This window comes from Dendrobates tinctorius, unplaced genomic scaffold (genome assembly GCF_039654945.1).
Source record: "Dendrobates tinctorius isolate UK_male_01 unplaced genomic scaffold, ASM3965494v1 ptg000158l, whole genome shotgun sequence".
NCBI lineage: Eukaryota > Metazoa > Chordata > Amphibia > Anura > Dendrobatidae > Dendrobates > Dendrobates tinctorius.
In genome coordinates this window covers 20,538,652-20,682,830 of record NW_027361825.1, presented here as the reverse complement: position 1 = coordinate 20,682,830, position 144,179 = coordinate 20,538,652, and the positions used below count along the sequence as shown (strand labels likewise).

General features: G+C 44.4%; 1 protein-coding gene across 2 annotated transcripts; it reads left to right on the top strand.

The window, feature by feature from the left end:
- The first annotated feature begins 34,605 nt into the window (after window positions 1–34,605).
- Window positions 34,606–113,316, top strand: LOC141051912 (leucine-rich repeat and fibronectin type III domain-containing protein 1-like protein). Of its 2 annotated transcripts, none has more exons than XM_073549037.1 (5): window positions 34,606–35,676; window positions 57,585–58,976; window positions 109,326–109,822; window positions 110,702–110,769; window positions 112,937–113,316. In XM_073549037.1, the coding sequence occupies exons 2-4, from the start codon at window positions 57,595–57,597 to the stop codon at window positions 110,758–110,760; spliced, it is 1,938 nt and encodes a 645-aa protein (XP_073405138.1). In that variant the 5' UTR covers window positions 34,606–35,676; window positions 57,585–57,594; the 3' UTR covers window positions 110,761–110,769; window positions 112,937–113,316. The 2 variants fall into 2 exon arrangements, with proteins under 2 accessions (XP_073405138.1, XP_073405137.1); XM_073549036.1 differs by having other exon boundaries at window positions 34,607–36,145.
- The last annotated feature ends 30,863 nt before the right edge of the window (window positions 113,317–144,179 follow it).

Sequence of the window (144,179 nt, the reverse complement as noted above, 5' to 3'; positions counted from 1 at the left end):
TGGGAGAGGGGCCCTCTGATGCCTGGGCCAATTTCATCTGGATGTGTATTCTCGGACGCACATTCACCTGAAATGTATTGCGTTGCAAAGTTTCGAAGGTTCCCTCCATTGCAGTACATGCTGCTGGCCCATCAGAGGCCAGCAACAGGTGTCGGCTTGCCCTGGACAAGTGGTGCATGACAGTGACGGATGCTGCGAAGCAACTTGCTGGCTTCTAAGCCACCTATAGAGGAGGTCACTGCACATCATGGCTGTAGAGGAAGGTAAGAATAATCGTTTATTTTTAAAAAGTGCTGGAGAAGAACGAAAGGTGCCCAGGATGGGGGACATTATACCATAAAGGGGCCAAGATGGGGAACATTATACCAAGAAGGGGCCCTTAAGAGGGACAATGTTATAGGATGGGAGACTGTCTTGCTGGAAAGTGCCAGGATGGGACATTATTACTGGAGGTTGCCAGGAGGAAGGACATTATTATAGGATAGGGGACGTTATTGAATAAAGTGCCCAGGACAGGGGATATTATTACATAATGGGGAATATTATATCAGGAAAGATCCCATGATGGGAAACATTGTTATAGGATGGAAGACTTTATTGCTGAAAAGTGCCATGATGGGACATTACTACTGGAAGTTGCTCAGGAGGAAGGACATTATTAAAGGATGGGGGCCCAGGATGGGGGACATTATTAAATAAAATGCCCAGGACGGGGGATATTATTACATAAAGTGAAACATTATACCAGGAAGGGTCCCATGATGAGGGACATTTTACTAAGAAGAGGCCAATGATGAGGAGCATTAAAACTGGAAGGAGCCAGGATGAGGAGATTATTACTGGAAGGAGCCCAGTATGGGGGACATTAAATAAAGTGCCCAGGATGGGGGACATTATTACGTAATATATATACCAGGAAGGGTCCCATAATGGGAAACATTTTACTAGGAAGAGGCCAATGATGAGAAGCATTAGTACAAGAAGGAGCTAGGATGAGGACATTATTACTGGAAGGGCCCAGGATGGAGAAGGGGCAGATTATTACAGGAATGAGCCAGGATAAGGGACATTATTACATGGGGGGTGAATACTCACATATCTTGATAGGATCTAGAACGCTACAAGGGTATATATGTGACCAACATGCAGGTGGGGGCTCCGGGTCCAAACTTTGCACCAATGCCCATCGGACGCTAGGAACTCCAATGTATATAAAATAGGATCTTTTAAAATTCTATAAAAATCGCATTTTGTCTTAACATTTAGACATTAAGAGAGAAAACTTGGCAAAATAAAATAAATAATGAAGCGTCTTTAGCATAGCTTGTAATTGATGTATGACTCGCTGCGATCCGTTAATTATCCTGAGCGGATTCCCAGCGTGTTGTATTAGTGACCTATCAGCAAGAACGTCGCTTGTGCATATTTATTTTGGTGGCATATTAGCTCCTTTACTGCAAGGAGCCTTTATATGTCACAAGCAATAGCAAGCAATCTGACATTTGCTGTCATTAGTCTGGCTGCAGCGGGGTGCGCGGGATGACATGTGCCATTATGTTATTTAGATCAGCGCGGCTCAGGGCCGAATACTTATTACTGCTCTATCTGGGTTTAGCGCCTGCCTGTTCTATGGTGACCCTCACACACGGAGCAGCTCAGTGTATTGCAATGCATACCGTACAATCCATCTTTCAGAGCGCTATTTAGAATCATGCAATGTATACTCTGATGCCATCTTATATCACATCAAGGCATCATTGCAGCCTGCGGGAGCCTCAACCGGGAAACTGAAGACCAATTTAGAGCCGATAGAAACATATTCTATGGATCTGCGCTCTGTAATGTGAGGTGTGCTAAATTCTGAGAACCCAAACAGTGCCACCCTTGTTCTTAGGCAATCACTGGTATTGCAACAGAAGATGCAAATTCAATGCACCTAAGGAAAAAATGTCTCAATCTTACAAAAAGTTTTGATCAACTAATATTTTGTGCATATAGCTCTTATGCAGACTTATGTGTCTCCATGGTTACAAATTGCAAACAATGTGCTCAGTTTGATCTTGCAATCACGCTTGCTTCTGACAGTCCTCTACTGTCTAGCATTTATTTGGTAGGAAGGAACAGATATATGGTATTCATCTTAACCTAAAGATGAGCTGGTAGCATCAGACTACAAAGGGTTTGTTTGTAGTTTGTGACCATAGAGACACATTATTTTGCATAGGAGCTGTATACAGGAAAAAAAAAGATTGCTAAAATTACTACAATGTATGGACTGATGGGAAGCTCTCTTTTTATGGGGAAGGGTTTAAATTGCTGATCTGGGAGTACAAATGTCCATTTAGGACACTCACAAGCGTGAGTGCTGCACCCTAAAAGGGGTTGTTCGACCTTAGGGTACAAGCCTGCAGTCACTCTATTCTTCAGCGAGCACGTAGCTGCAAGTATGTGATTTGCATACATGTGGTCATGTGTAGACTAGTCGTGTGCAGCTGGACAAGTCTAGTTATAATGTGGCCGGAAGTGTGCAAATCATATATTTGCAGTCACATGACTGCTCCCTTTCACCACTGGGGAATCGTCACAGTGTGTAGTGTAAGGCTATGTGCACACGTAGCAGAAAATTTCTGCTTAAAAACCGGACACCCTTCCCAGAAACCACTCGTTTTTTTCCGCGCTGTTCCAGACCCATAGAAATGAGGATGCTGCGTTTTTTACCGTGAAGCGTTTTTTTCGCGGTAAAAAACGCATCAATATGCACAAAAAATGCAAAATTCATAGAAATGAATGGGAAGCTTATTTTTAGCGTTTTTATAGTGGATTTATTGGCAAATCCGCTAAAAAAACCCTAAAAAATCGCTGTGTGTGCACACAGCCTAAGGGTTCACAAGGAGTTCATAATGCTGAGGCAGGCCTTCAGATCATGGCAGAAGTCAGGGATGTTCCTGCACCTATAATGCTTCCAGAATGAATGAATGGCAAGTTACAGAGCATGAGAATCTGGATACTTCCTTGTCATATGAGACTGGTATGTGCACTAAAAGCAGTTTCATCTTGCAGATGTCAGGCGACCATGGTTTTCTACAGCATAGCTGTTTGGCAACTTTCTAATAGACGGAATATTCCACCACACGTATATAAACATCCACATGGCAGGGCTGAGTCCACAGACACTGTATAGCTGCACATGTATGCCGACCTATAGCTCCGAGCTATAGCGCTCTGCAAGGCGCCACATGGTGCAGAATTCCTCGGTAATCTGGGGTCCTATGGAGCATGTCAGGTTACCATACAGAATCCCACAGTAGTCCTTTTTTTATGCTTTTGTACAAAATGGGGGACATGTGGAAATACCTTGGGGACCCTGACATTAACCCCACGTGTGCCAGATTACGCCTTTGTAGCGATGAATGCTTGCAGGCAGCCATAATATAGCAGTGATCAGAAGACCCTGACACCTGTGCACAGCAATGGAGGGAGCATAATGTTTCTTCCACTTGTGAGTTTCTTGTATTTAACCTCCTAATCACCACCACATAACAAAGCCTCCATAATGCACGGTGAGCGTGATGAATAATAGATCTAAGTATAGTATAATGGGTCTAATAACCAGTGCACCAGAGGTATAGCTAGGGTCAGGGGGGTGAAACTTTCTGAGTGGACCTCTAACTAGGTAACCTAATTACATCTAAGGTGTTGGACCCTAATAGTGGATGTAGGAGAACCTCAGCAGATGACTGCGCTGTTAAATATCTCTATACAAAGATCAACACTGATACTTTCTCTCCCCACCCCCACTCCCAATTCCTCATTTTCTCTCCCCCACTCCCAATTCATCATTTGCTCTCCCCACCCCCACTTATCAATTCACCATTTGCTCTCCCCCTCTACCAATTCATCATTTGCTCTCCCCACTTGCACTCTCAATTCAACATTAGCTCTCCCCCACTCCCAATTCATCATTTGCTCTCCCCACTCCCACTCTCAATTCATCATTTGCTCTCCCCACTCCCACTCTCAATTCAACATTTGCTCTCCCCCACTCCCAATTCATTATTTGCTCTCCCCATTCCCACTCTCAATTCAACATTTGCTCTCTCCCACTCCCAATTCATCATTTGCTCTCCCCACTCCCACTCTCAATTCAACATTTGCTCTCTCCCACTCCCAATTCATCATTTGCTCTCCCCACCCCCACTCCCAATTCATCATTTGCTCTCCCCACTCGCACTCTCAATTCAACATTTGCTCTCCCCCACTCCCAATTTATCATTTGCTCTCCCCCACTCCCAATTCATCATTTGCTCTCCCCACCCCCACTCTCAATTCAACATTTGCTCTCCCCCTCTACCAATTCATCATTTGCTCTCCCCACTCGTACTCTCAATTCACCATTTGCTCTCCCCCACTCCCAATTCATCATTTGCTCTCCCCACCCCCACTCCCAATTCATCATTTGCTCTCCCCACTACCACTCTCAATTCAACATTTTCTCTCCCCCATTCCCAATTCATTATTTGCTCTCCCCATTCCCACTCTCAATTCAACATTTGCTCTCTCCCACTCCCAATTCATCATTTGCTCTCCCCACCCCCACTCCCAATTCATCATTTGCTCTCCCCACTCCCACTCTCAATTCAACATTTGCTCTCCCCCACTCCCAATTCATCATTTGCTCTCCCCACTCCCACCCTCAATTCAACATTTGCTCTCCCCCACTCCCAATTCATCATTTGCTCTCCCCACCCCCACTCCCAATTCATCATTTGCTCTCCCCACCCCCACTCCCAATTCATCATTTGCTCTCCCCACTCCCACTCTCAATTCAACATTTGCTCTCCCCCACTCCCAATTCATCATTTGCTCTCCCCACTCCCACTCTCAATTCAACATTTGCTCTCCCCACTCCCAATTCATCATTTGCTCTCCCCATTCCCACTCTCAGTTCAACATTTGCTCTCCCCCACTCCCAATTCATCATTTGCTCTCCCCACTCCCACTCTCAATTCAACATTTGCTCTCTCCCACTCCCAATTCATCATTTGCTCTCCCCACCCCCACTCCCAATTCATCATTTGCTCTCCCCACTCCCACTCTCAATTCAACATTTGCTCTCCCCCACTCCCAATTCATCATTTGCTCTCCCCACTCCCACTCTCAATTCAACATTTGCTCTCCCCCACTCCCAATTCATCATTTGCTCTCCCCACCCCCACTCCCAATTCATCATTTGCTCTCCCCACCCCCACTCCAAATTCATCATTTGCTCTCCCCACTCCCACTCTCAATTCAACATTTGCTCTCCCCCACTCCCAATTCATCATTTGCTCTCCCCACTCCCACTCTCAATTCATCATTTGCTCTCCCCACTCCCACTCCCAATTCATCATTTGCTCTCCCCACTCCCACTCTCAATTCAACATTTGCTCTCCCCCACTCCCAATTCATCATTTGCTCTCCCCACTCCCACTCTCAATTCAACATTTGCTCTCCCCCACTCCCAATTCATCATTTGCTCTCCCCACTCCCACTCTCAATTCAACATTTGCTCTCCCCCACTCCCAATTCATCATTTGCTCTCCCCACTCCCACTCTCAGTTCAACATTTGCTCTCCCCCACTCCCAATTCATCATTTGCTCTCCCCACTCCCACTCTCAATTCAACATTTGCTCTCCCCCACTCCCAATTCATCATTTGCTCTCCCCACTCCCACTCTCAATTCAACATTTGCTCTCCCCCACTCCCAATTCATCATTTGCTCTCCCCACTCCCACTCTCAGTTCAACATTTGCTCTCCCCCACTCCCAATTCATCATTTGCGCTCCCCACCACCCACTCCCAATTCAACATTTGCTCTCCCCCACTCCCAAATCATCATTTGCTCTCCCCACCCCCACTCCCAATTCATCATTTGCTCTCCCCACCCCCACTCCCAATTCATCATTTGCTCTCCCCACTCCCACTCTCGGTTCAACATTTGCTCTCCCCCACTCCCAATTCATCATTTGCGCTCCCCACCCCCCACTCCCAATTCAACATTTGCTCTCCCCCACTCCCAATTCATCATTTGCTCTCCCCACCCCCACTCCCAATTCATCATTTGCTCTCCCCACCCCCACTCTCAATTCATCATTTGCTCTCGCCACTCCCAATTTCTCATTTGCTCTCTCCCCACTCCCGATTCATGATTTTCTCTGCCCCCCACTCCCAAATCACCATTTCTGGACTCCACTTCTGGACTGGCATCCTGGCGCTCTCACATGACGACGGGTACGTGATGATGTAATTGCATACACATTGTCAACAGCGATTCACAGAGGAGGCAGTGGGACTCCCTTGGAGCTGCATGGTCGTGTGAGAGCTTCAAGTCTCCATGTGCAGACACCCTGGGGCCCAGTGAGCAGAAACACAAGAGAGGCGAGGCTCAGATCAGGTCCAGGCCCCCGCTCTTCATTTCTGCTCACAGAGCCATACAGCAGTAAGTGTAGAAGTTCTTTGCATTTAGAACAGGTACCTTCTTGATTTTTGCATCTCTGTTATGGAGTGATATCCTTCGTCCTCTGGGACCCAACAATTACCTACACCTTCTGCTGCTAATTACACCCCTTTGCTGAAGGTTTAAATGCATTCAACTGCTGAAGCATGGTATGGGTGTTAGCTTGTCTCTGTCTAGTTGGATGTACGAATAGTCGGTTAATGTCTTCCCTGAGGACCTTTGGAAGACTGCTGGCGTGACATTTTGGTGGTCTTCTCAAGCCCCCTTGCCCCCTCCCTATGTAGGGCCTATCACTAGGGTCAGGCAGAGTTTAGGTTCCTGCTCAGCGATAGGTGCAGAACCTATATAGGGACGTTTAGGAAAGACAAGTTGATTTTAGATCAGCCTAGGGGTCGCCACTCACCTCTTCCCTAGTGTCTGGGCTCCCCCTTCCCGTTGTGCACTTACTTATATTTCACTCAACGTGACAATAAGGGAAGAAATGCATTGATGGCGGCCCTGGCTAAGCTAAGCAAGGTTGTACAAGATTAGAAAAACATGGCGGCTTTCTGCCAAAAACAGCACCACACAGGTGGTATGTGGTATTGCAGTTTGGATCCATTCACTTCAATGGGGCTGAGATGCAATACCAGACACAACCTAGGTGTTGCGCTGTTTCAAAAAAAAGGATGGAGCCTTACTCTTTTCTAATTCTTTTAAGCACCAAACAGCCCAACGGGATAGTGATTCCTCATCAGAATACGCCACGGGACTCAAGTGGCCATCGCAGCGCGCCTCCCAGCGTGGAAGGTCTTTCCATAAACGAGTCACTGACAAATAAACTCTAGATCTTATGTTAATGGTGAGATAATGAATAAACGGTGCTGCTCTCATATCTCCAAACAAACCCGGTAATTTTCCTCTCTACATTTAAACATGCAATAAGCTGAAATTGTACATTTGGTAAATGTGCTGGAGACGTGTTATAAATAATTACACAGGGAACTGCTGCGTCGCCGGCAACATCTGTTCTGTATGGGAGCGCGGAAATCTCCAGCGATAACAACATTGTCTACGACTGTGGATGTCCTAGAATATCTGTGACCATCCTGTAGTGCCGGAAATCAGGAGCCGCACGTCACAGTCATCTGTTATCTATCTATCTATCTATCTATCTATCTATCTATCTATCTATCTATCTATCTATCTATTATCCATCATCTATCTATCTATCTATCTTCTATCTATCTATCATCTATTATTTATCTATTATCTATCTATCTATCTATCTATCTATCTATCTATCTATCTATCTATCTATCTATCTATCTTGTATTATCTATCTATCTATCTATCTATCATCTATCTATAATCGATCTATCTATCTATCTATCTATCTATCTATCTATCTATCTATCTGTCTATCTAATTACAAGAAAAAATGGAACAGCACAATCCAATTCCTTCAGGTGCACAGGTCCCTCAGCAAATATCCCATACAGTAAGCCAAAATCCACACATGAAAAAATTGAAGGCAGCACTCCTTTTTAAGAAAGTAGAAAAAAATGTGTTTTCTTTATTTCAGACCCACATGGTTGGCGACGTTTCGGCTCATGCAGAGCCTTTATCAGAGCCGAAACGTTGCCAACCATGTGGGTCTGAAATAAAAAAAACACATTTTTTCTACTTTCTTAAAAAGGAGTGCTGCCTTCAATTTTTTCATCTATCTATCTATCTATCTATCTATCTATCTATCTATCTATCTATCTATCTATCTATCTATCTTATCTATCTATTTATCTATCTATCTATACATATATCTATCTATCTGTTATCTATTTATCTATCTATCCATCATCTATGTATCTATCCCATATCTATCTATCTATCTATCTATCTATCTATCTATCTATCTATTATCTATTTATCATCTATTATCTATCTATTTATCTATCTTTCTTTCTATCTATCTATCTATCATCTATTATCTATCTATCTATCTATTTATCATCTATACATATATCTATCATTTATCTATCTATCTGTTATCTATTTATCTATCTATCTATCTATCTATCTATCTATCATCTATGTATCTATCCCATATCTATCTATCATCTATCTATCTATCTATCTATCTATCTATTATCTATTTATCATCGGGCATAGCAACTAACTGTGGATAGTTATAACAAATTATAATTATCCTTCATCCCATAGTCGAGTGCCCATATACTAATCACATATCCTCCATCCCATAGTCCCATGCCCATATACCCATCATACATATTCTCTATCCCATAGTCCCATGCCCATATACCCATCATACATATTCGCCATCCCATAGTCGAGTGCCCATATACTCATCACGCATCCTTCATCTCATAGTCCCATGCCCATATATCCATCATACATATCCTCCATCCCATAGTCCCGTGCCCATATACCCATCATACATATCTACCATCCCATAGGCCCGTGCCCATATACCCATCATACATATCCTCCGTCCCATGCCCATATGCCCATCACACATCCTCCATCCCATAGTCCAATGCCCATATACCCATCACACATCCTCCATCCCATAGTTCCATGTCCATATACCCATCATACATATTCGCCATCCCATAGTCGAGTGCCCATATACCCATCACACATCCTTTATCTCATAGTCGAATGCCCATATACCCATCATACATATCCTCCATCCCATAGTCCCGTGCCTATATACCCATCATACATATCCACCATCCCATAGTCCCGTGCCCATATACCCATCATACATATCCTCCATCCCATAGTCGAGTGCCCATATACCCATCACACATCCTTTATCTCATAGTCGAATGCCCATATACGCATCATACATATTCTCCATCCCATAGTCCCGTGCCCATATACCCATCATACATATCCGCCATCCCATAGTCCCGTGCCCATATACCCATCATACATATCCTCCATCCCATAGTCGAGTGCCCATATACCCATCACACATCCTCCATCTCATAGTCCCATGCCCATATACCCATCATACATATCCTCCATCCCATAGTCCTGTACCATATACCCATCATACATATCCGCCATCCCATAGTCCCGTGCCCATATACCCGTCATACATATCCTCCATCGCATAGTCCAGTGCCCATATACCCATCACACATCCTCCATCCCATAGTCCCGTGCCCATATACCCATCATACATATCCGCCATCCCATAGTCCCGTGCCCATATACCCGTCATACATATCCTCCATCCCATAGTCGAGTGCCCATATACCCATCTCACATCCTCCATCCCATAGTCCCATACCCATATACCCATCATACATATCCTCCATCCCATAGTCCCATGCCCATATACCCATCATACATATTCGCCATCCCATAGTCGAGTGCCCATATACTCATCACGCATCCTTCATCTCATAGTCCCATGCCCATATATCCATCATACATATCCTCCATCCCATAGTCCCGTGCCCATATACCCATCATACATATCTACCATGCCATAGGCCCGTGCCCATATACCCATCATACATATCCTCCATCCCATAGTCCCATGCCCATATACCCATCACACATCCTCCATCCCATAGTCCCATGCCCATATACCCATCACACATCCTCCATCCCATAGTTCCATGCCCATATACCCATCATACATATTCGCCATCCCATAGTCGAGTGCCCATATACCCATCACACATCCTTCATCTCATAGTCGAATGCCCATATACCCATCATACATATCCTCCATCCCATAGTCCCGTGCCCATATACCCATCATACATATCCGCCATCCCATAGTCCCGTGCCCATATACCCATCATACATATCCTCCATCCCATAGTCGAGTGCCCATATACCCATCACACATCCTCCATCCCATAGTCCCATAGTCCCATGCCCATATACCCATCATACATATTCTCCATCCCATAGTTCCATGCCCATATACCCATCATACATATCCTCCATCCCATAGTCGAGTGCCCATATACCCATCACACATCCTCCATCCCATAGTCCCATGCCCATATACCCATCATACATATTCTCCATCCCATAGTCCCAAGCCCATATACCCATCATACATATTCGCCATCCCATAGTCAAGTGCCCATTCTCATCACACATCCTTCATCTCATAGTCCCATGCCCATATACCCATCATACATATCCTCCATCCCACAGTCCCGTGCCCATATACCCATCATACATATCTACCATCCCATAGGCCCGTGCCCATATACCCATCATACATATCCTCCATCCCATAGTCGAGTGCCCATATACCCATCACACATCCTCCATCTCATAGTCCCATGCCCATATACCCATCACACATCCTCCATCCCATAGTCCCATGCCCATATACCCATCATACATATTCGCCATCCCATAGTCGAGTGCCCATATACCCATCACACATCCTCCATCCCATAGTCCCATGCCCATATACCCATCACACATCTTCCATCCCATAGTCCCATGCCCATATACCCATCATACATATCCGCCATCCCATAGTCCCGTGCTCATATACCCATCATACATATCCTCCATCCCATAGTCGAGTGCCCATATACCCATCACACATTTTCCATCCCATAGTCCCATGCCCATATACCCATCATACATATCCTCCATCCCATAGTCCCATGCCCATATACCCATCATACATATTCGCCATCCCATAGTCGAGTGCCCATGTACCCATCACACATCCTTCATCTCATAGTCGAATGCCCATATACCCATCATACATATCCTCCATCCCATAGTCCCGTGCCTATATACCCATCATACATATCCGCCATCCCATAGTCCCGTGCCCATATACCCATCATACATATCCTCCATCCCATAGTCGAGTGCCCATATACCCATCACACATCCTCCATCCCATAGTCCCATAGTCCCATGCCCATATACCCATCATACATATTCTCCATCCCATAGTTCCATGCCCATATACCCATCATACATATCCTCCATCCCATAGTCGAGTGCCCATATACCCATCACACATCCTCCATCCCATAGTCCCATGCCCATATACCCATCATACATATTCTCCATCCCATAGTCCCAAGCCCATATACCCATCATACATATTCGCCATCCCATAGTCAAGTGCCCATATACTCATCACACATCCTTCATCTCATAGTCCCATGCCCATATACCCATCATACATATCCTCCATCCCACAGTCCCGTGCCCATATACCCATCATACATATCTACCATCCCATAGGCCCGTGCCCATATACCCATCATACATATCCTCCATCCCATAGTCGAGTGCCCATATACCCATCACACATCCTCCATCTCATAGTCCCATGCCCATATACCCATCACACATCCTCCATCCCATAGTCCCATGCCCATATACCCATCATACATATTCGCCATCCCATAGTCGAGTGCCCATATACCCATCACACATCCTCCATCCCATAGTCCCATGCCCATATACCCATCACACATCTTCCATCCCATAGTCCCATGCCCATATACCCATCATACATATCCGCCATCCCATAGTCCCGTGCTCATATACCCATCATACATATCCTCCATCCCATAGTCGAGTGCCCATATACCCATCATACATATCCTCCATCCCATAGTCCAGTGCCCATATACCCATCATACATATTCGCCATCCCATAGTCGAGTGCCCATATACCCATCACACATTTTCCATCCCATAGTCCCATGCCCATATACCCATCATACATATCCTCCATCCCATAGTCCCATGCCCATATACCCATCATACATATTCGCCATCCCATAGTCGAGTGCCCATATACCCATCACACATCTTCCATCCCATAGTCCCATGCCCATATACCCATCATACATATTCTCCATCCCATAGTCCCGTGCCCATATACCCATCACACATCCTCCATCCCATAGTCCCATGCCCATATACCCATCATACATATTCGCCATCCCATAGTCGAGTGCCCATATACTCATCACACATCCTTCATCTCATAGTCGATTGCCCATATACCCATCATACATATCCTCCATCCCATAGTCCCATGCCCATATACCCGTCATACATATCCTCCATCCCATAGTCCCATGCCCATATTCCCGTCATACATATCTGCCATCCCATAGTCCCGTGCCCATATACCCATCACACATCCTCCATCCCATAGTCAACCATTATGACATCACAATGAGGGGCGAAGCTTGATACACACACACACTTTTTCCCCATTATGTAGATAGGGGCAAAATTGTTTGGTGAATTGGAACGCGCGGGGTTAAACTTTCGCCTCACAACATAGCTTAGGACGCTCTCGGGGTCCAGACGTGTGACTGTGCCAAATTTTGTGGCTGTAGCTGCGACGGTGCGGATGCCAATCCCGGACACACACACACACACACGCACACGCACACACACACACACACACACACACTTGAGCTTTATATAATAGATTATCTATCTATCTATTTATCTATCTATCATCTGTCTATCTAATATCTATCTATTTATCATCTATCTATACATATATCTATCTTTCCCCTATCTATCATCTATCTATCTATCTATCTATCTATCTATCTATCTATCTATCTATCTATCTTTCTATCTTTCTATCTATCTATCTATCTATCTATCTATCTATCTATCTATCTATCTATCTATTATCTAGCTATCTATTATCTATCTGTCTATCCTCCATCTGTTTCTCTGCAGCACAGAGTTTTTAAGCCTTGTATCTAGTTAACCCCATAGAGCCCTCCTCCCCGTTGTGCCTGGAGGACAGGGTAATCACTGACAGGGCAGAGGATGAGATTGTTGCTGAGCAGATTTATACTTTCGAGTCTGTGGAACCTCACGACTCCTGATACCCCATATGGGAACTATAATGGCGGTCATTACGTGTAATCGCTGGCGCTGTAAATTTATAGGATGACTCTCTAATGAATTGCGTCCAGATAGAGATTATAATAGCGAGAAATAAGGGAACTGAATAATCATAAATAGGGGTACACATTTTCCTTTGTATAATTAAATCATTCCCGGAAAAATGCAAAATCCTCTCTCCTTCACTTATTAAGGGCAAATCAAGGTGCAGGAAATTCTCTACTCGCTCCTGGATTGTACAAATGTGTCTATTAATTGACAAGTAAAAATGACCCATCTCCACTCTCATTGCCCCTGGCGTTCTGCACCTCATTAAGGGGCAGCTGTACTGACGGAATATATATGAGACCTGACGGGAGACTCCAATGTCCTGTGAGATTAGAAGATGATATTTCTATTTCTTGAGGTTTTTATTAGTGATGAGTGAATGTGCTCAGAAAGGTGTTAATCGAGCTTGATCAGGTGCTAGCCGAGTGTCTTCAGCGTGCTTGAACAATATGTTCGAGTCCCCGCGGCTGCATGTCTCGCTGCTGTTTGACAGCCAACACATGAAGGGATTTTTTGAGCATGCCAAAACCACTTGGTGAGTACCCGAGCGTGCTCCGATAACACCTTATCCCAGCACGTTCTCTGATAACTAGTTTTTATGTTGCGCCTCTTAAAGCGGATGTGCAAAACAAGCCATAGAAGAAAGGAGGTGACAATGGAAGAATTCCAACTGTAAGACGCGAGGAGCAGTGGAGTTTTGTTGACCGCCGGGGGTCAGGATGGCAGCCCATATGGGGAAGGATTGAAGAACAAATGGGGCCAGGAATGAGACACAAGGGGGCCAGGAATGAGACACAATGGGGCAAGGAATGAGACACAGGGAAGCCAGGAATGAGGCACAAAAAGGCCAGTTATGAGACACAAAGGGGCCAGGATGGAGGACATTTCTGTAGGAGCCAATTAATGGATATTATTACTGCTGTGATGTATTTTATTTTTGAGTATACTATTTTCAGTAGGGGGGTCTTGCAACTGTGCAAGGCAGCACTATTTTGCTTTTTTCTTCAACCGGCGTAGCGTGAAAGTTGGGCAAAAACTGGGGAATGTGCTCTGGAAGCGGTGCTCTAGATAACTGTGTGTATTTTCCTGCAGAGAAGAATCCTGGCTGGAAGAAGTGATGGTCTGCATTGGAAGAAAATGAAAAGCGAAGATGAAGGACTTCACCTACAGATGTCTATGGTGAGCCAGTGTGTTACCTGTACACTGACACTATACACTGTATACTATATACAGAGCTCCTGTGTATAATGTCACCAGTGATCACTGTATTACCTGTACACTGACACTATATACAGAGCTCCTGTGTATAATGTCACTAGTTATCACTATATTACCTGTACACTATACACTATAAACAGAGCTCTGGTGTATAATGTCACTGGTGATCACTGTACTATCTTACACTGACATTATATACAGAGCTACTGTGTATAATGTCACTTGTGGTCTCTGTATTACCTGTACACTGACACTATATACAGAGGTCCTATGTATAATGTCACAGGTGATCCCTGTATTACATGTACACTTATACTATAAACAGAGCTCCTGTGTATAATGTCACTACTGATCATGGTATTACCTGTACACTGACACTATATACAGAGCTCCTGTTTTAAATGTCACTGGTGATTGCTGTATTACCTGGACACTATGCACTATACACCAAGTGTGTCTTTTTAATGAGGACCAGTACCTCCTATTTCCATAGAAATCTGTAAGAAGGGATGGAAAAATATTGGCATCTCCCCCTTTTTGCAAATATGCCAACAAGTGCAGTGCATAATTATGCAGAGCCTGACCAAACCCAAAAGATTCCTCCATCCCATATGCTTTGAGGTCTACAAGCTAAGGTCTGATAGATGCAGGTGCCTCCTCTGGAATCTGGACCTATCTTGAGAATGAGGCCCTGTGTTGTTCAATGGGAACTGATCTACAGTACCAAGAATGGCCACTTCACAGTGCACTATGTGGCGGTTTTCCAGCTCTGCACACTGTGTACCAGCTCAATACACTGTTTACTGGCTCTCCACACTGTTAACTGGCTCTCCACACTGTGTACTGGCTCTCCACATTATGTACTGGCTCTCCACACTGTGTACTGGCTCTACACACTGTGTACCAGCTCACCACACTGTGTACCAGCTCACCACACTGTGTACCAGCTCTCCATACTGTGTACTGGCTCTCCACACTCTGTACCGACTCTTCACATTGTGTACCGGCTCTCCACACTGTGTATTGGCTCTTCACACTATCTACTGACTCTTCACATTGTGTACCAGCACTCCACACTGTGTACTGACTCTTCACATTGTGTACCAGCTCTCCACACTGTGTACCGACTCTCCACACTGTGTACCGACTCTCCACACTGTGTACCAGCTCTCTATACTGTGTACTGACCCTCCACACTATGTTCCAACTCTCCACACTTTGTACCAGCTCTCCACACTGTGTACTGACTCTCCACACTGTGTACCGACTCTCCACACTGTGTAATGGCTCTCCACACTGTGTACCGTCTCTCCACACTGTGTACCGGCTCTGCACACTGTGTATCGGCCCTCCACACTGTGTACTGGCCCTCCACACTGTGTACTGGCTCTCCACACTGTGTACCGACTCTCCACATTGCGTACCGACTGTCCACACTGTGTACCGACTCTCTATACTGTGTACTGACCCTCCACACTATGTTCCAACTCTCCACACTTTGTACCAGCTCTCCACACTGTGTACCGACTCTCCACACTGTGTACCAGCTCTCTATACTGTGTACTGACCCTCCACACTATGTTCCAACTCTCCACACTTTGTACCAGCTCTCCACACTGTGTACTGACTCTCCACACTGTGTACCGACTCTCCACACTGTGTAATGGCTCTCCACACTGTGTACCGTCTCTCCACACTGTGTACCGGCTCTGCACACTGTCTATCGGCCCTCCACACTGTGTACTGGCCCTCCACACTGTGTACTGGCTCTCCACACTGTGTACCGACTCTCCACATTGCGTACCGACTGTCCACACTGTGTACCGACTCTCCACATTGCGTACCGACTCTCCACACTGTGTTCTGTACTGACTCTGCACACTGTGTTCTGCTCTCCACACTGTGTACTGACTCTCCACACTGTGTAACGGCTCTCCATGTGGTAGGGGGGCCGGATTGGGGAGTGGTCCACTGCTTACCACGACCGGACGATGCAAAGACGAGATGGAGGCAGAATTCAGTTGTAACAGATTCGGGTTTATTGGCCGTCCTCCTGACGACTAGCCATGCACCGCAGTTCCTTTACAGCTCTCCGTTTCCAGGCCCAGGTACCTTCACCTTTCCTTTAGTCATGATGACGCCCCTCACGGATCTTTCGCTGGGGCTGTCCTAGACCAATCTACCGCCAGTGCTTCACCTGCCCGAGGTCGTTGTCCAACCGGTACCCCCAGGGCCTCGTCTGTCCTGCGGTACGTCATGTCAGGGCCACCCCCCTGACTGTCCTCTCCTGTCAGTCCCCTGGTTGAGCTCTTCACCATTCTCCGTCTTCTGTCCTGAGTCTTCCTCTGCTGAGCTCCTCCCGAGACTAACCTAGCCTCTGGAACCCCAACCAGTCCTATTTATCCCGTCTCTCACTGAGAATTTCCCTCCTGGGTTCCTATCTCCCCGCCCCCATGACTAAGCAGTTTCTATAGCCCTAAGCTGATGTTAAGTCCTGAACTACACTCCCCCTGCCATCTTGTGGTCAAATTTCGGTACTGCACTCCCTTTTCTGTCTCTCCCTGCTGTTACCTTTCTGTCATTGCCAATCTTCGTCTGTAGTGCACAAATCGTCCCCTCCTACTTCCAGTCAAGTCTGTCCGTCAAGTCACCTTCCCCACACTCACACTGTGTACCGGCTCTCCACACTGTATATCTACTCTCCACACTGTGTACTGACTCTCCACACTGTGTACCAACTCTCCACATTGTGTAACGGCTCTCCACACTGTGTACCGACTCTTCACAATGTTTATCGGCTCTCCACACTGTGTACAACCCGTCACTGTGGGAGCTGCCAGCAGCTGACTGATGGGGGATGCTGGGTGTCGGACCCCCACTAATCTTGTATTAATGACCTACCCTAATGGGGTGTTTGGATTGCAGCCTACATTAAATATGATCATGTGGAGTTGGAGATAAGACAGTCTATATTAGAGTGGGAGAGCCGAGGGGCATTGATTGTTTGCATGCTGCTTTTTGAAGTGTCTGCACAGTGTAAACAATGATCAATGTATATAACACATTCTTATAGGAACCTATATGGAAATGGGAATATATATGCTGGATTTTATTCTGTGTGGACTAGAAATTCCTGGCTGCCCAGACTTGTATTATTAGACTTCTCCGCAGATAGAAGAAATAATTCTAATCATAAGATAATATTCTTGAATGACTTTTTTAGGTTTTGTTCCCTTAAGTGCCTCTATCCCATATCCATTCTCAAATGGATTCTTCCAAATCCTAATGGACCCCATTGACTCTTAATAGGATCTGTCAAGTTTCTGTCAGGGTTTGACAGAATAGATGGAGCCTTTGTATATAGCAAAGCCATTACCCCTGCGAGAGATCCAATTTTTTACTTTAATCTGGTCTAGTATTTTTATGGCAAGAATCACTGCAGAACATATCACTGTCAAAATGACCAGAAATCCTACAGAAATTGAAATCAAACTTTAGTTTTGTGCAAAATCTGAAAGCCCAAGGTTCATATTAACATTTTTAGTTTTTTTCTCAGGGGTGCTAATATTTATGGGAGAAAGACATATGCAGTAATATTCTTACACTAAAAAATAATAATATCTAATATTGTATAGACCAACTCTTGCTGCCTTTGACCGGCCAAGGCATGGACTCTACAAGACCTGTCAAGGTGTCCTGTGATATTGGCACCAAGACGGTATTAGCCGATGCTATAAGTCTTGTGCGTTTCTCAGTACGGCTTCCATGGATCAGACTTACTTTTCCAGCACATCCCATGGATGATCAATGAGACTGAGATCTGAGGAGTATTGAGACAAGTCATCCACTTGTAATTTCTCATGTTCCGTAGATCAACCTTGACTGACCATTCTCCTGCTGAAAGTGACACTGAGGAACACCTCCATCATGAAGGTGGTACTTGGTTAGGTAGATGGTTCTGGTCACATCTGAATAATGCCAGGAGGAAAGGTTCCCAGCACCATCACACTGACTCATACGACTTGTCTTCTCCTGGTGCCATCTCATCATTAGGTAAGCGATGACCATGCCGTCAATCACCCACATGATGTAATATCCAAATCGAAGAACTTGGTGAAATATGCCTTCAATGACTCCATGTTGTTTAAGATAGCTGTCTTTAATTCTATAAATGATGGATAAGATTTATTATTTTATGATTTGTATATGCTTCCAATAAACTATTTTCACTTCTTTGTAAATCTCTTCTTGGTATTTTAACACGTTTTTCTATAATTTTGTAAGTCCGATTTATACACTGTCCGAATGACCCACCTGTTCTCATTCCTTCTGTGTTATCTGAAGTTTCTGAATTTACTAATGAACTGTTCCTATTAACAAGATGTCTGGGATTCAAAATGTTTTGACATCTCATTATATTCTAACCTCTTACCTCGATACTGAACTTTTCCAGGAATTAAATTATGCAGGTATATTTAATCTAGTATATCAGCATAGAAGTGAGTAGGCGCACCAGAGCAGGAGTAATAACACACGCGCAATAGGATACATGTGATAAATCCTATAAAGATATGTGATAATGAAATAATTCACAGCATTCTACACTTCACCTTGTGTCTCTGTGTGAGAGTCATTGTATTGTCCAGCTGGTCATAAATAACAGCTTTTAGGTCGGATAGAAACCAAAAAAAGCCAAAAATTTGTCACTACCAGGACCCCTCTTAGCAGAACATTGGACACGCACTGTGATAGCTGGATAAAGTGGTCCTCAACTTAACTGAGTGACCGAAACTGAGTGATGTGAGAAAAAACATGTGGCACTCACCATCCATAAAATTTTCTTTTTCTTTTTGGGTTTTTAAGACAAGAGAGGGAGGAAGCAGGGCGCTGATTGGGATCCGTAGAAGCACTGTGATAAGTGAAATGTCCTTCATCCATATTGCATCCTGCTTTATCCCTCTCTATTTTTTTAATGACACAGAAATAAAAGGAACGAATCCTCATTTGCACGACTGCACCATACATTGTACAAATATCTTTAAGATAAAGCCATACTTTTCCGATGAATAGCAAACAAAGTACATACACCTTATGCCATATAAGTCGTACGAAAATATTGAACATGTTGGATCAATCTTTCGGACAACTACGGTCATTCGTCGCACAAAAGTCGATTGCCACCTAAAAATCATAAAATGATGGATTTGATCAAAATTGTTCATTTGGTACAAATTTGGACTAATGTGTGTGCCAAATTTAACACTCAAGTATATTGCAATGTGATGCATCTTTTATCACTTTCGTGCAATCCAAGAAGGGTTACTGTGGCGCCCCCAGGAGTATGGTCACCACAGTGGCATTACCTTCCTCCAGGGAGGGTGATGTCATGCTTGGAAGCAATGATGGGTCTCTCTGGCAGTTAATCATTTTCATGCAACACGGTTCCCACTCCAGGCCAGCAGAGGGCGCTCTGAACCAGGATTGGGGGAGGAGCGCGCTCTGAGGGCTAGGAGGGGAAATAGTTAGTTAGTGTGAGGAGGGCAACGTGTGTACTTTAGACGTGTGGAGAGAAGCTTGAGGTTGAGCTGAGGATAGAGAGCTCCCTCACAGTGAAAGCGCATGATCTGGAGCCTGGTTTCCACGGTTGTATGGATACTGAAGGTCCTGCAACAGAAACCAGAGGAATAGGAAGCTGTAAATGCTCTATTCCCAACTAAGACTCGGAGGCACAACAGCGACGGGTGAGTCAAGAGAGATAGAGGGCTACAGCTGTCTGCCATACGAGGTAGTTCTAAGAGAAGATAAGGAGGAACTTCAGTGTAACACTGTACTGCATGTACCTCAAGCCAGCGCTAGGAAGGAGACTACACAAACCATCTGATAGAGAGATCCTTGAGTTGCTTCCAGGCTAGCCTGCTCCTGTGCCATCTGTAATCAGGACCCTAGACTGCGTTTGCCAAGTAAAGGTTGTTGTGTCCTTGCCTCCTTCCTGCAACATCCTCAGCACTGCTACATCTCTGTGCCAAACACTGCACCCTCTTCATAACATTCCGCTACACTGCCCTGGGACCAACAGCCCTACCTGTGGAGGGCTACAGCATCATTGCTGCACTACACCATCTGTCCCAGCGGATCTGTCTGCAGCATCGACTTAACACCTCCCTTGCTGAACACCACAGGTAGCGTCACAAATCACTTATAAACTTTATTCCCAACTCAACCCTTTTACATGGGCGCCCAGGGCCACGGACTGGGTCACCGCTGCTGTGACAATCCCCTCTGAGAGACCGGCCCGGTACCGAGTACCCCACAGCCCTGGGAGGGCATCCCATGTTGGCGTCACGAACAGGATTACGGAGCCCGGTATCCCCGGGTCCTGTGTGCCAGAGACTGTTGTGTGCAATAGACTGTGTGCAAAATTGGCGCCATTGCCGCCATTATCCCGCTGATTGGCACGCGCTGGAAGAAAAGGGGCAGGCTTTCGGGGGCAGAGCCTGCCACAGAGCGCGAAGAAGTGAAGTGCCGCGCGGGAAGAGAGGACAGCGCACGAGAAGGGGAGGAGCTGAGGCCTACAGCCGGTAAGCCGCTCAACCCCGGGGCCTGGCAACCGTTAACTAGGGGGAAGGAGAATGTCTCAGGCAAGCGCCAATGCAGCAGTGGACGCCCCCACCAGTCCCTCAGCGCTGCAAGATGCAGTGCCTAACGCGACTGCGGCTCCGGTAGCACCCACAGCAGCTGTCCCCATAATGCCGCTGTCTATGCCCTACATACCGGGAGCGGCCTGGCTACTGCAGTACTCGGGTGAGTCCCATACCCTGAGTGAATTTAAAGAGAGACTGTGCAGTTTGTTTGAGGTGTATCCTCTATCTGAATGCCAGAAGGTGAACATCCTGATTGGGCAGCTAACAGGTGCAGCACAGAGAGAAGTAAAAGCCTGGCAGGATAATTGAAAATTGTCTTTCCGAGGTTATTGTCTTGATGCAACAGGTGGCTGAGACTGCTGGTTCCAGTGAACAACGAGTCCTGCAGAAGGAGATCTGAGCCCTGATGCAATGACAGCAGGTAGAACTCTCTGGTGGAGAAATTGGCAGCGTCAGAGTGAGTGATGCTTTCCCCATTGCAATACCCCCCAGATGTGAAATGTTGATTTGGTGTCGGGCAGCCATAGGCCTCAGAGGAAAAGATTACCAGGCATTGGTAGACCAAGTATACTCTGATAGCCGGCCCACTTTCAGTTGATGTACATAAAGGCCTCTTTCACACATCAGGTTTTCGCCGTCAGGCGCGATCCGGCGCTTTTGACAGAAACCGGATCCGGCGAAATGCAATGCCGGATCCGGTTTCCCCCCCACTGACTTGCATTAGAGCCGGATCGAGCCGGATGGCCATGCGTTTCATCCGATTTTCGCCGGATCCGGCAATGTGACGCGATCCGGCGTCTGGAAAAAACGGCTACTGTAACGTTTTTTGTCTCCGGCGAAAAAGCCGGACACGCCGGATCCGGCGTGTCCGGCTTTTTCATACAATGAAAGCCTATGAGCGCCGCAATGCGCCTGATCCGGTTTTTTTGGTCTGAGCATGCTCAGTAGCTCTGCCCACAAGACATATATAAAAGCAAGACAGTGGGACCCTCAGCCACACCCAACATGCCACCCAAGCCAAGAACCAGGAGCAGGAGAAGGCAGCAGACATCTGCAGCAGCACCATCAGCACCACCCCAAATGGAGCAGCATGCTGAACAACGGGAGGGGAGTCCAGCAGCAGATGAGAGACAGTAATTATCAAATCCCCCATTCCTCCAAACTAGGGCTATGGAATATCAAGATATTGATTGGCCCTTTGTTTCTCTTTATTCAACAGCCGCCCAATAGATGCAGCAGCAGCAATGGCAGCAGCAGGAACACCACCCACAGCCATGGAGTCTGGCCATCAGGAAGACAGCACATCTTCTTCTGGGAGCCCTCCCTCGCATCGTCAGCGTTTGACAGTAAGTTTTTATTTCCAAAATCCATCATCTCTGTAATATATGTCTATTCATTGCCTTTTATTTCAAAACAGGAATCACAAGATGAAGAGGAGCTCCCAGAAGAAGAAGGAAGGGGTGGACAGACAGTTGGAGTGGGCTCACAATTGGTAAGTTTTTTGCATCAAACGCAGAAACACAACATCACACTACACACAACACATAGAAAACAATGTTCTGCAGACCACACACAGCAAACAAATGCCTACATCCAAAGACATAACATTTTTTGTTTTCTTCTCTAGTCTTCCCAATCTGGTGCTCGGCCAAGAGGTCCTCGCAGTGCCTCCCAGGGTCGTCGGCGACAGAAACGCGGCGGTCACCAGCGTGTAAGTATAAATATTTTTGCTTTGTTTTTTTGCACTTTTTATTTCATTTCTTTTGTGGAGGCTAATTATGTTATTTTTGTCTTTTTCTTTAACAGCCTTCACAGCGTGCTCCCGACTCTGACGGTGAGGATGGAGGAATCGATGTGGACCACCTCATCGATCTCGTCAGAGAAAGGGAGCCGCTCTGGAATATGGCTGACCGCCGCCACGCTGACCTTATCGTTACCCGACGACTCTGGGAGGAAATCTGTTCGCTCCTTGTGGACCGCTGGGAGGACCTCGAAGCTCGGGCCCAGATTAAAGAGCGTAAGTATATACAGTACCGGTTGCTTGATGTAAACCAGTGTTTCCCGAACTCCAGTCCTCGTGGTCCCCACGGATCATGTGTTCAGGATTTCTATTTACTTTGGAAATCCTGAAAACATGACCCCTGGGGACCATGAGGACTGGAGTTTGGGAAACACTGATGTTGTATACTAACCACTTTGTCCTTTCTCGTTTCAGGGGAGAGAATTGTGAAGCGGTGGCGGTCTGTGAGGGATCGTTTCAAGAAGGAGTTCAATAAAGAGATGCGGGCCCCGAGTGGATCTGGAGGACGCAGGAGCAAGTACAAGTACGCACGAGCCCTGTCGTTCCTCCGAGATACAATGGTCACCAGAAGGTAAATATTACACACCACATGTGACAAAAAAATGTTTAGATGTAACTTTTTTTTTTCAGCCAGGGCCATACCATGTCACTATTTTAATTGTTTTTTTTTCTCTTTATTCCACAGCACGGTGAGCAGCACTCGGGAGCCTGCACGATTGGACCCTTCTGAGGCGATCCCTGAGGAGACCGGCACCGAGGGACACTTCGACCGCCCCGGTACATCTGCACCTTCCCAGCCTTCCCACACATTCGACCCATCTGTCCCATCCACCAGCACAGGAGCATCGTGGCCGCCTACATTACATGAAGCTGCTGGTGAGGAGATCGCTTTCCCTTTACCCCACCCTTCTGCCCCTGCCACCTCTAGTACACCTGCGAGTACTGGGCGGCAGCGGCAGAGGGGTCAGGAAAAGAGTTATGCGCCAGAGTTCTTGCATCCGAATGCATCTTTCCAGAACTGTCTAAAAGTCTTGTCAGAGCAAATCTCCGCAGGCTTTCAGCAGATCAACTCCAGCATTCTGGAGGTGAAGACACTTCTGCAAACCATGCATTCAGAAGCAAGATCTTTGCCAAACCACACCTTTTTCAGGTCTGTTGTGGAGCGCATGGCAACACTATCTCCTACCCAGCAGATGCATGTAATGCATTCGTGCCACGGTGCTCTACAGCAGGTTACCTCCCAACCTCCACCTCCCACCACTGTAGTTCCTCCACCTGCACCCCCTCCAGCCACTTTCCATCCTCCCCCTCCTATTACATCTGCACCCCCTCCAGCCACTTTCCATCCTCCCCCTCCTATTACATACCAGCAACCTCCCCAGTACCAGCAACCTCCCCAGTACCAGCAACCTCCCCAGTACCAGACATCTCCCCACTTCCAGCAACCTGCCCCGTACCAAACTCCTTCCCCGTACCAAACTCCTTCCCCATACAACTTTCCATCAACATCATCTGCTCCTACAGTCCCTGCCCAACCCTCCACTCCACCGCCCACCACCTCTTCTGCCTCCCACATGTCCACCCATTCTGTAGCTTTTTCCACACCATCACCTCTAACTGTTCCTTCCCCACCACAATCCCAATCCTCTCTCCACAGTCCCAGTGTCGAAGTGTCCCGCAGCCCCTCCAGCAGTATTTCCACCCCACACTACACAGATTTATGATGTGTTTTGTAATAAAAATGCCCATTTGGTTGGTTTCAAACCTTTATTAAAAAAGTTTTTTTAACTTTAAAAACAGTTTACAAAAAAAAAATATTTTAAATAAAAGTTAAATTATTGTTTACACTGGTTGTCTGTCATTTCTTTCTGCGGCGAAATATGTTTAAAAAAAAGGTTAAATACAGGGTATTTAAAAGGTAAAAAGGTATTCAAAACCAGGTATATAACTGTGGGTAAATTTTAGCTTTTTGCCACAGTTGTGTTCCTGGTTGTGTTTGAAGCAAAGTATTTCACCTAAAAAGTTGTGTTTATTGTTGGTGATTTCCTAACAATGTACACAACTTTTGTTAAAAGGTGAAATACTTTGCATAAAACACAACCAGGTACACACCTGTGGCCTAAAGCTAAAAATAGAGACCATGACAAGATAGCCAACTTTGGTTGGCAAAGGTATATACTGTTGGTACAGAAGGTACACAAGTTTGGTTAGGGCACAAATCTTTCACACTCTGTCATCCTGCCAGTGTACTCTGCCTTGAGGTGACATAAAGTATAGTGCAAAATTGTCCCTCATTACTGAAACCATCACAGAACTTCTAGTGGTAATGTCATGGTAATCTTGCAAGGTGGTTTCTTCAGAGGTGTCCTCAATGGAAATGGGTTCCTTGCAGATAACAAAATTGTGGAGTACCACGCAAGCTTTGATCACCTCGTCCACAGTTTCTGTCTTGAGGTTGATCGCAGTCAATAGGACCCGCCATTTGGCTGTCAGAATACCAAAGGTACATTCAACCATTCTTCTTGCTCTTGTAAGGCGGTAATTAAAAATGCGTTTTGTTCTTGACAATCCTCTGCTAGAGTACGGTTTCAAAAGGTGTTCTGACAGCTGGAAGGCTTCATCCCCTACACAGACAAATGGCATAGGTGGACCAGATGTTTGCGGCAGCGGTCTAGGTGGTGGGAACTGGAAGGTGTTTCCATACAGTTTACGCCCCATGGCAGACAGTTTGAAAACTTGAGAGTCATTGGAGCGGCCATAGGCCCCAATATCAACAGCAATAAATTTGTATTCCGCGTCAGCGATGGCCATGAGAACAATTGAAAAATATTTCTTGTAATTGAAATATTCCGATCCCGATCCAGCTGGCTTTACAATGCGGATATGTTTCCCGTCCACAGCGCCCAAGCAGTTGGGAAACTGACATATCTGTTGAAACTTGTCAGCAATTTCAATCCACCTCTCTGTTGTGGGCTCTGGTAAAAACTCTTCAGCTAAGGAGTCCCATAGTGCACGGCATGTGTACTTCACAATTCCAGATATGGTGGAAATCCCGAGTCTGTACTGGAAATGCAGTGACGAAAGGGATTCTCCAGTTGCAAGAAATCTGTGGGGAATTAAAAAACAATAAATTAGTTTTAAATCACAGCATTACATACCAAAACTGAGCTATAACACTTGGAGATGCAAACTACCACCAACAAGATTGCAGTGAAAGTGTGCTCTGATGCGATCACATAAAATAAATGTGGCTTACCTTAAAGTCACCATCAGACGCTCTGCGGGTGAAACAGAGAAGCGGCAATAGGTGTCCGCTTTTCTTATGAGGTGTGCAATGCGCTCCACCAAGTAATCAAAATTCTCCATTTTCATCCGAACATATCCAAAAAATGTATCCGGGTTTCGTCGAAGGTCCATGCAGAGTGTAGAATAGACCCCACGCGTCATTCTCTTGGCTGTGATGGGGTGGATCCACAAACGTCGTCTACGATGCCTGATGCGCTGCTGTCTCGCTCTCTCCTTCTCCAGAACAATCACCCTCAAACGATTCGCCTCCGCTATAAAATCCGCCAAATTCTTCAAAATATTTCCAATGACAACATTCATCTTCGCCAGTAACTTGCTCTTCTCTCCAACCTGCACTTTCTCCTCTACAACCTGTCAAAGAAGGGCTGTAGGAACATGCTATATATAGTTTTCCAGTAGCCAATCCCGTTCGGAAGGCCACAAGGGTCAATTTTAAAAACCGGATCCGGCGTAATCCGTCGAAAAACGGATAGAAAAACGGTTGAACCGGATGAGACGGATCCGGTTTTGTCTGTCAAGAACAAGACGGATCCGGCAGAAAACCGGATCCGGCACATCAGGTTTTACAAAACATTTGCCGGATCCGGCGTTCCGGCACGACGCCGGATCGCGCCTGACGCCGAAAACCTGATGTGTGAAAGTAGCCAAAGGGAGAGTACCTGTACGCCTTTTGAATTGTGGGGAGGAGGAGGCCACAATACCTCGGTATGCCACAGATGCTAAGCTGCTCACTGTCAGTAATAATGCAATGCAGGCAGCAGAGCCCTTGGTCTCATCCGACCAAGTGGAGGACAATGGCTCTGTAAAGCAGCTGGAGGAGTGGTGCCAGCAACTGCAGGTGGGGACTGACTCTACACCTTCATACCAAAAAAATGGGGTTTACAGGGTGACCCAGGAGTATGAGCGGGTTTTCAGCAAACACCCTCTAGATTTTGGGAAGGCAAAAGGGGTTCAACAAAGAGTGGTCGTAAATGGCTGCACATCCAGTTGGAAGAGTGTCTCAAGTGGGGTACCACAGGGCTCTGTCCTGGGCCCTGTATTGTTCAACATCTTTATCAACGATTTAGATGAAGGAATTCAGGGTAAACTGATTAAATTTGCTGATGACACAAAGCTAGGAGGGATAGCTAATACTAGAGAAGAGAGAGAGAGGATTCAAAAAGATATAAATAAACTGGATAAGTGGGCAGCAACTAACAGAATGGTTTTTAACAGGGAAAAATGCAAAGTACTACATCTGGGCAATAAAAATGAAAAAAGCATATACAGAATGGGAGGAATAGGGCTAAGCAACAGCACATGTGAAAAAGACTTGGGTATACTAATAGATCACAGACTGAATATGAGTCAACAGTGTGATGCAGCAGCAAAAAAGGCAAATGCAATTCTAGGATGTATTAACAGAAGCATACAGTCTAGATCACGTGAAGTCATTATTTCCCTCTACTCCTCTTTGGTCAGACCTCATCTGGAATATTGTGTCCAGTTTTGGGCACCACATTTTAAAAAAGACATCAACAAACTGGAGCAAGTTCAGAAAAGAGCGACCAGAATGGTGACCGGTCTGCAACCCTGTCTTATGAGGAAAGGTTGCAGGATTTGGGATTGTTTAGTTTGCAAAAGAGAAGACTGAGAGGAGACTTATTAGCTGTCTACAAATATCTAAAGGGCTGTCACACTGTAGAAGGATCAACTTTAAACTTTATTCTCATTTGCACAAGGAAAGACTAGAAGCAATGGGAAGAAACTGAATGGGAGGAGACACAGATTAGATATTAGAAAAAACTTTTTGACAGTTAGAGTGATCAATGAGTGGAACAAGCTGCCACGAGAAGTGGTGAGTTCTCCTTCAATGGAAGTCTTCAAACAGAGGCTGGACAGACATCTGACTGGGATGATTTAGCGAATCCTGCTTTGAACAGGGGGTTGGACCAGATGGCCCAGGAGGTCCCTTCCAACTCTTTGATTCTATGCTATCCCCTCTGGAGATCATCCACCCATTAAAGAAAAGTACCGGCCTATACCCCCAACACAATACCAATGTGCTAAAGGTATGTTGAGAGAGATGAAGGAAGCTGGTGTTATCAGAGACAGTTGTAGCCCCTGGGCAGCTCCAATAGTTTTTGTAAAGAAAAAGGATGGTACCATGAGAATGTGTGTTGATTACAGAAAAATTAACAGTATTACATATAAAGATGCCTACCCATTATCCAGAATTGAAAAGTCATTAGCTGCACTTAAAACTGCTAACTACTTTTCCACCTTAGATCTCACTAGTGGGTATTGGCAGGTTCCCGTGGCAGAGGCAGACAAGGAGAAAACAGCATTTATCACCCCAATGGGTCTCTGTGAGTTCAACTATATGCCATTCGGGCTCTGAACCGCCCCAGGAACATTTCAACGGCTGATGGAGTGCTGCCCGGGACACATGAACTTTGAGACAGTTCAGTTGTACCTTGATGATGTCATTGCTTTCTCCAAGACTTATGAAGACCATCTGGAGCACCTGGCTGAGGTGTTTGAAGCCTTGTCCAACATTGGCCTGAAGGTGAAGCCTTCCAAATGCCACCTCCTGAAGCCCAAGGTACAATGCCTCGGTCATGTAGTGAGTGCAGAAAGTGTGGTACCAGACCCTGACAAAGTCACAGTCATCCGGGACTGGCCGAAGCCCAGCAACCTCCATGAAGTACGCCAATTTCTTGGGTTGGTAGGCTACTACCGAAGGTTCATCAAAGGCTTCACTGAAATAGCCACTCCTATGCAAAATCTCCTGGTGGGACAGTCAAAGAAAGCCAAACAGAAGAATTCCACATTTGAATGGACTGAGGAGTTGGAGAGATCCTTCATCCGACTGAAGATGGCTCTCACAGGAGAAGAAGTACTGGCCTACCCAGATTATGACCAGCCCTTTGTGTTGTATACTGATGCCAGCAACGTGGGACTGGGAGCAGTACTGTCACAGGTACAGAATGGCAAAGAAAGAGTGATCTCCTACGCCAGCAGGAAGCTTCGTCCCACTGAAAGGAACCCTGACAACTACAGTTCCTTCAAGCTGGAGTTCCTCGCCATAGTCTGGGCTGTGACTGAAAGATTCAAGCATTACCTAGCTTCAGCCAAGTTTACCATCTTCACGGGCAACAACCCGTTGACTCACTTGGACACTGCAAAACTTGGTGCACTGGAGCAGCGATGGATGGCTCGGCTGTCTAACTATGAGTTTACCATCAAGTACCGAGCAGGGCATAAGAATGCCAATGCTGATGCGCTGTCCAGAATGCTACCTACCTTCTACCGGCCACTTGCGGCCCAACGTGCTCAAGGAGTGAGAAACAGACGGTCTGACTTGAAAGAGGTCTCCCTAAATCCATTGCCCCATCATGAATGGGCAGAAACTCAGGATAATGACCCCGCAGTCCGCCTGGTGAAGGAGCTACTGTCACAAGCTGACTCACGCCCAGAGTCGAATGCTCCTGAAGAAACCCAGCAGTTGTGGAAGGAGAGAGGCCGGCTGTTCATTTATGAAGGAAAGCTGTGTCAGAGGAGTATCAATGCCCGCACTCATGAGCTGGTTTGGCAGGTGGTAGTCCCAAAGAGAGAGGCATCAATGGTCTTGGAAGCATACCACAATGGATCTGGCCACTTCGGATGGAAGAAGTTGGAAGCCTTGCTCCGGGAGAGGTTCTACTTGGCTGGTATGAGGAAAGCCATTGAAAAGTGGTGCCGGGAGTGTGTACAATGTAACCTGCGCAGAAAGGATCGAAACAGCCAGAGAGCTCCTCTGCAGCCAATAGTGACCAAGCAGCCACTCGAGTTGGTTGCCCTGGACCAAGTGAAGTTGGTCCAAAGCCGGTCGGGCTACATCTATGCTGTTACCATCGTGGACCACTACTCAAGATTCCTGGTAGTTGTGCCTGTCAAAGATCAAACAGCCAGGACAGCAGCCAGAGCCTTTCAACAGCACTTCTGTAGACCACATGGATATCCTGAGCGAGTGCTTACAGATCAAGGTCCCGCTTTTGAGGCAGAAGTATTCCGGGAATTCTGTAACTTGTATGGTTGCAAGAAGATCAGGATAACACCGTACCATCCACAGACCAATGGCATGTGTGAAAAGATGAACCAGGTAGTGATTGACCTACTGAAGACCTTGCCTTTGGAGGAGAGAAATCTGTGGCCAGAAAAGTTGCCAGATCTTGTAGACCTCTGCAACCATATTCCTGTGAATTCCACCAACTGAATTCCAGCCTACCTAATGAGAGCAAGGCCTGGTAAGCTGCTTATTGATTTTGACATGGGAGTCCTTACACCTGAAGTGATGTCACCAGATGCTGGCTGGGACACAGAGAGGCAGCAACAGTACAGAAGAGTACAAGAATGTGTGGAAAAGGGTCTAGCTCAGGCAAGACAAAAACAAGAGAGGAACTACAATCAGCATGCACCTGCGGTTCCCTTGTCACCAGGAGAACAAGTCCTCAAGAGGAAAAGGAGGATGCATAAATTGAATGACCAATGGGAAGCTGAACCCTACACCATTCTACCCTCAAACTTTGACAATACCAAGGTGTGCCTTATTTGTAAAGATGGAGGAGAAACCTCAGCAGCAATATCAAGGGATCATTTGAAATTATGCCCTGACCAGTTAAGAGAAAGAATGGAAGAACAAAGTAACGTCCAACCCGTGGAAGAAGAAAAGGTCAGCACCATACTTGGAGAATTCCCTGCAAATTAGACTAAAGTAAATGATGCTATAGTGGTGCCAGTGTTGACATTTCCCCAACTGGTAGTATAGGAAGAAGTGATTCAAGAAAATCCTGAAGATCAGGAAAATCAGGGAGCAGATGCCACACCAGCAGTGGAGCCAGAGAACCCTTGCCCTGCCAGTGGTGAATCTGTCAAGCGCCCAGTGAGTAGAACTGGTCCTAGGAAATCTAGTATCCATGTGCTACGCAGAACCACCAGTAGTGTATCCAGTACATTACACACTACGCCAGTAGTTAGCACCAGACAACCAGTAAGATCCCCAATCACACCAGTGTTATGTAGATCTACCCCTACTACACAAGGTCACCCATCAGATATCACATATAAATAAGTTAAAGTAATGTTAACCTGTACATGTACATATGTAACTGTTATCAAGTGTTGTGCCTACAGATAATCTGTAAGAGTTTCCTTTGAATTTTCCAGTTTTGTTTCCATGGACATTGATTGGACCACAGGACTTGTGTGGTCAAAACCAACTTGTAAATAGTTCACCATTTGCCTAGGAATGGACCATGGACATTGATGCTTGGACTTTTCATCATAGGACTATTTTTGGAGCTTGCGGTTTTTGTACATTTTTCATTTTTCTAAATCTTGTACAATTATATTTGTTATTTGGTTATATGTTTTTCATCAGCCCAGGAGTGCTGACTTGCACTAGGAGGGAATGTGGTGCCCCCAGGAGTATGGTCGCCACAGTGGCATTACCTTCCTCCAGGGAAGGTGATGTCATGCTTGGAAGCAATGAAGGGTCTCTCTGGCAGCTAATCATTTTCATGCAACACGGTTCCCTCTCCAGGCCAGCAGAGGGAGCTCTGAACCAGGATTGGGGGAGGAGCATGCTCTGAGGGCTAGGAGGGGAAATAGTTAGTGTGAGGAGGGCAACGTGTGTAGATGTCTGGAGAGAAGCTGGAGGTTGAGCTGAGGATAGAGAGCTCCCTCACAGTGAAAGCGCATGATCTGGAGCCTGGTCTCCACGGTTGTATGGATACTGAAGATCCTGCAACAGAAACCAGAGGAATAGGAAGCTGTAAATGCTCTATTCCCAACTAAGACTCGGAGGCACAACAGCGACGGGTGAGCCAAGAGAGATAGAGGGCTATAGCTGTCTGCCATATGAGGTAGTTCTAAGAGAAGATAAGAAGGAGGAACTTCAGTGTAACACTATACTGCATGTACCTCAAGCCAGCGCTAGGAAGCAGACTACACAACCCATCTGATAGAGAGATCCTTGAGTTGCTTCCAGGCTAGCCTGCTCCTGTGCCATCTGTAACCAGGACCCTGGACTGCGTTTGCCAAGTAAAGGTAAAGAAACAGCATCCTGTTGTGTCCTTGCCTCCTTCCTGCAACATCCTCAGCACTGCTACATCTCTGTGCCAAACACTGCACCCTCTTCCTAACATTCCGCTACACTGCCCTGGGACCAACAGCCCTACCTGTGGAGGGCTACAACATCATTGCTGCACTACACCATCTGTCCCAGCGGATCTGTCTGCAGCGTCGGCTTAACACCTCCCTTGCCGAACACCACAGGTGGCGTCATGAATCACTTATAAACTTTATTCCCAACTCAACCCTTTTACATGGGCGCCCAGGGCCATGGACCGGGTCACCGCTGCTGTGACAATCCCCTCTGAGAGACAGGCCCGGTACCGAGTATCCCACAGCCCTGGGAGGGCGTCCCATTTCCGTTCAATCATAAACTCTGACCTTCTTCAGACTCATAGATTTCGGCGGAGAGGTGAAGTCAAGAAAAAAGATAGGATAAGTGGCTATGCTCGCTTTTGTCCCATTGATGTGACCGCTCCTTCAGCTGGTCTTATTCACTTCTTCCTAACCTCAGCTCTCCTCCAAAATCCACAAGTCTGAAGTAGGTCAGCAGTTATGACGGTAACCTAACTCTATTGTCCAGATATGATTTTATAGGCAGTCGCTGTCCTAGGTGCTGAAAGCCATAACATGCCTCCTAAACAATACACGGACCGAGCTTAAAGGGAACCAGTCATCAGGTTTTACCCATATAAAGTACTCAGCCAGCACCTGTAAGCCATGTTTTACGACATTTTAGTATAATGTATGTATGTCCCCAATCTGCTCTGAAAGACACAAGGAAACCTTGCATTATATTCACAGACTCCACGTTCCGGTCCAAAGGGCGTCACTTTTCTTGAACCGGCGCAGCGGCGCCTCCTCCTTTCTTGCAATCACCGTCCTCCTTCCCTGCATCAACGTGGATGAGCCATCCTACGTCATTCACAGTGTCCTCTATCATGCAGGAACATGATGGAGGACACTGTGTGGATGACGTAGGATGACTTCGGATCAAGACCAGAGATGCCTGGGAGTTTAATAAAAGGTCTTTTTTGTGCCTTGCATGGAGATTGGGGACATACATCCAGCATACTAGAATGCTGTTAAAGAGGGCTTATAGGTGCTGGCCGTACTTTATATGGGGAAAACCTGGTGACAGGTTCCCTTTAAAGAAGAGGACACAGGTAGAGGTGATGCACAACTCTGTCCAGGTCTAAATGGGTTAAAGCTGTTTGTCACTATTGTCACTAAAGCCATGAAAGTTTGCTTATCTGGGCCAGAGATTCCCAGGGGAAAGCTGCCAGTCTGCAGTGTGTGAGTGGGAGGAATGTGTAATGCTGTACAGATCTGTGTGCACAGGTCACCGCTGCCCTGTGACAACTCATTGGCACTAATAATGATTCTCTAACTGATTGAGACAAGGATCAGAGTCCTGCAAAACCAGGGGCAGACATATCATTGGTGAAACCTAGTGCAAAAGGGGTAAGGGGCCACTAGCACCTCCAAAGCAGATGGAATTGTGCATTATCATGAGTCATTGGGCTGCAGGGGGGCCATATATTGGTCCTGCACAGGGGCCTCTTCTGTCTGTGTTCTGATTGAGACAAGGATCAGAGTCCTGCAAGACCAGGGGCAGACATATCATTGGGGAAACCTAGTGCAAAAGGGGTAAGGGGCCACTAGCACCTCCAAAGCAAGTGGAATTGTGCATTATCATGAGTTATTGGGCTGCAGGGGGGCCATATATTGGTCCTGCACAGGGTCCTCTTCTGTCTGTGTTCTGATTGAGACAAGGATCAGAGTCCTGCAAGAACAGGGGCAGACATATCATTGGTGACACCTAGTGCCCAAGGGGTAAGGGGCCACTAGCACCTCCAAAGAAGATGGAATTGTGCATTATGATGAGTTATTGGGCTGCAGGGGCCCTATATATTTGTTCTGCACAGGGGCCTCTTCTGTCTGTGTCCTCTATAGGAAGAAACTATGTAGGAACTGAAATACCAAATAATCCTTGCCAGCCAAGACAATGTTCTAAGAGGTTGTAGAGCGCGGAGTCTCCTGGGAAGGAGTGAGAGAGGAGAGGAAGGGGGAGCAATTTCAGCAAAGCTTTCATTTCACTGCTTCTGTTTGGAAAGGATTGATTCCTGTTAAATATATATCAGGATACTGGTGGAGCAGTAATGAGCGCTGGTCAGGACATAGGGGGTAGACTGATGTCACCAGGCTCTGCATTGCTGAACTCCCAGGAAAACAGCAGAGGATGAAGACATCTAGAGGATGGCTCCCTGCACAGCTGTCCCCCCTGCCTTCCACTGTTATTTAGGAATTGCCTTCATGGTTTAACACAGGCTTTAATGGGATCTAATAGCCAGCAGCCTGCCTGGGTAATTGCACCTTGTCATGAACTCTAGCAAGCTGGAACATGACTGGACCAGTGGGCTGATGATGATGATGGTGATATGCGAGCTCCATGGCTTTTGCAGTCTTTGGAGCTTGTACTGTCAGTGACTTGCAGCTTTAAGTCAGATGGTGGGAGTGCGCCTGCTCTTTTCCATATGTATGAAGAAGCAGATCCTACTCCCCCACATTCAGTCTGCCAGAGACAGGCTGAGAGGAGGACCACTGGGCTGCTGCAGAGACCTGACAGCTTCTCACATCTCTGGGGTATTCAGCTACCAAATCCAAGAGGGGCGTGCAGTGCCCTCCCCCATCATAGATTCCCAAAATCTGCCAAACAGCATCTGGGATCAGGAGTCGTGACTGGGGTCTCTGGAGGAGCATCTGGAATAAATCATCTGCTCAGCTGCTGACTTTGGAGCTGCTGGATTGCTTTTTTTTCTTCTTCTTGGAGTATGTTCTGACCATGATGCACATTTTGTATGATGCTCCAGTTTTGGAAAGATAGATCTACCTTAAAAGAGGTCTTCTAGGTCCATGTCATGTAGCACAGACTTGGCTGCTTTCTAGCAGGACCCTAGAAGCATCCAAACCGCTTGTTCTCACATACTTCCCAGATTGTTACCTCCTCCCTTACGCCCCCTTGCGTTGGTGGTGCAATTCCTGACCTTACAGCACTGCTCCCAAAAAAAGAAGGAATAACATATTGACCAGGAATGAACCCCTTCTACTTTCTTCTGAAGAACAACCTCTCCAACATCAATGGTGCACCAAGGATTAACCAACAGTGAGGACCAAGGTAATGTCATTCACTGCTTTCTTAAGGACCACTTTTAATCAATGACCCTCTTCTTTTGAGAAACAAGATGCATCATTAGGACCTTGGAAAAAAAATCACTACAAAGCTGATCCAGAATTATCATATAAAGGTTCTACCTATGAGCCAAGTATAATGTCATCCTGACCAGTTTCCAGTGACTTCAGAGACCATCATTGACCTCAGGATGAGCCTTCAGAGGGTCAGTAGACTCCATCCAACCTTTGTCCCTTATGACCTTACTAAATATTTAGGGTTTTGGTGCAGTTTTAAAGGATCAGATAAAGAGTGAACCTCCAATCTCTACTGACATCCAAAGAGTTTCCAAATGATGAGACCCCTTTTCCTGAGGCCATGAGCTGACACCCCTGCTCTCAACTTCCCTCCTTCTGGGGAAACATCAGAAATCCAGCAAGAAACCAAAATGTGATCGGCCACAAATACAAAACAGGTACCAACAATTGCTTGTTTCTTGGGTTGCCAGCTCCTCTTACAGATGCATAAAATACTTGGACAGTATTAACCCTTGCAACCTGATTACCTTCCCTAATGATTATATTAAAAGCTTTGGTCACTTGCAGAAAATAGTATGTCTCTATATATATATCTGTATGTAATGATAGAAAATACAAAGGAAAACCCAAACTGATGTAGCTGGCACTGATAGATTGCAATTTGGCACAGTTTTTCTGCATGGTATATATACTGTATATATATATATATATATATATATATATATATACACACACATCTATCTATACATAGCTATATATATATGTCTTTATATATACTTTATACATTATATATATTGTATATATTGTATATTATGATTATTTCACCCTCCTGGCCATTAGATCCCCAGTTATTATCAGATTGATGATTGTTTTGGGAGATGATGGAGCTTTCATGTCATTTCCAATTTTAACATTTCAGAATAGGTTTCTCAGCATGGTAGAATAATCACAAGCTCCCAACTTCACAGTATAGGGGGCATGATGACACTTGTAGTTCCACAACCTAGAACTGGTTTAAGCCATTAATATATTAGGATGATGAGATAGAGGATGACTAATGGGGTCTATCCGTACATGAATGCTGTATACAGTATATACTGGTTATTTCATGTTTTATATTGGAAGATCAATGATGATTGAAAAAGGACTATAATCACCAGTAACTTCAAAGAGATCAGACAACAGTCTACACTGCCTGCCTACAAACCAGATCAAATATGGATTCATTGATTTGTCTTGTTTACAAGTGCAATTAGCATGTACATGATTGGATGTGCTGCACTGTGGGACCAGTAGAGGTCTTGGAATAGATCTGGATGATCTTCTTACATAAGATAATAATATCGGAGTATAATAAACATAATATTATCCCCAGCGCTTGTCATGAGAAGCACGTCCTCTATATCCACTGTTGTCCCTAATCATTTGGCCATTAGGAGCACTGTTCATTGGGAATCTCTTGTCCATTGTAATTCATAGCCAAGATGCAAAGAAACCATATCCTCGACGCATTCTAAAAACACACATACAGGTGCGGGAGAAGCCGAATTTTGACATTTAGCGTTGATATTTCAATGCGTTTTTTTTATGTGCAAAGACTAAAATCCGTGCACAATCCACTTTCAGCTCTGCTACTTGTGCGTAAAAAGGATCCACACTGCCCCATTTTTTTATGAACGCAAACCAGCCTTAAATGATTTTCTTCCCATATGTCAAGTAAGACATCTCATCAGTAGAAGTGCAGTGGGATCCCCCTTCTCCGACCAGTGGAGGTCTACCGGTGCAACCAAATACCAATTTATGAGATACCCAACCAGAGACTTTGATTAACGCTGCAGGGAAAGGCAATTGAAATCTAAAATTCAGGCTCTGTGACACCTTTAGTTCTGGGAGTGAGTCTTGGACTATTGCCCGGCTTTCCACTGTGCCTTCAGAAAGCTCTGAGGTGTAAAATCACAGCAAAAGTGACTTTTTGTCAGGTACCAGGGGGCGGGTGGGTCACAAATGCTCCACAACTAATAGTTATTGAAGCAACTTGCCAGAGCCCAATAGTTTTCCTTGAAAAATTATCTGATTTTTGCCTAAGCCTTGATTTTTCATTTATACCAGGAATGGTGTTACCAACACAGTACATGATGACGTGCTGGAAAGCCCAGTTGGGTTACAACTTTTACCAATTCCAACAATGATGGAAATGCCGCTTAGTCACCGCTTTGATTATTTTGAGGTCAGAAATGGGGTTGTGGAGGGAAAGCAATACAGAAACCTTTCGTTTTAGGGTTTATGGAGGTCCAGTCCAGCGATCAGATCACCTCCGGTCAATGCATCTACAGATAGGTCCTTCCTTGTCTTTCCTCTTGGCTTAAGATATAGGAAATACGTGGCATTGAAGAACCACCTTGGTTGGGAGATTTATATGTTATATGTGTCAGTCCAACAATGTTTTGAATACTTGACCTCATGTGTGGTAAGGCTAAACATACTGAATATCTTTGGTCCCCAAAAAGTAACCAAATGGACCACATGAGCATATATGCTACAGTGGTGAGTTCTTTCTGATGCGAAGAGAGGAAGAAATGGTGCAATAATCAACTAATCGCTCCCATTCCATTCTCTATGTATTTTCATGGCAGGATGGGATTACAAATGACCATCTCCTTGGCAGGCAATTATTATTTTTTTTTTTACTAGAACCTCCTAATCATGTTTTACACCTGGGGCCAAGGGTGCACAGAGCAACAAAAGGTCCTTTGGGGAAAATTATCCAGTCCTTTTTCCATCCCTCTCTGTTATTGGGTGGTGAGAACTTTGCAGAATTTCCCTCCCAGAAAAAGCCCATGAGGGGGTAGTGAAATGGTAGAAGAGTCACTAGGTGAGGTGGATCCTCAAAGCCCAAGGTCTGGGTGGGCACTCGGACCACCAGTGTCAGTGCAGCATATACAGTTGTGGCCAAAAGTATTGACACCCCTGCAATTCTGTCAGATAATACTCAGTTTCTTCCTGAAAATGATTGCAAACACAAATTCTTTGGTATTATTATCTTCATTTAATTTGTCTTAAATGAAAAAACACAAAAGAAAATGAAGCAAAAAGCAAAACATTGATCATTTCACACAAAACTCTAAAAATGAGCCAGACAAAAGTATTGGCACCCTCAGCCTAATACTTGGTTGCACAACCTTTAGCCAAAATAACTGCGACCAACCGCTTCCGGTAACCATCAATGAGTTTCATATAATGCTCTGCTGGAATTTTAGACCATTCTTCTTTGGCAAACTGCTCCAGGTCCCTGATATTTGAAGGGTGCCTTCTCCAAACTGCCATTTTTAGATCTCTCTACAGGTGTTCTATGGGATTCAGGTCTGGACTCATTGCTGGCCACCTTACAAGTCTCCAGTGCTTTCTCTCAAGCCATTTTCTAGTGCTTTTTGAAGTGTGTTTTGGGTCATTGTCCTGCTGGAAGACCCATGACCTCTGAGGGAGACCCAGCTTTCTCACACTGGGCCCTACATTATGCTGCTAAATTTGTCGATAGTCTTCAGATTTCATTATGCCATGCACACGGTCAAGCAGTCCAGTGCCAGAGGCAGCAAAGCAACCCCAAAACATCAGGGAACCTCAGCCATGTTTGACTGTAGGGACCATGTTTTTTTCTTTGAATGCCTCTTTTTTTCTCCTATAAACTCTATGTTGATGCCTTTGCCCAAAAAGCTCTACTTTTGTCTCATCTGATCAGAAAACATTCTTCCAAAACGTTTTAGGCTTTTTCAGGTAAGTTTTGGCAAACTCCAGCCTGGCTTTTTTATGTCTCGGGGTAAGAAGTGGGGTCTTCCTGGGTCTCCTACCATACAGTCCCTTTTCATTCAGACGCCGACGGATAGTATGGGTTGACACTGTTGTACCCTCGGACTGCAGGGCAGTTTGAACTTGTTTGGATGTTAGTCGAGGTTCTTTATCCAACATCCGCACAATCTTGCGTTGAAATCTCTTGTCAATTTTTCTTTTCCGTCCACATCTAGGGAGGTTAGCCACAGTGCCATGGGCTTTAAACTTCTTGATGACACTGAGCACTGTAGACACAGGAACATTCAGGTCTTTGGAGATGGACTTGTAGCCTTGAGATTGCTCATGCTTCCTCACAATTTGGTTTCTCAAGTCCTCAGACAGTTCTTTGGCCTTCTTTCTTTTCTCCATGCTCAATGTGGTACACACAAGGACACAGGACAGAGGTTGAGTCAACTTTAATCCATGTCAACTGGCTGCAAGTGTGATTTAGTTATTGCCAACACCTGTTAGGTGCCACAGGTAAGTTACAGGTGCTGTTAATTACACAAATTAGAGAAGCATTACATGATTTTATGAACAGTGCCAATACTTTTGTCCACCCTCTTTTTTATGTTTGGTGTGGAATTATATCCAATTTGGCTTTAGGACAATTCTTTTTGTGTTTTTTCATTTACGACAAATTAAATGAAGATAATAATACCAAAGAATTTGTGTTTGCAATCATTTTCAAGAAGAAACTGAGTATTAGCTGACAAAATTGTAGGGGTGTCAATACTTTTGGCCACAACTGTAGGTGGGGCACACGGGACATGAACAGCCAAGAAAAGGAGACCACAGGCAGGTAGGCGGGATGTAGGAAACCGCAGCCAAGCAGAAGATGTCCAAGAGACAGCAGGCAGCAAGCCAGGAGATGTCTAAGATACTGTAGACAGCAGTCATGGTGTGTCGAGCAAGCCAAAGTCTAGCAACACTGAATTTTTCATACAATACCAAGCCCCAGGTGTGTGTCTTGGGAGGCATTATAGGCTAGAGAAATACAACACGTGAGAGCACACCTGGTTTTTGGCAAAGCCCAACGTGGAGCACAAGAAAGTCAAATGGACCGAGGCATGTGGGTAACAGTAAAAAATGAGACAATTTCAACTCACCCCTGAGAGGCAATTCCAGGCACGAGAAGGAGCACGACTTCCTCACTGTTGCACAGCGTCCAAGGCAATAGGAAAAATAGAAGTGGATCCAGCTCACTCACAGGGCTTATTTAAAAATTAGCAAACTTTTATTGGATAATCTTTTAAAAGATTCAAGATTACAAAACAGACATCTCAGAAGGCACAGCAATGACTACCCCCTCTCATTGCTGTGCCATCTGAGATCTCTGATTGTAATCTTGAATTTTTAAAGGATGATGCAATAAAAGTTTGCTAATTTTTAAATAGCCCTGTGAGTGAACTGGATCCACTTCTATTTTTCCTATTGATGTGGGTAACTGTCCTGGTTGGCAAATGCCACTGGGATCAAGGGACTTCTAAAGAGTTTGGGGGGGGAGTGTTTGCCCCCTTTCTGAATTCCTATTCTTTTGCATGTTTGTCACACTTAAATGTTTCAGATCACCAAACAAATGAAAATGAAAATATTAGACAAAGATTGCACAAGTAATACAAAATGCAGTTTATAAATGAAGGTCTTTATTATTAAGGGAAAAAGAAATCCAAACCTTCAGGGTCCTGTGTGAAAAGTGATTACCCCTAAATCTAATAACTGGTAACATAGTAACATAGTTAGCAGGGCAGAAAAAAGACATTTGTCCATTCAGTTCAACCTATATTCCATTAGAATAAGTCCCCAGATCTACATCCTTCTATAGAACCTAATAACTGTAAGATACAATATTGTTACCCTCCAGGAAGACATCCAGGCCTCTCTTGAACTCCTTGACTGAGTTCGCCATCACCACTTCCTCAGGCAGGGAATTCTAGATTCTTACTGCTCTAACAGTAAAGAATCCTCTTCTATGTTCGTGGAAAAACCTTCTCTCCTCCAGACACAGAGAATGCCCCCTTGTGACCGTCACCTGCCTTGGTATAAACAGATTCTCAGAGAGGTATTGTCCCCTTATATACTTATACATGGTTATTAGATCGCCCCTCAGTCGTCTTTTTTCTAGACTAAATAATCCTAATTTTGCTAATCTCTCTGGGTATTGTAGTTCCCCCATCCCCTTTATTAATTTTGTTGCCCTACTCTGTACTCGCTCTAGTTCCATTATATCCTTCCTGAGCACCGATGCCCAAAACTGTACACAGTACTCCATGTGGTGGGGCCATCCTTAGCAGCAACAACTGCAATTAAACATTTGCGATAATTGGCAATGAGTCTTCTACAATGCTCTAGAGGAATTTTGGCCACTCATCTTTGCAAAATTGTTGTAATTCAGCCACATTGGAGGATTTACGAGCATGAACCAACTTTTTAAGGTCATGCAATAGCATCTCAATCAGATTAAGGTCCGGCCTTTGATTAGGCCACTCCAAAGACTTAATTTTGTTTTCCTTAAGCCATTCAGAGGTGGACTTGCTAGTGTGCTTTGGACCATTGGACTGGACATTCCCCTTCAGGATTTTTTGTCAGACTCAAATTTATGGTTCCTTTTAGCAGAACAAGTCTTCCAGGTTCTGAAGCAGCAAAACAGCCCCAGACCATCACAATGCCACCACCATATTTTACTGTTGATGTGATGTTCCTTTTCTGAAATGCTGTGTTACTTCTATGCCAGATGTAAAGGGACATACAACTTCCAAAAAGTTCAACTTGTGACTTCTAAAAGAATAGGAAATCAGGAAGGGGCAAACATTTTTTCACACAACTGTATCCTTGTTGGTAAAATCCATATTAGAGACCCATTTTGAGACAAATATGGAGCCACCTTTCCATATATGGCAGTTGCATTCATACCTTGTCACATAAAAGGACCTGTTAGACAAATTCCATCAGGACCCCAGGAGCATAAAGTGATACTGGTACTGGTAAATAGCTCGAAAGAACTGTTTACAGCGTGATCTTATAAAGTGCTACAAAAGTGAAGCACCACTTTAGGCAGCCATGAAACGAGATCAAAGCAATTAATCCCGAAATCATTTAGTAACATTGCCATATGAAGTCGCTTTGCAATCTTCTCCACTTCTTACGATCCTCTGTCATCCATGGATCAAATACTTATCTAACTGGCCATGTGCTTAAAGCAGATGACTTATATCATATGTGCTGTCCATTCCCAAAGTCACATTGATCGACGCTGCAAAATGGTTTCCTCCGCTGTTTAGGTGATGTGGACTAATACTCATATAAGATGTCAATCATCATGTCCTTCCTCTACAGGATGAAATTTCATTTTACACCAAACGGGGAAATATGGACCTATTGACCTTCCACGTTCTGCAGCTCCTGCGTGTTCAGATAACGTACAATGATGACTGTTTGTCCATAAATGCAGAACCCAAGTGTCCAAAATTGCCTTAATAGAGTCATCATGGCTTATTGGGAGTATATGCGGCTTGCATATGTGGAAATCGCTTACCGATGTCTCAATGAAGCCATCAAAAGCAAATAAATGATCCAGTAAGGGCTGAATGAAATCATAAATCCAGCAACCTTACGCCGTGTAGTGAAATAATGGGATTGACAATTATTTTTGTCTCCGTAAAGCAGCTGTGATCACATTGAATGTTAATCCTGCTAAATAATTAATGCATTTTTTTTAAAGGAAATCAATAAAAAATACAAATAGGTGGAATTTCCTTTGTTATGACCATTGATTAAATATTATAATTATTGGTGGTGTATTTTATGCAATTATTGAAAGCGTATATCAATATTTCTGGGAATCAATGCTGTCCAGTGCTGCCTCTATGCCGCTGCTCTGTGTTGATCTTCTGCACTGGTGATGTTACATCTACTGTGCTCATAAGTGCTGCAGCCAATCACTGCCATGAGCTGCTGAGCCTAGTGATTAGTTGTGGCGGTTATGAGTGCTACAGGTATGACGTTACCACTGTAGACAATCAACAAAGACTGGATCAACGGTTGACCAGAACATGGTGATTATCAGCTCTGTTTGATATTTTAGACTTCTAAAACCTTATGGTACAGTAACATTTTAGGGACAAGCCTTTTAATCCTTACAAGGGATCATTAACGTTCATGCAGTGAAGTCCCAGATTGTAAAAGCCATAGCAATTTCTGGCACAGAGGACTGAAGATACCGAGTCATGGTACCAAGACGGGAAGTAAGTAATGTTGTCAAACATTGCATGGTGAAGTCAGGTCAGGCAATGTTCATTTGTGAGCAGTAGTCAGGTGGAGTTCAGGGCAGACTGCAGACAAAAAGACATGGCGAAGAACAGAATATAGGTTGGTATCAAATAGAATAGGAACAAGCACAGCAGTATGTATTTTTCAGGTACACAGTAATTGGGGAGAGATTTTTAAGAAGCATGGGGCAATTGAGAATGGGCTGAAAGTCAAGAGGATTTAGCGCATGCACAAAAGCCACCGAATGTACACAACCAATAGCTGAAGTGGTCCAATACTGGAACTGAGTTTTGACCAGGAAGACTGGTCCTGAGTTCTCAGATTTAAACTCATACATAGAAAGAATGGGTTCCTATGGCAAGTTTGAACACGGTTAATTGTTGGCATCACCGATTTGGAAAAAAAAAGAGTTAGAGTCTGTGTGCCCCAATTTTTTTTTTTCATGATCTTTTGATGGATTGTCCAGCCTCATTTTCTTACATTGTACATGTCATGAAGAAGGGGTCACCTTAATTGATGTGGCCAACCTAGAGTCCGATACATCTATATGGTTTGTTGTGGTTTCAAAGATGTAGCTCTACAGGAGTATAGCTACACCCCTGAGTATACAGTGGGTACCGTGGGTACAGGAGTTGCAGTTGTACCAGGTCCTTGGAACCTAAGGGGGGTCCAAACGTTCTTTTTGCACCATACAAGAAGATGAATTCTATTAAAAATCTGTAGTTGGGGGCCGTGTTGGAGATTTTGCATTGGGATCTACAAGTATTAAGTAAGGCCACTGCAAGTCACCAACGTAGATCACCTATGGAGAACACAGATGAATCAAAAATGGTGGACACTAGTCAACATCCAGGACTGTCATCTACATGAATATATTTTCATTTTCTCAGTCCAGGATGAAAATTTCACCATTTCTGCAGCATCTGCATACAAACTAGAAAGTCACTTTATACAGTATGTCTCTACAAGAAACACTTGATATTTGGAGTTGACATTGAGAATCCTAAATTATGGGATTACGTAGAAGCTGATGATGAACCTCGAAATATAATTATAGGCTGATGCATAATCCCTAATCATTATGACATGTGGCACAAAAAACCCCACCATAAAGCTTTCAATTTCTATCACACTGCTCTCAGCACAGATCCTAAAAGCCTGGAAGAAATCTAGCACCTGTGTCTCTCTTTATCTTTGCCCCTGGGAAGGAGACATCTAGAATTCTCCCCCCTCACCCCGATGCTTAATACATTGCGGTGCTTGACAGGGTATACCACAGCACCATTATCTATAGTAGAGATCAAGTACAATGTGTTCCGTACACCAGAAGATAAATATAATATGGTTCACTTCTATCCATTCCTTCTCCAATTTCATTTCGGTAGATACTGTTCCAGATACATACTCAGCCTTCCAATATTTCCGTGATGCATCGGCCATGAAGCTGTCTTATTACGATGTCAAGTCGGCTTCTCTTCCTCATTCCGTCAAATTATTTCCACCTGAATTCCATCCTGAACCACTTGTGAGACATCTCTTGATACCGTCCTTACAAAATGATTTATTCCTTTGCGTCTCTAGCTCTTCTTACTTTCTTCATTTTTCTTTAAGGGCAATTGCATTTAAGAGGGATGACAACTTCTGAGTGTAGACACCTTTTTCTGGAACATGGCAGGCTTCTAAGTACAGATGTGTCCTATCCTACCTGCCCTCTTAGCTTTACAGATTTTTAAATGAGTAGCACAAGATGACCAGCTTTGAGAAACAACATGATCGTCAGCTACTCTGTCTGGAGACGCCTATTCTTTGTGTGCCTATGTATAGTCCCTAGTTGTTTATATTGAAATTGCAGCCAATTGAGGGTAATGTCATGATAATGGATTGAATTTGTATCATGACAAGTTGAAGTCTCAATGAAATTCATGGAAATGTAAAGGAGCACACATCTATACAGAGGATGAAAGGTGACAGAAGGTAGCCACATATCTGTTCTACCAGACGTTACGCATTCTGTTAATTTCTCAACCATTTGCCCCTTAGCTCTCATTTAGATGGACTACCCATAATGTAAAGCTAACATCTTCCATGGGTCAACTGAAGCGATGGCCGGGGGACCACCACAATGCAGGGAGACTACGGTACACAAGATGAGGTGCAAACAACAAAGGGTTAATTATTTTACAGGCAAGGAATGCAGTGTTAGGAAAGTGTAAACAGGGGTAAGCAATGACATAAAACAATTTACAAAAGTGATATTCTCTAGCTGGGCCGTACAAATGGCATGGTGCACCAACTATTACAGATCAGTGTATTCTTTCAAAAGGCAAAACAATTCATTAAAGTACAGTATGCTGCAACTCTAACTTTAGCCTGACTGGCCGCTGCTACTTCGGCTGCATGGCTACCGTGCTCTGTCTATTGCAGCCTATCCTAAGCCCTAAACATGTGCACACATGGGTTAACACTCACAGTAAAGTTGATGTCTCAGTTCCTTCCTGGGGACCCCATGCAGTTCTCGGCAAGATGATGCGATGTCCTCCCTGGAAGCTCTGTGCAACGTGGTCTTGTCTTTGTGTGACGATTCCGAACCTGTTCCTAGAAACGGTGAACTCCCTCTTCTGAATTTCTTCTTTGTAGATCTTCGTGGCTCCTCACAGTAACGCAGGAAAACCACCTTCGTTATCCCCAGAAGGGTATACACAATCCCACAGGTTCAGGCAGTTCTAAGCTGCACGTTTTTCTCCTCACGTCAGTCTCCTGCAGACTCCCAGCTCCAAACACTCACTGGGAAAACAGCCCCTCCCCTCTCCATAGCTGGAAGAGCAAATCAAAGCAGTCTTTTGAAGGGTAGAATCGAATGTACCATCGCATCAGCCAAGGGGGTTCACTAATAGCTTGTGTTTAGAGAGTTTGTTATGAAAAAATGGTGCCCCTGCAGTGACCATTAATGGGTAAGCTCCCTAAGAATAGCGATACCAAGGCTCAGCATGGTGACACAAGACCAGAAGTTACTTTCAGAATATAATTTGTTGAGTGCAATATGCATGACTCAATGAGACCAAGAGCAACTGTAAAATGGTCATTGGAACAAATGGACCATCCATGAGTTCTTTAGGCACAACAAAGGGTTTATCTTTAAGGATGAGTGTATTTCCACCTAAGAAGAAAGATATCATCTCACTTACTTAGCTTTTGTGGAATTTAAGGTCCCCAAATTTATTAGACTAAAATTATCCAACCAAACAATATTGATAGGATAGGCCAACAGTCTGGGGACCACCAGAATTTCCCCAGCCGATGATGTTGAGAGTGAGAGGAAAAGGCACATTGATTCCAACGGCTGATCCTTATGTTCTCCTTGGTAAAGATGATCGAACTTTCGAAAATCAAATTTGTCAATTCTGGCGAATTTGTAGTAAAGATTAAATTCACAGCAAATAAATTTGCGGTGAATAGCATGTACTCCATTAGCCCTGAAAACATGTATAAAACTTCTAGGTCTCCTACCACTGTATTGAACCCCTTTCCAGCTCTTTAAAGCAAACACAGCCTTAGTAATGTTCACGTGACCTCAACATATTTAATTCTGGATAAACCAAATGCAACTTTTCCTCACTACTGTTTTGTCATATCATTATCTGAACAGTATATTCAGAGGTTTTTTTGGCTCCTTCTCCCTATTTTTATTGCTCGACTGTGAGCTATGATGTCCTCTCATTATCCAGATTCACCACAAAATGGTCGCTGCAATCTTTCCTGCCTCAGCTTTTATACAGGCTTTTACCAGATGATGGGATTTACTATACTATTGTTGTTTACTATTGTTGTGCTAGTATACTAGCATAGTATAGGCATTATTGGTAAGTCCGCCTGGTCGTGCCCAGGTCATGTAAGCCTTCCATAGCTGATGCATTGTGTAAAATAGCAGGAGGCAAATTGAATTGCAAATCATTTGATTTTGCCTGTTCCAGTGAATTTCCAAACGTTCAACACAAATTCGAGTCACATCAAATCGATCCGCTCATTTCTACCCCCTGGTGATAAGTTGAGCCATTGTCAGAGAATCCTGGCTCTCATATACAGAATACAGAAATTTTTGGCTGACAGGAGAATTACCTGTCACTATCAGTCAAACAAGCAGCGATTTATCGGGCAGAGGTGGACACAGGAAGAGGGCCCATGTGTTAGAACAGTATAACAATTCACGATAATGCTCCCCTCTGAGAGTCTGTGACAGAAGCTGCTTTGGAGGTATAAGTGGCTCCTTTACCTCTTGGGCCCCTGTGCACAAGTTGCACCAACAATATGGCCACCTCTGGTATGGGGGCCTTTGTGTCATCTCATGAGATTCAATGATTTTCAGTATTAGCCTTTTTTCAAAGAGAACACAACAAACTAGAACTTGATTCCTCATCATTTTGTTTCTCAAACTCATCAATCTAGATAAATCTCCTATCTCTAGTAAATCCCATAGAAATCCCTATGTATTTTAATTTCCTATTTCTATAGAAAAAAGTAATCTAATGCAGTCAACAGACCTTGTTGTCTTTCGGGAACTTGGCAGACCTTCCAAGGTCAACTCTGGTAGTGCCACTGAAGGTTGACCTTTCCAGGCCAACACGATGAACTCAGTAACATGTTTCACACATGATGGTTAACCCAAAGGAGTTTCTATAATATTATTGAATAGACTTTCGTCTATTATGTTTTTATCCACCATCATTCTGTCCCGCATTGTTATTGAACATTCCCAATATTCACATGGAAAAGATTTCCATAATTTCACGATTCTTGATCTTTCAACCTTCTATTCTTGGAGTTCAAGACCTCAGTTTTTGTAATTATCCAAGACTCTTTCACCTTTCTTCCTCCACCTCCGCCTTTCTTCTCCCCCAGGTCTATGTCTTCATTCTTTTCTCATCCCTCCACATCTCCAGTCTCTCCATGATTCTGTCTTTCACTGTCTCCCTCCGCCCTCATTCTTGTCTTGCCACTATCGTGGCTCATCTCTCCCTCCCTCTCCCAGCCATTAGCTGGCTCCGGGCAGAGGAAATTGAACCATTACTATAAACTCCTCATATTGAATCATGTATTTCGCCCACAGATAATTTGCTCGTTAGCCTCTCATTAAAGGCTTGTTCTATCTGGCAGCATTAGGGTATGGCACATTGAGTTTTTAAGGTTAGCCAAATAAAGAGAAAAAAAAATTGAAATTGGTGTTAACGCTGAACGACGTGTATTTATTTAATGGCCACAATGTCACTGCAACATTTTTTGCATAGAGATGAGCAAATTAAGACGTTGCTTTATATCCAAGGCTGCTAATTGTAGAGGAAGATGATTACGGCTAAGTCTTCACAATTACTGCTGCTCATTCACGGCTTGTCTGAGATGTATTTGTGATATTTTACTTGTCGATTCATCAAAAACAGTAGCCGGCAATAGAGGAAAAGAGAACCCACCCCAAGGGCGGGAGATAGAGAAAAAAAAACCTAGGAGACGGCTTTGTGGTGCAGAACGTATCTGAGGATCCAAAAGAAACTGCTTGCTTCAAAAACACTTTCAATCTCGATTCGGCCAGCAGTTGGATTCAATGCGTTTGTGTGTGCAGGAGCAAATTAAAGCCGGTGTCATGGGGCCTGGGAAGCACTCAAGCAGCAAGACTGGAGCTAAAAAGCTTCCCTGCCCTGGCATACAAATCACAGCAGCCTGTATTCATGTGCAAAAGTCAAGAAAGTTTTAGAAAGGGTAAAGCATTCATGGAGGATCCCATTGTTGTGCCTAAAAGACTCGTGGGTGGCCCAATCCTCCCTATGACCATTTTAAAGTTGCTGTATATAAAGTTGCCACTTAAAACAGATTTGGGTGCTCAGACTCTTAGGCCCCTTTCACATTATCAGTTTTTTGCTATCAGTCACAATCCGTTGAATTTTGAAAAAAACGGATCCGGCGACTGATGCCGCTGGATCCGTTTTTTTCTCATAGACTTGTATTAGCAATGGATTGTGATGGATGACCACACATTTCATCCGTCGTTCGACGGATCCGTCAGAAATTCTTTGTAGCTCGGCCGGAGACAACGGACATAGGAACGTTTTTTGTCTACGTCGAAAATTTTTTGCTAGAATAGAAGCCTATGGGCAACTGATCAGTCACTGTCCGACAAATGACGGAATCCGGCGACGGATTCTGTTTTTTTTTAACTGTGCATGTGCCGACACTGTGTGCCTGTATGGTGTGTGCGGGCTATATGTGTGTGCGGGTGTGGCGGGTCTGTGTGGGGTCTGTGCAGGGATATGCGTGGCCGCGCGGGGGTATGAAGGGCTGTGCGGGGGTCTGTGTGGGGGTGTTCGGGTCTGTGCGGGGGTCTGTGCGTGAAAAAAATTAAAATAATGTACAAACACTATACTCCCCGTCTGACGTAATCCAATTAATATGATTGTCCCACGACAATCTCCTGTGGAGGGTTGTCACATCAGCTGATGCGACTGCTCTGCAGGGGCTCCAGTGATACAATGACGGAGATAATCCTCTACATTGTATCACTCTGCCGCCGACAGGTCACCTGAGTTCACCTGTCACTTTGCGGCACTACAGTGTGAGAATTTTCTCACGCTGCAGTGCCGTAAAGCGAGAGGCTTATCTCCAATGACACACTGCTGGAGGGTTATCTCCGGTCAGTGTGTCATCAGAGGCCTATAGAAAGGTCACATCTGCTGATGTGACAGCTCTATAGGGGAGATCATCATGGGACAATTGTTATTAATGGGATTATGTCGGACAGGGAGTATATTGTTGTTTTTTTAAAAAAAATTTGCAGGTGATCGAGGGCTTTGACTGGCAGGCAAAAAATAAAAATTTTGAAAAAATGTGTTGTGTTTTGTTTCATTAAAATATTCTTATTCTTATGTACGTGGCTTTTTCTAACCCTTTATTAATATAAGATTAATAATCGATAGGTGTCTTATTGAAGCCACTCCATTATTAACCGGGCTTAATGTCACCTTACAATAGCAAGGTGACATTAACACCGGCAGTGGGAAGAGAGGGGCTAAGTGCCAGAATTGGCGTATCTTAGAGATGCGCCATTTCTGAGGCGGCTGCAGGCTGGTATTTTTTGCCCTGGGGGGCAATATCCATAGCCCCTTCCTAGGATATGAATATCAGCCCGCAGCTGTCTGCGTAGGCTTTCTGGCTATAAAATATAGGGGGACCCAATGTCTTATTTTTGGGGGGTCCCCCTATTTTAATAGCCAGTAAGCTATAGCTGCGGGCTGATATTCATAGCCTGGGAAGGAGCCATGGGTATTACCCCCTTTCCAGGCTACAAATATTGGTCCCCGGCAGTCGGCTTTCACCCTCTGGTGCAGAAAATTGCGCGGGAGCCCACGCCATTTTTTTCCCGTTTTTTTTAAATAAAAAATATTGTTCATTAATAAACATCGGCCTATCTTCCACACACCGGACACCGTGTGATTTAACTGTTGATGGCAAAAATGTGGTGGCATTGTTAGACTCGGGAAGTGTGGTGACTCTGGTGAAGGCCAGTCTGGTGTCAGCCCCGACTGGACCATCAGACAAATTTTCTGTAACGTGTGTGCACTGTTCGTACCTCACCACGGTCATATGCATTACTACTTCCTATGGGTCTGTGCAACATAAAGTGGGACTCGTCCCGGCGTTATTGCATGATGTTATCCTGGGCTGGGATTTTCCCCACTTCTGGCAATTGTGGGAGAATCAGTTGATGCCCTCGGGTAATCGGGTACATGATTCTTCTCCCAGGGCGCGTGTGGGTGCCGAACCCCTGGAAGAGGTCCCCCCGAAAGACTCGGGGGAAGAGTCTGTGGGAAATGACCTGCAGTTCCCGTTTTCAGTCATGGCTGGTGATACGGAGGAGACCAGGGAAGAGGAGGAGGCCGACAGTCGTCCACCTCCCCGTTTGCCGGATTTAGAAGTTCAGAAAGATGACTTCCAAAGCGAGCAAATAAAGGATCTTACCCTTTCTCAGGCTAGGACAAATGTAAAAGTGATAAATGGGGTACCCGTAGAACCTGGCTCTAGGCTGGCATATCCTTACATGGTTCTGGAGAATGATTTACTCTATCAGATAGAGTAAAAGGGGGAAGATACGGTGCAACTATTAGTCGTGCCAAAACCCTACCGGCGGCAGGTGCTGGAACTGGCCCACGGACATGTGATGGGAGGTCACCTGGGAGTCCAGAAAACCACCGAAAGGATATTACACTGTTTTGTTTGGCCAGGCATGCATCACGATATTCGTGTATATTGTGAGTCTTGTCCTGACTGCCAAGCCTCTGCACCTAAGCCCCGGTTCTGTAGCCCTTTGGTACCCCTACCTATTATTGAAGTCCCGTTTGAGAGGATTGGGATGGATTTAGTTGGGCCCCTTCCACGGTCTGCACGTGGACACCAACATATCCTGGTCATCTTGGATTATGCCACTCGTTACCCGGAGGCCATCCCTTTGCGTAACACGGCCACCAAGACGATTGCCAAGGAACTGGTGCATGTGTTTAGTCGGGTCGGTATACCAAAACAGATACTCACCGACCAGGGGACCCCCTTTATGTCCAGGGTAAAGAAGGAGCTCTGCCGATTGTTACAAATCGAACCGTTACGCACATCCGTGTATCACCCTCAAACAGACGGGTTGGTCGAACGGTTCAATAAAACTCTGAAGCAGATGCTGAGAAAGGTGATAGACAAGGATGGGAAGAACTGGGACTATTTACTTCCGTATTTGCTTTTTGCCATCAGGGAAGTACCCCAGTCTTCCACGGGATTCTCGCCGTTCGAGTTATTGTACGCCCGACGTCCTCGCGGACTGTTAGACGTTGCAAAAGAAACCTGGGAGGGTCAGGTCACACCGTTTAAAACGGTGATAGATCACGTCACACAAATGCAGGACCGTATTGCGGCTGTTATGCCTATAGTCAAAGAACACATGATGCAGGCTCAAGGAGCACAAAAAAGAATCTATGATAGGGGCGCCAAGATCCGTACGTTTGCACCCGGAGATAGGGTGTTGATCCTGGTCCCCACGGTGGACAGTAAGTTCCTGGCAAAGTGGCAGGGCCCCTTTGAGATTAAGGAAACAGTTGGTGAAGTAAACTACAAAGTATACCAGGCAGGTAAACGGAAACCTGAACAGATTTATCATGTAAATCTGATAAAACCCTGGAAAGATCGGTCTGCCTTGTCTGCGGAGCTGGCCCGTCCCATCTGCTCGCATACCGTACCGGAGGTACGGGTTGCAGAGACTCTCTCGGAGCGGCAAAAGACTGAGGTCAGGCAGTTTCTACTTCACAACCAAAAGTTTTTCTCAGAAAAACCAGGGCAGACTACGCTAATGAAACATGACATTGTAGCAGACCCTGGTGTCACAGTTCACGTAAAGCCCTACCGAATCCCGGAAGCGCGCCGTGAAGCCGTTTCCCGAGAAGTGAAGGCAATGTTAGAGTTAGTTGTCATTGAGGAATCGCACAGTGCTTGGTCCAACCCGATTGTGCTAATTCCTAAACCGGACGGCACTATCCGGTTCTGCAATGACTTCAGGAAACTGAATGCGGTCTCAAAATTTGATGCCTACTCTATGCCCCGGGTCGACGAGTTAATAGATCGGTTAGCAAAAGCCCGGTATATTACGACCCTAGACCTAACAAAGGGGTATTGGCAGATCCCTCTGGCGGAGGCTGCCAGAGAAAAGATGGCATTTGCTACCCCAGAAGGTCTATTTCAGTATGTGTATATGCCGTTTGGACTGCACGGAGCACCGGCGACCTTCCAGAGACTGATGGATCGAGTCCTGAGGCTACATAGGCAGTACGCTTCGGCCTATTTGGATGACATTGTCATTTACAGCTTGGACTGGGAGACTCATCTCCAGAAAGTACAAGCTGTGATTGACGACCTGTGGGAGGCAGGTCTAACCGCGAACCCCAAGAAATGTCATATCGGGCTGGAAGAAGCCCGGTATTTGGGGTATGTAATTGGGAGGGGTGTTGTTAAACCCCAGCTCGATAAGATTCAGGCGGTTCAGGACTGGCCGCAACCTGTCAACAAGAAGCAGGTGCAAGCCTTTCTGGGGATCGCCGGCTATTATCGCCGGTTCATACCCAATTTTGCAGCCATCGCTACCCCCTGACGGATCTTACAAAAGGGAAAGACTCCGTCATGATTAAATGGAGTTTAGCGGCTGAAGAAGCCTTCCATAGCCTAAAACGGGCACTTTGCTCTCAGCCCGTACTGGTGACTCCGGACTTCCGCAGTGAGTTTGTGGTACAAACGGATGCCTCTGATACCGGTATCGGGGCCGTACTCTCACAAGTGAGGGACGGAGTGGAACACCCAGTCCTCTATCTCAGCAGGAAGCTGAATAAACACGAGCAAAGGTATGCAGTCGTAGAAAAAGAGTGCCTTGCCATTAAGTGGGCTCTAGAGGCCCTCAAATATTACCTGGTGGGCAGGAAGTTCAGGCTGATCACTGACCATGCCCCTCTCAAGTGGATGCACTTGAACAAGGAACGGAATAGCCGGGTGACTCGGTGGTTCCTTGCCCTGCAGGCCTACACTTTTACGGTGGAGCACCGCCCAGGGGTACAGATGGGAAATGCAGATGCCCTGTCCCGAGTGCACTGTTTGGCGGGTGTCATTGCTCGACCGGAGTGGTCTGAGCAGAGGGGCGGGATATGTGAGAATCATGTGGGAATAGTGGATGAGGGCAGGTATATCTCGCCCAGATTCCTTTCCTATGTGGCCTAGTCTGGTCAGTATCGCACCTGCTTGCTAATGAATAATGGGAGGTGGATATAAAAGGATGCCAGGTGGTTGTGTGAGTGTCTCAGCCTGGGAACACAGAGAGCTTGTCTGTGTGAGAGACACACGTGAGTGGAAGCAGTGCCCACTGCAACTGTGGTTTGGCTGGACGGGAGAAACCCGCCAGTTGGTAGTTAGGTTGTCCATTGTTTAGTTAGTGCCGGACAGGCAAGGATTTGTTTTATGTTTTATTTCCTTTTTTGCATTGCTTTCACCATTAATAAACCTGACCCAGGGTCAGTTTCACCCGAATCCCAGCTCTGCGCCTGAGTTTCATGCTGAATGCACGTGACCTTTGACCCCAGCAAAGCCGATCCTGGAGTGTTTTATCACAATATCTATAAATATATCTATAGATATATCTATAGATATATCCATAGATATATCTATGGATATATCTATAGATATATCTATGTATTCTATCTATCCCATATCTATCTATCTATAGATCTGTCTATCTATCTATCCACTTTTAAAAACGGATCCGTCAAGAAACGGATGAAAAAACGCATGCGACGGATCCGATTTTTTTACTGATCCGTCTAGCGGATCCTGTGAAAAAATGGACCCGTCGCATCAGTTTTTCACAATCGATCCGACAGATTGTGACTGACGCCAAAAAACTGATATGTGAAAGCAGCCTTTTAGTCAAAAAGACTTGTTCTTTTATCAACGCATAAGGCTACTTTCACACTAGCATTGTGCGACGGCCGTCGCACGCTATGAAAGGCGTGCACAACGGGGGCAGCGGATGCAGTTTTTCATCGCATCCGCTGCCCCATTGTCATGTCCGAGGAGGAGAGGGCGGAGTTTCGGCCACGCATGCGCGGTCGAAAATGGCGGAGACGACGCACAAAAAAAGTTACATGTAACGTTTTTTTGTGCGCACAGCCGCCAAAACACGACGCATCCATCGCACGATGGATGCGACGTGTGGCAATGCGTCACTATGCGTCGCTAATGTAAGTCTATGGAGAAAAAACGCATCCTGCGGGCAACTTTGCAGGATGCGTTTTTTCTTCAAAACGACGCTAGTGTGAAAGAGGCCTAATCTGCAACGTACGACTCTCCAACTTTTGCAAAGTTCCGATACAACGTCTTTGCTTGTCAAGACATGTCGTGTGGTGTAGTCTCATATTAAAAAAAAAATTCACATCAGCCCACGTAATCTAGAAACGGATCAATCTAATAAGGGTGTGACAAGGGTCTTGGGCTGACTCCAAGGTGAAAATGATCAGGTAGAAGGCAGGTATCCAGCAACCACAGTGGAAAAGACTTATAAAATCATACTTCATTAGTAACTATTAAAATATCATAACAGGGAAAAAAAAACATAAAAAACACTAGGCCTTCGCATTTTTAGCACTCATGCTCAGAACCCATAGGTCTATTTTTTATGTTTTTCTTTCCCTTTATGATATTTAACTAGTTACTAACAAGTTATGTTTTTATAAGCCCTTTCCGCTGTTGTAGTTTCATGACTGCTGGGAAGTTGACTGAAAAGCACTGCCATAACCAAGGAACAACACGGTAAACAAAGAATATTCCTCAAAAAAGTAATGGTTAGATTGCTTGAGTGCTCATAAGACCTAAAAATCCCAACAAAGACCTATGTAGATCATGGGATCCTATAGTGCTTCCTCGGCTAAATCAGCAGAGAAGGTACACAATAGATTAAAGTCAGCTAAACTTACCGGGTTTGGTGGGACTCGAAGGCCAACTAATGGGGGTCTCCCTGCTGTCCTCTAAAGGATGATGTCGGGGACAGAAGTATCTGATATGTTGAATTACAGCACCTGATACTCTTTTTTTCGGGAGCTGGACCACCACTAGAGGTGTCTGAAGCTTACACCACTTCCCCCATACAAAGTTCATCTATGATCATTCATGCTGAGCATGCACTTATAAGGGGGAAATTTAGCTGTTCCCCAACAAGGGTTTGGCCAACAGTTATTGAAGGGTATGGTGACTATAACACCTACATTGGTACCAATCAATTAGTACAATCAATTCTAGAATGAGCAGATTTCACATTTCGCTACCAAGGTGCACTAGTTTATAGTTTTGCTACAGCCAGAACAGTTGAGTTTGGAGACCACCGTTATACCATAACATTTCCAGTTGGGTTGTGCCGAACACTACGATGTTAAAATCTCAGCCTCATGAGCTCCACGACAATAACCAGATTTGTAATAGAATGCCTACTCTATTAATAATGAGCGTAATCCGGATTATGTCAGATTACACCACTGACCTCTGTGCCACCATTTTTGTCATTATCTCCCAATGTCATTTCCAAGTATTTTCGGCACAATACTGCATGATATTCACAGGGAGCCATTGTGGCTGTGAAAGAGTCTACAACCTGGAAATGTTAAGCCAGAGAACATCACATATTGAAAAAGGATTTACAAGGATTTTCTTAAAACCTACAGAAAATGACACATTATTTTGCAGCCATGACCCCTAAATTGTCTTCTACACGACGACATGGATAATATGGTAACACATCTGAAGAAGATCTGCTGGTTCTTGTAACATGTCTCAGCATCTATAATGAGACTTGTAGTTCCCAAGCAGTTACATGTACTTTATATGGAGCATAAAGTCCCATCTCTACCAAATGCGATTCCTCCATTAAAATTTGCTCATCTTGCCCTCTGCCTCTCGAGTCTTACTCATTATTTGATGTGATGTGTTAGGAATGGGTATTCCAATGATGTTTTGGTGAAAGAGAAGCTTAGCAATTTCTATACCTCCCATGTAGAGGGTGAACAAGTTCATGGACCCACTTTTATTCTAGGACCTGGCCACCCCAGGGAGTCCATGTGTTTGACCTCCACTGATCTCACTTCTTTAATTTTAAGAATTAGTCATTTTATGATGCTACCTGAACCTGCCGTTTCCCACATATTCTAAACCTGTGTACCTTTTTCTCCATAGATCCAGAATCATGAAGGGGATTATCCTCTGGATTTTAACACTCACTTTGGGTGTAGCAGGTGCTCAGATTTGTCCCAAAAGATGTGTGTGCCAGAACCTTGCCCAATCTTTGGCAATCCTTTGTGCTAAAACTGGACTTCTGTTTGTACCATCCGTCATCGACAGGAGGACAGTAGAGCTAAGGCTCACCGACAACTTCATCACGATCATTAGAAGAAAGGATTTCACCAACATGACCCGTCTACTTCACCTCACACTATCAAGAAACACCATAAGCCAAATCACGCCTTTCACTTTTGCTGATCTTCGTGGACTACGAGCTTTACACCTGGACAGTAACCGTATACTTTCCATGGGGTATGAGCAGCTTCGAGGACTGCAAAACCTGAGACATCTCATCCTTAGTAACAACCAGCTCAGTGAAATCTCGCCAGGATCTTTCCAGGATTTTTTAGGCACACTGGAAGACCTTGACCTTTCCTACAATAATCTGGCTAACATTCCTTGGCAAACTATTTCAAAGTTGACCAACGTAAACTCCCTAAGCCTTGATCACAATCTTATTGACTTTGTACCCAGTGGAGTTTTCACGAACCTTCATAAACTGGCCAGACTGGACATGACGTCAAATAAACTAAAGACTATTCCTCCAGATCCTTTGTTCTTACGCATTCCAGTCTACGCCAAGTCCAAAGGATCTCCACTGTCATCCCTCGTGTTGGGATTTGGGGGAAATCCATTGCACTGTAATTGCGAGCTTCTCTGGCTCAGGCGATTAACCAGAGAAGATGATCTTGAAACTTGTGCATCACCCATTAATCTTCTAGGGAAGTATTTCTGGAGTATAGCAGAAGAAGAGTTCATGTGTGACCCTCCGGTAGTCACACATCACTCGCCACATATAATGGTCTTGGAAGGAGAAGCTGTTGTCCTAAAGTGCAAAGCTGTCGGTGACCCTGAACCTTCCATTCACTGGGTGTCACCTGAAGGTAAGGTTGTTTCAAACTCTACTAGAGCCATCTCCTATGAAAATGGGACCTTGGAAATCACCATCACCACCGTCAGAGATAGCGGCTTGTTTACTTGTATTGCGTCAAATACTGCAGGGGATGCCACAGCACCGGTAGAGCTGTCAGTGAGCCCCCTACCTCATCCTGCCAATGCCAGTCAAAGGGGGCACAGACCTGATAAAGGGCCTTCAGATATTCTCACACCAGCCAAGCCTGGAGCCTCCAGCAATGACTCTATGAATCATCCAGAACGAAAAGTGATAACTACTGAACTGAGCCACAATTCAGCTCTTATACAATGGTTTCTAGATAGGAATATTCCTGGGATTCGGATGTACCAGATACAATATAACAGCTCAACAGATGACAGTCTTATTTACAGGTGGGTGTCTAATATGTCCCTGTAACTGTCCTGAATAAGGATTTCTCTTCAGTAGCATTCTGCCAGAACTCAGGGCCGGTTTTAGGCAAAGTGGGGCCCTAGGCAAAGTTTAAAATGGGGCCCCAAATGCTAACATACTGCACATCACACAGAAGCATTTCGATTGTATTTACATGCACTGAGTTCGGGCCGCTAAATGATCGTCAAAATTGAAGTTGTTCAATGCTTGTTTCCCGGCCTCTTTCCACCATCTGAGAAAGAATGATGGGAACAGAACGATCACTAAGGGTGTGTGCACACGTTGCGGTTTTTGCTGCGGTTACGCCGCAGTTTCCATGCAGTTTACAGTACAATGTAAACCTATGGAAAACCAAATCCGCCGTGCACATGCTGCGGAAAATTCCGCGCCGATTTGCTGCGGTTTATTTTCCGCAGCATGTTACGTCTTTTTTGCGGGACCGCAGCTGCAGTGTATGTTCCGGGACATACAAATCAATCTCTCTCTTTCTCATTCACACTGCCAAACCGCACTAGAGCCTGCATCAAATCCGCTGTACACATGCTAGGAATCCGCAGAAAAAATGCATGTGTTTTACCCTGCAGTTTCTGCCAAGAGATATGGATTCTCTGCAGAAAAAGCCGCAGACTAATCCGCAACGTGTGCACACACCCTAAGGGTGGTTTCACATTAGTGTTTCAGGCCGCAGCATCGGCCTGCACACGGCCGCCGCTAAGTCCCGCCACCTGCCGCGCCTCCTCCGGTAGCTCCGCCTACGGGCGCATGACGCTGCATGCGTCCTGCGTCCCCTATCTTTAGCACTGGGGACGCAGGCCGTGCACAGATATGCATTTGGCGGCGCATGCGTCCTTTTGACGGTGCGCCGACCAGCGCCAAACGCAACCTGTTGCAATTTGGTGCGTTCGGCGCACCGTCAAAAGGACGCATGCACCGCCAAACACATACCTGCGCACAGCCTGCGTCCCCAGTGCTAAAGATAGGGGATGCAGGACGCATGCAGCGTCATGCGCACATAGGCGGAGCTACCAGAGGAGGCGCAGCAGGTGGCGGGGCTTAGCGGCGGCCGTGTGCGTCCCCAGTGCTAAAGCGTCATGTGCCCGTAGGCGGAGCTACCGAAGGAGGTGCGGCAGAGAGCGGGGGGCTTAGCGGCCTGCAACGTTAATGTGAAACCACCCTAACAGATCACCATACAGTATCATGTTATCAGCAGGACATCTACAGTTTACACCCCATAGTCCTCCATATAATATAATCTGCCCCAAAGTCCTCCATATAGTATAATACACTCCTTATAGCTCTCCATATATTAAAATACACTGCTCAGTTCTCCATATAGTATACTACACTCCTCATAGCCCTCCATATATTAAAATACACTGCTCAGTCCTCCGTATAATACACTCCATATAGTATAATGCACCGCCATAGTCACCCATGTAGTACAAATCACTTCCCATAGCATAATGCACCCCATAGTTCTTCATATAATGTATTCCCCATAGTCCTCGATACAGCATAATGCAGCACACATATAGTATAATGCAGCCACCCCACAGAGTATAATGCAGCCCCGCCATACAATATAATGTAACCCCCATAGAATATAATGCAGCCACTCCACAGAATATAATGTAACTCCCCATAGTATATAATGCAGTCCCACCCCACATATAGTATAATGCAGCCCCTCCATAGAATATATGGCAACCCCCTCATGGGATATAATGAAGCCCTTTATATAGTATAATGTAGCCCCTCCATAGAATACAATGTAGCCCTCCTCATATAATAACTATAATACAGCGTCCCCCATAGAATATAATACAGCCCACCTCCCCATAGAATATAATGTAGCCCTTCATATTATTTAACACAGCCTCCCCCTATAGAATATAGTGTAAAATGTACCCTACATGGTATATAACACACCGCATAGTATACAGCCCAGCCCACCATGGTATACAGCCCACCATGGTATACAGGCTGTATACCATGCTGGGCTGTATAATACAGCCCAGCATTGTATAATATAGCCCGCCCAGCATGGTATAATACAGCCCAGCATGGTATAATACAGCCCAGCATGGTATAATACAGCCCAGCATGGTATATAGCACCCCAGAATGGAATAATACAGCCCAGTATGGTATAATACAGCCCAGCATGGTATATATCCCCCCAGCATGGTATAATACAGCCCAGCATGATATATAGCACCCCAGAATGGAATAATACAGCCCAGTATGGTATAATACAGCCCAGCATGGTACTGTATATAGCCCCCTCCCCAGAATGGTGTAATACAGGCCAGCATGGTATAATATAGCCCAGCATGGTATATAGCACCCCAGAATGGAATAATACAGCCCAGTATGGTATAATACAGCCCAGCATGGTATATATCCCCCCAGCATGGTATAACACAGACCAGCATGATATATAGCACCCCAGAATGGAATAATACAGCCCAGTATGGTATAATACAGCCCAGCATGGTACTGTATATAGCCCCCCCCCCCCAGAATGGTGTAATACAGGCCAGCATGGTATAATACAGCCCAGCATGGTATATAGCACCCCAGAATGGAATAATGCAGCCCAGTATGGTATAATACAGCCCAGCATGGTACTGTATATAGCCCCCCCCAGAATGGTGTAATACAGGCCAGCATGGTATATAGCCCCCCCCCAGAATGGTATAATACAGCCCAGCGTGGTATATAGCCCCCCCAGAATGGTATAATACAGCCCAGCATGGTATATAGCCCCCCCAGAATGGTATAATACAGCCCAGCATGGTATATAGCCCCCTCCCAGAATGGTATAATACAGCCCAGCATGGTATATAGCACCCCAGAATGGAATAATACAGCCCAGTATGGTATAATACAGCCCTGCATGGTATATAGCCCCCCCAAAATGGTATAATACAGCCCAGCATGGTATATAGCCCCCCCAGAATGGTATTATACAGCCCAGCATGGTATATAGCCCCTCAGCACGGTATGATACAGCCCAGCACGGTATAATACAGCCCGGCATGGCATATAGCCCCCCAGCACGGTATGATACAGCCCAGCACGGTATAATACAGCCCAGCATGGCATATAGCCCCCCAGCATGGTATGATACAGCCCAGCACGGTATATAGCACCCCCCAGAATGGTGTAATACAGGCCAGCATGGTATAATACAGCCTAGCATGGTATATATCCCCCCACAGAATGGTATAATACAGCCCAGCATGGTATATAACCCCCCCAAAATGGTATAATACAGCCCAGGACGGTATAATACCGCCCAGCATGGTATATAGCCCCCCCAGCATAGTATAATACAGCCCTGCATGGTATATAGCCCCCCCAGAATGGTATAATACAGCCCTGCATGGTATATAGCCCCCAGAATGGTATAATACAGCCCAGCATGGTATAATATAGCCCAGCATTGTATATAGCCCCCCCAGCATGGTATATAGCCCCCCCCAGCATGGTATAATACAGCCGAGCATGGTATGATACAGCCGAGCATGGTATATAGTCCCCCCAGAATGGTGTAATACAGCCCAGCATGGTATTAGCCCCCCCCCCCCAGCATGGTATGATACAGCCGAGCATGGTATATAGTCCCCCCAGAATGGTGTAATACAGCCCAGCATGGTATATAGCCCCCCCCAAAATGGTATAATACAGCCCAGCATGGTATATAGTCCCCCCAGAATGGTGTAATACAGCCCAGCATGGTATATAGCCCCCCCAAAGTGGTATAATACAGCCCAGCATGGTATATAGCCCCCCAGAATGGTATAATACAGCCCAGCACGGTATAATACAGCCCAGCATGGTATATAGCCCCCCCAGAATGGTATAATACAGCCCAGCATGGTATATAGCCCCCAGCACGGTATAATACAGCCCAGCATTGTATATAGCCCCCCCCAGCCTGGTATAATACAGCCCAGCATGGTATATAGCCCCCCCCAGCATGGTATAATACAGCCGAGCATGGTATATAGCCCCCCAGCATGGTATGATACAGCCGAGCATGGTATACATATAGTCCCCCCAGCATGGTATAATACAGCCCAGCATGGTATATGGCCCTCCCAGCATGGTATATAGCCCCCCAGCATGGTATATAGCGCCCCCCCAGCATGGTATATAGTCCCCCCAGCATGGTATATAGCGCCCCCCCAGCATGGTATATAGTCCCCCCAAAGTGGCCCCACAGTCTAGTACTCGCACTGATTTAAAAAAAACAAAAAAAAAACAACACTCCTCACCTTCTCCTCATGCCCGCGCTGCTGGCTGCTCCTGTCTCCTCCTGCACACAGTGAGAGCGCGATGACGTCATTGCGCCCCCGCTGTGTCAGAGGCAGAGCGGGGAATGATGGGAGAGGGAGCGTCAGCTGACGCTCTCTCCCCCATCACTGCCTCCTTCAGTGCGGCGGCGGGAGTCGGCGCTGGGGGCAGGCGGGCCCTCCTGCCTCACAGGGGCCCCATAGTGGCTGTGTGATGTGCCGCTGGCTGGGGGGCCCCTGGAGGAGCGGGGGCCCTAGGCAGCTGCCTGGTCTGCCTGCCCATAATGCCGGCCCTGTGTAGGAGCTAGACCTTCCTTTCCCTCACTTCCAACGTGCATTGTGCCTGCCACTGTTCAATCCTTGCCCACCCCGAACTAAAAACACCCACTACCTTGATATGATGAGGAGAGGAGAGACAAAGACACCCTCACTTTTTGCAATACGTTTCTGTCTCTCTACTGCCACAGATGGATTACACCTGACAACAGGCAGTGGTACATTATTTTAATATTTGCCTCTGACATCTGAGAGTTGTATAATATGGACTCAATGAAACAAGTCAGGAGTCAGTTCTCAAACGCAATTGTCAGAGTCAGATATGGGAGTAAAGTATCAGTCAGATCTGAGTCTGATATCAGAGATAAATGTCAGTTGTCAGAGAAAGTTATTATAATCAAGTATCAGTCTGGCATCAGAGGCATATGCCAGAGAGTCATGTGTCAGAGTCATATATCAGGGTCAGTTGTCAAAGACACATTTCAGGGTCTGATATAAGAGTCATATGTCCGAGTCAGATGTCAGAACCACATGTCAGAGTCAGATATAAGTTCATATGTTAGATCCACATGTTAAGGTCCGGTATAAGAGCCATATGTCAGAGTCAGGTGTCAGATCCACATGTCAGGATCTGGCATAACAGTCAAATGTCAAAAGCAGATGTTGGATCCACATGTCAGGGTCTAGTATAAGAGTCTCATGTCAAAGTCAGGTGTCAGAGCCACATGGCAGGGTCTAGTAAAAGAGTCATGTCAGAATCAGGTGTCAGAGCCACATGTTGGGGTCTAGTATCAGAGTCACATGTCAAAATCAGCTGTCAGAGCCACATGTCAGTGTCTGGTAAGTGAGTCACATGTCAAAGTCAGGTGTTAAAACCACATGTCAGGGTCTGGTCTAAGGTCAAATGTCATACTCAGGTGTCAGAGCCACATATTGGGGTCTAGTATCAGAGTCACATGACATGTCAGAATCAGGTGTCAGAGCCACATGTTGGGGTCTAGTATCAGAGTCACATGTCAAAATCAGCTGTCAGAGCCACATGTCAGTGTCTGGTATGTGAGTCACATGTCAAAGTCAGTAGTCAGCGCCACATGTCAGGGTCCGGTAGCAGAGTCATATGTCACAGTCAAGTGTCAGAGCCACATGTCAGGGTCTTTTATAAGATTCATATGTCAGATCCACATACTCAGGTGTCAGAGCCTCATGACGGGGTCAAGTATCAGAGTCATATGTCAAAGTTAGTTGTTAGACACATATGTCAAGAGTTCGGAATAAGAGTCAAATATCAGAGTCAGGTGTCAGAGCCACATGTCAAGGTCTAGTATCAAAGTCACATGTCGGAATCATGTGTCAGAGCCACATTTCAGGGCCTGGTACAGGAGTCAAATGTCAGAGTCAGGTCTCATAGTCACATGTCAGGATCATTTGCATCAAACATGTATTAATCTGAAATTTGACTCATATGGACACTGTATAGTGACAGCAAGTGACACAGAAGGCAATCATTTAGTGGGCAACACTTTGGAGGGATTTTTTGTGTTAATACAAGATAATTTTTAAGTGAAGTGACTTTCAGAATGTCTATTTATCACAATATCTATCAAATGAGATCAAGTTGTCTAAAAGTACAGAGACCAATTGATTAATCTTTATAGCGACCTGAGTTTTGTTTTTCTAAATTAGAGCTCTAAATCATTTACATAAGTATGGGATGTAAATAAAAAAAAAAAAAAAAAAACCACCCCAAAACAGCATGGTGGTTACCTGCTGCCACCATTAGGGGGAGCTTAGGAGTAGAGTTGAGCGACTTTGGTCGGATCGGGTTTCGTGAAATCCGACTGAAAGAAAATTTGAGTCGGATTAAACTGGTCCGACTAGGGCAAAAAAGATCGGAGTTTCGTCCGAAACCCGACCCCAATGCAAGTCAATGGAGAATAAATGTCGTCATTGAGTGGATGAATGTCATCCGCTCAATGCCGACTTTTATCCCCCACTGACTTGCACTGGGGTCGGGTTTTGGACGAAACTCTGACTTTTTTTGCCCTAGTCGGACCAGTTTCTTCCGACTCAAATTTTGTTTCAGTCGGGTTTCACGAAACCCGATCCGACCAAAGTCGCTCATCTCTACTTTGGAGCTTATGGCATACAGTTTATACACTCACCTCAATCATTAGACAGTATGCAGTGAGCTCTATAGCTCCCTCTAGTGGTGACTAGTGTTGAAGATTTGGAGCTTTGTAGGAATGAATCAGCACAAAACTTTTGGACAGATGATAAATAAACAAATCTTCACTTTTAAGGACTATAGAATTCAGTCCAATCCAATAGCTCAATGTTATCATAAGAGTTCCTCTTTTCAGCACTGGGGTGCTCATTTTTTTAGTATTCAGTATTTGGTTACATAGAAACTAGACGGAGATAATATTTTAATTTAATTTCTACACGTCTCCCGGACAGCGATCACAACTAACGTCGATCACTCCTGGCTACCATTCCACCAGCTGCATCGCGGTACTACAGTACATAGAATTGACCTTTTCCTGGCAGTGGTTTGATAGCAGATGGACATTTATGGGGAGACTCGCTTGTGATCCTGACCTTGCTCAGCTTACATAAGATGTGCAGCTAGGCCTGATAAAGTGTTTGCTTTTTTTTTGTTCGCCTCCATCTGAATATCCAAGTTCACATAATTGATTATTCTGAAGGTTCTTAACTGCAGGTGGCCATAGACAGAATAAGGCTGTGAACTGTGATAATAGTCATTATGTCCTTCTGTTCTAAAATGAGTGGAAACAATCAGTCCGAATCCTTCACGGGTTTGATCTTTCATGCTTTTTCAAAGTTTTGTTTTTTTACAAAAATTTCAGATCTACTTTTATTTTGTCAGAAACAGTGCCACTTTTTTCCTGTGGCTGTAACTGGTATTGCACTTTAGTCCTAATTGACTGAATGAAACTGAATTGCAATGTCCTACAGAATCCATGGAGAAGAGGCGCTGTTTTTGGAGAAAATGCAGTCCAGTCTTATAATGACCTTTTAAACCCTTACCTTGCTGTGGTGCTGCAGGCCCCTCACTCTCATCTGTGGTACGGCCACACTAGTTACAGACGTGGCTCTATTATGTGCTGCAGCCAAGATGTCAATGATACAAACGTCTCTGTCTTTTCCTTTTTACAAATTTAGTTAAAAAAGGAGACTATTGGGGGAAATTTTTTGAACTGAATTGTATGTATAGTATATGAGCTAAAAAATCATATTTGCTGGTAAGTTTAATTAAAAATTTTGCATGGTTTGGCTTCTAAAGGCGCTTTGTTTCTGGCTACAGAATGAGTTAACTGAGAATTTGTCAGTTAGCTTGTTCTGATGGGAAGTTTGTAACTCTTTTATCTAGCTTTTTCTGAGCTCCTCTAAGTTGATTTACAACCACAGACCTCATCTAAGTAGCGAGACTTAGATGTGGTCATAGATCAGCAGGGAGGAGCCCAGAAAAAAAAAGATAAAAGTCATAAATTTCTCATTAGCCTTTAAAAGAAAAATGGTCCAAAAATTTTAATTAAACTAAATTGCAGAAATAATTTTTGACAAAAAAAAGCAATTCATTTAAAATAAAAAAGGTTCCCTAAGGTTTGCATATTTTATTTAAAGGGTTGTTCCCAAAATTACAAGGTATCCCCTATCAGAGGGATATCAGACTGGCCATCAGTCAGACCTCAAGTGATCCTCTGAAGTGACTGTAGGTACAAAGGAACAGGCACTCAGTAGATGGGACATGCTCCATCTTCACTCCTCGCATAGTCTATAGGACTGTTGGAAAGGGACCCTTTTTTTGCACCTACATTTTAGCACAATTGGGGACCACAATTTAAATCATGCCCATTTTGTACAACCCACCATACTTTCTGTGAAGCTATGCCCCTTGCTGAATGAGCACTAAAAGGAATCTGTCAATAGGTTTTTGCTACACCATCTGAGCAGCATGATGTAGGGGCAGAGACCCTGATTCCAGCGATGTGTCACTTACTGGGCTGTCTGCTGTAGTTTTGATAAAATCCCGCTTTATCTGCTGTAGATCTAGCAGTGCTCTAATGCTGAGCTCTGTATAACCCCGCCCACAGCACTGGTTGGTAGCTTTCTGTGAAAGCTACCAATCAGTGGTGGGGGAGGGGTTGGACTACATTGAAGCAGATTTACTAGTCCTCTAGTCATAATCTACTGCTGATAAAACAGTGATTTTATCAAAACTACAGCAAGCAGCCCAGTAAATGACACAACGCTGGAATCAAGGTCTCTGTCTCTACATTATGCTGCGCCCAGATTAGGTGGCAAAAAAACCTGGTGATAGATTCCCTTTAATGTGATATTATGGGTCAATATTTTGGTGATTTTGGTGCATTTTTCACCAAGGTCTAGGTGCAAATACCTACTATTTTCTCCTACTTTACGACCTACAGCTATGGTTTTATGAGGAGATATGGGTCATTTTAGGATTGATACAAGATTGGGGAAAAATAATTTTAACATTGGAAAAAATAAGAGCTGAGACCTCCAGCAATATTGCTCTGACACTCAGCTAAGACGGTCACGGCATCCAGACAGCGGACGAACGGACAGCCGGCGGTCCATTCCTTGAATAGGAGTGATGGAACCAGCCTTTGTGCCTTTTGTGTGTCTTTTTAAGAGGCCATGGACCCCCATAGACCAATGCCCAGGTGGAACTGCTTCCTCCGAATCCCCCCATGGCTGCGTCCGTAGCAGAGCTCGGGTTCTCAGTTGGAGTTCTCCTTCAAGCAATCTCCCGCCGAGCACAAATGGCCGCACTGAACAGTAGTTAGGAAGGTCAGGCACAAGTGTGACGGAGGAATAGCTGCTGGACTTTGTTTGCCGGTCCTTGTCATTTCTGCTGTTTGCATGAAATCTCCGAACCTTTATGGATTACTACTGTGACGCTCAGAGAATACAGAGCGATTATTGTGTAGTCTCTGCCAGTTACCTAAGACCGTAGTATAAAGCACATCTGTCAGCTGAATATGCAGCCCCATGTAACAGCATTATATGACAGATACCGGCCACTCAAAAATGGATCAAAAGGACCCAAGAAAAAGTGTTAGAACTGAGAGATCTGCTGAAAGATAATGAGACACAGAACTTTATAGTAGCCTGCACAGACAGGGTAGTAGGTATGTTTTTTTTGGCATTTTTGCCGATGCGGTAGCTTTTTATTTTTTTTTGCAGCAGCCATATGTTATACTGCAGTATGTAGAATTTTAAAATTATTCACATTATGCAACCATAACCACAAACACATGCTGAACCACAATCAGGATTCCCAAAGAAGAAGTCCTAGAAATGCGTCTCAGTACTTATTAATCTTATTCAAGGCAAAGTGCCTGGTCTCTTGTCTGAGGGCACAAGACAGAGGGGAAGAGACTTAGATTGGGGATCTATTGTTTTCTATGATTTTGATTTGATTTGGTATTCTCTTAACTAAATAACCGCTGACTGAAAGCCTGTGAGTCCTGCTTCACCGCCCATTTGTAGAGAAAGCCTGTGAGTCCTGCTTCACCACCCACTCCTAGAGAAAGTATATGAGTCCTGCTTCACTGCCCACTTGTAGAAAAAGCCTGTGAGTCCTGCTTCACCTCCCACTCGTAGAAAAAGCCTGTGAGCCCTGTTTACCCTGTCCACTCGTAGAGAAAACCTGAGTCCTGCTTCCCCGCTCACTCATAGAGAAAGCCTGTGAGTCCTGCTACCCCTCCCACTCATAGAGAAAGCCTGTGTCTTGCCTCCCACATGCACTCATAGAGAAAGCATGTGAGTCCTGTATCCCCAACCACTCATAGAAAAAGTCTGCAAGTCCTGCTTCCCCCACCCACTCATACAGAACGCCTGCGAGTCCTGCTTCCCTCACCCACTCATAGAAAAAGCCTGTGGGTCCTGCTTCTCCCCAATATATAGAGAATGCCTGTGAGTCCTACTTCCCATCACTCATAGAGAAAGCCAGTGAATCCTGCTTCCCCCCACTCAGAGAAAGCCTGAGTCCTGCCTCCCCCAGTCATAGAGAATGCCTGTGAGTCCTACACCCCATTACTCATAGAGAATGCCTGTGAGTCCTACACCCCATTACTCATAGAGAAAGCATGTGAGTCCTGCTTCCTCTCATTCATAGAGAAAGTCTGTGAGTCCTGCTTCCTTCCACTCATAGAGAAAGCCTGTGTCCTGCTTCCTCGCCACTCATAGAGAAAGCCTGTGAGTCCTGCTTCCCCCCACTCATAGAGAAAGGATGTGAGTCCTGCTTCCCCCCACTCATAGAGAAAGCCTGTGAGTCCTGCTTCTTCCCCATTCATAGAGAAAGCCTGTGAGTCCTGCTTCCCCCCACTCATAGAGAAAGGCTGTGAGTCCTGCTTCCCCCACTCAGAGAAGCCATGTGAGTCCTCCTTCCACCACCCACTCATAGAGAAAGCCCGTGAGTCCTGCTTCCTCCCTATTCATAGAGAAAGCCTGTGAGTCCTGCTTCCCCCCACTCAGAGAAAGGCTGTGAGTCCTGCTTCCCCCCACTTAGAGAAGCCATGTGAGTCCTGCTTCCACCACCCACTCATAGAGAAAGCCTGTGAACATTGTTTTCCTTCATCCACTCATAGAGAAAGCCTTAGGGTACTGTTACACATAACGATGTCCCAGCGATCCCACAAACGATCCGACGTGGATGGGATCGCTGGGACATTGCTAGCTGATTGCTTGTGAGCTGTCACATAGGCAGCCCCTCCAGTGATCAGGACCAGCGAGCAAGCTGGTTACCAACGTAAACATCAGGTTTCTAAGGGCCCATTTTTTCATCACTGGTCTCCCGCTGGCCAGCGCGCATCGCTGCGTGTGGCAGCGGGAGCCAGCGATGAGCAATGCTGCACGCTGGTTATCAACGTAAACATCGGGTTTCTAAGGGCCGCGGGGCCCTTAGAAATCCGATGTTTACCATAGATACCAGCGTGCACTGCAGGCAGGGCGGGAGGTGGAGGCAGAGCGGCGCAGACAGACCGGCGTAGCTCTGGTATCTGCTACTCTGGTCTGACAGACTGGCTTTATAAATGATAGCACATAATCCCGTAGATGGATTCAAGAGGGATTTGGAAAAAGTGCAATTACAATCCGCTAAATATATAACCATTCTTTATTAAACACCTTTTAATAGGTGGAGAAGGACCGACTCACAAGATATTTCTATTAGTTGGAAGGGAAGCAGGACTCACATGCTTTCTCTATGAATGGCTTGGGGAAGCAGGACTCACAAGATATTTCTATTAGTTGGAAGGGAAGCAGGACTCACATGCTTTCTCTATGAATGGCTTGGGGAAGCAGGACTCACAGGCTTTCTCTATGAGTGGATAGGGAAGCAGCACTCACAGGCTTTCTCTATGAGTGTTTGGTTGAAGCAGCACTCACAGGCTTTCTCAATAAGTGGGTGTGGGAGACAGGACTCACATGCTTTCTCTATGAAAAAGTGGATGAAGCAGATCTTCCTTTGAGTGGGTGGGAGAAACCGGAGATGTCTAGCTTTCTCTATAAGTGTGTAAGAAAAATGTTGTCTCTGTCCAAATATATAAGGACCTAACTGTATTCCCAAGCTCAGAATCTCTCTTTCTATCCAGTGCTGGGAGATCTTATACAGCATCTTTAAATCCTTTAAAAAAATTGTATGTATTTATTTGATCCCATTTGCTCACTTGCTTCCCTCTGGTGATGAAGCTCTTTGCAGCTCATAAGATCTTCATGTAAGTATCATCAATGAGATGCCACGATACTGATCAAGGTGATCAGTTTTCTCCCGTCATGTTGTTAACATCCTTCAGAGCCATTTACTGCATGAATCAGGAGATTGCCCCCATTGACCTTCTTTTTTCACCAGCCGCTTGTCAAAATAAGCTTCTCATAGTTCTCCTAGAAGTGGAGAAACGTTGGTGCCAGGTGGAGAAAGGTGGTGGAGGAGATCTTGCGATAGGTAAAATGTTAAGTGTCCTCTAATGATTTTGTCCATGTTCTTGATCCATAGAAGTGACAACCACCCTCTGCTCAGGGAATATTCCTAATAGGTAATTCAATATTTCTTTCTTGACAGATAATTTCCATGCTGCATGTGTTGTTTGTTCCTGTCATCCTATCGTGCCAAGACAGTTTGTTCTGTTTCTGTTAGTGACGTTCAGTAGATCCTTCTCGTCTTGGCCAGGATTGGGTTCCGTCGGTTCAGCCCCGGAGAGGTTTGATTCAGTTAATTACTTAGAGATGATTGCACCATTGTTGTTGTAATGAGGAACTGATCAGTCCCTGTGTCCCAGCACCTGTCAATTTCAATAAGTAGCTAGATCTTTCTTGCCATAGAGCGAGGACTATCTGCATCTTCTTTTTTTTTCTTGGACATAACCATCTTGACGTCATCATGAGCACAAGGTGGAATGAGCTTCCTTAAAGCTTGTGTTAATATTATCTGAAACCTAAGGGCTAATACAGACGGCCGTATTTTCTGTCTGACAAAAGCAACAGATCACACCCGGAACAATGTTATTCTATGGGGTCGTACACATGTTCGATAATTTCCCCGGCTCACACAATGCCCAAATTGCATCCGATTATCAAATCGCACTTGGCCATGCATGTCAATGAGTACAAGGCAAACATCGGATTGCACTCGGATGACATCTGAGTGCAGTCTGATTTCCACGGATTGACAGAATGGAGAAGATGAAGAATGTTTTTTCCCCTTCTCATCTGAAAATATCGGATCACACAATGATCACATTGTGATCAAATTGTAATCAGAGCTTGATCATTGTGTGATTAGCATAATCAGTATGATTGTCTCAGATAAGAGAAAATATGTTGGTGTGAACCCAGCCTAAACTGGCCATACACATGCATTAGCTGTTGCCCCAGCACTCGTTCAGTGGCGGGCTTCTTTCATAAACATGAAAGCAGTGCCGGACTGGCCATCTGGCAATTCTGGCAAATGCCAGGTAGGCTGGTCCAGTGGTGGGCCGCATTGTCTGCTATGCTGATAACAGTATCAGGGTCCTCAGGGTGCAGTTGAGACAGAGCATCAGGGGGGAGGAACAACATGGGCCTTTCTGCTTTCAAAAGCCATGGATGAATTTCACTCCCAGTCTGTCCTTGCATGTTAAACGCCCCAGGGGCCGTGGGCTACTCTGTACCAGTCCGGTGTCTAAATAGGTGGAATGAAAAAGGAATAAAGTTTGTATATATATAGAAGTTTGTGACGCCAGCTGTGGTATTCTGGTCAGAAGTGACCAGCGCTGTGGTGCCGTTCCCCTGGGACCATTGGTATGACGCAGCTAAGGTGAAATGGCTCTCCACAGGCAGAGCTGTAGTCCAGGGGCCATTGAGGGAGGATTTTAGACCATTATGTAGTGTGGAGTCAAAGTTGTAGCAGTGCTGGGTTGATGATGCAGGAAGAAAACATATGACACAGTTGAATGTTGTCATGATCTGAATTTGATCTGACAGTTTTAAAAGCACAGAGTGAACTTTTTTTCCTTTTGGCAAGTTGCCAAAGTGACTTGACTGTCCCCGGTGGTGGTTAGTGGTATCGCACTTTAGGTTTAATGCACACATAATTATGAATTAGGTGTGGGGCTCTATAAATGAGTCTCAGGGTGTGTAATCACTGCTGGTGATATTCATTCATTGATTCATTCATTGATTCTGAGTTGGTGAGAGCCTGGTGGAAGGATGGAGCTGAGGAGGAGTCCTGCGCAGCTTAGCCAGGGGGGACGTGTGTCAGCTATGGTGTCTGGACGAAGGGCTGGCATGGCGTGGTGGGGTCGCAGTGATGGTGTCGGCAGGAAGTGTCTGCATGGACTGGTGGAGTGGCGACTATGGAGAGTGGCACTCACCATGTGGGACTTGGCTGCTGAGCTGGACTCAAGCATGCTTGCCTTCGTGGCAGAAGCTGAACTCATCTTTGGGACTCTGTTACTAAGCAGCAGCAACTGGTGGTGGACTCTGCTCCAAGGCTGCACTATGGTGAAGGATCCTGTTATGGTGATGGATCCAGGTGGAGGAGAAGACGCACGCAGGTGGAGGGCTCTGTTGCAGGAGCATAAGCACAGAGCATAAAGCTAAGTGGTGTTTCCCCTGTATTGTCTTCTTTCCTCATGTGTGTTGTTAGTGCAGTGGTGGGATTAGTTTCCGCACCGACCAATTCCCTAGTGAGGGTTTAGGGTCAGGGCGAGCAAGGGCTTTGAGGTACGCGTGCGGCGCCCGGTGCGGAACCGGCATAGGGAACGTTAGGAGTGCAGGGACACTGGCTCAGAGGAGCTCAGGAGGTCTCCACTTCCCTTTTCCCTATCGCAGGGCCCACCATTGTTAATGTTTCCCAGGTCCCCCTTATTATTTAAATTCGCCGTACTGGAGGCGGAGTTTCCAGAATTTATATTAACGTGTAATACCTAAATTCGCCAGGTGGAGGCGGTGTATCCATCTGCACGTTTTATTATTTAAATTCGCCCCACTGGAGGCGCTGTATCCAGGGTCACGTGTGTTATGGGTTCGCCTTGCGGAAACATCTGCGTCCAGACACACGTGACCATGACAATATCACCAGCCCATGCAGTTTTGTTTTTTTTGGTTCTCTGAGCAGCTTTTGGCCATGTGGAGTCCTGTGAGCAATTGTCAGGGTCTAGGGCCTTTGGCCATGTGGTGACCTGTGAGCAATTGTCAGGGTCTAGGGCCTTTGGCCATGTGGTGACCTGTGAGCAGTTGCTGCTGGGCTTCACTGAGGTGACTGGGAGCGGCATGGAATGTTTAAGCCACTGCAGCAGCAGTTATCTGGGTCTGGGGCCTCTGCTGAGGAAAAAAAAAAAAAAATGGCAGCTGTGATCTGGCTAAAAGCCCCTAGAGTCGCTGCTGGGGAGCGGGACTTGCTCATGCACGTGGGCGTACCCAGGCAGGTGGGAGGAATGGTGCCCCACGGAGCTGCTTGGTGTTCCCCGAGGTGAAGGGGTGCGTTCCAGTGATGAGCAGACTGGTGTAGAGTCCGCGGGGCTCACGCCAAATCTTTAATGCCGCCCCCTCCTGGTCGTGTGGAGGTGACCAGCGAGTGTATGTTCCTCCATATCCGGTCCCTTCTCCTCCTGGTGTGAGCAGCAGGTGTGCTGGGGGGGAGTAGGGACAAATCTCAACCCTCGCCTTTAACAAACCCTGGGAGGCGTAGACCTCATGGTGAAGAGGGTTGGAGGGTGGTGTTCCGTGGTGAATGGCGGGGGTGTGAGTGTGGTGACACAGGGGGACGCCTCTGCTGTCTAGTTCAGAATGAGTTCACCAATTATGACAAACAAATGTGTGCAATGAATGTTCAGGTCCGGACCTGTGTGTGAACGAGCGTGTATGGGTTCCACCAAAAAACTTCTTGTGGAAGTGTGTTGTGGAGCCTGATCAGCTCATAACAAACATACACATACACAAACTCGTTCCCCAGGTCGGCGCTGTGGAGATGAGTGGTGCCTCCAAAATGAACTGTATTGCCAATACCAGCGGTGTGTTTGTCATAAACCTGAAGTGTCAGGTAGTGGTGGGGTGAACTTGGATCTGGGCGTCCTCGCTGTAGGTGTTTCCCTAATGAGGAGTGGTCTTGAGGGACCAGAGGCCCCTCATTAAGGAAGGGGTACTGTCATGATCTGAATTTGATCTGACAGTTTTAAAAGCACAGAGTGAACTTTTTTTTCCTTTTGGCAAGTTGCCAAAGTGACTTGACTGTCCCCGGTGGTGGTTAGTGGTATCGCACTTTAGGTTTAATGCACACATAATTATGAATTAGGTGTGCGGCTCTATAAATGAGTCTCAGGGTGTGTAATCACTGCTGGTGATATTCATTCATTGATTCATTCATTGATTCTGAGTTGGTGAGAGCCTGGTGGAAGGATGGAGCTGAGGAGGAGTCCTGCGCAGCTTAGCCAGGGGGGACGTGTGTCAGCTATGGTGTCTGGACGAAGGGCTGGCATGGCGTGGTGGGGTCGCAGTGATGGTGTCGGCAGGAAGTGTCTGCATGGACTGGTGGAGTGGCGACTATGGAGAGTGGCACTCACCATGTGGGACTTGGCTGCTGAGCTGGACTCAAGCATGCTTGCCTTCGTGGCAGAAGCTGAACTCATCTTTGGGACTCTGTTACTAAGCAGCAGCAACTGGTGGTGGACTCTGCTCCAAGGCTGCACTATGGTGAAGGATCCTGTTATGGTGATGGATCCAGGTGGAGGAGAAGACGCACGCAGGTGGAGGGCTCTGTTGCAGGAGCATAAGCACAGAGCATAAAGCTAAGTGGTGTTTCCCCTGTATTGTCTTCTTTCCTCATGTGTGTTGTTAGTGCAGTGGTGGGATTAGTTTCCGCACCGACCAATTCCCTAGTGAGGGTTTAGAGTCAGGGCGAGCAAGGGCTTTGAGGTACGCGTGCGGCGCCCGGTGCGGAACCGGCATAGGGAACGTTAGGAGTGCAGGGACACTGGCTCAGGGGAGCTCAGGAGGTCTCCACTTCCCTTTTCCCTATCGCAGGGCCCACCATTGTTAATGTTTCCCAGGTCCCCCTTATTATTTAAATTCGCCGTACTGGAGGCGGAGTTTCCAGAATTTATATTAATGTGTAATAACTAAATTCGCCAGGTGGAGGCGGTGTATCCATCTGCACGTTTTATTATTTAAATTCGCCCCACTGGAGGCGCTGTATCCAGGGTCACGTGTGTTATGGGTTCGCCTTGCGGAAACATCTGCGTCCAGACACACGTGACCATGACAAATGTACTTCCAAGACTTTACTCACAGTTCTGTTTGCAGTACAGATTCTGGCCTCAGTACTGTGTCCTCCAGGTGAGGGGCTTAGTCAACTCCCAGGCAAAATGAAGTATACCCTTCCAGCACTCCCTGTCAGTATGTACCTTCCCTGGCCGTCTCCACAATGGTGCTTTCCACTTTCCTTCCTTTCCAGCACTTCACAGTCAGTGTCCCAGGCCAGCAGCTGCGAATCCTGTCAGATAGCGTGACTCAGGCGCTTCTTTGATCCTATGTGGCTGCCTTTCTGGCGAAGATAACTATGGTAATTTGCTGTGGCGCATGAAGTGGCCACAGCTGTTAGCTTGCTAGTTAAGTCTGATGTTCACTTCACTAGGCTAGGGGCTGAGACCCTTCTGCGACCTGGATTTTTCCCCCACCTAACGAACCCCACGGGAAGTACGCTCCACCCGTGTCTCTAGAAGAACCACTCTTCCCTCCAGGGAGCTTCCTTTCCAAAACAAACTGTCTAGCAGCTCCTACTGACAGGAGCTGCTCCAAACACGTCCTCTCACTTCCCTCCCTCTGAGGGAACTCTCCTCACATCCTACAAATCTCCTGTTCATTCCGAAGCACCGCCCACCTCCCAACACCCTTTGGGTACCAATCAGGGGCCATAGAGGGAGCTCTGCTATTCTACGTCTGTGTGGGATGCAGGTGTGGAATGTGGTCAGGTGTCTCCATCTTACCTGGTCATGGGATACCACACCTCTGGGTGAGGTGCAGTACCTCTGTGGCGACTGAATCCTCAGGGGCGCCACACAAGCAAGCTCAAATTGGGTGAATGTGCAGAGGAGAATGACCCGCTTGGCTGAACATCAAGCTAATGTGTATGTTCACCCGAAAGGGGTTTTCTGGTTTCAGGAAACCCCTGTCCCCAGGTGAAGTTTAATTATTCTAATAATTTTATCCATGTTCTTGATCCATAGAAATGACAACCACTTCTAAAAAAAAACAACTTTCCTTATGTCTGTTATTGTCTGCAGCGCTGAATTCACATCAAAAGAACTGAAGCCAATCAGGGATCTCAGCGTCTCTACCCGAGTTGATGGCATTAGCCGTTCAAAGCCGCTTAGCTCATTAGTTGGCCGTACGACAGTCTATTTGATATCAGCTCAGCAGACAAAAACATAAACCAGGAGCATCAGGGGGATGGCACTCATCACTGGACCTGGGGTGGGTGTGTAAAGCTCAATTTGAGTAACAAAAACCCTGCAACATGGATAGCGCAGTTTTCCTGAAACTGGAAAACCCCGTTAAGGGTGTATGTGCATGGCGTTATCACATACTGTACACCACTACCTACTGTCCACCTATTTGTGCACTGTATAGCACTAACATTTTTAAACAGTGAGGCACTGTATGATCTAATCTTTAATGGTCCACACTTGGAAGAATTTTTTTCAACCAAATTAAGATTTACTTAATGTAAAGGGTGAAGATACGACACAATACTTTTGTCAGTAAAATTAACTCATAGAAAATGAGAGCATGTTGAATGTAATATGACAATTCAAGACAATATGAAACATGCTAATATATATCCAGACTCAACAGGACAACTCATCATGAGTTATATGCACAAACAGAAAAAAATAACTTTGGATAGTCCAAGGTGATAAAAAAATATCACATTTTATTCATAAGCAAAAATATTACAGAACAAAAGAGGGGAGAGGGGACACATATAGATTATCACATAATAGTACTGTAGTACTGATGCAATACAATGTTATATGATGCCAAGGTCTATATGTGGAATTTATCAATATACATTAGTGTCAGTCTGCATTATTAGGACTTATAGAAAACATTATAAAATACCTTAAACACCAAGTACTAAATTGAAGAGAGAGATTGCGCGTCCACCCCGACGCGTGTTTCGGTCCTTCCTTCTTCATGGTCAAAGTAAGTTTGTCAGCACAAAGTGAGCATCCAAGCTAAGCCAGGCGCCTTGTAGAGGACATTGTGCTAGTAAGAATCAGAGTTTTTTAGTTGATGCATTTGCCTGAAATCTTTCTTTATTTCAATACAGTAAGCTAATGACGTGCTCGGTGCACCCATAGCGTGGCCGAACATTTCAGCGCACCTTCTCACTTACTTGTTATAAATGTATTACAGGAGCCAGCATTGTCTCAGTGAACTGGTGAGGGCTGTCTCTGGCATAGAAAACATTCCTAATGGCATCTGCTTTCTGAATTATGCTTGCACGGTTGGTCGGACTATCAGCGCATCTGCAAGGTTTTATTTAGCAAAGAATTTCAGGCAAATATAGCAATGAAATAAAAGAGCAAAGTTAAAATGTTTGTCAGCGTGTGCTTATTTTAAATAATACCTTTGGAATCTAAGAGCAGCATGACGTAGGGGCAGAGAGCCTGATTCCAGTGTTGTATCACTTACTCTACTGCTTAGTGCAGTTTTGTTAAAATTCCTGTTTTCTCTGTTGTAAATGTAGCAGTGGTTAGAATGTTAAACCATATGTAACCCTACACACAGCCCTGATTGGAAGCTTCCTGTGTACCCTGTTGGCAAGCTGCCAATCAGTGGTGGATGTGGAGTTACACACATTAGCCTGACTGTTGTGCATGTGACACCTAGTCCTGTAGTGATAATCTCCTCCTGGTAAAACACTGATTGTATTGAAACTTCAGCACACATGCAAATAAGTGACACATCCCTGGAATCAGGTTCACTCGCTCTATACTATGCTGCTCTCAGATTCAATAGCAAAAACCTGCTGACATTCCCTTTAAGGAGTTGTCCATCTCTGGGAACAGTTTCTATTTTAGTTAAATGTATTTGGGACTAAAAACATTTTTATGATATTTAGTTTCATTAAACATATTGCCCTGTTTTGCATTTACATGCTTATTGTTTCCCTGCACATTCAACTTTAATGTCATCTATGGTCATAAATCAGCTGACGGGAGGTAAAAAAAAGGCAGATAAAAGAGTTAAAAACTCTCCTATTGGACTCTAAGAATAAGCTCACTGACTGATTCTAAGTTAACCTATTCAGCAGCCAACAATAGACCATCAAACACGGAGGCTAAAAAAAAGCAAACGGTATCATAACAATACATGATTTTAATGTAGTTAAATAATTAATTAAATAAATTGTTTCCTTTGAAGGAAAAAAAAATATTTATGAAATAAGAATTTTGGCACAACTTTTTCCATAACTTTGCATTTTGCCTTTTCTCTGTTATTCATTATTGATTGACAACAGAGCTTTACCATTCCCTTTGCCAGCATGGACCATTGTGACTGGACAGTATAAAGTATGTAGGGACATGCCCCCAACTGTTAACACCTAGTTGTCAAATTATTCCTAAATCGGAATAACAGTTTTGAGAAAAAGAGAATGCAAGGTATGCACTAAAACGGTCGTTCCAGGAGCGCTGATTCCAGGTCCTTTTTAATGAATTTGTAAATGTAAAAATGATATAATATATACAGTTAGCTTAGCCGACTTCCGATCCTTGGGGATTCGAGCCTGGGACCTTTGCCCTGGCTGCTGCATAGTCCTGCATTAAGTGTCTGGTTTTACATTTTCCATTCATGCTTTCCTGTAATATGAAATAATAATCCCCAGCAAAATTTAATCTCGGTATATTCTTCTGCCAGTGATCTCTACAGAGACGTTCCCCCGGGTCTCGCTGCTTGACTATGGTAAGCCCTGTGTATTATCTCCTTAGGCTTTTTGCTCTGCCTGCCATCCAGCACTGATCTATGGCTTCAGTCTACTGTCTTCGTCAGGGTGGATTTTTGACTTGGTCCACTAATTTCTGTTATATTCCTCCATTATCGGCCCCGTTGCTTCAGCTTTCGTCGCCTTCTGTCTGTAACATTTAGTCTTCGGTCCTGCATGCTTAATCTCGTTTCATTGAATTTCTAATCTTCCTTGTTTTTCCGTTGACTTACGGGATGTGAAGCGGTAATGGCTTGCAATGAGCCCTTCAACCTTGGTCAGAGCTATTGGACCCTCAAGAGCTTATTAATACAGATTAGCAAAATTGCTTACCATAGCTGACCACATAGATAATTATTAAAGCTTATGCTACTGCTTAAAGCCCCACTATGTAGTGTAACAAGTAAAAACAGTAGAAAGCAATGGACCTGTTGCCAGTTCAATTTTGCTTATATTTTATTCCCACTGATCCCCTGAATTTTCCTTTTTTATTTTTATTAAGCCTCCAAACAGTTCCAGAGATACGAGCCTTTTTAATTTTATGGTCTTTACCAAAGAGGCATTGCTCACGGTATAGTAATAAAGAGTAGCCGAAAGACACGCCCCAGAGGATCTTGAGAAGACACGCCCGCTGGAAACCAACCATAAAAATTAGCACTAAATTAAGAGACCCATTTCTCCGGTGTTTTTTAAAAAAAGTCTCGAATTGTCAAATGAACAGTGGGAATAAATAAGAGCAAGAACCGGCCACTTTTCATCTGGTGACATTGGGGTAGTCCAATCTGGGACAATGATGGACTCAATCCCACAGTTCAAAAATTTTCGGCATGCACATAGAAACGAATAGAAAGACTTGTGAATGAGTGGCCATCAATCTACCCCAGTGGTGCCCGAATTGCCATAAATGTCCACCGATATGTCACATCTTTACCATTTATATGGGTTATCCGATTTTCTTTTTTTTTAAACAGTTACAAATGTTAAAAAAAATTAAAAATTAAACCGTACTCACCTCTTTATCCCCGAAGATCCAGGACTCCCCCTCTGGTGGTCCTCCAGCTGGGTGTCTTTGACAAGAAACATGGTCTTCTCCTAGGACATTGATATATGATGTGCCAAAAATGGTTGATGGGTGTGAGTCCCACTGCTCAGTAATTTTCAGCTCTTTTATAAAAATGAACAGATAGACTGGGAAATGAGTGTCCGCTGCCGACATGCCAGACATGTCCATCACTTTGCCGCATCTGTGGGACATATGGGTTGTCCACCTTCAAGTTAAAAAAAACCTGCAAGTGGTGAAAAATCAACAAAATAAACAATACTTATTTGTTCTTTACCCCTAAAGATCCAGTACTTTTTCTCCGGTGTCCTCTAGCTGAATGGACCTGACAAGAGCCGTGGGACTTTTCTAGGACCCCTATGATGCTCTGTACTTTAATAATCTTTATTTAATAATAATCTTTATTTTTATATAGCGCTAACATATTCCGCAGCGCTTTACAGTTTGCACACATTATCATCACTGTCCCCGATGGGGCTCACAATCTAAAATCCCTATCAGTATGTCTTTGGAGTGTGGGAGGAAACTGGAGTACCCGGAGGAAACCCACGCAAACACGGGGGGAACATACAAACTCCTTGCAGATGTTGTCCTTGGTGGGATTCGAACCCAGGACCCCAGCGCTGCAACACTAACCACTGAGCCACCGTGCTGCCACAAGTCAATGGGAAAGCTCCAAAAAATAGCCAGAAGGTTTTTTGGAGCGTTTTTCCATATGTTGTTGCTTAAAAAAAACCACTAGAGGGTTCTTTATTAGTCAGAGGAATGAAAAAAACGTCTGTAAAACAACAGTAAAAAAAAAACTTCACAAAACTCATGGGCAAACCAGCCAAAAAGAAGTCCAAAAAGCGTTCAGGAAACGAGCGAAAGAAAAACACAAAAGAGGATCCAAAGAAAAAACTCCAGAGACTTCTGCTTGGAAAACTCATTGGGTTCAACTAACTTGAAAAGATGTTGTGAACACAAAGCCATTAACACACACAAGGAGCGGCGGCATAGACTCAGCGCTGAACCTTTGGGGGGGATGAATAATGCACAAGTTACTTTTTTTTTTAAGCAAAAACGATGGCGAAAAGCTTAAAAAAATTCTGGTCTTTCTTTGGGTTCCTTTTTTTTTTAATCTTTCCTATTGACTTGTATTATAAAGTACAATGCGTCATTTAAGCAGAAAACGCCAGAAGAATGAACATTTTTTAATGCAAACTACGGAAAACTCCTTTAAAGGGAGTAATTTCACCCCCAAACTTCCTTTTAGACTAACTATCCAGTTATATAGAGGAAAAAATAAATGAATCTGACCATGAAGTCCAATGCAATAAAATAGTGAATCAATTGTAAATTCTTTTAACATTCAGGTTATAACAGGAAAAACAGATAAATGCAAGATAATGCATAAAAACAGTAATAAAAACAAGGGGCGCACACCCAGACAGTAGCAGACCATTGTCCAGAGGAAAAAGAAGTTATATACAGATTCCACTGAGAGCAAATGATATATATTCCATGTAGAAAAAATGCCATTCACACAGCACCCTCCTAGGCAAATGTCACTATCAGGTGTTTAAGGCCTAAATGTGTGGCCGAAAAGGGTGCCAAAAAGTGCAAATGCAAGTGCAGGTAGGATTTTCAATTGTATTGCAGAACTGATAGTTTTTGTTCTCAAATGAAGATGCTATGCACCATGCTCCATTTGGATACCAATATGTGGCACATAATCATCAGCAGGGGGTCATGTATTCTAGTGCATATAAGTCCCAAGTGAAGCCACATTGATTATTATTTGTGGTCAGTGCCACTACAAGGACAAAGAGCGAAAAAGGTATAAGTATAGAGATAGTTAGATGTATGTATGAAATTTCCTCTTGCAGCTGGCGTCCACCCCGACGCACGTTTAGGCTCAACTGCCTTTGTCATCCGACTTTTCTATTGGCACATATAATGATAATGTAGTCTGGTCCCTTCCTTTGTGGGTAGCATACAATTCATGTTATTAGTATATATATATGCCTACTTATTGCTGCCACGCTAAGGGGACCTACTCAATCCCCTTGTTCCCCATTTTTTCTATCCAATTATATAGGAGACTTCCGCCCATATAAAAATCTTACTAGTGCTGTACTTGTTTCTGCTAATGTACTTGTACTTGCTTTCGGACACCAATGCTGAGGCTATGAGATGGATGCTTCATTATGCCCCCTAAATTTGCATCTTTTAGACTGCCCTAGCTTCTGATGGATAGCGCTTACCTCCTAGAGAGAAGACTTCCTTGTGTGTGCGCATGCGCACTGATACTGGCTGTGCTGGCCGTGCAGGCAGACAAAGGCTGCCTGGTATATGGACAACATCAGCAGAGAGGTACCAGGAAGGAGAATGCTCCCAGCTGATGTGTACATGCACGGACGGCATATCATGGCGCATGCACACATACACGGGGCAGTCTTAGCTCTAGGAGGTGAGCGCTGTTCATCACAAGCTAGGGAAATCCAAAGACGCAAAAGGAGGATGCAAAATCATGGTCACGCCATGGAAGCACCCCAGGTTATTTTCACAAGCACAGTACGAGAAACAGGTACTGTCCGCTATGGCGCTGTTTAGTTAGTCTACAAAGCATTTTGGGAATGGCAGTCTCCCTTTAAATTTCTGTCTACATGTGAACCTTTGCCACGCAGCCTTGTAAATACATCTTTACCCATCTTGTAGTGACCTTGACTCACCACACTCCGTATCGTAGACTCCATTCTGCATCACAGCTGTATTGAGTATTCTGCCGGCTTCCTCCAACTGCTGACCTCGCATATCCCAGCAGAGCGTGCTCTACTGATTTCCATTCTGGGAAGTGTGGTCTTTAGACATTCATGGTCATGGAATTTGATACAGAAAAAAAATTAACCCTTCCAAACTGCAAAGCTTCTCGAGAGGGTATTTCATTATTATTAATCAGCCACAATGGACAGGACCACCAAAGATTCAACGGAGCACATTATGCTGAAGGTCCACCATTCAGAAAAAGCTCATGTGAAGATTAGCTCTCTTGTTATTATTGCAGACAGGCTATATCAACCTTTCAAAGGGGTACGGACTATCAGATCTTATGGGCCTAATCCATAGTCGCTAATTTTGGAAGGCAAATATCCTAGAGGATGGTTAATTAATGTATGACAATATATTTGGACCATATCTTCAGTGACACAGTCTCTATACAATGTTCTCAGCCTCCCTAAATGAAGAAACCTCCCAGAATTGCTGCTTTTTTTTAGCAGGTTCGGTGAGATTTGCTCAGACTTCCAGAAGTCTGGGAACTCTCCAATTATTCCTCAAGTTTCCCAGGAGAGTTAGCAACCATAGTCTTGTCCATGACCAAGATCACATGGGTGAAGCCTTGGGGTCTGATTCTTTTAAGGATGTAGTCCAGTATTTAGCTTTATGCACATTTTTTTTCCAAAAAAAATGGCAATTTTTTTTTTAATGTCACAAACTTTCTTAAAACAAATATAAAAAATAGTAAACTTGCAATTTACATTCTGGCTACTGGGGGTTATTTTATACTCATACTTCCTGTCCTTTCAGGAAGTGTTTTAAGCAGGCTTCTTATCATCAGAGCCAGGATTACAATGACAGATAACACAGGAGTCACCAACCACATTGGATTGAGTCAGAGGTCTTACCATTGTGTCTAATGTACATGTGTCTTTCCTGAGAAAACAGAAAATTAGAGTTAATATTCTTTTGCATGTTTGTTACAATTAAATTTTTCAGATCACCAAACAAATGTAAATATTAAGACACAGCAAGAAACAGATTTGCAAAAATACTCTGCAGTAAAATATATGACAGTAATCAGCAAGTGCTGGATAACAAATACAGGGTATTTAGTCGATACGTTTTTTTGCAAAAAAATGTATACCAAGCTGCTTCACCGCGTCAAGATAAACCATATTGAAGCAGTCCCTATCTAATGTATTTAAAACCTGAACATCTGAACAGTGTCTAAAATGAACAGGATTCGGACATGTACATTCGGAAATGTAAATATTAGACAAAGATAACACAAATAATCACAAAATGCAGTTTTTAAATGAAGGTTTTTATTATTAATGGGAAATGAAATCCAAACCTGAAAGGTCCTGTGTGACAAAGTGATTGCCCCCTAAACCTAATAAGTGGTTGGGCCACCCTTTGCAGCAACAACTGCAATCATGTGTTTGCAGCAACTGGTAATAAGCCTTTTACAACGCTCTGGAGGAATTTTGGCCACTTATCTTTGCAGAATTGTTGTAAATCAGCCACATTGGGTTTCCGAGCATGAACCGCCTTTTTAAGGTTATGCCACTGCATCTCAATCAGATTAAGGTCAGGACTTTGACTTGGCCGCTCCAAAGACTTCATTTTGTTTTTTTAAGCAATTCAAATGTGGACTTGCTGGTGTGTTTTGGATCATTGGCCTGCTGCATAACCCAAGTGAGCTTTACCTTTTAGTAACGAACAGATGGCTGGGGACATTTTCCTTCAAAATTTTTTGGTAGACAGCAGAATTCATGGTTCCATTTACCACAGCAAGTCTTCCAGGTCCCGAAGCAGCAAAACAGCCCCAGACCATCACACTACCACCACCATCTTTTTACTGTTGATATGATGTTCCTTTTCTGAAATGCTGTGTTACTTCTATGCCAGATGTAATGGGACATACATCTTCCAAAAAGTTCAACTTTTGACTCGACAGTCCACAAAGTATTCTCAAAAAAGTCTTGGGGATCATCAAAATGTTTTCTAGCACAACTGAGACAAGCCTTTATGTTCCTATTGCTCAGCAGTGGTTTTCGTCTTGAAACTCCACCATGCAGGCCATTTTTGCCCAGTCTTTTTATGGTGGAGTCCTGAACACTGACCTTAACTGAGTCAAGTAAGGCCTGCATTTTTTTGGATGTTGTTTTGGGGTCTTTTGTGACCTCTTGGCTGAGTCTTTGCAGACCTCTTGGGGTAATTTTGGTTGGTCAGCCACTATGGGGAAGGTTCACCACTATTCCATATTTTCGCCATTTGTAGATTTTGGCTCTCACTGTGGCTCACTGGAGTACCAAAACTTTAGAAATGGCTTTATTACCTTTTCCAGACTGATAGATCTCAATTACCTTGTTTCTCATTGGTTCCAGAATTTCTTTGGTTCACGGCATAATGTTTAGCTTTTGATGATCTTTTGGTCTACTTCACTTTGTCAGGCAGGTCCTATTTAAATGTTTTCTTGATTGAGTGCAGATGTGGTAGTAATGAGGCCTGCGTGTGGCTAGGGAATGTGGACTCAGCTTCCCAAAGATAAACCACAGTTAATTTATGTTTTAAGTGGGGTGGGGTGCAATCACTTTTTCACACAGGTCCCTGTAAGTTTGGATTTCTTTTTCCCTTTAGTAATAAAGACCTTCATTTAAAAGCTGCATTTTGTGATTACTTGTGTTATCTTTGTCTAATATTTAAATTTGTTTGGTGATCTGAAACATTTAGAAGTGACAAACATGCAAAAGAACAGGAAATCAGGACGGGGCAAACACTTCTTCACACAACTGTATACGGTGTATATATAGATATATATATATCTATATATATATAGATATATATAAATATATTGATGTATACCATATACAGTGGGAAAAAAAAGTATTTAGTCAGTCAGCAATAGTGCAAGTTCCACCACTTAAAAAGATGAGAGGCGTCTGTAATTTACATCATAGGTAGACCTCAACTATGGGAGACAAACTGAGAAAAAAAAATCCAGAAAATCACATTGTCTGTTTTTTTTTTCATTTTATTTGCATATTATGGTGGAAAATAAGTATTTGGTCAGAAACAAAATTTCATCTCAATACTTTGTGATATATCCTTTGTTGGCAATGACAGAGGTCAAACGTTTTCTGTAAGTCTTCACAAGGTTGCCACACACTGTTGTTGGTATGTTGGCCCATTCCTCCATGCAGATCTCCTCTAGAGCAGTGATGTTTTTGGCTTTTCGCTTGGCAACACGGACTTTCAACTCCCTCCAAAGGTTTTCTATAGGGTTGAGATCTGGAGACTGGCTAGGCCACTCCAGGACCTTGAAATGCTTCTTACGAAGCCACTCCGTTGTCCTGGCGGTGTGCTTTGGATCATTGTCATGTTGAAAGACCCAGCCACGTTTCATCTTCAATGCCCTTGCTGATGGAAGGAGGTTTGCACTCAAAATCTCACGATACATGGCCCCATTCATTCTTTCATGTACCCGGATCAGTCGTCCTGGCCCCTTTGCAGAGAAACAGCCCCAAAGCATGATGTTTCCACCACCATGCTTTACAGTAGGTATGGTGTTTGATGGATGCAACTCAGTATTCTTTTTCCTCCAAACACGACAAGTTGTGTTTCTACCAAACAGTTCCAGTTTGGTTTCATCAGACCATAGGACATTCTCCCAAAACTCCTCTGGATCATCCAAATGCTCTCTAGCAAACTTCAGACGGGCCCGGACATGTACAGGCTTAAGCAGTGGGACACGTCTGGCACTGCAGGATCTGAGTCCATGGTGGCGTAGTGTGTTACTTATGGTAGGCCTTGTTACATTGGTCCCAGCTCTCTGCAGTTCATTCACTAGGTCCCCCCCGCATGGTTCTGGGATTTTTGCTCACCGTTCTTGTGATCATTCTGACCCCACGGGGTGGGATTTTGCGTGGAGCACCAGATCGAGGGAGATTATCAGTGGTCTTGTATGTCTTCCATTTTCTAATTATTGCTCCCATAGTTGATTTCTTCTCTCCAAGCTGGTTGGCTATTGCAGATTCAGTCTTCCCAGCCTGGTGCAGGGCTACAATTTTGTTTCTGGTGTCCTTTGACAGTTCTTTGGTCTTCACCATAGTGGAGTTTGGAGTCAGACTGTTTGAGGGTGTGCACAGGTGTCTTTTTATACTGATAACAAGTTTAAACAGGTGCCATTACTACCGGTAATGAGTGGAGGAAAGAGGAGACTCTTAAAGAAGAAGTTACAGGTCTGTGAGAGCCAGAAATCTTGATTGCTTGTTTCTGACCAAATACTTATTTTCCACCATAATATGCAAATAAAATGAAAAAAAAACAGACAATGTGATTTTCTGGATTTTTTTTTCTCAGTTTGTCTCCCATAGTTGAGGTCTACCTATGATGTAAATTACAGACACCTCTCATCTTTTTAAGTGGTGGAACTTGCACTATTGCTGACTGACTAAATACTTTTTTTCCCCACTGTATACATTTTTGTAAAAATAAAGGTTTAACACAGAATCTTTTAATTTATGCAATCAATATTAAGTAATTCTCTGTCTCCCCTATAAAACAAGATTAGTTTGCTCATGTATAAGTTACAATTAAATATTATGATCGAAGCTAATAATTATAAGGGTTTATTGAAGAAACAAACACATAGGAAAAGAAGACATACAAACAAGGGGAAGGGGGGATGTTTTGGGGGAAGAGTTTAATGGGGGGGAGGGAAGGTTTTGATATTTGCTTTACAATAAAATTATAAGATTATTCCATGATACATTACAGGTATGCTTATAACGTTGTCAAGAAAACGGATTGATTTACTGTGATATGTAAAATAAGAATGTAATATGTATTGTTGGGAAATCGTGATTGTCACAATAAAAATGGTTTTGACTAAAAAAAATAATTATAAGGGTTGACCAAGACTATAAAAGCATTCTGTTTCAAAAACATCAGCACTCTTGTCTATAGGTTGTTTTTAGTATTCCAGCTCATGCCTATTCAAGAGAGTCTGAGCTACATTACCAGACGAGACCCATGGACAATTTTTGGTGATAAAAAAGTAGACCCTGTCTTCCAAATCCTTTAGAGTAGGATAGGAAATGCCAGAAATCTACTTTTCCGCTTCACGAAAAATAACATCAGAATATTTTAAGCCATTTGAGGTTATTTAGGAACAGATGGCTCTCTGAAAAAGGATTACACAAGTGTTTCTTCCCTGCTTATAGTATATCATGACTGATTCTGATAACGTGGTGTCTGATCTCTCCCTCACAAGTTTGAGACAACACAGTGTTCTTTGCAGAAGTTATTCTTTACTCAGATTAATGGGCAGATCAGAGCATTATTACCACACGAATGACTACACTAAAGTTAAAGAGGCAGTGTCCCTACAAGCGACATAGTCTAGTAGACTACCCTCTGTGTTTATCCATTATAGCACGTTCACTTGGACATTACGATAAAAAAAAATGAGAGGAGGGGGATGCAGCTGCAGGTTCCAACTGAGAGTGCGTGTTGTGAGATGGGAGAAAGAGTAGATATGGAAATACTTCTGATTGTCTCAGAATTCCTAGCACACCAAAAAGAATCTTAGATAATTCTGGTCTATTTCTCTCTATGACTGGGATGGACACGATAGAAGATTTTTCCCTGCACCATAAGTAACAACATTCATTTAGTTTTTTAGCCAGTACCACTTGTGACTAGGCTGAATAATCATAGGACATAAGATAATTGCCCCAGAAGAATGAAGGCCTGGCTCTGTGTTCAGGAGGACATCGGATTCTTAGTACATACAAAGTGAACAGCTCTAGGCTACTGCACACGTCTGTTCATTTTTATGTGCTGATCTACATGTGGCCATGGCTGGTAGCACCATGTGTCACTGTTGTTTGTGTTAGTGTGCTGCGTCTATACAAAGGAATTAGATGCTTCTAGGAGAAAGTCACCGGAGATGTGTGATACCTAACCTAGGCACATGAAGAACCTAGCGTTGGCTGAAGATGGTTACCGGAATACAAGGATAGCACTAAATTAAGCCCATAAATTGAGGCTTGGGACCATTGGGGGGAGGATGAGGTGCTAAATCAGGATATTTTTGGTCAGTGCAAGACATAGCCAAGTAATAATACTTACTTGGTACAAATCAATTTACATGACCCTGTCCATCGGCCATGATGACCTCTACTCAATGGACGGGAGCCATAAGAACCGCCTTTTAGCCAACGGCATCCACAGCTCTTCTTTTCACGTCATTGTTGTGGTGTGATGCACATGTGACATCATGCCAAACTGGTTAATCAAAAGAAGATCCATGGATGTCAGGAGATAGGAGGCAGTTCTCCCGGCTCCACTCCTATTGCCACAGATTATTGTCCTGGGTCATGCGAATCAGTTTGCACCAACTCTAATAACTAGTCCCTCGGCAGTGAGGAAGGTTGCTGAATTACAGTTTTGCACCAGAAGTGGTAGTAACAAGGCCTGTGAGATGCAGTGGAAAGAGGTCACTTGTTGGACCCAATTGCTGACTTTGGACTACCCCCACCAAATAAAAAGTTTGACTGTCTTGCTTAGTGAAACCTGTTGAATGAGATATGGTGGCATCAAGTGATCTGTGGTTTTTGTCTCATAAAGTTGCGTCATGTAGGAGGTGGACTTACAAGAGTCTCAGATGCCTTCCCATTAGTGATGAGTGAACGTGCTCAGAGAAGGGCTTATCGGAGCATGCTCGGGTGCTAACCAAGTGATTCGGCAAACGCGAATAAAATGCTAGAGTCCCTGCAGCACATGGAGGGATTGCCTGTAATCCCTGCAAGTGTTGTGGCTGTCGAACAGCCGTGAGACATGCAGCCGCGGGGACTCGAACATATTTTTCGATCACGCCAGTCACTTGGTTAGCACTCAAGCATGCTCAAATAACACCTTATCCAAGGACATTCGCTCATCACTACTTCCCACATCTACCGTTTCTCCTCACTCACTGCCCGTGATGACAGAGAAAAAGCGAGACAAGCTGCAGCTGCATCCCCCTCCTTCCTGACTTCTACTTCTTGTATGTCTTTAGACAGATGCAGTTTCTGTACACTTACATGAAGTCTATCGATAAGGGGGCCTACAAGCTGCAGGAAGGAAACCATTACTTTTAGGCCAGCATTTTTTATGGTCGATATAACGACCCAAACGTATAGCCTCATAGACACATATGTTGCTGTAAATTTGGGTCAAAAGACACGTGGTCAATCCAGACATTGAAGTCTGTATATTGACCAACCGTAGAATATGCTTGTGTGCGAATCCAACTTTACAGTATTTGAGTTTTTTGTTAAAATATGGAATTACGATCCTATTCGAATATTTGTAGTATGTAGAGTCCTGGATAAAGTGCGTTATTGGCAAATCAAGAGACTTGGGAACTGAAGGTCACTGAACGATGGGACCCTGCGTTTTCATTACTCGCGGAGGCAGGGAGTTAATTACTGTAATAAATTATAACGGTCAGCTCCTTAATATGTATTATATGGAATTATTCACCTATAATCCTCTTCTTTGAAAATGAAACCACTCACACCATCTTGGCCTTTATAAACAAATTCATTTATTAATAGGATCTTAATGCATACAGCAACTTGAAATACAATCATCCTGAAAGTTTCAGACATTATTTTCCTAAAGGTCAGTTTTTCTCAGTTTTCGATGATAGAAATTTGACTTTTTCACTTGCTCGGCAGAAATAGAATCAATTGAACAACATATGAATTAATGAGGTGTAAAATCACGCAGAGAGACATTTATCAATAAAGCGGGAAGATGCATGAATTTTACAGCTTGGGCAAAATGGCAGAATAGACGTGAAATTTAACATAATGGAGCGGGAAGGCCATGATAAATGACTGACATGTATACAATCACCACGGAGCAGATTTAAAAGAGCAGTTATAGTTGTTTCCCATAGCAGCCAATCACTGCACAGCTTTATTTTTAACAGAGCTGTTTAACCCCTTTACCCCACACAAGCTTGTTTGCACCTTCCTGACCAGGCCAAATTTTACAACTCTGACCAACGTTAGTTTATGGGGTCACAACTCTGGAACGCATCAGCGGATCCCACTGATTCTGAGAATGTTTTTGTGACATATTGTACTTCATGATAGTGGTAAAATTTGTTTGATATGACTTGCATTTATTTGTGAAAAAATCAGAAATTTGGGGACAATTTTGAAAATTTTGCAATTTTCAAACTTTTAACTTTTATGCCCTTAAATCAAGCATTACATCGCACAAAATAGTTAATAAGTAACATTTCCCACATGTCTGCTTTATATCAAAACATTACTTGAAGCACATTTTTAATTTATCAGGAAGTTTTAAGGTTATAAGATTGAAAAGTTGATCAGCAATTTTTCATTATTCCAACAAAATTTAAAAACCATTTTTTTAAGGACCACATCAGTTTGCAGTGTCTTTGAGGGATCTATATGACAGAAAATACGCAAAAGTGAAACCATTCTAAAAACTGTACGCCTCGAGGTGCTCAAAACCATATTCAAGAAGTTTATTAACCCTTCAGGTGCTTCACGGGAATTTTTGGAATATGGAAAAAATTAACATTTCACTTTTTTTTCACAAAAATTTTACTTTAGACTCCAATTTTATATTTTTGCAAGGGTGACAAGAAAAAATGGACTCCATCATTTCTTGTGCAATTTCTCTTGAGCATGTAGATACAACATTTGTGGAGGAAAACTACGGTTTGGACACATGGCAGGGCTTGGAAGTGAAGGAGCGCCATTTGACTTTTTAAATGTAAAATTTGCTGGCATAATTAGCGGATGCCATGTCGCGTATGGAGTGCTCCTCATGTGCTTAAACAATGCAAACCATTTTAGACCACTCATGGAATTTATCTAGATGTGTGGTGAGCAGCTTGAATCCCCTGGTGCTTCACAGAAAATTATACTATAGAGCGGTGAAAATGAAAAAAATCTAATTTTTCTCACAAAAGAGTTTTTTAGCTCCAAATTTTGCATTTTCATAAGGATAACTGGAGAAATTACACAGTTTGTTGTGCGATTTCTTCTGAGTACGCCGATACCCCATATGTGGGGGAAAACTAATGTTTGGGCACATGGCACGGGTCAGAAAGGAAGGAGTGACGTTCGGAATGCAGAATTTCATGGAATGTTGTTCAAGTGTCATGTCGCTTTTGGAGAGCCTCTGATGTGCCTAAACAGTGGATGTCTCCCACAAATGACCCCATTTTGGAAACTAGATCCCTCATCGAATGTATCTAGATGTGTGGTAATCACCATGAACCCACATGTGTTTCACAGAAGTTTATAACTTAGAGTTGTCAAAATAAAAAAAATCACATTTTTTCCACAGAAATGTTATTTTAGCCTCATTTTTTATTTTCACATGGGTGAGGAGCAAATGGAACCCAAAATTTGTTGTGCAATTTCTCCTGAGTATACTGATACTCCATATGTGGTTTAAAACTACTTTTGAGGCACAGTGAACAGCTCAGAAGGGAAGAAGCGCCGTATTGGAGTTCAGATTTTGCTGGAATGGTTTGAGGGTGTCATGTCACATTAGCAGAGCCCCTGAGGTGCTAGACCAGCAAAACCCCACATAAGAGATCACATTTTACAAACTACAGTTTTCAATTAATTCATCTAGGGGTGCAGTGATCATATTGACATCACAGGTGGGTCACAGAATTTTATACCATTGGCAGTGAAGAAAAAAAAATTACATTTTTACCACCAAAATTTAGTTATAACCCCAGATTTCACATTTTCACACTGTGAAATGGGTAAAATGGCACCAGAGCTTTTCCCACAATTTCTGCTGAATGTAGAAATACCCCATATGTGGCTCTACACAGGGGCGGACACTGACCATTTTGGGCCCCTGTGCAGGAAATATGGCTGGGCCCCCCTCCCTGCCCGGCATGCTGCTTATGATGCGGGCAGTCTTGCCATGGGTCCCCCAAAGCCTTAGTCTCTGAGCAAGAAGCCACATTGCCCTAATTATCACCACCCTGCAAGCAGGGGCATACCGAGGCATCACAGAGCCCCATAGCAAAAGTTATAATTGATTTCACAGAAGTGTGACTGACAACATTTTGTTGTTTAAGTGTTCCCTTTATTTTTTTGAGCAGTATATATCTGTTAAGATTCCGTTCAGCTGGTTCCAGAGTAGCCATGCTTGCAGTCAGGTGACAATTAGTCTCACCTATGTAAGTGAGTAGAACATTGTAAGATGCAGCTGATACGCTAGTTGGCACATGACAGCAAGTGTGCAAAGCGCATCCTCATGGTTATGTGATAACTGCTGGAACCGGCAGAGCCCAACCATGTATATATTATATTACATTATATGTCTGGTTTCTGCTAGTTCACATAAATATATGGAATCGAGTAACAGACTGCACTATTCGAGGAAGATCTGACGATCAGACGGAATTCTTTGGATCGCTGCTGGCAAATTCAAGGCTACCAGGCACATTGACAATGGTATCCTGTAAATGGCATACTACAGGAAGAGCCCCTACACAGCTTTCCCTACATACAATATGTACCCCCACATTGCATCCCTGTATTCAGTATTTCAGTATGAGCCACTACACATTCTCCAATATACAGCATGAACCCCCACATATACAGTATGAGCCATCACATAGCCCCCTATACACTATGAGCATCACCTAGCTCCCTATACACTATGAGCAATCACATAGCCTATGTGTCTGAAGCCCATCACCGCACCGCAACAGTGACAGCCGGCCGGACAGCAGCATACAGTATGCTAACAGGTGAGGTCAGGAAGGGGGCCCGTTTGACCATCATATCACATGAGTGCAGCAGAGCAGGCCCACCTGCTTCTCCTGTTAACAGTAATACTGCCGCCGGCTGTCATTCACCTCATTGCTTTATGTCCATTGGTGGCCCCCTCCCGCTCTGGGCCCCGGTGCAGTTGCACCGTTGAACCGGCGGTATGTCCGCCCATGGCTCTACAGGCCTGTTAGCCATACAGCGACACTTGGGAGGCACGAAGTGCTATTTTCCTCTTGGAGGGAAGATTTTCCTAGAATAGTTTGCAGACTCGATATACAGAGCCCCTAAGTGCTAGAACATCAGAATCCCCCCTCAAGTGACCCTATTCTGGAAGTTATACCCTTTTGGGGATTTATCTACAGAAGTAGTGCCCATTTTGACGCCATGGGTGTTTTTCAGAAACAAGCAACAGTGGATGTTGCTGAGTGAAAATTGCAAACTGCCGTTGTAGTGACCAGTACGTTGTAGTGAATAATATGTTGTAGTGACCAGCATGTTGTACTGTCCAGAACGTTATGCCCAGCTATCGCTTCTGGAGACATGCATCTTTAAATTTAGCGGGCTCTCATTGTTACAGAAATGCCAAACATGTGGATGCTAAATGTGGTTTAGGCACACTGTGGGGCTCAGAAGGGAGGGGGCATTTGGATTTGGGAGCACCGAATTTGATGAATTTCTTTTGGAGGTTGAGGAGCCATTTCACTTTTTCAGAGCCTTTGTGCTATCAGTAATGTGGAAGCCCCCTATATTTCCATTGACAGATGACTGCACTGAGCAGGGGCTTTTTTGTGGAATGAGTTAAAGCTTTTGTTGAAACATTTTAAATAACCGTAAAGGTCACAGGCCAGACAACGTCCACAGTGACTCCATCTGCCTCATTATAGGGAATCTTCTGCCGAGGGTTTCGTCTGAATCACATATTTCAGAGATTTACAAGGAAACCCCGGAGTAAATCCTCAGCGCAGAGCACAGGATAAATGTGAGCAACATAACTGTGATCTTTGTGAGGCAGAATGAACAAATCAGCAGAAGGTAAAAAATTGGTTTTATTTTTTACACCGCTCCTCATGCGTTATAAGTGATTAGATGACTTTATTCTTTGGGTCGGTGGTATTACAGCGATAGATTTATATCTTTTTTTATGTTTGGTGCTCACACACTAAAAGACGCTTTTTTTTTTGCAAAAACTAGTTTTTGCATAGCTGTATTGTGAGAGCTATAGTTTTTCCATATTTCGGTCGACAGAGTGATGGAGGGCTTGTTTTTGCGGGACGAGTTGATGTTTTTATTTGTACCATTTTCGGTCACATGACATTTTTTGATCGCTTTCAATTCTATGATTTTTGGGAGGAAAAAATGAGGAAAAAACAGCAATTCAGGCATTTTTTTTTGTTTTTTTATGTTGTTCTGCATGTGGTAAAATTGATAAGGCGGTTTTATTCTTCGAGTCAGTACGATTACAATGATACCACATTTATATAGTTTGTTTTATGTTTTGGTGCTTTTACACAATAAAAACTATTTTATGGAAGAAATAATTATTTTTGCTTATTTTTATTTTTTCTGCTGATGGATCTGTATGGCAGCTTGTTGTTTGCAAGACAAGATGACTTTTTCAGTGATACATATATTTATTCACATTCATCTGTTTGATCGCTTTTTATTCCACTTTTTGTTCCGCGGTATGATGATAAAGCATTGTTTTTTGCCTAATTTTTTATTTCATTTTTTTGGAGTGATCACTAAAGGGGTTATCTAGTAACACAGTTTTTTCAGTCTGGTGGTTCCAGACACACTAATACCAAATACTTTATGTGTACTTTTTTATTTATGTTTTCATAAAATATTATTTATGGGTACTATATATAATGTATATTTTTTTAATTATTTTGTGATTTTTTAAAAATATTTTCATATTCTTTTTTCACTTTTTTACTTTTTCCCAGTATGAGACATTCAGTTTTTGCAGTCTGATCACTTGTAAAGCATAACAAAGCAGGAGCTTTGCTATGCTTTATAAACTGTAAGTGCTGAACTACTAGACAAACTTGCTACATCATGCTCACACTTGCTACACCATGCTCAGAGCATGGTGTAGTAAGTTTGCTAGTTCTGGTGACCCGGATGATGACATGAAGTCACCATGGCAACAATCGGCCCCTCGCGATGACATCGCGGGGGCGCCGATCGGAGAGCAGAGGGGGCTCCCTCCCTCTGCATACCTGCTAAATGCTGTGATTGATAACAATCGTAGCATTTAGGGAGTTAAAGTGCAGGGTGTCAGCTGTCAGAATCACTGAATGCCGGGTGTCAGCTGTCAGAATCAGCTGACATCCAGCGGTGATCGCGAGCGCACAGCCCTTGTGAACGTAAAATCGCCTGGACTTATCCATCCGTCCAAGCTCGGTAGGTACCCATCGACCTAGATATATGGATGCGTCCAAGGTTGTGAAGGGGTTAAAAAATGAAAGTTGAATTGGTTGCTATGGGTGACAGAGAAAAATTTTATTTTTTACAGTTTTGATAAATCAGGTTCATTTAATTCCAGTTAAGTATACTATATGGGTACGCACCACCATGGGTGACCAATCCAAATTAGCTAGTCAAGACCCATGGCAAGTGTTGCTCTTTTTTAAAGGGTCTGTCTGTTTACAGAGAGTAGATAAAACTGGATAATAATCAACTTTGGCCATGCTCATTGATATTAGGAGACATAATAATTATATTCAGATTCAGATGTTGATTATCTGTTCAGGGTATCTATAAAGAATTAAGGAGACCACTGGTTGAATGGTGCCACATTTAAAGGGAAACTGTCAGGATAATTTCACTACTAAAACTAGTGGCATGGCTAGATAGGTCCAAATACAACAATAAAAATGATACCTGTCTTGTAATAATCCGACGTGCCAGTGCTGAGAAATAAAGCTTTGAACCTATATGCAAATTATCCTTGGGGGCATGTCAATGCATGTAGAAGCTATAAACACACATACAAGCAAATGTGCATGTAGCTTTGCAGTGTAATTTCTCAGTATTGGAACATTGGATTACTACAAGACAGGTATCATTGTTATTGTTTTAATAGAACCTATACAACCATGCCTCTAGTTTTAATAGTAAGGCTATGTGCACACGTGCAGATTTTTCGCCGTATTTTCCACGGGAATTCCGCAACTCCCTGCCGCGGGTAATACGCTAGAATTCTGCATTTGTATTTCCTGCGTATTTCCTGCGTTATAACTAGCGTTTTGCAAGCGTAATTAGCTTGCAGAATGCTAGCGTTTTCCAAACGATCTGTAGCATCGCTTGGAGAACTGATTGACAGGTTAGTCATGAGTCTCCCCTCACACCCAGGGCAGCGGGGTACTCGGTACCGGGCCGGTGTCAGGGGGATGTGTCACAGCAGCGGTGACCCGGTCCGTGGCCCTGGGTGCCCAATATCAATGGCAGTGATGTTAATGGTGTTAAGGTTTAATTGAATAGTTTGTGACGCCACCCGTGGTGTTTGGCAAGTAAGATGTTGAGCCAACGCTGCATGCAGATCCACTGGGACTGATGGTGTGGTGCAGCAAAGATGGTGTAGCTCCCCACAGGTGGAGCTGTAGTCCCAGGGCAGTGTGGGTGCAATGGATGAGGAGAGGCGCAGAATGGTATAGATGCTGGTACCCAGATGTAGCGGTGCTGAAGGTGTTAGCGACGAATGAATGGAGGACACCAGGGCTTGCAGTTTCAAAGCTTTACTCACAGTTCGTGGTACTCACTGGTGCCCGCCTCCGTGCAGTGTCCTCCGGGGTAGAGACTCAATCAACCTCCCGGGCAAGTCAGGGTTCTCCTCTCCAACACTCCGCCAACATGTGCCTTTCCTGAACGACTCCTCTATTGCGCCTTTTAATGTGAAGAGCTCCAGTAACGTAGTTCTCTGGAATTCCTCCTGTCAGATGTTCCTAGAACCTTATTTGTATGACAGACAGCCTCTATCGGGGACTCCTCTCAGAGTTCTGGCTCGCAAATCAGTTGCTGTTGAGTCCCACGTCTTGGATGGGCGTAGTGCATTTACAGCCAACTACTCCACCGGTGTCTGCTGCAGAACCATAAGTGTCCATACAACCTTGGGGACCGGGCCCCGGCCTTGCGCTGAGAACCTATAGGCAGGGTTCCTCTTCCGACCCACAACTCCTCTCTGTTGTCCTACTCCTTCGTTCCGCACTGTTCCTTCTCCCTCTTATGGAAGCTTATGTTGCAGGTCTACGTCTTTCTCCTTCTCTTCTCTTTCCCGTGCCAGCTGGCTCAGATCACTGAGGCAGCTGCAGCACTCTTTCTAAACTGAACTCAAAACTAAACTTCAGAACTGAACTCCTCTCGCCTGACCTCCTGTCAGACTGACCTACTATCCTCAACTTTCCCTCTCTTTTATACTAACTGCACCCACCTCCCAGCACATCTCGTGTTACAAAGCAGGGTTCCACGAAGGGTGCTCTGCTACCCCCAGCCTGAAGCTGCTAGGTGGACCTACTGAACTATCCTGTGTGTGGGATGCAGGTGTTGGAGTGTGGAAAGGAGTTCCCAACTTACCTAGTTGGTGGGGCACTACACCTTAGGAGAAGGTGCAGTACCTCTGTGGCGACTGAGCCTCAGGGTCGCCACAGTAACACTCGTCAAACATAGTGTTTGACGAGTGTGACCGACTTTCTACTATGAGGCTGCCTATGCAGCATCAGTAGTAAAAAGATATAACGTTAAAAATAATAAAAAATGGTGTTTTTCTCACCTTCCGGCGTCCCACGCAGTGTCCCCAATCCTCGCAATGCTCCCGGCAACTTCCGTTCCCAGTGATGCCTTGCGACAATGACCTTTGATGACGTAGCGGTCTTCATCAAAGGTCATTGTCGCAACACATCACTGGGAACGGGAGTTGGCAGGAGCATCGCTGAGGCCTGGTGACGCTGCGAGGGACGCCGGAAGGTGAGAGTATCACCATTTTTTATTTTAATTCCATTTTTTACAGGGATATGGTACCCAGGGCCTGGAGGAGAATCTCCTATCCTCCAGACCCTGAGTACCATCCACACATTTTCCGCCATAGCCACATGCGGAACAATGCTTTCCTATGTGTGCGGAATTCCTGTGATTTCGCACAAAGAATGAGCCTGCTGCGTATTTTTCCGCGATGCCATAAGATTGCATGGGATGCTTTTCTTTTGCGTTTTCACGGCAAAATCGCGTTAAAAAACGCCGCGAAAACGCCAAAAATAAACGCTACGTGTGAACACAGCCTAAAACTGTCCTGACAGGTTCCCTTTAAGCCCTATTTCCAGGAACATCTCAAAGGCATCTGAGTGTGGTTTTGTTAAATCCCAATAGTTTGCAGGATTGTTCCAACAAAATTGAGATTGTGGGCAAACATGTACGATCCCTTTTCTCTAGAGACGTTCTTTAAAAATAAGCTGCCAGAACACCAGAGCTCAGGAGGAGAACCTGGTAGCAACTGTTTAATTATTATACAGCCAAATGAAGGATTGCTTGATGCTCCTAGCTAGTATGCCCCCTTTTAGCTAGGATTTTTCTGACCTTTTGTGCTATGATTTGTTAAAATCAAAACCTTGGTGGTATCCACCTTGAAAAATTCATTTTTTGTCGACGAGTTCCGTGAAAATTAAATGATTGCAGGGTATCCTTCTTCTCGAATCCCAGTGCTCTGCAAGGAAACCTTACAGACATGTTCATTTTCTCTGCAGCACCTCCACAGGGAAAATGAAGCATTTACAAGATGACCGTTGAAATCAATGGGGGCTGTACATACAATGCGTTGGCAAACTGGGTTCTCCAGAGAGAAAGACTCTTTGTAACCAGTTTTCTACCCCTTTTTAACATTAAGAAAATAAATAGTGAAATACGACTGACTGCAAAGCCATCCAATGTGTCTATACAATGCTGTTAATTCTTTAGTAGCTGTTTTATGGCCTAAAATATAACATCAGATTAGGAGAAGAAGGCTAATTATGAAACTCGGTGCCTGGAGTAGAAATTTTTCTAGTTATGGCGTTGATTATTTACTCTTAATTGATTCAGATCCTGAAGCTTCCTATAAAATGAGATATTGTCTCTTGTAATGGCTTTCTATTTATATCAAATTTCTCTTGATTTACAAAGAAGCTGATTTTTTTTCTCCTAGCTTTACATGTCATTATTGCATTGTCTAGGGTTTGGTTGTATTTGACAGTGATTAGCAAATAACCCTAATTTTTTTTTAATGAGATTTAAGATGGCTGTAATTATAATAAATAGTGGAAAAGAAAAGTGAAATGATTATAATTAAGAGAGAAATAAAAGTGAATAATATTCATTGTAGTTTTTCGTTGATAGAGGAAGGGGACAGAAATGGGTCCCTAAGGTATAGCAACCCCAATTTCTTGACAACTTTGGATCCAATCACTTGAAGCTTGAGTCTATGTCTTATGGGATGAGTCACTAATCGATTCGTTCTTTTTGATGAGCTATCCAGTGTGAACAACCCTTGCATAGCAAGGTTCATCTAAAAATGATTTGTTCGCTTGTGCATTAAATAATAATAATAATAAATTTTATTTCTATAGTGCCGACATATTCCGCAGCACTTTACATTTCAGAGGGGATTTGTACAGACAATAGACATTACAGCATAACAATAATCACATAGATTATAACAAATACCAAGAGCAATGAGGGCCCTGCTCGCAAGCTTACAGTCTATGAGGAAAAAAGGGGAGACACGAAAGGTGGGTGGTAACAGTTGCCCTGATTGTATGGACCAGCCATAATGTTAAGTGTGTAACAGTACAGACACAGAGGGCTAATGGATGCATAAAGCATGTGGGAACATGATGCGGGGAACCTGGTTATGGTAAAACTTTTGGCTGTGCCACACAGGGATAGATTAGGTTAATGTGTTGAGGCGATAGGCCAGTCTGAATAAATGCGTTTTCAGGCCATGCTTAAAATTGTGGGGATTGGGGACTAATTGTATTGACCTGGGAAGTGCATTCCAAAGAATTGGCGCAGCACGTGTAAAGTCTTGGAGACGGGAGTGGGAGGTTCTGATTATTGAGGATGCTAACCTCAGGTTATCAGCAGAACAGAGGGCATGGGTAAGGTGGTATACTGAAACAAGGGAGGAGATGTAGGGTGGTGCTGAGCCATGGAGGGCTTTGTGGGTGAGGGTAATAAGTTTATACTGAATTCTCGAGTGGATGGGTAGACAGTGTAATGACTGGCACAAGGTAGAAGCATCGGTGTAACGATTGGTTCAGGAATATGATCCTGGCTGCAGCATTCAAGACAGATTGGAGAGGGGAGAGTTTGGTAAGAGGGAGACCGATTAGAAGAGAGTTACAATAGCCGAGACGAGAATGAATAAGAGAAACAGTAAGAGTTTTTGCAGAGTCAAAAGTAAGAAAAGGTCGAATTCTAGAAATGTTTTTGAGGTTCAGATGACAAGAGCAAGCCAGTGATCGAATGTGGAGGGCAAAGGAAAGCTCGGAGTCAAGTATGACCCCAAGACAGCGGGCATGGTGCTGGGGAGTAATAGTGGAACCACACACGGAAATGGCAATGTCAGGTATAGGTACATTAGTAGAGGGAGGAAACACAAGGAGTTCAGTCTTTGACAGGTTCAGCTTCAGATATAGTGAGGACATGATGTTAGACACAGCGTTTAGACAATCGCCAGTGTTTTCTAGAAAGGCTGGCGTGATGTCAGGAGAAGAAGCGTATAGTTGAGTGTCATCAGCATAGAGATGGTACTGGAAACCAAATCTACTGATTGTTTGACCAATAGGGGCAGTGTACAAGGAGAAGAGGAGGGGGTCTAGAACCGATCCTTGAGGAACCCCAACAGTAAGGGGAAGGTGAGAGGAGGAGGAACCCACAAAAGATACAGTAAAGGAGCGGTCAGAGAGATAGGAGGAGAACCAGGAGAGAACAATGTCCTTGAGGCCAATGGAACAGAGCATAGTGAGGAGGAACTGATGATCCACAGTGTCGAATGCTGCAGAGAGATCCAAGAGAATTAGCATGGAGTAATGACCATTTGATTTAGCTGTTAGTAGATCATTAGAGACTTTAGTGAGGGCAGTTTCAGTAGAGTGCAAAGAGCGGAAACCGGATTGGAGAGGGTGGAGAAGAGAGTTATCAAAGAGATAGCGGATAAGACGGGAGTGGACCAAGTGTTCCAGGAGTTTAGAGATGAAGGGAAGATTAGAGACAGGTCTATAGCACAGTTTTGGTCGAGGGATGGTTTTTTAAGTAGTGGATGTATGATGGCATGCTTAAATGACGAGGGAAAGATACCATAAGAGAGAGAGAGGTTAAATATTTTAGTTAGGTGAGGGGTGACAGCAGGGGAAAGGGATTGGAGGAGATGTGACGGAAATGGGTCACTGGCGTAAGAGGTTGGGTGAGAAGATGCAAGGAGCCTGCTTACTTCTTCTGTGACTGGTTCAAAATCAGAGAGTGAGCTAGATGCAGTGGGAGAGGGAGGACAGTGCATGGTATGAGGTGATTGGGAGATAATTTCCTGTGGAATCTGATCAATTTTTTCTTAAAGAGGTTGTTAAAGAGGTTGTCCCATCAAAGACAACCCCTTCCAACATGTGGCCACTCCTGACGCTATCCTCTCGTTTTGTGACTGGATGCAGCAACCATCCAGCCATGGTTGGGAACTTTAATGGACAAGTTTCCAGTGGTTTTGTGTTTGTGGACTTTTTGAGGGCTCTTCCTCTCAAGACTTATGCAACGCCCTTCCTTCCACATCATATAGCCCATCCCTATATGTGCTTTTGGATGCTGGAATTCCCTCTGATGATAGGACGTCCATGTGTGAAGAAACATCTCTTAAATGACTTTAAAGCAAATAAGAAAAAGGATGGAGACTCATTCGCAGATTAAGATAGAGGTCAGAAGTTGAGCTTGAGAAACTGGTTGTTTTCTTGCAATTTTAGCTTGTTGGAGAGGTTGCAATATAAGAAAATCAAATGGACTGGCTTTGTGTCTTTTATTTTGTCACTTGTGAGAAAGGCACTTGCCCACCCACCTTAGGTTTAGGGTAAAGGAAAAGTTTGTTTTTGTTTTTTTTGTTTTTTTTAAAGGCATGGTTGGATTTTGTTATAGTTGTCCAACTGTTGGTGGCGGTATTCCATCCTCAAGGAGGATGAAAGTTTTTTCCACGTGCACGCTGGCTCACAGAAGATCTATCCCCAGTTTTATAAAGTTTACAATTGTAGAAGGCTAAGACCCTCCCATCATTCAGTTCTTTATGAGAGAACCGCTGCCAGACATCCCTGGCGATGGCTTATCTCTTAAACAGCAAAAGGATTGGCAGTTTGAAAATGGACATGGCAGATCCTTCTTGTGACGAGGTCAGCTTACGCTGAGTCGCTTTCTTTCTTTAGAGTGGACCCTCTAGGTCGTGGCACCCACCCACCTAGGGCGAGCTGACCTTGTGAGGAACCATCCCCTATACAGGGAGTGTCAGGGGCAAGACCAAGGGGGTGAGCCACCACGACTGCTGGAACCAGACAGCCGGCTCGAGTAGACACTAGGTACGAGTGTCTGACTACAAAGGGCGTTCAGGAAACAAGACAAGACAATACGTGAATTCAAGGTATCTTCATTAAGGCAAATTCAGGATAACATTAAGTGCAAAACGTGATAACAGGCAAACACAGCAAGGGGCGTGCGTGGCACGCCAAGGTCCATGGAATGATACGTGCTAGAAGGCAAGCCCGGTTACCGGCAAGGACACGATGGCATCAGACTCCGGACAGCTGGCAAGGATCAGGGCATCAGGCTGTAGTCGTCATGCTTACGATCTCTGGCAGTGATGGCAGGTTCCGGGAATCCAGCAGGCAAACCAGGGTACCGGCAAGGAGGCACGACAGATCTCCAGGAATGGTGCGTGTTAGGGAACACGACGAGGTCCAAGGCAAGATTCCAGGCAGGGTGTGTGCTAGGGGCACACCAGGGTCCAGGGCAAGGCAAGGTGCGTGTGTAGGGGACACGCCAGGTTCAATGTGCAAAGAAAGTTGCGCGTAGGGGACACGCCATGGTTCAAAGTTCAACATACAAGACAGGGTGCGTGTGTAGAGACACGCCAGGGCTCAAGGTCCGAGGCAAGGTCCTGCGCATGCAAGGGACACGCCAGGGTCAGGGTACAAGGCAGAGTCCTGCGTGTGCCAAGGGGTACGCCAGGGTCAGGTTCAAGGCAGAGTCCTGCGTGTGCAGAGGGGCACGCCAGGGTCAGGGTTCAAGGCAGAGTCCTGCGCGTGCAGAGGGGCACGCCAGGGTCAGGGTTCAAGGCAGAGTCCTGCACGTGCAGAGAGGCACGCCAGGGTCAGGGTTCAAGGCAGAGTCCTGCGTGTGCAGAGGGGCACACCAGGGTCAGGGTTCAAGGCAGAGTCCTGCACATGCTGAGGGAGTACGCCAGGGTCAGGTTCAAGTCAGAGTCCTGCGCGTGCAGAGGGCATGCCAGGGTCAGGTTCAAGTCAGAGTCCTGCGTGTGCAGAGGGCACGCCAGGGTCAGGGTTAAAAGCAGAGTCCTGTGCGTGCAGAGGGGCACGCCAGGGTCAGGGTACAGGCTAGGACCTGTGCGTGCTAGAGGGCATGACAGGGTACATAGCAAAACCTGCGCGTACTTTTACAGAAGCACGGGGAGGTATGCCACGGGGCAGGCGAGGGCCTGCGCGTGCTAAGAGAGGAGCATGCAAACATAGTGCAGAGACAGCGTGGGTGCAAGAAAGCACAGAGAGCACGGCTGGGGCACTGGCTAGCTGGTCGGGCTGCAGCACAGGCAGGCGGGTAAGACTCCAGAGAACCCGACTGGGGCATAACAGGCGACACAGCTGTCACTGTCCGACGAGCATGGCTGAGGCACAAGCAGGCGGGCATGGCTAGGGTGGGCACGGCTGAGGCACAAACAGGAGGCTAGGAAGGCCAGGCGCATGCAAAGGGCACACGAAGAAACAAGGCAAAGCAAAGCAAGAAACAAGACAAGGCAAAACAAGGTACGGAACAAGGAGCGGAACGTAGGCAGAAACACAGAGTCAGGTCAGAGCGAGAACAGAGCTAGCAGCGGAGCGTAGGCCGAAGCCAAGAGCCGGGTCAAGGGAGAACCTTGAGACTAGCCATGAAATGTGCTAGAGAGCACAAAAGGTAAGAGAGGAGGAATGGTGCGTGTGCCAGGAGGCACTACAGAGCACAATAGGTAAGAGAGGAGGAATGGTGCATGTGCCAGGGGGCACAACAGAGCACCATAGGTAAGAGTAAGGAAGAACAAGCAAAGACAGAGAACATAGGAAGGACCACAAGGCAAAGCATAGCAAAGGCAAGACATGGCAAAGCAGGCAAGGCAGAGAACACAGGAAGGACTACAAGGCAAAGCATAACAAGGACAAAACATGGCACAAAGGACAAACACAAGACAAGGCACTGGACAAGAGGCAGATTACAAGCACAGAGCGTGTGCAGAGATGCACTACAGGGCAGAGTGCAGGGGCACAGAATACAGGGAGCGACTGAGCAGACCAAGCAACCATGCAGGGAAGCAACACAATACTCAGGCCCAGACCATAGGAAGGGGCGGTCTGATATAGCAACATAGAACTGCACGTCCGGGTCAGGACCAGGGAAGGACTTCCGGTTCAGATCCTCCAGGATCATAGAGAGTGTTGCTGGATCAGACTGGGCTGGACCATAGAGAAGGTCACATGATCAGGGGCTCCAGGAATACAGAGAGGATTGCAGAATCAGACAGTGCTGGAACATAGGAAAGGTCACATGATCAGGGGCTTCAGGAATACAGAGAGGATTGCAGAATCAGAGCAGAGACGGATGGTTACCTAGCAATGGCGTGCAGCCATGAGGTAAGGCGCACGTGCATACTGCTCCAGGCATCTTGCAGCACAACAGTCACGAGGTGCGTGTGCACACTGCTTCCAGGGATCTTGCAGCATCAGACATAACGGGCATGAGAATTCAGTGCATGTGCACACTGCTCCAGGAGTCATGCGGCATACCAGACATGGCAGGCATGATAGTTTGGTGCACGTGCTCACTGCTCCAGGGATCATGCGGCATAACAGACATGGCGGGCATGACAGGCATAACGGACATGGTGGGCATGACACTTCTGTCCCCCAGACATCATCTGTCTTGATGATTAGATTGTCGGCCTAACAATTATCGGCAGCAGGGGGTCGTTGCTACTTGACTCTCAAGGTGGTGTCAGAGTTATTTATTCCAGCATAGAGTGGTTGAGAATGAGAGATCTTTATAGTAGGGTTTGGGAAGTTTAAGGCTAAGTGCACACGTTGCAGGAAAATTTCTGCTCAAAAACCTGAATCCCTTCCCAGAAACCGCGGTTTTGATGCGTTTTTGATGCGTTTTTTTCCGCAGCGGTTTCAAACCGCATGGAAGAAGCCAAAACCGCGGAAAAATCCGCAAAATTAATGAGCATGCTGCGGTTTTTACCGCGATGAGGTTTTTTCGCGGTAAAAAACGCATCAATGTGCACAAAAAGTGCAAAATGCATAGAAATGACTGGGAAGCTTATTTTTAGCGGTTTTATAGCGGTTTTATAGTGAAAACCGCGGTAAAAACCGCTAAAAAAACGCTGTGTGTAAACACAGCCTAAGTCATGTCCCTGCAATTCGTGGGGGTGTCTTACGGTACTGTCACACTTAGCGATGTACCAGCGATCCCGACCAGCGATATGACGCGGTCAGGATCGCTGGTACATCGCTAAGTGGTCGCTAGTGAGCTGCCACACAGGCAGATCTCACCAGCGACATCGCAGGGGACGGGGGTCACTACTTACCTGTCACACTAGGCGATCCTGCGTCCATGCTCGTCGCAGGAAGCTGACGACGAGAAACGGTCTAGGACGTTCTCGTGCGATCAGCGATAAGCAGCGGGGGAGCGGGTTGTAGGTAAGTATCACACACAGCGATATCACTAGCAATATCGCTATAACGTCACAAGTTATAGCGATATTGCTAGCGATATCGCTTAGTGTGACAGTACCTTTAGATGTCTTCCTTTTTTTCTGAGAGCATTTATCTTGTGATTGTGATTTTATCTTGAATCTCTACCAACAAAAAACCTGTAGGCCATGTGCCCCTGGGCAAAACCAGGTATTGAGCACACGTAGAAATTTACTACAGGACAATCACAGGCAGAAAGGCGAAACAAAAAATTATACTACAAGGGTACCATTCCTGCCTGTGAACCCAGTACATGAAAACCACTCATCCCCCATGTAACAGACGTGGTGGAAACACTGTGACATGGTCCAAGGAGAGCCTAGAGGGGCATTACTAGGTGAGCACCTGACTTTTCACTAAAGCCTCAGCTGTTGGGGTTAGGCTTGGCTCCTGATGGACACCAGTTGCTACTCCAGGACAAACCTCAGACACACAGCACCTGTTCCCCAAGGGACTGGTGGCTGGAACGGCTTGGAAGGAGAGGACAGCTGATTCAAGCAGGCACCTGCACGTGCAGACTGGTGCAGCTGATATACAGACTGGTATTGCAAGTGCTGGCAGGGCAGGCTGTTATACAGACTTATACAGGCTGACTCGGCAGGTGCAGATGGGTCCGGCTATTATGCAGATTGCCACGGCAGGTGCAGGTGGATACCGCAGTAATACAGACTGACAAATGCTAGAAAGGAAATTAGGGATTGACAGACACTGGACTCGTGGACAGGGACCTGGGAACTATCAAGCTTGTTCGGGATCAAACTAACAACCTTCCACAGGCACCTCCATGCAGGTACAGGTGTTTTAAATAATAAGTGTCTCTCGGCCATTGGCTGTGGATACATTAGGATGGAGCAAGGCCCCTATAAGTAGGGGCCTAAGCACAGTGCCCAGGGATTAATGCGTAGTTGCGCGGGTAGCAGCAGGCGAGGAAGGAAGAGTGGAATGGGGGCCACGGCGGTGAGTGATTGCGTCGGCGTCCCTACCGGGGAGAGGGGCAACATGCAGGGATGCTGGCGCTACACTACGCATCAACGTTAATGTCAGACATTTTTCTTTCTCATCACACCAAACAAGGCAATTTGAAAAATTGGTTAATATTAACGACAAACAATCTTACACAACAGCATAAAACACATAAAACTCAGCATAACCGAAACGTGAAATCTATAATCACAGTGAAGATGGGAAAGAACATTGCATAAATCACATGAAGACAACGAAAATGCCAGTAAATCAAGGAACCTCCTCAAGGAGAAGAAGTAACCAAGCTGACAAATAAATCCAGGTTAATAAAATAATAAGTAGGACTATAAATAATTAATAACCCACAAAAGTTGTATGCAGACTTCTGTGTAGTCAGCAAGTAAAGCAACAAGACAATAAAATATTAGGAAAAGAAAGCAGCATGCGTTAATATTTGTAGATCTTCTACTCTGGTGGAAATGGACCCATAGACCCCAAATCAATGCTAAATATTACCAAATTTTAATTATTTACCGTATATTGAAGGCAGCCATTGACCTCTTTTTTTGCATCTTCATAATTACTTTTTTTTCTTTTCATATAGGATGATACCTCCAAACAATCGAAGCTTCTTGATCAATGATTTGGCTCCTGGTCGGGAGTATGACCTCTGTGTCTTGGCTGTCTACGATGATGGGATGACTTCACTCACTGCCACGCGGGTTGTAGGATGTGCCCAGTTCAACACGAAAGAAGATAATGGACAGTGTCAACCCCTCCACACCCAGTTTCTTGGAGGCACCATGATCATCATCATTGGTGGAATCATTGTGGCTTCTGTACTGGTTTTTATCATTATCTTAATGATCCGATATAAAGTGTATAGCGGTCAGGATGAAGGAGGGAAAGCGAGAGTCAATAATGTCTATTCGCAGACAAATGGACAACAAGGGATGTCCTGTACCCAGTCCTGTGTCAAGATGACAGGAGCGCCAGAAGAACTGCCACTGAATTCAGACTTTACTACTGAAGATGAGATGTCACAAAGCACAAAAACCACAGAAGATGCATGTGAATCAAAAAGTTCTGTGTCCAAGCAAGGTGAGCTATGAACCATATAGAAAGTCAAGGGCAAAAAATGATTTTTTTTTTTTTATAGAGATCTTCCAAATTGGTTGGTGCCCATCGTAGAATGCCCCTTAGTAAACACTGAGAACTTTCTGCATGTTGGGGTTCATTCAGGCATAATTTTTTTCTCATACGAGTGCTATCCACGTTTTCACAGATTAGCATTCGTAATTCATGGTTTAGTTCACATGTCCAATTCTCTCGGACTGAGTGGTCCGCACAAATTACAGAGACTTGACCGATATTGATCTGAGTATGGTATCAAACTGACCAATGCCAGTCTATGGGTCCATGAAAAAATTGGATATCACTCAAATGCCATCTGTGTGCTGTCCAGTTTTTCACGGATTGTTTAGGAAGCTTGAGAAATCATCATTTTTTTCATCTGAGAAAATCTGATAAAACTCTAACCATATTATGATGACAGTCTGATCAAAAAACTGATGAAATGCAAACTTTTTTTGCATAAAAAAATCACTAACATGTGAAAGAGTCCTTGTATACTATTGGCACACATAGTTTTTCAGGACAGAAGCTGAGCAAACACTGATCAGAAGCTCTCCAAATCTTTTTCCAAATCACAAAACTCTTCAAGAACTTTTAGTGAGTTTCTAGGTATTTTTGAACTGGTTACGCTCTAAAAATACTCCCAAAAATATCTTAGCCACTTTAGGGTGGTTTTGGTTAATACTTGGTATATCTAGTTTAAGGCCTGTCTTGCCACCACTAAGGAGCACTGTCTGCATTTATATCTCCCATTGAACTTATTGCTAATGGTATGTATGGAGCGCCACTTAGTGGGGACTTTAGGCTGAAAAAAAATGTTAATTTGTCATTTTTTGACTATGGCAGGTTCTAAAAATTCTGTGGAGAAGAGGCTATCCTGTGAGTGGACAGATGTCAACATCTGAGGGTGGAAGGTATGAAGAATCGGCTTCTGATGTCGCAATAAACTATTATAAAATTGCAGTACTATGATTTTGTTGTCAAAGTATTTATAAAATCATCATCAACATAACTTAGTATCGGAGTGTGTTCATAGGACCAGAAGTAGTCAACAGCTGAAATGGTGGAGGTACCTCAGTAATTTCCATGTCCAATTTGTGACATCACTCAACATACTGTAGTTGACACTAATCAAGTGATGTAATTCCTCAGGTAACATAAGGACTCCTTTTCTTAAATGGGTTCTCTGGGAGTAGATAAATATAAAATTCCTTTATGAATAAATTCCTAAATACCTTTAATTAGTAAATCATTCTCATTCTGTCTATAGAAGTAATAATTATAGTTACTTATAGTACATGTACTGATGTCCTAGACTATTAATAGGACACCTGCCTGTGAGCATGTGAGTAGAAAGCTATGCCTCTTCCTTTTATATTCTCCCAGTATAAAACCTGATGTAACACTAGAGATACAAGGGAAGAAAAGGTAAGAATAGGCTTCTCACACTGCTATCCATCATGCATTTATGATAGAATACTGGAGATACCCTGGGCGCTGAGGTAAGAAGAGGCTACTCACTCTGCTGTCCACCCTATCTGATCTAATGCTGGTGATACCAGGGGTGCTGAGGTAAAAAGAGGCTGCTCACACTGCTGTGCACCCTGTATATCTGATCTAATACTGGAGATACTCAGGGTGCTGATGTAAGAAGAGCCAGCTCACACTGCTGTCCTCCTTATCTATATGATCTAATACTCTAAATACCAAGGGTGTTCAGGTAAGAAGAGACTGTTCACACTGCTGTACATCAATACCGTATGAGCTAATTCTGGAGATACCCTGTGTGCTGAGGTAAGAAGAGGCTGCTCACACTGCTGTCCACCACATCTGTCTGATGTAATACTGGAGATATCAGGGGTGCTGATGCAAAAGGAAGCTGCTCACACTTCTGTCCATCCTGTCTATCTGATCTGATACCGGAGATACTCAGGGTGCTGATGTAAGATGAAGCTGCTCACACTGCTGTCCACCTTATGATATATGATCTATTGCTGGAAATACCAGGGGTGCTGAGGTAAGAGGAGGCTGTTCACACTGCTATACATCATGTCCGTATGATGTAATACTAGAGATACCCTGGGTGCTGAGGTAAGAAGAGGCTGCTGCTATTGCTGTTCTTCCTATCTGATCTAATACTGAAGATACCAGGAGTGCTGAGGTAAGAAGAGTCTGCTCACACTGCTGTCTACCCCGTGTATCTGATCTAGTACTGGAGATACCAGGGGTGCTAATGTAAGAGGAGACTGCTCACACTGCTGTCCACTATGTCTGTTGGATCTAATACTGGAGATACCAAAGGTGCTGAGGTAAGAAGAGGCTGCTCACACTGCTGACCACTCTGTCTATCTCATCTAATGCTAGAGATAACAGGGGTGCTGAGGTAAATACTGTAAAGCAATAAGGAATTTATTCATAATAACTTTCTTTTCTTCTATCTTTCTTTCCTTCTCTGCTTTTCTTCCTTATATTTTTCTTTCTTTCTTTCTTTTTCCTTATTTTTTCTTTCTCTGTTTGTTTCTTTCTCCTGCTTCCTTCATTCACTCATAGAAAGTCTGTGAGTCCCGTTGTCCTCATATACAATATCACCGATTGACCGCTTTTGCGTTGATTTTACAAATGAAGTCCCAAATTCTGCGTTGTCTCACAAAGGTAGCCAACAGTCTCGCTTCTTCAATTCCATGTCATATTACATGAATGGCTGTCCATGCAATATTGGGCTGCTTTCTGGTCTACTAGAGCAGATAGGCATTGTATGAGCAGGGTAGACATGTCCATTGGGCATTCCACACAGGCATTGTAGTCTTGAGAGTTGTGAGACAATCCCTTGAATCTACATATCATCTACTTTATAATTCATGAGTGCCTTACATGACTTACCCAGGAGGAAAGTGAGATGTGTGTTGTGTCTACCAGAGAAAACAATTTCAGAATCCTCTCAAAAATGACTACTCAAAGAAGCATTTGATCTCTAGACCAGAGTACAAAGTTCCAATGGATGGGTTTCCCTCCTGTCGGATGAACATTTGGTGCATTATTTATTGCATTGATGATTTATTTAGTGTTTGTTTGTCTCGTAAGGATGAAGAGATGACTAAATGTGGAATACCGGAAGTCTACGAAGCGATCAGATGGTTAAAAGCTGATTCATCGACAGAGGTTATAACGCTGCTGTTTCCTGACCCTCTCATCTGCAGTCGGATTGCTGTTACAGACTTGTTGCCATGGAAATGAGCTGGATAAAGTTTCTGATGCCCCCTTCCATATTATTCTCACAAACACGATCACCCCCTCCCCAACCCCGACCTCCACCCAAACCGTATCTTCTTCAAAGCACCTCGGACAATTATGGTCTCGACTCCATTTCTATTTCCCACCAGACCTGAAAATGTTTTCTAGTTTTTTAATATATACTTTTGTAAACCACCCAGATGTTTTGTAATAAAAATCTCTTCAGAGGAGGTCGGAACGGTGAATTTCTGCACACCCACAAGTAGGTTGTGTGAAATCGTATGAGCAAAGCTTTGTCTAGCGACAAGCAAATATATCGCGTTGTACAATAGCCTTTGCCAAGGACACACTGTAAGTAAAAGCAGAACAGTATGGGAGGTAGTCTGAGGATGCAATGGTGCCAATCTTGTTTTAAACTTGAAAGGCATCAATGGAATTTCACATCCAGCTGGGAAAGCAGATGATAAAATAGAGTTTAGTTTATATACGTTACACTAGGGCAGCCAGGCAAAACCAACATTTAGAAATTCAGTGCAGGAGCAATTCAAGGGCTGATGTGAGCCCATGGATCCTGCCCAGATTTGACGTAGGCTAAATTGGGGAGTAGGGTGAGAGATTGTGAGTAGAGATGGGCGAACCCGAACAGTAAAGTTCGGGGTCCGTACTGAACCTCTACTGCTCGAGCATGGACACCGAACATGGACTTCACCAGGAAGTTCGTGTTACTGTTCAAGTTTGGCACCACGAACACCTGATTTCTATAATCTTTACAATGCCTTCTTCTAGACTTGTACTTCTGAATCTCCATATACACCGGAATCCATCGTACATTACTGTTCTTATATAATTACTTTCAGTACAGCGTGAAAGAGGACATAATAATTTTTTCCTCATGTACTGTTTACTAGTTGTATGAGAATATTATTTGTTGATCTTTTTTATTTTTGCTGCCCCCTACTGAATATACATTTTTATTTTTGCTTATTTTTAATATTCACTGTACGGTTACAGAGATTTGTGCCTTTATATTTAGTGATAATTTTTATGGTCTTTACAAAGAAAAGAAGCCTGTGTCAAATTTTACCTCTGTTGCTGCTTCTTGTAGCCTTCTCCTCCCAATGCCCCATGTACACAGGAATCCATCATATATTACAGTTCTTATATAATTACTTGCAGCATGAAATAAGGCATAATAATAGTTTTCTTCATGTGTTTACTAGCTGGACATGAATATTAGTTTTTGATCCTTTTTTAATCCTGCTGCCCCTTGATTATGCCTTTTTTTTTCAATCCACAGGGTTACATAAACATGTGCTTTTTAATTTAGTGCTATTTTGTATTGTCTTTACAAAGGCAGGCAATAAAGGAAATCTGTGGCAGGTTTTACCACTGCTGCTGCATCTTCTAGCCTTCACGTTCTGATGCTCCATGTACACAGGAATCCATCGTACATTACAGTTCTTATATAATATCTTACAGCTTGAAATAACATTTAATAATAGTTCTCTTCATGTGTTTACTAGCTGGACATGAATATTAGTTTTTGATCCTTTTTTATTACTGCTGCCCCCTGATTAAGCAGTTTGCTTCTTCTAGCCTTCACATTCTGATTCGCCATGTACACAGGAATCCATCATACATTACACTTCTTATATAATATCTTACAGCTTAAAATAAGACAATCATATTTCTCCTTTTTAGTGTTTACTAACTGCACATGGCTTCTCCCCTCATAGTGGAATCTATCAGCTCATAAACTCCACAAAGTTGTTAAAATATTGGAGAGCCTAACTCCAGTCTTCTTTCTCTCTTTTAAAGGTCTAGAGTTTTTATCACCAAAATGCAGAGGGCATTTTTTAATTTTTCTAATCATATATAAAAGTTTTATAATTTGAATTCTTTTTACTTTACAACAATTTTCTGGAGGTGACTTGTACTCATTAGAAAAGTTTATAATGATTAAAGGGGTTGTCCCCTTTCAAAAATGCTTTTCAATTAAGATCCCTTAGTAAGAAAACAAACAAACTAATTTTGCTTTATTTACCCTGTCCAGATCCAGTGCTGAGCCTTGGTGGTTTCGCCCAGTATCTGTTGTTTTTTGCTACCCTGGCGTCACATCAACAGCGCTGCAGACAATTATACGCAGCGCCTTTGCTGTGACAGTACTGGACCCAGGCCAGGTAAATAAAAAACTTTTTTTTTAACTATTAAGAAAACTTGATGAAACACATTTCTGAAATGGAACAACCTCTTTAAAAATTTAGGAGACATGGAGAGGTGATTGCCAAAGTAAAGCAAGGTGCTGTAAAGAGACAACACTGGTATCTGAACAGGCATCTGAAGATGATTTCTCTTCTACTTGTGGTGGTATTTATTTTTCAAAATGGCATCCAGTCCTATTGGTTGTTACTTACAACTGGTAAAACTCTTACTTCATCATTGATAGGACAAGAACAGGAAAGTTAGTTATTACTTTTTAACAAAGTAATTCAAAAGTGACGATTATGGCTGCACTTTTTGCAAATATATCTACCACAATTGAATATAATAATATTAATATCCAACAACAGTCTGGTTGTGGTAAGAAATAATTCCAAAAGATTCTATTATTCAATAAATGGTGGATTTGGGTGACGAAGGTTAATATATTATTTCATATATAAGATTGACAGAATATTCATCGTGTCCTTTATTATGACCTGGAGTCTGGAACATGTCAAAATGAGATGTCAAAGTCGTGTCCGAACAGGACCATAATTCATATTGAAGATTTATGATTTTATGATGCCAACCTATTCCTATGGGTCCCATAGTCCCCAGGGACAGATTCAGGCTTCAAAGATTTGTCCTTGGAAATGTCAATTTTCTAAGTGTTGACGAAAATCACGAAATGCCCTTCTTATTTTGGATGTTGGATTTAATCTTTGCCTTAGGCATGACTTATGTTCTTGCCAAGGGCATGATGCAGCATGTCCTGGTGGTCCTGCGGCGGTGTGTTACCTATCAATCCACCAATCAAATAAGAGCCCATGGCTAATGTGACTTTATAATTGGAGCAGTGAGCGGATCAGCCAAAGCATAAAAGTAAGACAAGTTATAAAAAAATACTATGAATGCTAGTAAATAGGCAAATTTTCTAAAATTGGGCATTTGTATAATGTCAGGAGGAGGTATAAGGCCTCCGATTCTGGGTAACGTGTATATCATTGACAGTTGCTGAAGGAAATGTATAATGGTGGCCAAATACTATTTTCTGACCTGCTCACATTCACTTGGCTGTTGCTTTGAATGTTCTCAATTTTGGAGTAAGGAACGAGTGACTATCGCACCTCATAGCCATTGTGTTATTTACATTTACTATTTCTTTACTACAGGGCATATGCTAATTTTGATTTTATCTTGGGTTCTGTTCGATAAATGGCCACCATGTGAATGCACAACTATACATTGCACTTATAACATCATATGCTGTGGCTCAATTTTTTTTTTATTTTGGCTTGAGCTTTGACCAGGAGTAAAACAAAATCATCTTTACTATGGGTTCTACTTTTTGTGGAAGGTGAGTTAGGCTATGTGCACACGTTGCGGATTCTGCTGCGTTTCCGCAGCGGTTTTGGCCCTGCGGAAACGCAGCAGTTCTGCAGACATGGTACAGTACCATGTTACCCTATGGTATTTCAAATCCGCTGTGCTCACGCTGCAGTTTGTTCCGCGCGGTTTTGCTGCGGTTTACAAACCGCAGCATGTCAATTGTTTGTGCGGATTCCGCAGCGGTTTCACACCTTTAACATAGTAGAGGTGTGAAATCGCAGGGCAAAACCGCAGGCTAATCCGCAGGAAAACCGCAGGTCACTTTACCTGTGGTTTTACCTGCGGATCCGCCCGGAAAAACCCGCAGGATAATCCGCAGGATGTGCACATAGCCTTAGTTGATCCATCCGAAGACCAGGAACAACATCATTTGTGATGTGAAGTATGTGAATGCTCTAGGCGCCATCATTCCCAGACACTTTATTTCCCCATTATTGACAGCAGCCCCCCCATTAAAAATATTTGAAGTTTGTTAAAACAATGCCTTCTTCATAAATGATCAAGATGCTTCCTCCCTCTAAATTTGTACTACATGGGGCCCCCCAAAAAATGAAAAGGTGCCACCAGTATACACAGTAATCTCCAACTACACTACAATTTGAGAGGAGGTGGGTTCCCTATGCTGCTGCACTCCATAGGGCTTACTATGTTGGTAAATTTTCCCATGGGTAGAACATAGTATTTAGTAACACTCAGATCTGATTACAAAAATGATAGAGAGACATCTTCATCCCTATACATATTTGGCCTCTTGGCCTGACATATCCCGAGATAATGGGAGTAAGACGACCAGCTTTGTGATACTGTGTCAGGAGATATTTATGCTATATGTGTATATGTAGCCCACCAGTGGGTTGAATATGAATTGAAGCCCTTTGAGGGATTTGCCAGCAAGTATTAAATTTGTTTTTAAGAATTGAAATCCTGAATGAAATTTAGGGAAATTTGTGGATGGGCACATCTGAATGTTACGCCAAAGAACCTATCATCACTCTAAAAGTCTGGTGAACCTATGAAGCAATTTTCCAAAGCCTACAGGTGAACTTCTTGCTAGCCTAACATCAAGATCTGTTGATCAACGTCCTGAGGACTAATGGATGTACTCTTCGACCATCATTGACTTGGAGCATAAAGCTATAACGTAAGCTAAATCATAAAACTATTTTGCAAGTTTTGGCTTCTTTCTCACATCACGGTGCAAAATAAGCAGAAAACAGACACTGAACTAAATGCCAACTTAGGCAGTTAATTGCCTGTAAAGCGAGACAGTCTGTCTACCAGTCAGCGCCACTTTCAGGATTAATAGTTCAGTCAAAATCAGGTTTGATCCTGTGTACTTTTAATGATGACCAGTCTCAACGCCGATAATCAGCATTCCCTTTATGTCATTTGTCTCTTAGAGGGACAGAATTGGGTTCAGTTTGTTTCTGGCTATCGCTGTCCACACCGCTGACATAGACTGATCGCAACTGCCAGAGTGGAAACGGAGAAAAGATACCAGACACAAAATGAGCAAACCAAGTTCTTTGAAGTAAAGACTTTTCTTTTTATACACTGTAAGCAATTTATCATGATGGAAAAAAAAAGACTTATTTAGGGGTCACTTACATTATGATACAGCACTGATACCAATCTTTGAACCCAACTGTACCTCTGATATCATATGGGGGTATAGAAGAATAGAAGATGTAGCAATGTTAATGCTTAAAACGTCGTGTTCCATGATGCAGCAAACCTGGAGGAGTTGTCCACTAGTCAGACAAACCTTATAAATACCCTTGTTTCCCCCAAATAAAATAATAACACTTAGTCTCACCTTTGATGCAGGTGCCAATCCAGCAGTCTCAGAACTAGTTCCCCCCGGGGCTCCCATCACATTGTTATGACATGTGATCCCTGTGGCCAATCAGCGTTGGCTTCACTCTCCCCTACTTACGTTAAATCAAGACATCCCAAGGAAGTGAGAGCTGCGAATGCTCTTTCATTACCTCCGGATATCAACTACATCCATAGGAGAGTGAAACCAGTGCTGATTGGCAGCAGGGATTGCGTCACATAACAATGTCAGGCGATCACTGGAAGATCCAGTGTCAATACCGCTAGAGCGGCGCCAGTACTTGAAGTGTTATTATTTTACTGAGAGGGAAACTTGAGGATTCAAAAGGGATTGTCCAAGCAGTCGACAACCCCTTATACTTGACATTATATATCACATAATGGGTGACAACTTGCTGATCGGTAGAGGTCTGACTACTGATGGATAAAGCAAAGTAATGCTACTGCAGAACTGAGGAAATTGAGTGGAGCCGAGGTTTAGCAGGTACAGTGCAGCTTCATTTGAAGTAGGGATCATGGTCAATGGCTGCTCTATAGAAGCTTTGCTTCACTGTTGTTCAGGAGGTACTGGGAGCTTTGGACCCCCAGAAGCTTACAGCTCAGCTGACAAAAGCACACAGCTCCGTTCTGAGCATAGACTATGATGACTGTTAAATTATTCCGCTCTCTGAGTTCTCAAGCAGGAGATATGCAATGTAAACAGTTGACATGATAGTTGGAGGTTTTAGAATCTGGACTTCCACTGATCTGCAGGCTATTCAAGTTACTGCAAAATATGAAAAGTCAAGAACAAAGTTACCGGTAAATTCATCATTAGGAAATGGCAGTGAAGTTTATCAAATATTTTGCTCCAGCTGAGGACACTCTGGTGGTCTCCGTTGGGTCAAGAAGTGATGGTGTCCATTCACTTATTCAGGACTTCATCCGATTTGCATAGCCAGTTCAGTTACTAGAAAATGGGCCATCATCACTTCCTATCCTGAAGAAGACCACCACAGTGGCCTGCGCTGTAGTGACGGGTTTTTGAGCCAGTGAACACACCTTCCGTTATTATTTTATAACATTTTCTGCGTTTTCTATAATAAATGTAAGTTGGACCATTCTTTCAATGCAAATTCTCAATTGCTGAGAGAGGGATTAAACCTGAAATATCATAATGTGGATGTGCTGTGGATATCTATGTCCCAGATCTGCAGCAATTTACATATAGATGGAGTATTAAAAACACCAGGGAGTGGAGAGTTTTCAGACAGGTGTTGCAGCAAACCACACAATATAGGACCCCTCCATAAGGGCATTCTTTATACCATGTGCCTTTACTTAGTTTGATCCATTCTGACATTCAGATGCCATATTAAAATCATCCCCATTTTTCTGTTTCCCCACATGTACACTACCCTGATGACGCCTTATAACTAAGGTAGAAATGCGTTGGAAGGGAAATAAAAAAAATTGTTTGTGGATTCAATATATTGGTACAACACTTGAGTACTGCCCTTGTTAGGGTGGGAGCTACTGCATGGGGCATAACAGGGTTAGATAGCCCTCCCCATCAGCTACAATGTCCCAGGAGGGTCGTGAAGGACTACATCTTCACTTCTGGTCTGGGTGAGATAAAAAACAATTACAATTTACTTGACATGTTTACAAAATCAATGTGATACATGACAGAAACCCACACATGTGATTTCATTGTCTATGTATAGTGTGTTTTGTTTGGGAATTCCCTGTTCTTAAATTATATATTAAAGGTTATAGTTTAAGTAGAATCTCTCCATGCTGATTAGAGAACTAGATTCTGAGAAAACTGATTCTGACAGCACTAATCAGTGTGTTCTACTGTACAGCTTTCTATTGAGATGAAGCATGGCATGGATAGCACCATACATCTGACCAATATTAAGTTAGATGTGCTCTGCCGGGCTTACAGTGATGTGAGTGAATGTGTTCTGTTCATCTCTTCGCTACGTCACTGAAAATATAACTCTCATAAATATTGGATCAATGCAAATCAATGCAAACCCCAATATTCATCACTGACCAGTGTTACCACTGCCTCTAGAGAGTCTGAGATAATTCCTTTGGACAGAGTAAGCCCCTGTACTTCCATGCCTCTAAGTATATCAATCCTTGACTTGTTGGCCTGGTTCTCACCAGAAACCTTGTTGTAATTACCTGTTCACAGAAGAGATCTTACTTCAATAGGGTTGAAGTGTCAGTTTTTCCTCACTTCCCCAGTTATAATAAATCCCATATGCTCAATGTGAGGGTGATATGTCTTTACGAATTTTAGAATTTTTCTGTACAACAAAAACCTTAGTGCAATCCGAGCATCATCAGTTCTTACATTTTTAGCACAAATTTGCCAAATTCTATGCAATGTATCTATAGCACAACCCGGAACTTAATGATGTGTATGGCCTCATTCACGGACAGCAGAGTTATTGAAAAAGGTTTAAAAGAATATTAGAAAGTGTCGATGCTTTTGATACAGAAAATAGGAAAACCCCTTTAACTCCAGGCTTTGAATTGGTATTTTTGGTCTTTCCAACAGCTCGGAGAATTTTAGAAGTGGGATTTACTGTTGGATGAAAAGGCTTTGTCATAGAAATTGCGAGTGCTGTGCGGTTATTTCTTTCTGCTCTGAAATAGCTTCAATAGGATGAATAATAAGCAAGAAAACTACATATTGATCCATATTGTATTTTACCGAAGGCGAGACGTAATTAGAGGAGCGCGTCTCGTTCTACAGAAAGGACCGTGATTGGGGCGGTTATCAGAAAAGTCAGTGAATGAATACAAAAGGAAGACATGTAATCTTATTATAAACCCACTGTTGCTGATAAAAGAAAAAAATCGGCTGGAATAGCAAATAATACGGCCAAGTCAGATATGCATATTGATGCAGTAAGACGCGTCTCAGTTTTTCTAGCATCAAGGCGAGTCAGAATTATTTTTTCTCCATAGGGATTTCTTCTCTTAGACGTTCATGGTCAGACTGGCAAGTCCATATGGGCCCTAGAAACTCACATGACACAAAAATACAAGGCCCATGAGGTCCAAAAGATGCAAATAAAGGGAATATACACCTGTTTTGTATAGCTTAATGATAGGCTTTATTTGCTCTGATGTCCTTAAAGGGGTATGCTTATTTCAGTAAGTGAATGTTTAGGACTCCCATTGATCCTAAGAATGACAAATCCCTAGCACTGTTTGCTCTTGCACAAGGCTGTCCTGGATACCAGCTACAGTGCAGTTTCACTAATTTGATAGTTGATGTCTGCACGACCTACAAAGCTTGAAGGCAAAGCTGTTGGTGAACAGAAAAAAAGCTAAACGAAATGCAGCACTGTGTCCTTTCCATTCTCATGATTGGTGTGGTGTTAGAGGTTGGATACCTACTATTCATTAAATGATGGCATATGCTAGTGATCTTCAATTAGTTTTAATTAAAAATAAGTAACCATTTTATTTTCCGCAGCATGTCAATTCTTTTTGCGTTTCTGCAGCGTTTTTCACCCATTGACTTCCACTGAGTCAGTCAAATCTGCAGCAAAAATGCAGGTTTAAATAGGTTTGCATATTTGCTGCCAAAAACACTGCAGAATTGTCAAAGGAAATAACGTCAGAAGCAGCAAAAGTGTGTGGGCGGAGAATATGTGTGGGCGGAGAATATGTGTGTGGGCGGACAATATGTGTGGGCGGAGAATATGTGCGTGGGGCGGAGAATATGTGTGTGGGCGGAGAATCTGTGTGTGGGTGGAGAATATGTGTGAGCAGAGAATATGTGTGTGAGCGGAGAATATGTGTATAAGCGGAGAATATGTATGTAAGCGGAGAATATGTATGTGAGCGGAGAATATGTGTATAAGCGGAGAATATCAAATCAATCAAATCAAATCAAATCAAATTTATTATCGCCAAGTACATATTACATATATACAAGGAATTCTTTGTGGCAAAGAGGCAACATAATATATAACAACAGATACAACAAGTAACATCTAACAAGACAGATACAGTATATAGTCTACACATGACGATTTAATTGTTGAACAGAGAGTGGATAGAAGCTGTTCATATGGCGGTTGGTACTGCATTTGGGGACTCTGAAGCGACGTCCTGAAGGGAGTAGTTGGAATGAGGAGTGTCCCGGGTGAGAGGGATCGGATGAAATTTTCAATGCGTGGGATCGAATACTCTTATCATAAAGATCCTGGATTTTAGGCAGGGGGGAGCCTATAATTCTCTCTGCTGTTCTGAAAGTCCTTTGTAAGCGGAGTTTGTCATGCGCAGTGGCTCCCCCATACCAGACTATCAGAGAGGAACAAATCACAGATCTGATGACAGCATTAAAGAATAAGATCAGCAGATTCTTAGACAAACCATATCTTTTCAGCTGACGCAGGAAGAACATCCTCTGTTGTGCTTTTCTTATAACAGCATCCACGTTTTTCCCCCATTTAAGATCATGAGAGATGATAACACCAAGGAATTTGGTCTCTGTGACCCTAAGAACCACTTCGTCATGGATGTAGATTGGAAGTATCTCATGTTGATCTTTCCTAAAATCCACAACCATCTCAGCAGTTTTTTTAGTGTTGAGTACAAGATTATTGGCTTTACACCAGTCACATATTCTTTCCACCTCACTCCGATACAAGTCTTCAGCATTTCCCCTGATGAGACCAATCAGTGTCATATCATCGGCAAATTTCAAGATTTTTACTGAGTCTGCTGAAGAGATGCAATCATTCGTATAGAGAGAAAACAGTAACGGGGACAAAACACACCCCTGAGGTGCCCCGATGTTTGTGACCAAGGTGTCCGAAGTGAATGGTCCAACTTTTACACTCTGTATCCTGGCTGTCAGGAAGTTATAAATCCACAAGCATAAGTTGAGAGGGACTCCAAGAGCTACCATTTTCTTATGAAGTAAATTCGGATCAATGGTATTGAACGCTGAGCTAAAGTCCATGAAAAGAATCCGGACATATGAGTGCCGTTCATCTGTATGATCCAAAATGTACTTCAGTGCCAGATTGACAGTGTCGTTTGCCAAACGATTCTCCTTATAGGCAAACTGAAGTGGGTCCCATAGCTTCTGCGTGAATTTTATCAGGTGGGATATCAGAATATGTGTGTGAGCGGAGAATATGCATGTGGGCGGATAATATGTGTGTGAGCGGAGAATATATATGTGGGTGGAGAATATGTGCATGTATGTCTGTATCTGTCTACGGGTGTCTGTTTGTGTCTGTGTCTGTCTGTGTGTTTCTTTGTCTATGCCTGTCTGCGTCTGTCTGTGTGTGTGTGTGTGTGTTTATGTGTACCCATGCGACGAGCAGCCCATAGTGATTGTACTTAGGCATCGTCTGATGGGAATACTACTCCCATCTTTTGTCACATATAACAAAATGAGCCGATGATGGGAGAGTAGTCTAATCTTCCGGCGTCTTAAGTTCAATTGTAAAAAAAATCAAAACATTGACATAATCACATACCATATACATACTCACTGAACACCTAATCCCTGGTTCCTGCGTCTAATGCAATCAATCAAAAATAATAAACCAACATATACTCCCTGTCCACCTTAGTTCATTTAATACTGAGTGTCCCACGTCAATGTCACCCGGCTTCCGGTGATACACAGACAGGAGGTAATCGTTCCCACAGTGTATCATTGAGCCGCCGTGAGTGTTCACCGGAGTACATCAGCTGATCAGTTCTGGTGCTCTCACGGCACCGCTGTGGGAGAAGGTTGTCACACAGCGGTAGTGCCGTAAGTAAGAGCACTGGAGCTGAGGAACTCCAGTGAACTCTCTCGGCAGGGCAGTGATACACTGCAAGAGCGATTACCTCCTGTCACTGTATCGCTGGTGGCCAGGTAGAGCAGTCACATCTCCCCATGTGACTGTTCTACACGTGGGATCGTCGTGTGACAGTCAGTATTAAATGGACTACGTCGTACAGGATACTATTATATGTATCCTGTATCGGGGATTAGGCATTCAGAAAGTATGGTTAATTTAGATTTAGATAATTTAGATAAAGAGGGGCTTAATGAACTTAATTTATTCTTTAACAGATTTAATCACACACTAGCTGCTCCTGCCCATGCATACCATTCACACCTCTCTGCTACAATAACCTCACCCCCTGCTGCAACTTGTCAACTGAACCAGGGTCTGGTACCCAGGTTGCAAAAGAACTGGATAAGATCAAAGTTTTGAAGGCTGCAGGTCCTGACGGCATCAGTGCAAGGCTAATCAGAACCTGCGGGCACCAGCTGAGTGAGATCATTACATATCTGTTCAATATGAGCCTGAGAATAGGTATAGTACCACAATTGTGGAAATTATCATGTGTGGTACCAGTTCCGAAGAAACCTTATCCGAAAGACCTTAATGACTATAGACCTGTAGCATTGACATCACACCTGATGAAGGTACTAGAGAGACTGGTTCTCACACGTCTCCGTCCTCTAGTGAGCTCGGATATGGACCCTCTCCAGTTTACCTACAGGCCGGGCATTGGTATGGATGATGCCATTATCCACCTTCTAGATAGGACTCTCTCTCACCTGGAGAAACCTGGGAACACTGTGAGAATAATGTACTTCAATTTTTCTAGTCCTGGGATGCCCCCTTGATCCAGTTCAGGAAGTAGGCGACAGGAGGATACTGGCCAAGGTGAGCTACTTGGTGCAGAATGATTCCCATCCCATGCATGAGACCGTGACAAAGATGTGCAGTACTGTCAGTGACCGGCTACTTCATCCTAAATGTGAGAGGGAGCACTATTGAAAGTCATTCCTTCCTGCTGCAGTTAGACTGTATAACCAGCACTGTCCAAAACGGAGAACGACCCAAACAGTGAACTGATAGACCCAAAGTTGTGATAGTCCGGTTATATCTTTTTTTTTTTTTTTCGTATATGTACCTACCTACTGTCAATGTAATGCCTTTATGCATCTGTAGCTGTACTTGTTCCTGCCTTGCTGCTGTAATGCTCTGAATTTCCCCATGGTGGGACAATTAAAGGATTATCTTATCTTATCTTATTCAATAAAGGAGTCTGTGATTATTTCAAATAAAGGACTTTATTCTAACTGTGTCTTTATTTACCAAATAACTATAGGATTAGTAATGGATAGGTGTGTAATAGACACCTCTCCATTACTATCCTGTGGGCTTGATGTCACCTCACAATACAAAGATGACATCAACCCCGCAAATATAAACTCCATTTGCCACCGCTACAGGGCAAGTTGAAAGAGCAAGGCTAAGTGCCAGAATTGGCGCATCTATAAGATGCGCCATTTCTGTGGCTGAGAGCAAATGTTTTTAGCCTGGGGGGATGCCAATATACATGGCCCCTTCCAAGGCTATTAATATCAGCCTGCAGCTGTCTGCCTAGCCTTTGCTTGTTCGATTTTATAAGGGGACCCCATGTCAATTTTTTTCTGGGGTTTCACTGTAAACTAGCCAGTAAAGGCAAAGCAAACATCTGTGAGCTGATATTAAAAGCGTGGGAATCTTTATGGCTTTTGGCTCCTTCCCAGAAATATAATATCAGCCCTCAGCCATCGGCTTTCCCTTTGCTGGTTGTGAAAATTATGCGGGAGCCCACACAATTTTTTCTTAAAGTTTTTGGAAAAATATACAGGCATTGCATTTCACGCATATTTCTGACAGTTGCTCTTTTGTTACAACATACAGTATGTTGGTTAATTATGTTAATGCTCCTACATAGGCTGGTGAGTGTGTTTGTCTTTATTTAACTCTTTATGTACCCTTTTATTAATGAGGGTCTCTGGCTGACACCTGTTCATTACTAAACCTTGTAATCCTCGGGCTTGGTATTACATATTTATATATATATATATAATATATATATATACACTGGCGGACATACCGCATGTGCAGCTGGTACAACTGCACCGGGTCTAGGAGGTGGAGGGGGCCCCTGCAGGATGGCTAATAATGAGGGCAATCTGGCCTGTTTATCCAGCCCTGAGGCTCCAGGGGAACTCTAGCCAGATTGCCCTCGTGTGCGGTGGGCAGGGAGAGATCCCTGCAGCTCTGCTGCCTGCAATAGAAAATGGCAACGGAGCTGCAGCGATCCATCTGTTCCCTGCCTGTGGTTCCTGTCTCTCACACAGTCAGCGGCTCGGCTAGATGACGTCATCATTCAGCGCCATGGCTGTGCCAAAGAGAGGAAGCTGCTGGTGATGGTGATGCTGCCGGAGAGCGTGCAGAGAGGTGAGAGGTTGTGTGTGTGTGTTGCTGTGGAGGAAAGTGCAGAGAGGTGAATGGTGCTGTGTGTGTAGGTGGAGGAGAGGGCAGTGATAGGGGAGAAGGCAATGATGGGGCTGGTGGGGGAAAAAGCAATGATGGTGGCAGTTGAAAGGACAATGATGGAGTGGTGGGGGAGGAGTAAATGATGGAGGTGGTGGAAAGACAATGATGGGATGGTGGGGGTGAAGGTAATGATGGTGGCAGTTGAAAGGAAAATGATGGGAATGGTGGGGGAGGAAGAAATGATGGAGATGGTGGAATTGGCAATGATGAGGTGGTAGGGAAGAAGGCAATGATGGTGTCAGTGGAAAGGACAATAATGGGGTGGTGGGGGTGAAAGAAATAATGGTGGCAGCTGAAAGGACAATGATGGTGTAGTGGGGAAGGAGGAAATGATGGAGGTGGTGGAATGGGCAATCATGGGGGTGGTGGTGGACAAAGCAATGATGGTGGCAGTTGAAAAGACAATGATGGGCTGGTGGGGAGAAGGCAAAGATGGAGGTGGTGAAAAGGGCAATGATGGGGTGGTGGGAGAGAAGGCAATGATGGGGTGAAGGAGAGGGCAATGATGAGGGTGGTGGGGGAGAAAGCAATGATGGAGGTGCTGGAAAGGGCAATGATGGGGGTGGTGGGGGAGAAAGCGATGATGAAGGTGGTGGAAAGGACAATGAAGGGGGTGGTGGGAAGAAAGCAATGATGGAGGTGGTGGAATGGGCAATGATGGGGTGGTGGGGAAAAGGCAACGATGGTGGTGGTGTAAAGGACAATGATGGTCATGGTGAAAAGGGCAATAATGGATGTGGTGGAATGGGCAATGAATTGGGTGGTAGTGGAAAGGACAATGTTGGTGGAAAGGGCCATGATGGGGGTGGTGGGGGAGGAGTAAATGATGGAGGTGGTGGAATGGGCAATGATGGGGGTGGTAGGGGAGAAGGCAATGGTGTGAGATGTGGGGGAGAAAGCAATGATGGAGATGGTGAAGAGGGCAATGATTGGGGTGGGGGAGAGGAGAATAATGGGATGCAGGGGGAGGAGTACAATGAGGAGTGTGGGGGATTGGGATGGGAGGAAGTAGGATGTATAATGGATTTAGGAACAGGGGGAGGTGGAGGAAGACGTTATTATCGCTTATGTCTAACACAGTCCCTTAGTATATAGTGTACTCGCTTAATATGTATAGCGCCATCCCTCAGTATATAGTGTAGTTATGATGCCTTCCCTTATTATATAGCTTCCTCTGCTGTTATGTACAGTACTGTCTCTTACATAGTGTATTCTTGTTATTTTTGTTATTCACAGTGCCATCTTTTATTACATAGTCCCCTCTCTTGTTAGATATAAAATGACTGCTGATGGAGGATCCAGTGACCAGACTACCAGTACATCAGCTCCTCCATTAGAAAAGCTTTCCCATGCTCCATCAGCCATCATTGCATTATACAGCTAATAAGACAGGACGGTAAGTAATAAAAAACGGTGCTGTACATAACACGAGAGGGCACTGTATAATAAGGGATGGCAATGTACATAATAAAAGGAGACTATGTAATATATATACATGTATTTGTGTGTGACTATATATCTATATATATACAGTGGGGAAAAGAAGTATTTAGTCAGCCACCAATTGTGCAACTATGACCGCAACTATGAGAGTCAAAATGAGAAAACAAATCCTGAAAATCACCTTGTCTGATTTGGCAAGATTTATTTTGCAAATTATGGTGGAAAATAAGTATTTGGTCATTAAGAAAAGTTCATCTCAATATTTTGTTAGACATTCTTTGTTGGCAATGACAGAGGTCAAACATTTTCTGTAAGTCCTCACAAGGTTGGTACACACTGTTGGTGGTATGTTGGCCCATTCATCCATGCAAATCTCCTCTAGAGCAGTGATGTTTTGGGCCTGTCGCTGGGCAACACGGACTTTCAAATCCCTACAAAGGTTATCTACACAGCATCCTTTAGATTGCAATCACTACACATGCAAATCCTCCTCTAACTAGTTCCTGTGGGTGTTCTGCACTGCTGTATCACAGTCTCTACTCACAGCCGTACACAGATCTAAGCACTCACTCAGTCTGAACTCACTAACTCTTTCCTGCAGTGTTTTTATTACAGAAACCTGTGGATTTCAGCCACATAGAAAGCCTGGGTCTGGAATCGAATAGACTGCAACACTATAATACTGCAATCTGTTTCATACACACATCCAGAGCAGGTTTTCCCTACCTCTGCCTTGGACATTAACATGTCCAAGACTAACACTTACTTTTATTATCAGTCTGCATTTCAGTCACAGCTACGCCCATGACTGCCATGCACCCCTATGACCTTCATACACCTCTGTGCATATCCTGGGGAGACTACACAACGACCCCTACCTGTGGCATCAGTCACTGCTTCCCCATTGCAATCCCAGCTACGCCTGAGAATGCATCCTCATAGTCTCAATACGCCTCCATGCGGATCCTGGGGAGAGCACACAGCGCTTCCTAGCTGTAACAGGTGTCACTGCCTCACAGCGCACATAGCAGATATTGGCCATAGGCCGGGATCACACTTGCGAGAAACTTGCACGAGTCTGACACCTCAATACCCGGTACTGCCGCCATCACTCAGGACCGGAGTGCACGGCTGCATGTATTTCTATGCAGCTGAGCACTCCGGTCCCGAGTGCCAGCTGCAGTGCCGGGTATTGAGGTGCGAGACTCGTGCAAGTTTCTCGCAAGTGTGACCCTGGCCTTAGGATGAAGCTCAGGATCCATGCTCACATTACTGTGTACTTTGTGATAAACCTACTCCAGCAGATAAATGCCGGTTCAGTTGCATTTTTTTTTTTGGAGGAATTTAATATTCAGTTAAAATAATTTCGGAAAGTCAAAGTGTACACGAGAGATAAGACGGCCGAGTGTTCACTGATATTTAAAGGTTATGGATGAAAAATGCTAGAATAGCACTTAATATGTTCAAAATGACTTCAGACTATCATAATGATGTGACAAGTAACAACTTCTTACACTATCCAAACAATACTGTTAAATAGAGTCCACCTACTACGACCATATACTCACCTAAGGTACTACCACACATTGCCGAATACCACGGGTGGCGTCCCGTCTTTATTTCACCACTGCCATGACAAAACCCCTGAAGAACTGACTAAGGCCTGGACAGAGTCAGGCCTAGCAGGCATTTCATATGTAATTCAGACAAAGTCAAGCTCTATAAGGCAATAATGCAACTAGAAATGTGGGAATGCAAGTCTATTTTATTTGTAGGTCCTCTTTTGGGCTATGGACAGTGGTTATCTTCAAGAAAAATCCCAATCACCTGCTATATACCAATCTCCCATTTTTCAATCGATATATCTATCTGCTGCTGTCTGTCTGCTTGTTATGTATTATAGCACTTAATTGTTTTTTGCACTGTGTAATTGGAAGGATTTATAATGAGTCCCGAGTCCGAGGAACGTTTAACGAACGCACCAGGGGTCAATCTCTTGCCATGCATTTACTGATGATTTTCTGACACTGAAAGTACTTTTTCATTGATTGCAGCTAACACAGTGCTCCACTGGGGTAAAAACCTCATCAATGTTATCTGTTGATGAAAAAAAGCTACACATTGGCTGTCCATTATTCTGATTTACCTCTTACCTTGAATTGAAGGCAGTGAATGAAAAATCCGTCTACCTGTCCTTCATTTCATGGTTGTAAACAGTGGCGTAACTGGAGTCCTATAGGCCTCAGTGCAAAATTTGGACCTGGTCCCCCACCTCCATGTTGGTAAGATCTATGGGTCTTTGTAGCGTTCTGGATCCTATAAAAAGATGCGTGTTCATCCTCTATGTAATAGCGTCACCATCCTGGCCCCCTCTTGTAATATTGTCCACCATCTAGGCCTTGTCTTGTAATAATGTCCCCCATCTAGGCCCCTTCTTGTAATAATGTCCCCTGTCCTGGCCTCTTTCTGCAATAATGTCCCTTGTCCTGGCCACTTACTGTAATAATGATCCCCATCCTAGCTCCATCCTGTTTTTCAACTTAGGCCCCTTCCTGGTATAATGTTCCCCTGTCCCCCATCTTGGCCTCCTCCCCTTCCTGTTGTAATGTCCCCCTCCTGGCCCCTTCCTGGTATAATGTCTCCTATCTTTGGGTTATCTTGGGCCCCAATCATTATGCTGCTGGTTATAAAACACAGAAAGAACCGTTCAAAGGCCGAGGGCATGGCATGTCCACTAGTCTACCAATTGATCTTACAATCTAATTTTCCTATGTCAGGCACACATGTATTTCAACCCATGTGGCATTAAAATAAAGCCAGAAAAGCAAAATTACTAAATGAGCTATGATAATATCAACTTTTAAGAATTTGAGAAATTAAATCCATCGAGAAAGGGAGGAAAAGAGCTAATACATACACAAATCCCTGCTGCCACTTTCCAGTAAATGTTTAGCTGGATTCACAGCTACTCTGCTAAGTACTGCTGCTTTCTATTGACTGTTTTATCTCATCTCAGTGCTGGACTAAGACTACACTGCTCAGTACTGCTGTATAATGCACTCCATGCTGCTGCTTCTCAATATGTGCTAGCTACATAGAGACAGGGTGTGACGGAGTCAGCTTCTGCTGAGTCGATTTCTAGAGTGGACCCTCTGGCTCGTGTCACCCACCCACCTAGGGCGAGCTCACCTTGTGAGGTACCACCCCCTATACAGGGAGTGTCAGGGGCAAGACCAAGGGGGTGAGCCACCACGACTGCTGGAACCAGACGGCCGGCTCGAGGAAGACACGAATGTGAGTGTCTGGCAACAGGGAATGTAAAGGATACAAGACAAGACAAAGCGTGGTCTCAGGGTATCTTCATTAAAGCGTGGTCTCAGGGTAACATCAGGTGCAAGACATAATTACGAGGACAAAGTGATACACAGCAAGGTGCATGCGAGGGCACACCAAGGTCCAAGGCATGGTACGTGCTAGGTGGCATACCTGGGTTCCGGCTAGGGCTAGATGGCATCGGACTCCGGACATCTGGCAGCGATCGGCAGGCTCCGGACATCTGGGAGGCAAGCCAGGGTTCAGGCAAGGAGGCACGCCAGAGTTCAAGACATGGTGCATGTTAGGAGACACGCCAAGGTCCAAGGCAGGATTCCAGGCAGGATACGTGCTAAGAGACACACCCGGGTCCAGGGCAGGGTTAAAGGCAGGGTGCGTGCTAGGGGGCACACCAGGGTGCAAGGCAGGGTGTGTGCTAGGGGGCACACCAGGGTCCAAGTCAGGGTGCGTGCTAAGGGACAAGCCAGGGTTTACGCTAGGGCAAGGGCCTGCATGTGCTAGGAGGCACATGAAGATTCAGGCTAGGGCCAGTGCATGCTAGGGGGCACGACAGGGTACAGGCGAGAGCCTGTGCGTGCTAGAGGGCACGCCAGGTTACTGGCTAGGGCCTGTGCGTGCTAGAGGGCATGCCAGGGTACAGGATATTGCCTGTGCGTGCTAGAGGGCATGCCAGGGTACAGGCTAGGGCCTGTGCATGCCAGAGGGCACGCCAGGGTACAGGCTAAGGCCTATGCATGCTAGGAGGCACGTCAGGGTTCATGGCAGGACCTGCGCGTGCTTTAGAGAAGCACATGGAGGTATGCCAAGGAGCAGGCTAGGGCCTGCGCGTACCAAGAGGGCACGCAATGCACAGTGCAGAGACAGCGTGAGTGCAAGGAAGCACAGAGCACGGCTGAGGCACTAGCTTGCTGGTCGGGCTGAGGCTCAGACAGGCGGGCAAGACTGAGGCGAGCACGTCTGAGGCACAACAGGCGGACACAGCTAAGTCACTGGCCAACGAGCACGGCTGAGGCACAAGCAGGCGGGCACGGCTAAGGCGGGCATGGCTGAGGCACAAACAGGCGGGCGAGGGAAGGCCAGGCACGTGCAAAGGGCACGCGAAGAAACAAGGCAAGGCTAGGCAAAGTACAAAACAAGGAGCGGAACGTAGGCAGAAGCACAGAGCCGGGTAAAAGAAAGAGAAGTGGAGAGAATGCTAGAGCCCTGAGCCGGGTCAGAGACATAGAGCAGACAGGTAGCAGAACGTAGGCTTAGGCACAGAGCTGGGTACAAGGGAAAAGCGGAGCGTATGCCAGAGCACAGAGCCGGGTATATGGCAAAGCACAGAGTATAAGACAAGACTGGTGCTAAAGGAGCACGGGAAGGCAGAATACAAAGGTAAGGCTTAAAGCAGAGTACATGGCCAAAGCATGTACAGACCGCACGGCGAGGCACAGTACGGAAACAGGCTTGTGCAAGAGAGCACGATAGGGCAGAGCAAGGAAGGAAGCAGAGCTTGTGCAAAAGGAGCACAATAAGACAGAGGATAGGAAAGCCAGGCAAAGCAAGAGAACATGAACCGTACTACAAGGCTAAGAATAGCAAAGACAAAACATGGCACAAAGGACAACAAAACACATGGCACAGGACAATAGACAGAGTACAAGCACAGAGCGTGTGCAGAGAAGCACAACAGGGCAGAGTGCAGGGGCACAGAATACAGAGGGGTACCGAGCAGACCAAACAGCCTAGCAGGGAAGCAACACGATACTTAGGCCCTGAACATAGGAAGGGGCGGTCTGATATAGGGCATTAGCACCTGAACTTCCAGGCCAGGACCAGGGGAGGACTTCCGGGTCGAGTCCTCCAGGATCATAGAGAGGATCACATGGTCGGGTCCTCCAGGACCATAGAGAGGATTGCTGGATTCGGTCCTCCAGGACCATAGATAGGATTGCTGGATTCAATCCTCCAGGACCATAGAGAGGACCACAGCAGGCAGAGCAGAGATGGGCTCGCACACAGCAACGGCATGCAGCCATGAAGTACGCGGGCACACTAGCAATGGCGCACAGCCATGAGCGGCAGCACATGTGCGCACAAGCAATGGTGGATAGCCATGAGGTATGGTGCGCATGCACACTGCTCCAGGGGTCATGCAGCATAACAGTCATGAGGTGCGCATGCACACTGCTCCAGGGGTCATGCAGCATAACAGTCATGAGGTGGCGTGCACACTGCTCCAGGAATCATGCAGCATAACAGTCATGAGGTGCGCATGCACACTGCTCCAGGGATCATGCAGCATAACAGTCAAGAGGTGCGCGTGCGCACTGCTCCAGGGGTCATGCAGCATAACAGACATGATGGACATGACACAGGGGAGCAGAAATTTCTTGTGTCTGTGTGTCCAGTGCTTAAGAGACATTACAGCAGCTAGTATCCACCCACAAGCTTAGAGGCAACTGAAAATTAAAGAAGAGTCTTGAGGAGATCATTTGCATATTCCCAGTGCCTTCTGGGATAAGTGAAGAGTCTCCGCGAGCTCAACGATCACTGGGTTTTGGCCGTTGCAGCTGAAAAGAGGAAATCGGAAAACCAGGGGAAGAGTCTTGAGGAGATCATTTGCATATTCCCAGTGCCTTCTGGGATAAGTGAAGAGTCTCCGCGACCTCAACGATCACTGGGTTTTGGCCGTTGCAGCTGAAAAGAGGAAATCGGAAAACCAGGGGAAGAGTCTTGAGGAGATCATTTGCATATTCCCAGTGTCTTCTGGGATAAGTGCAGAGTCTCCGCGAGCTCAACGATCACTGGGTTTTCGCCGTTGCAGCTGAAAAGAGGAAATCGGAAATTTTGGCTCATCTTTCATCGTTGTTAAGAAATCTCATTATGGAAGAGGCCAGGAGCCATTTGGTGACCTGCATTTCTTGCTGCATGTTCACAGACTTACCAGTGGAAAAGCCAAACTTCACATGCAAGCTTGTGTCCCTGTTGGAGGAAAAGTTGCAAAATCTCGAAGAGAGGTTAGCTACGTTGAAGATCATTAAGGAAGGTGAAGAGTTCTTAGACAGAGCAGAATTATCTCTTCATGTTACAGAAAGAGAAGAAATTCGAAGTGCACCTGAAGAAACAGAGGAATGGAAACATGTGACCCAGAGAAGCAAGAGGATCAGGAGGCAGTCAGCACCCATACTTCTCATGAACCAGTACCAGGCTCTCACGCAGGAAAGCGATGAAGATATACATCAGGATAAGACTTTGCCCACAAACAGCAACCTTGTACGCCTTCAGAGTCCTCCTGGATGGAGAAAGAAAAACGTTGTGAAGAAGAAACGGAGAGTGGTGGTCATGGGGGATTCCCTGTTGAGAGGAACAGAGGCCGCTATCTGCAGACCAGATATAACTTCAAGAGAAATGTGCTGTCTTCCAGGTGCAAAAATTAAAGATGTGTCTGACAGGATATCAGGACTCTTCAGACCTACAGATGACTACCCATTCCTGCTACTACAGGTGGGGACAAATGACACCGCAAGAAACGACCTGGAAACCATCTGCAGAGACTTTGAAGACTTAGGCAAGAAAGTGAAAGAACTGGGAGCGTAGGTGGTCTTCTCTTCCATCCTCCCAGTGGATGGCCATGGAACAAGGAGGTGGAATAAGATTGTGCAGGTGAACAACTGGCTACGTCGATGGTGCCGTCAGCAACGATTTGGATTTATGGATCACGGATTGAATTACCTTTACGATGGACTACTTGCTAGAGATGGGGTGCACCTTACGAAGACTGGAAAACATGTATTTGGAAGTCGCCTTGCTACACTTGTAAGGAGAGCTTTAAACTAGAACAACATGGGAAGGGAAGCAAAAGACCAGAAAAAGCCAAACACCTGACAAATGCTATTGAGAACTCTGCTATTAGAAGTGGAAAGGAAGAACAAAGACAAAAGAATCTAATTAATACAAATATTGGAGAAAGAGAAACCAATCACAAACTAAAATGTTTCTATACTAATGCACAAAGCATGGGCAACAAACAAGGAGAATTGGAACTACTAACACAGGAAAAGAAATATGATGTAATTGGAATCACTGAAACTTGGTGGGACAATACACATGATTGGAATACAAGACTAGAAGTATACAACTTATTTGCAAGAAACAGACTTGATAAACGAGGAGGAGGTGTCGCATTGTATGTTAGTAACGCGTATATCTGCACAGAGATTGAAGCTTCAGAGACTGGGAGTTCTGTGGAAACTGTTTGGGTAAGAATACAAGGACAGAACAATGGAAAGGACACCATTGTAGGCATTTACTACAGGCCGCCTGTGCAAGCTGAAGATATGGATGAACTCTTTATGCATCAAATGGCCAAGTTCTCCAAAAAATATGACATAGTTGTCTTGGGAGATTTCAACTATCCAGACATTTGTTGGGAATCTCTCTCAGGCAAAACTAACAGGTCAAGGAAATTCTTATCCTCTATTGCTGACAACTTTATCTTCCAAAAGGTAGGGGAGAAAACAAGGGGAACTGCTACCTTGGATCTAATCCTTATAAACAGGGAGGAAATGGTTGAGGAGGTAAAAGTGGCTGGGACCCTAGGAGGTAGCGACCATGCTATTTTAGAATTTTGGATAACTAGAGGAGGAAGACCTGTGAAGATTCAGACGTCAAGGTTAGATTTCAGAAAGGCAGATTTTAAGGGATTCAGAAAGAGAATTGGAGGGATCCAATGGCTGGATATCCTTAAAGACAAAAATGTCCAGGAAGGGTGGGAAATCTTGAAAAATGAAATTCTCAAAGCACAATTGTTAACAATTCCGAAAAGAGGGAAGAATAGGAAGCATTTAAGGAAGCCAGGATGGATGAACACAGAACTTAAGCACATGCTAAAAAGGAAGAAAAAAATGTTTATAAAAGGGAAAGAGGGAGGCATATCTAAAGAAGAATATAATGCTGTCTGCAGAACCTGCAGGGCACAAATCAGATTATCTAAAGCTGACAACGAATTGAGGCTTGCAAGACATGTCAAAAGCAATAATAAAGGATTTTGGGGATATGTCAAAAGCAAAAGAAAAGTCAAAGATGCTATAGGATTTTTACAGGATGAAAATGATGAAATGGTAAGACAGGATGTTGAGAAGGCCGAACTTTTAAATTCCTATTTTGTATCTGTTTTCTCTCAGAAAGGAAATGTAACATCAACTGTTCTTTACTGTCCTATTAAGGGAATAGAAGAATCCAGGATATCTATAAACAGAAAGATAGTGAGGAAACACTTAGCTAACCTAAATGAATTCAAGTCTCCAGGTCCAGATGAATTACACCCCAGAGTACTGAAGGAGATAGCAGAAGAAATTTTTGAACCCCTCTCCATAATCTTTGAAAATTCTTGGAGAACAGGAGAAGTCCCAGAAGACTGGAGAAGAGCAAATGTTCCTATCTTCAAAAAGGGGAAGAAGGTGGACCCAGGCAACTATAGGCCGGTGAGTCTGACTTCTATACCAGGAAAGATCTTTGAGCAAATTATTAAACAACATGTATGTCAGTACCTGGATAAGAATGAAGTGATTAAACAGAGTCAGCATTGGTTTGTAACTAATAAGTCATGTCAGACTAACTTAATTTCCTTCTATGATGGAATCACTGATTGGTTGGATCAAGGAAATGCTGTAGATATAGTATATCTTGACTTCAGCAAAGCATTTGACAAAGTATCTCATACAATCCTTATTGAAAAAATGACTAAGTATGGAATGGACAAGGCAACTGTTAGGTGGATTCATAACTGGCTTAGTGATCAGACCCAAAGAGTGGTTGTAAATGGCTGCACATCCAGTTGGAAGAAAGTCTCAAGTGGGGTACCACAGGGCTCTGTCCTGGGCCCTGTATTGTTCAACATCTTTATCAACGATTTAGATGAAGGAATTGAGGGTAAACTGATTAAATTTGCTGATGACACAAAGCTAGGAGGGATAGCTAACACTAGAGAAGAGAGAGAGAGGATTCAAAAAGATATAAATAAATTGGAGAAGTGGGCAGCAGCTAACAGAATGGTTTTTAACAGGGAAAAATGCAAAGTACTACATCTGGGCACTAAAAATGAAAAAAGCATATACAGAATAGGAGGAATAGGGCTAAGCAACAGCACATGTGAAAAAGACTTGGGTATACTAAAAGATCACATACTGAATATGAGTCAACAGTGTGATGCAGCAGCAAAAAAGGCAAATGCAATTCTAGGATGTATTAACAGAAGCATACAGTCTAGATCACGTGAAGTCATTATTTCCCTCTACTCCTCTTTGGTCAGACCTCATCTGGAATATTGTGTCCAGTTTTGGGCACCACATTTTAAAAAAGACATCAATAAACTGGAGCAAGTTCAGAAAAGAGCAACCAGAATGGTGACCGGTCTGCAAACCCTGTCTTGTGAGGAAAGGTTGCAGGATTTGGGAATGTTTAGTTTGCAAAAGAGAAGACTGAGAGGAGACTTAATAGCTGTCTACAAATATTTAAAGGGCTGTCACATTGTAAAAGGATCAACTTTATTCTCATTTGCACAAGGAAAGACTAGAAGCAATGGGATGAAACTGAATGGGAGGAGACACAGATTAGATATTAGAAAAAACTTTTTGACAGTTAGAGTGATCAATGAGTGGAACAAGCTGCCACGAGAAGTGGTGAGTTCTCCTTCAATGGATGTCTTCAAACAGAGGCTGGACAGACATCTGACTGGGATGATTTAGCGAATCTTGCTTTGAGCAGGGGGTTGGACCAGATGACCCAGGAGGTCCCTTCCAACTCTGCGATTCTATGATTCTATGATCTAAAGAGGGTAAAACTGGTGAAAGATGCAAGTCATGTGATAGCCAGAAATATTCCTCATGTGCACATGTCAGCTTATTCTGCTGAAAATTAAAAACACTGACCAGCACACTAACAGATTGAACCAAGTGTGCACAAGTGCAAGCTGCTATTTTATTTATTTATTTATTTTTTTTATATAGCGCTAACATATTCCGCAGCGCTTTACAGTTTGCACACATTATCATCACTGTCCCCGATGGGGCTCACAATCTAAATTCCCTAGCAGTATGTCTTTGGAATGTGGGAGGAAACCAGAGTACCCGGAGGAAACCCACGCAAACACGGGGAGAACATACAAACTCCTTGCAGATGTTGTCCTTGGTGGGATTCGAACCCAGGACTCCAGCCACCACTGAGCCACCGTGCTGCCCACATTATATACAAACCAAAGAGTACAGCAGCCTATTTAGGCATTGAGATATATGCAACCATTTAATATATGAAATGTAAGCTGCATTACTGCTATATAGACTATATTTATAAAATAAAGGGACTTGGTGCACAAATCGGCCAGTTCATACGTACCCACAAGCCATGACAAGGTCAGTGTGTGACCCCCCAAATCCATGGAGATATCTACTCATGGAGAAAGGGAACCCTCCTGATGGTAGGCAGATAATTGGTAAAACTTAGACTGGAAATAACGTGCTCTGTGCAATGTTATCTTGATACAGTGTATCAGTGGTGTTCCAGGTAGGTTTCCTCAGCGTTCCCTCACCCCGATGCGCGTTTCGCAGTCAGCTTCTTCTGGGGGCGGCTCAGGTTGAGGCGCAGACGTGTTTTTGTATGCTGCACCAACCTATTAGCATGAGGTGGAAGTGGGCGCTGTCAGTGAATTGACTGGCGCATGCCACGGCCGCCCTCCTCGGATGACACAAACCTCCTGGAGATGCTCCTGGCACGCAAATATAACAAGGTGGCAGAGGATGGTAGTTATGGCTGAGGCACTTAAAGCTACAGTCCACGAACAGAGTCCACTGAGCAAACAGTCAGCGAGCATCCCAGCCCATTGCACATAAAATATATAGGACAGATGAACCCCAGGCGATTTACCTCTTCTCCACAGTCACAGCAACACGGGCAATCAGGATCCAGGAACACAGTTAAAATCCAACAGGGATAACAGTTTATTGTAGAGTAGAGAAAAGGCAATTAAAGTAGAAAAACGTGGATAAAGATAGTTACAATAATTCAGGTAAACTTCCTGCTCTTTCCATAGTTCCTTCACTGCTGTATCAGCAGCAGCAAAGGCAGCAGCAATGGCAGCCGCAGTACAATCACAGTCCTCAAGCCGATTCCTGCACGCTTATAGTCCTCGGCGGGGAACTACTATGTCCCTGTGCCCGACAGTCCTGGCAGCCAATATTCTCCCCAGCCGGGGGTCCCTTCTGTCCCAGACAGGAACACACTTATGACCCAGATGGGGGTCTCTTCTGTCCCGGACGGGGATGCACCTATGCCTCAAAAGGGGGTTCCTTCTGCCCCAAGAGGGGACGCTGTTATGATTGAGTCACCGTAGGAGGCAAAAACAGAAATGCTAGCTAAGTCCAGAAAACCAGAGAGGTTGGCAGCTATCGGATTGCAGCCCCTGAACCTATCAACACAACTAGCAGTAGCCGTGGGGGGTTCCTACGATGCCCTAGACCCCTCGATCACAGCCGGAGAATTAAATAGCCTAAAGACAGAAAGGGAAATCTAAACTGCCCCAGAGCAGACCCCAAAGCAAAAGGCAGCCCCCCACATATAATGACGGTGAAGCAAGAAGAAAGAACACAACACAGACAGAAAGACAGACTGAGCAAAGACGGGGCCCAAGCTAACTAGATAGGAAAGGACAGGAAGGCTGCTGTCTGCAATCTGTGAAAAACCCTATGAAAATAAGAGCCAACAGACTGACAGTGAAAAAGGCCCTGAAGACGCTAGGCTTCAAAAAGACTATGTCAGTACTCAGGAATATTCTGAAGACAGAGCAACAGGCAAAAGAAGAATCAGCTCACCCCAGCAGGGAATGGCAGAATCCAGAAAAGCAAGGCAAACAAAAACAAAACACAAATGCAAAAAGGCAAAGCAGAAAACCTAGCTTTAGAGGAGCAGGAATCAGACTGGTTTCCTAGAAGTCCACAGAGAAATCACCCGCAGGGCAGAAGGGCGTCGGCAGCCTTATATCCAGTCCGTGACTCCACTCAGCCAGTCATCATCATTAGACTCAGGTGCCTGATAATCAGGCTCATTACCTTCCTTTACCAGAATAGGGAGTTCACCAGACCTCAGTGACGAAGGGGAAAATGAACTCACAACAGTACCTCACCCTTGAGGAGGGGTCACCGAACCCTCAACCACGCCACCAGGGCGATCAGGGTGAGCCCGATGAAAGGCACGCACCAATCTTTTGGCATGAATATCAGAGGCAGAGACCCAGGAATTATCCTCCTGACCATAACCCTTCCACTTAACCAAATACTGGAGTCTCCGTCTAGCCAGAAGGGAATCCAGTATTTTCTCTACCTCATATTCCATGTTACCTTCAACCAATACAGGGTCCGGAGGTGCCACCCCAGGAACAACTGGTTCAACAAACCTCTTCAACAAGGACTTATGGAACACATTATGGATTTTAAATGTGACAGGGAGAGCCAAACGAAAAGAGACCGGATTAATAATCTCCAAAATCTTGTAAGGTCCAATAAATCTAGGCTTAAACTTAGGAGAAGCCACCTTCATAGCAATATTTTTTGATGATAACCACACCATATCACCAATCTTAAACTGGGGACCAATGGTCCTATGTCGATTGGAAAACCGCTGGGACTTTTCCTGGGAGAGAGATAACTTATCCACCACTTGGTCCCAGATTTGGTGCATTCTCTCCACCACAGTGTCAACACCTGGGCAGGCAGAAGGCTCCACCTGCCCTGAAGAAAATCGAGGATGAAACCCAAAGTTACAAAAAAAAAGGTGACATCAAAGTGGCAGAACTAGCTCTATTATTTAAAGCAAATTCGGCCAAGGGCAAAAATGAAACCCAATCATCCTGATCAGCGGAAATAAAACATCTCAAATACGACTCCAAGGTCTGGTTTGTTCTCTCTGTCTGCCCATTGGTCTGAGGGTGAAAAGCAGAGGAGAAGGACAACTGAATTCCCAGCTTGAAACAGAAAGTCCTCCAAAATCTAGACACAAACTGAACTCCTCTGTCAGATACAATGTTCTCAGGAATCCCGTGCAAGTGAACCACCTGTTGCAAAAACAGGGGCTCCAACTCAGAGGAAGACGGCAACTTAGGGAGTGGTACAAGATGAACCATCTTAGAGAACCTATCACAAATCACCCAAATAACAGTCATTCTCTGAGAGACAGGCATATCAGAGATGAAATCCATTGAAATATGGGTCCATGGCCTCCTGGGGACCGGCAAAGGCATCAACAACCCACTAGAGCGAGAACAAGGTTTAGACCGGGAGCAAGTCCCACAGGACTGCACAAAATTCCTGACATCATGAGACAAGGTGGGCCACCAAAAAGAGCGACTCACCAGATCTCTAGTACCAAAAATACCTGGATGACCAGCCAATGCAGAGCAATGAACTTCAGACATCACTCTCTTCTTCCACTGGTCAGGAACATACAACTTTCCACTGGGACAACGCTCAGGTTTGTCCTCCTGGAACTCTTGCAGAGCAAGTCTCAAATCAGGCGAGATGGCAGAAAGAACTACCCCTTCGCCTAAGATGGTAGCAGGCTTGGTCACCACAGGAGAATCAGCAAAGAAGCTCCTAGAGAGGGCGTCTGCCTTGACATTCTTAGTTCCAGGAAGAAAAGAGACCACAAAATCAAAACGTGTAAAAAACAAGGCCCACCTAGCCTGTCTAGGGTTCAAGCGTTTGGCCGACTCCAGGTAAATCAAATTCTTGTGGTCAGTAAGGACCACAACTTGATGTTTAGCTCCCTCCAACCAATGTCTCCACTCCTCAAATGCCCATTTCATGGCCAACAGTTCCCGATTCCCCACATCATAGTTACGTTCAGATGGAGAGAACTTTCGGGAAAAGAAAGCACAGGGATTCATTTTAGATGTTACAGGATCCTTTTGGGACAAAACAGCTCCTGCACCAATCTCAGAAGCATCCACCTCTACCTGGAACGGGAGTGAGACATCAGGTTGCCGCAAAACCGGGGCGGAGGTAAATCTTCGCTTCAGCTCCTGAAAGGAAGCAACAGCCTCCGGAGACCAATTCAACACATCAGCACCCTTCTTAGTCAGATCAGTCAATGGCTTGGCAATACTAGAAAATTTTGCTATAAATTTCCGATAAAAATTAGCAAAACCCAAAAACTTCTGGAGGGCCTTCAAAGAAGTGGGCTGAACCCAATCATAAATGGCCTGTACCTTGGCCGGGTCCATTTCAATAGTTAATGGAGACAAAATAAATCCTAAAAATGAAATCCTCTGTACTCCAAAAAGGCATTTCGATCCTTTGACATACAGGGAATTCTCCCTCAAGATCCGGAACACAGTCCGAACATGTTCCACATGAGAATCCCAATCCTTGGAGAAGATCAAAATATCATCCAGATAGATAATCAAAAATGTATCCACAAAGTCCCGGAAAATGTCGTTCATGAAGCACCGGAAGACAGAAGGGGCATTAGTGAGCCCAAAAGGCATCACCAGGTACTCAAAATGTCCCTCCAGAGTATTAAACGCCATCTTCCATTCATCCCCCTGCTTAATGCGGATAAGATTATACGCCCCCCTGAGGTCAAGCTTGGTAAACCAGCAAGCACCTCTAACTCTGGAGAATAGATCCGAAATCAGGGGTAACGGATACTGATATTTAATAGTAATTTTGTTGAGGGCACGATAATCAATACAAGGCCTTAAAGAACCATCCTTTTTGGCCACAAAAAAAAAAAAACGGCACCTAAGGGTGAAGAGGATGGTCTAATATGACCCTTCTCCAACGCCTCCTTAATATAGGAGCGCATAGCCTCGTGCTCGGGTACAGATAAATTGAAGAGCCGACCCTTGGGAAATTTACACCCCGGGCTCAGTTCAATTGCACAGTCATAACTCCTATGAGGAGGCAAGGACGCAGACTCATTCTCACTAAATACATCATAAAAGTCCGCCAAATAGTCAGGAACATCATGCGACTGAGGAGAGGTGGAAAAAACCGGAGCCTCACTACAGGCACACCGACAACCCCAACTCACCACAGACACAGATTTCCAATCCAAGACTGGATTATGAATTTGCAACCAGGGAAACCCCAGAACAACGGCATCATGCAGACCATGTAACACCAAAAATCTGCAATTTTCTTGATGGTCTGGGGCGACCCGCATGACCACCTGGGTCCAAAACTGAGGTTTATTTTTCGCCAAAGGAGTAGCATCAATCCCCCTCAAAGGGATAGGCGTCTGCAGAGGTGTCATAGGAAATCCACAATGTTTAGCAAAATCCAAGTCCATTAGGTTTAGCGCTGCTCCCGAATTCACAAAAGCCTTGGCGGAAAATGTGGACAGGGAGCAGATCAGAGTAATTGCCAGAAGAAACTTAGGTTGAACACCACCAACAGAAAACGTGTGTGCAAAGCGTTTCTCTGGTTTAGGACAAACAGAAATAATATGCGAGGCATCTCCACAGAAAAAACACAGCTTATTACGCCTTC

Excerpts from the sequence above, each read along its gene's own strand:
- LOC141051912 (XM_073549037.1), top strand. The coding sequence starts at position 57,595 with ATGAAGGGGATTATCCTCTGGATTTTAACACTCACTTTGGGTGTAGCA. Across the intron at positions 58,977-109,325 it reads GATGACAGTCTTATTTACAG|GATGATACCTCCAAACAATC; the intron begins GTGGGTGTCTAA and ends CTTTTCATATAG. Across the intron at positions 109,823-110,701 it reads AAGTTCTGTGTCCAAGCAAG|GTTCTAAAAATTCTGTGGAG; the intron begins GTGAGCTATGAA and ends TGACTATGGCAG.